Below are 132,625 nucleotides of genomic sequence, written 5' to 3'. Positions count from 1 at the left end.
GGCGTATAAATATCTGGCAACGCCATTGGGGGTACAGAAAAAATCAGGTATTAATGCCTGAATTATTCTGTACCCCCCTACAGTTCTAGGCGTACAATATCTGGCAACGCCATAGGGGGTACAGAAAAAATCAGGTATGAATGCGTGAATTATTCTGTACCCCCTACAGTTCTGGGCGTGCAAATATCTGGCAACGCCATAGGGGGTACAGAAAATATCAGGTATGTATGCCTGAATTATTCTGTACCCACCCACAGTTCTGGGCGTGCAAATATCTGGCAACGCCATAGAGGGTACAGAAAAAATCAGTATGGATGCCTGAATTATTCTGTACTTCCCTACAGTTTTGGCCGTATAAATATCTGGCAACGCCATAGGGGGTACAGAAAAAATCAGGTATTATTGCCTGAATTATTCTGTACCCCCCTACAGTTCTAGGCGTACAATATCTGGCAACGCCATAGGGGGTACAGAAAAAATCAGGTATGGATGCCTGAATTATTCTGTACCCCCCTACAGTTCTAGGCGTACAATATCTGGCAACGCCACAGGGGGTACAGAAAAAATCAGGTATGAATGCCTGAATTATTCTGTACCCCCCTACAGTTCTGGGCGTGCAAATAACTGGCAACGCCATAGGGGGTACAGAAAAAATCAGGTATGTATGCCTGAATTATTCTGTACCCCCTACAGTTCTGGGCGTGCAAATATCTGGCAACGCCATAGGGGGTACAGAAAAAATCAGGTATGGATGCCTGAATTATTCTGTACCCCCTTACAGTTCTGGGCGTACCAATATCTGGGTACGCCATGGGGGGTACAAAAAAAATCAGGTATGGATGCCTGAATTATTCTGTACCCCCCTACAGTTCTAGGCGTACAATATCTGGCAACGCCAAAGGGGGTACAGAAAAAATCAGGTATGAATGCCTGAATTATTCTGTACCCCCATACAGAATAGGGCGTGCAAATATCTGGCAACGCCATAGGGGTACAGAAAAAATCAGGTATGTATGCCTGAATTATTCTGTACCCCCTACAGTTCTGGGCGTGCAAATATCTGGCAACGCCATAGGGGGCACAGAAAAAATCAAGCTTGAATGCTTGAATTATTCTGTTTCCCCTTACAGTTCTGGGCGTAGAAGTATCTGGCAACGCCATAGGGGGTACAGAAAAAGTCAGGTATTAATGCCTGAATTATTCTGTACGCCCCTACAGTTCTAGGCGTACAATATCTGGCAACGCCATAGGGGGTACAGAAAAAATCAGGTATGAATGCCTGAATTATTCTGCACCCCCTACAGTTCTGGGCGCGCAATTATCTGGCAACGCCATAGGGGTATGCAGAAAAAATCAGGTATTAATGCTTGAATTATTCTGTACCCCCTTACAGTTCTGGGCGTGTAAATATCTGGCAACGCCATAGGGGGTTCAGAAAAAATCAGGTATGTATGCCTGAATTATTCTGTACCCCCTACAGTTCTGGGCGTGCAAATATCTGGCAACGCCATAGGGGGTACAGAAAAAATCAGGTATGGATGCCTGAATTATTCTGTACCCCCCTACAGTTTTGGGCGTACAAATATCTGGGTACGCCATGGGGGGTACAGAAAAAATCAGGTATGGATGCCTGAATTATTCTGTACCCCCCTACAGTTCTAGGCGTACAATATCTGGCAACGCCAAAGGGGGTACAGAAAAAATCAGGTATGAATGCCTGATTTATTCTGTACCCCCCTACTGTTCTGGGCGTGCAAATATCTGGCAACGCCATAGGGGGTACAGAAAAAATCAGGTATGTATGCCTGAATTATTCTGTACCCCCTACAGTTCTGGGCGTGCAAATATCTGGCAACGCCATAGGGGGTACAGAAAAAATCAGGTATGGATGCCTGAATTATTCTGTACCCCCTACAGTTCTGGGCGTACAAATATCTGGGTACGCCATAGGGGGTACAGAAAAAATCAGGTATGGATGCCTGAATTATTTTGTACCCCCCTACAGTTCTGGGCGTACAAATATCTGGGTACGCCATGGGGGGTACAGAAAAAATCAGGTATGGATGCCTGAATTATTCTGTACCCCCCTACAGTTCTAGGCGTACAATATCTGGCAACGCCAAAGGGGGTACAGAAAAAATCAGGTATGAATGCTTGAATTATTCTGTACCCCCTACAGTTCTGGGCGTGCAAATATCTGGCAACGGCATAGGGGGTACAGAAAAAATCAGGTATGGATGCCTGAATTATTCTGTACCCCCCTACAGTTCTGGGCGTGCAATATCTGGCAACGTCATAGAGGGTACAGAAAAAATCAGGTATGGATGCCTGAATTATTCTGTACCCCCTACAGTTCTGGGCGTACAATATCTGGCAACGCCATAGGGGGGACAGAAAAAATCAGATATGAATTCCTGAATTCTTCTGTACCCCCTACAGTTCTGGGCGTGCAAATATCTGGCAACGCCATAGGGGGTACAGAAAAAATCAGGTATTAATGCTTGAATTATTCTGTACCCCCCTACAGTTCTAGGCGTATAATATCTGGCAACGCCATAGGGGGTACAGAAAAAATCAGGTATGAATGCCTGAATTATTCTGTACCCCCTACAGTTCTGGGCGTGCAAATATCTGGCAACGCCATAGGGGGTACAGAAAAAATCAGGTATTAATGCCTGAATTATTCTGTACCCCCTTACAGTTCTAGGCGTACAATATGTGGCAACGCCATAGGGGGTACAGAAAAAATCAGGTATGAATGCCCGAATTATTCTGTACCCCGTACAGTTCTGGGCATGCAAATATCTGGCAACGCCATAGGGGGTACAGAAAAAATCAGGTATGTATGCCTGAATTATTCTGTACCCCCTACAGTTCTGGGCGTGCAAATATCTGGCAACGCCATAGGGGGTACAGAAAAAATCAGGTATGGATGCCTGAATTATTCTGTACCCCCCTACAGTTCTGGGCGTACAAATATCTGGGTACGCCATAGGGGGTACAGAAAAAATCAGGTATGGATGCCTGAATTATTCTGTACCCCCCTACAGTTCTGGGCGTACAAATATCTGGGTACGCCATGGGGGGTACAGAAAAAATCAGGTATGGATGCCTGAATTATTCTGTACCCCCCTACAGTTCTAGGCGTACAATATCTGGCAACGCCAAAGGGAGTACAGAAAAAATCAGGTATGAATGCTTGAATTATTCTGTACCCCCTACAGTTCTGGGCGTGCAAATATCTTGCAACGGCATAGGGGGTACAGAAAAAATCAGGTATGGATGCCTGATTTATTCTCTACCCCCCTACAGTTCTGGGCGTACAATATCTGGCAACGTCATAGAGGGTACAGAAAAAATCAGGTAGGGATGCCTGAATTATTCTGTACCCCCCTACAGTTTTGGGCGTATGAATATCTGGCAACGCCATAGTGGGTACAGAAAAAATCAGGTATTAATGCCTGGATTATTCTGTACCCCCCTACAGTTCTAGGCGTGCAAATATCTGGCAACGCCATAGGGGGTACAGAAAAAATCAGGTATGGATGCCTGAACTATTCTGTACCCCCTACAGTTTTGGGCGTATAAATATCTGGCAACGCCATAGGGGGTACAGAAAAAATCAGGTATTAATGCCTGAATTATTCCGTACCCCTCTACAGTTCTAGGCGTACAATATCTGGCAACGCCATAGGGGGTACAGAAAAAATCAGGTATGAATGCCTGAATTATTCTGTACCCCCTACAGTTCTGGGCGTGCAAATATCTGGCAACGCCATAGGGGGTACAGAAAAAATCAGGTGTGTATGCCTGAATTATTCTGTACCCCCTACAGTTCTGGGCGTGCAAATATCTAGCAACGTGATAGGGGGTACAGAAAAAATCAGGTATGGATGCCTGAATTATTCTGTACCCCTACAGTTCTGGGCGTGCAAATATTTGGCAACGGCATAGGGGGTACAGAAAAAATCAGGTATGGATGCCTGAATTATTCTGTACCCCCCTACAGTTCTGGGCGTACAATATCTGGCAACGCCATAGGGGGGACAGAAAAAATCAGATATGAATTCCTGAATTATTCTGTACCCCCTACAGTTCTGGGCGTGCAAATATCTGGCAACGCCATAGGGGGTACAGAAAAAATCAGGTATTAATGCTTGAATTATTCTGTACCCCCCCCTACAGTTCTAGGCGTATAATATCTGGCAACGCCATAGGGGGTACAGAAAAAATCAGGTATTAATGCCTGAATTATTCTGTACCCCCTTACAGTTCTAGGCGTACAATATGTGGCAACGCCATAGGGGGTACAGAAAAAATCAGGTATGAATGCCCGAATTATTCTGTACCCCGTACAGTTCTGGGCGTGCAAATATCTGGCAACGCCATAGGGGGTACAGAAAAAATCAGGTATGGATGCCTGAATTATTCTGTACCCCCCTACAGTTCTGGGCGTACAAATATCTGGGTACACCATGGCGGGTACAGAAAAAATCAGGTATGGATGCCTGAATTATTCTGTACCCCGTACAGTTCTGGGCGTGCAAATATCTGGCAACGCCATAGGGGGTACAGAAAAAATCAGGTATGGATGCCTGAATTATTCTGTACCCCCCTACAGTTCTGGGCGTACAAATATCTGGGTACGCCATGGGGGGTACAGAAAAAATCAGGTATGAATGCCTGAATTATTCTGTACCCCTTACAGTTCTGGGCGTGCAAATATCTGGCAACGCCATAGGGGGTACAGAAAAAATCAGGTATTAATAATGCCTCAATTATTCTGTACCCCCTTACAGTTCTAGGCGTACAATATCTGGCAACGCCATAGGGGGTACAGAAAAAATCAGGTATGTATGCCCGAATTATTCTGTACCCCGTACAGTTCTGGGCGTGCAAATATCTGGCAACGCCATAGGGGGTACAAAAAAAATCAGGTATGGATGCCTGAATTATTCTGTACCCCCCTACAGTTCTGGGCGTACAAATATCTGGGTACGCCATGGTGGGTACAGAAAAAATCAGGTATGGATGCCTGAATTATTCTGTACCCCCCTACAGTTCTAGGCGTACAATATCTGGCAACGCCACAGGGGGTACAGAAAAAATCAGGTATGAATACCTGAATTATTTTGTACCTCCCTACAGTTCTGGGCGTGCAAATATCTGGCAACGCCATAGAGGGTACAAAAAAATCAGGTATGGATGCCTGAATTATTCTGTACCCCCCTACAGTTTTGGGCGTATAAATGTCTGGCAACGCCATAGGGGGTACAGAAAAAATCAGGTATGGATGCCTGAATTATTCTGTACCCCCCTACAGTTCTAGGCGTACAATATCTGGCAACGCCACAGGTGGGACAGAAAAAATCAGGTATGAATGCCTGAATTATTCTGTACCCCCTACAGTTCTGGGCGTGCAAATATCTGGCAACGGCATAGGGGGTACAGAAAAAATCAGGTATGGATGCCTGAATTATTCTGTACCCCCCCTACAGTTTTGGGCGTATAAAGGTCTGGCAACGCCATAGGGGGTACAGAAAAAATCAGGTATGGATGCCTGAATTATTCTGTACCCTCTACAGTTTTGGGCGTGTAAATATCTGGCAACGCCATAGGGGGTACAGAAAAAATCATGTATTAATGCTTGAATTATTCTGTACCCCCCTACAGTTCTGGGCGTACAAATATCTGGGTACGCCATGGGGGGTACAGAAAAAATCAGGTATGGATGCCTGAATTATTCTGTACCCCCCTACAGTTCTAGGCGTACAATATCTGGCAACGCCACAGGGGGTACAGAAAAAAACAGGTATGAATGCCTGAATTATTCTGTACCCCCCCTACAGTTCTGGGCGTGCAAATAACTGGCAACGCCATAGGGGGTACAAAAAAAATCAGGTATGTATGCCTGAATTATTCTGTACCCCCTACAGTTCTGGGCGTGCAAATATCTGGCAACGCCATAGGGGGTACAGAAAAAATCAGGTATGGATGCCTGAATTATTCTGTACCCCCTTACAGTTCTGGGCGTACCAATATCTGGGTACGCCATGGGGGGTACAAAAAAAATCAGGTATGGATGCCTGAATTATTCTGTACCCCCCTACAGTTCTAGGCGTGCAAATATCTGGCAACGCCATAGGGGGTACAGAAAAAATCAGGTATTAATAATGCCTCAATTATTCTGTACCCCCTTACAGTTCTAGGCGTACAATATCTGGCAACGCCATAGGGGGTACAGAAAAAATCAGGTATGTATGCCCGAATTATTCTGTACCCCGTACAGTTCTGGGCGTGCAAATATCTGGCAACGCCATAGGGGGTACAAAAAAAATCAGGTATGGATGCCTGAATTATTCTGTACCCCCCTACAGTTCTGGGCGTACAAATATCTGGGTACGCCATGGGGGGTACAGAAAAAATCAGGTATGGATGCCTGAATTATTCTGTACCCCCCTACAGTTCTAGGCGTACAATATCTGGCAACGCCACAGGGGGTACAGAAAAAATCAGGTATGAATACCTGAATTATTTTGTACCTCCCTACAGTTCTGGGCGTGCAAATATCTGGCAACGCCATAGAGGGTACAAAAAAATCAGGTATGGATGCCTGAATTATTCTGTACCCCCCTACAGTTTTGGGCGTATAAATGTCTGGCAACGCCATAGGGGGTACAGAAAAAATCAGGTATGGATGCCTGAATTATTCTGTACCCCCCTACAGTTCTAGGCGTACAATATCTGGCAACGCCACAGGTGGGACAGAAAAAATCAGGTATGAATGCCTGAATTATTCTGTACCCCCTACAGTTCTGGGCGTGCAAATATCTGGCAACGGCATAGGGGGTACAGAAAAAATCAGGTATGGATGCCTGAATTATTCTGTACCCCCCCTACAGTTTTGGGCGTATAAAGGTCTGGCAACGCCATAGGGGGTACAGAAAAAATCAGGTATGGATGCCTGAATTATTCTGTACCCTCTACAGTTTTGGGCGTGTAAATATCTGGCAACGCCATAGGGGGTACAGAAAAAATTATGTATTAATGCTTGAATTATTCTGTACCCCCCTACAGTTCTGGGCATACAAATATCTGGGTACGCCATGGGGGGTACAGAAAAAATCAGGTATGGATGCCTGAATTATTCTGTACCCCCCTACAGTTCTAGGCGTACAATATCTGGCAACGCCACAGGGGGTACAGAAAAAAACAGGTATGAATGCCTGAATTATTCTGTACCCCCCCTACAGTTCTGGGCGTGCAAATAACTGGCAACGCCATAGGGGGTACAAAAAAAATCAGGTATGTATGCCTGAATTATTCTGTACCCCCTACAGTTCTGGGCGTGCAAATATCTGGCAACGCCATAGGGGGTACAGAAAAAATCAGGTATGGATGCCTGAATTATTCTGTACCCCCTTACAGTTCTGGGCGTACCAATATCTGGGTACGCCATGGGGGGTACAAAAAAAATCAGGTATGGATGCCTGAATTATTCTGTACCCCCCTACAGTTCTAGGCGTACAATATCTGGCAACGCCAAAGGGGGTACAGAAAAAATCAGGTATGAATGCCTGAATTATTCTGTACCCCCCTACAGTTCTAGGCGAGCAAATATCTGGCAACGCCATAGGGGGTACAGAAAAAATCAGGTATGAATGCCTGAATTATTCTGTACCCCCTACAGTTCTGGGCGTGCAAATATCTGGCAACGGCATAGGGGGTACAGAAAAAATCAGGTATGGATGCCTGAATTATTCTGTACCCCCCCTACAGTTTTGGGCGTATAAAGGTCTGGCAACGCCATAGGGGGTACAGAAAAAATCAGGTATGGATGCCTGAATTATTCTGTACCCTCTACAGTTTTGGGCGTGTAAATATCTGGCAACGCCATAGGGGGTACAGAAAAAATCATGTATTAATGCTTGAATTATTCTGTACCCCCCTACAGTTCTGGGCATACAAATATCTGGGTACGCCATGGGGGGTACAGAAAAAATCAGGTATGGATGCCTGAATTATTCTGTACCCCCCTACAGTTCTAGGCGTACAATATCTGGCAACGCCACAGGGGGTACAGAAAAAAACAGGTATGAATGCCTGAATTATTCTGTACCCCCCCTACAGTTCTGGGCGTGCAAATAACTGGCAACGCCATAGGGGGTACAAAAAAAATCAGGTATGTATGCCTGAATTATTCTGTACCCCCTACAGTTCTGGGCGTGCAAATATCTGGCAACGCCATAGGGGGTACAGAAAAAATCAGGTATGGATGCCTGAATTATTCTGTACCCCCTTACAGTTCTGGGCGTACCAATATCTGGGTACGCCATGGGGGGTACAAAAAAAATCAGGTATGGATGCCTGAATTATTCTGTACCCCCCTACAGTTCTAGGCGTACAATATCTGGCAACGCCAAAGGGGGTACAGAAAAAATCAGGTATGAATGCCTGAATTATTCTGTACCCCCCTACAGTTCTAGGCGAGCAAATATCTGGCAACGCCATAGGGGGTACAGAAAAAATCAGGTATGTATGCCTGAATTATTCTGTACCCCCTACAGTTCTGGGCGTGCAAATATCTGGCAACGCCATAGGGGGTACAGAAAAAATCAGGTATGGATGCCTGAATTATTCTGTACCCCCCTACAGTTCTGGGCGTACAAATATCTGGGTACGCCATAGGGGGTACAGAAAAAATCAGGTATGGATGCCTGAATTATTCTGTACCCCCCTACAGTTCTGGGCGTACAAATATCTGGGTACGCCATGGGGGGTACAGAAAAAATCAGGTATGGATGCCTGAATTATTCTGTACCCCCCTACAGTTCTAGGCGTACAATATCTGGCAACGCCAAAGGGGGTACAGAAAAAATCAGGTATGAATGCCTGAATTAATCTGTACCCCCTACAGTTCTGGGCGTGCAAATATCTGGCAACGGCACAGGGGGTACAGAAAAAATCAGGTATGGATGCCTGAATTATTCTGTACCCCCCTACAGTTCTGGGCGTACAATATCTGGCAACGTCATAGAGGGTACAGAAAAAATCAGGTATGGATGCCTGAATTATTCTGTACCCCCCTACAGTTTTGGGCGTATGAATATCTGGCAACGCCATAGTGGGTACAGAAAAAATCAGGTATTAATGCCTGGGTTATTCTGTACCCCCCCTACAGTTCTGGGCGTGCAAATATCTGGCAACGCCATGGGGGGTACAGAAAAAATCAGGTATGGATGCCTGAATTATTCTGTACCCCCTACAGTTTTGGGCGTATAAATATCTGGCAACGCCACAGGGGGTACAGAAAAAATCAGGTATTAATGCCTGAATTATTCTGTACCCCCCTACAGTTCTAGGCGTACAATATCTGGCAACGCCATAGGGGGTACAAAAAAAATCAGGTATGAATGCCTGAATTATTCTCTACCCCCTACAGATCTGGGCGTATAAATATCTGGAAACGCCATGGGGGGTACAGAAAAAATCAGGTATGGATGCCTGAATTATTCTGTACCCCCCTACAGTTCTGGGCGTATAAATATCTGGCAACGCCATAGGGGGTACAGAAAAAATCAGGTATGTATGCCTGAATTATTCTGTACCCCGTACAGTTCTGGGCGTGCAAATATCTGGCAACGCCATAGGGGGTACAGAAAAAATCAGGTATGGATGCCTGAATTATTCTGTACCCCCCTACAGTTCTGGGCGTACAAATATCTGGGTACGCCATGGGGGGTACAGAAAAAATCAGGTATGAATGCCTGAATTATTCTGTACCCCTTACAGTTCTGGGCGTGCAAATATCTGGCAACGCCATAGGGGGTACAGAAAAAATCAGGTATTAATAATGCCTCAATTATTCTGTACCCCCTTACAGTTCTAGGCGTACAATATCTGGCAACGCCATAGGGGGTACAGAAAAAATCAGGTATGTATGCCCGAATTATTCTGTACCCCGTACAGTTCTGGGCGTGCAAATATCTGGCAACGCCATAGGGGGTACAAAAAAAATCAGGTATGGATGCCTGAATTATTCTGTACCCCGTACAGTTCTGGGCGTGCAAATATCTGGCAACGCCATAGGGGGTACAAAAAAAATCAGGTATGGATGCCTGAATTATTCTGTACCCCCCTACAGTTCTGGGTGTACAAATATCTGGGTACGCCATGGTGGGTACAGAAAAAATCAGGTATGGATGCCTGAATTATTCTGTACCCCCCTACAGTTCTAGGCGTACAATATCTGGCAACGCCACAGGGGGTACAGAAAAAATCAGGTATGAATACCTGAATTATTTTGTACCTCCCTACAGTTCTGGGCGTGCAAATATCTGGCAACGCCATAGAGGGTACAAAAAAATCAGGTATGGATGCCTGAATTATTCTGTACCCCCCTACAGTTTTGGGCGTATAAATGTCTGGCAACGCCATAGGGGGTACAGAAAAAATCAGGTATGGATGCCTGAATTATTCTGTACCCCCCTACAGTTCTAGGCGTACAATATCTGGCAACGCCACAGGTGGGACAGAAAAAATCAGGTATGAATGCCTGAATTATTCTGTACCCCCTACAGTTCTGGGCGTGCAAATATCTGGCAACGGCATAGGGGGTACAGAAAAAATCAGGTATGGATGCCTGAATTATTCTGTACCCCCCCTACAGTTTTGGGCGTATAAAGGTCTGGCAACGCCATAGGGGGTACAGAAAAAATCAGGTATGGATGCCTGAATTATTCTGTACCCTCTACAGTTTTGGGCGTGTAAATATCTGGCAACGCCATAGGGGGTACAGAAAAAATCATGTATTAATGCTTGAATTATTCTGTACCCCCCTACAGTTCTGGGCGTACAAATATCTGGGTACGCCATGGGGGGTACAGAAAAAATCAGGTATGGATGCCTGAATTATTCTGTACCCCCCTACAGTTCTAGGCGTACAATATCTGGCAACGCCACAGGGGGTACAGAAAAAAACAGGTATGAATGCCTGAATTATTCTGTACCCCCCCTACAGTTCTGGGCGTGCAAATAACTGGCAACGCCATAGGGGGTACAAAAAAAATCAGGTATGTATGCCTGAATTATTCTGTACCCCCTACAGTTCTGGGCGTGCAAATATCTGGCAACGCCATAGGGGGTACAGAAAAAATCAGGTATGGATGCCTGAATTATTCTGTACCCCCTTACAGTTCTGGGCGTACCAATATCTGGGTACGCCATGGGGGGTACAAAAAAAATCAGGTATGGATGCCTGAATTATTCTGTACCCCCCTACAGTTCTAGGCGTGCAAATATCTGGCAACGCCATAGGGGGTACAGAAAAAATCAGGTATTAATAATGCCTCAATTATTCTGTATCCCCTTACAGTTCTAGGCGTACAATATCTGGCAACGCCATAGGGGGTACAGAAAAAATCAGGTATGTATGCCCGAATTATTCTGTACCCCGTACAGTTCTGGGCGTGCAAATATCTGGCAACGCCATAGGGGGTACAAAAAAAATCAGGTATGGATGCCTGAATTATTCTGTACCCCCCTACAGTTCTGGGCGTACAAATATCTGGGTACGCCATGGGGGGTACAGAAAAAATCAGGTATGGATGCCTGAATTATTCTGTACCCCCCTACAGTTCTAGGCGTACAATATCTGGCAACGCCACAGGGGGTACAGAAAAAATCAGGTATGAATACCTGAATTATTTTGTACCTCCCTACAGTTCTGGGCGTGCAAATATCTGGCAACGCCATAGAGGGTACAAAAAAATCAGGTATGGATGCCTGAATTATTCTGTACCCCCCTACAGTTTTGGGCGTATAAATGTCTGGCAACGCCATAGGGGGTACAGAAAAAATCAGGTATGGATGCCTGAATTATTCTGTACCCCCCTACAGTTCTAGGCGTACAATATCTGGCAACGCCACAGGTGGGACAGAAAAAATCAGGTATGAATGCCTGAATTATTCTGTACCCCCTACAGTTCTGGGCGTGCAAATATCTGGCAACGGCATAGGGGGTACAGAAAAAATCAGGTATGGATGCCTGAATTATTCTGTACCCCCCCTACAGTTTTGGGCGTATAAAGGTCTGGCAACGCCATAGGGGGTACAGAAAAAATCAGGTATGGATGCCTGAATTATTCTGTACCCTCTACAGTTTTGGGCGTGTAAATATCTGGCAACGCCATAGGGGGTACAGAAAAAATCATGTATTAATGCTTGAATTATTCTGTACCCCCCTACAGTTCTGGGCATACAAATATCTGGGTACGCCATGGGGGGTACAGAAAAAATCAGGTATGGATGCCTGAATTATTCTGTACCCCCCTACAGTTCTAGGCGTACAATATCGGGCAACGCCACAGGGGGTACAGAAAAAAACAGGTATGAATGCCTGAATTATTCTGTACCCCCCCTACAGTTCTGGGCGTGCAAATAACTGGCAACGCCATAGGGGGTACAAAAAAAATCAGGTATGTATGCCTGAATTATTCTGTACCCCCTACAGTTCTGGGCGTGCAAATATCTGGGTACGCCATGGGGGGTACAGAAAAAATCAGGTATGGATGCCTGAATTATTCTGTACCCCCCTACAGTTCTAGGCGTACAATATCTGGCAACGCCACAGGGGGTACAGAAAAAAACAGGTATGAATGCCTGAATTATTCTGTACCCCCCCTACAGTTCTGGGCGTGCAAATAACTGGCAACGCCATAGGGGGTACAAAAAAAATCAGGTATGTATGCCTGAATTATTCTGTACCCCCTACAGTTCTGGGCGTGCAAATATCTGGCAACGCCATAGGGGGTACAGAAAAAATCAGGTATGGATGCCTGAATTATTCTGTACCCCCTTACAGTTCTGGGCGTACCAATATCTGGGTACGCCATGGGGGGTACAAAAAAAATCAGGTATGGATGCCTGAATTATTCTGTACCCCCCTACAGTTCTAGGCGTACAATATCTGGCAACGCCAAAGGGGGTACAGAAAAAATCAGGTATGAATGCCTGAATTATTCTGTACCCCCCTACAGTTCTAGGCGAGCAAATATCTGGCAACGCCATAGGGGGTACAGAAAAAATCAGGTATGTATGCCTGAATTATTCTGTACCCCCTACAGTTCTGGGCGTGCAAATATCTGGCAACGCCATAGGGGGTACAGAAAAAATCAGGTATGGATGCCTGAATTATTCTGTACCCCCCTACAGTTCTGGGCGTACAAATATCTGGGTACGCCATAGGGGGTACAGAAAAAATCAGGTATGGATGCCTGAATTATTCTGTACCCCCCTACAGTTCTGGGCGTACAAATATCTGGGTACGCCATGGGGGGTACAGAAAAAATCAGGTATGGATGCCTGAATTATTCTGTACCCCCCTACAGTTCTAGGCGTACAATATCTGGCAACGCCAAAGGGGGTACAGAAAAAATCAGGTATGAATGCCTGAATTAATCTGTACCCCCTACAGTTCTGGGCGTGCAAATATCTGGCAACGGCACAGGGGGTACAGAAAAAATCAGGTATGGATGCCTGAATTATTCTGTACCCCCCTACAGTTCTGGGCGTACAATATCTGGCAACGTCATAGAGGGTACAGAAAAAATCAGGTATGGATGCCTGAATTATTCTGTACCCCCCTACAGTTTTGGGCGTATGAATATCTGGCAACGCCATAGTGGGTACAGAAAAAATCAGGTATTAATGCCTGGGTTATTCTGTACCCCCCCTACAGTTCTGGGCGTGCAAATATCTGGCAACGCCATGGGGGGTACAGAAAAAATCAGGTATGGATGCCTGAATTATTCTGTACCCCCTACAGTTTTGGCGTATAAATATCTGGCAACGCCACAGGGGGTACAGAAAAAATCAGGTATTAATGCCTGAATTATTCTGTACCCCCCTACAGTTCTAGGCGTACAATATCTGGCAACGCCATAGGGGGTACAAAAAAAATCAGGTATGAATGCCTGAATTATTCTCTACCCCCTACAGATCTGGGCGTATAAATATCTGGAAACGCCATGGGGGGTACAGAAAAAATCAGGTATGGATGCCTGAATTATTCTGTACCCCCCTACAGTTCTGGGCGTATAAATATCTGGCAACGCCATAGGGGGTACAGAAAAAATCAGGTATGAATGCCTAAATTATTCTGTACCCCTACAGTTCTGGGCGTACAATATCTGGCAACGCCACAGGGGGTACAGAAAAAATCAGGTATGAATGCCTGAATTATTCTGTACCCCCTACAGTTCTGGGCGTGCAAATATCTGGCAACGCCATAGGGGGTACAGAAAAAATCAGGTATGTATGCCTGAATTATTCTGTACCCACCCACAGTTCTGGGCGTGCAAATATCTGGCAACGCCATAGAGGGTACAGAAAAAATCAGGTATGGATGCCTGAATTATTCTGTACCCCCCTACAGTTCTGGGCGTACAAATATCTGGGTACGCTATGGGGGGTACAGAAAAAATCAGGTATGGATGCCTGAATTATTCTGTACCCCCCTACAGTTCTAGGCGTACAATATCTGGCAACGCCACAGGGGGTACAGAAAAAATCAGGTATGAATGCCTGAATTATTCTGTACCCCCCTACAGTTCTGGGCGTGCAAATAACTGGCAACGCCATAGGGGGTACAGAAAAAATCAGGTATGTATGCCTGAATTATTCTGTACCCCCTACAGTTCTGGGCGTGCAAATATCTGGGAACGCCATAGGGGGTACAGAAAAAATCAGGTATGGATGCCTGAATTATTCTGTACCCCCTTACAGTTCTGGGCGTACCAATATCTGGGTACGCCATGGGGGGTACAAAAAAAATCAGGTATGGATGCCTGAATTATTCTGTACCCCCCTACAGTTGTAGGCGTACAATATCTGGCAACGCCAAAGGGGGTACAGAAAAAATCAGGTATGAATGCCTGAATTATTCTGTACCCCCCTACAGAATAGGGCGTGCAAATATCTGGCAACGCCATAGGGGGTACAGAAAAAATCAGGTATGTATGCCTGAATTATTCTGTACCCCCTACAGTTCTGGGCGTGCAAATATCTGGCAACGCCATAGGGGGTACAGAAAAAATCAGGTATGGATGCCTGAATTATTCTGTACCCCCCTACAGTTCTGGGCGTACAAATATCTGGGTACGCCATAGGGGGTACAGAAAAAATCAGGTATGGATGCCTGAATTATTCTGTTTCCCCCCTACAGTTCTGGGCGTACAAATATCTGGGTACGCCATGGGGGGTACAGAAAAAATCAGGTATGGATGCCTGAATTATTCTGTACCCCCCTACAGTTCTAGGCGTACAATATCTGGCAACGCCAAAGGGGGTACAGAAAAAATCAGGTATGAATGCCTGAATTATTCTGTACCCCCTACAGTTCTGGGCGTGCAAATATCTGGCAACGGCATAGGGGGTACAGAAAAAATAAGGTATGGATGCCTGAATTATTCTGTACCCCCCTACAGTTCTGGGAGTACAATATCTGGCAACGTCATAGAGGGTACAGAAAAAATCAGGTATGGATGCCTGAATTATTCTGTACCCCCCTACAGTTTTGGGCGTATGAATATCTGGCAACGTTATAGTGGGTACAGAAAAAATCAGGTATTAATGCCTGGATTATTCTGTACCCCCCTACCGTTCTGGGCGTGCAAATATCTGGCAACGCCATAGGGGGTACAGAAAAAATCAGGTATGGATGCCTGAATTATTCTGTACCCCCTACAGTTTTGGGCGTATAAATATCTGGCAACGCCATAGTGGGTACAGAAAAAATCAGGTATTAATGCCTGGATTATTCTGTACCCCCCTACAGTTCTGGGCGTGCAAATATCTAGCAACGCCATAAGGGGTACAGAAAAAATCAGGTATGGATGCCTGAATTATTCTGTACCCCCCTACAGTTCTGGGCGTTCAAATATCTGGGTACGCCATGGGGGGTACAGAAAAAATCAGGTATGGATGCCTGAATTATTCTGTACCCCCCTACAGTTCTAGGCGTACAATATCTGGCAACGCCACAGGGGGTACAGTAAAAATCAGGTATGAATGCCTGAATTATTCTGTACCCCCCTACAGTTCTGGGCGTGCAAATAACTGGCAACGCCATTGGGGGTACAGAAAAAATCAGGTTTGTATGCCTGAATTATTCTGTACCCCCTACAGTTCTGGGCGTGCAAATATCTGGCAACGCCATAGGGGGTACAGAAAAAATCAGGTATGGATGCCTGAATTATTCTGTACCCCCCTACAGTTCTGGGCGTACAAATATCTGGGTACGCCATGGGGGGTACAGAAAAAATCAGGTATGGATGCCTGAATTATTCTGTACCCCCCTACAGTTCTAGGCGTACAATATCTGGCAACGCCAAAGGGGGTACAGAAAAAATCAGGTATGAATGCCTGAATTATTCTGTACCCCCCTACAGTTCTGGGCGTAAAATATCTGGCAACGTCATAGAGGGTACAGAAAAAATCAGGTATGGATGCCTGAATTATTCTGTACCCCCCTACAGTTTTGGGCGTATGAATATCTGGCAACGCCATAGTGGGTACAGAAAAAATCAGGTATTAATGCCTGGGTTATTCTGTACCCCCCTACAGTTATGGGCGTGCAAATATCTGGCAACGCCAAAGGGGGTACAGAAAAAATCAGGTATGAATGCCTGAATTATTCTGTACCCCCCTACAGTTCTGGGCGTACAATATCTGGCAACGTCATAGAGGGTACAGAAAAAATCAGGTATGGATGCCTGAATTATTCTGTACCCCCCTACAGTTTTGGGCGTATGAATATCTGGCAACGCCATAGTGGGTACAGAAAAAATCAGGTATTAATGCCTGGGTTATTCTGTACCCCCCTACAGTTATGGGCGTGCAAATATCTGGCAACGCCAAAGGGGGTACAGAAAAAATCAGGTATGGATGCCTGAATTATTCTGTACCCCCTACAGTTTTAGGCGTATAAATATCTGGCAACGCCATAGGGGGTACAGAAAAAATCAGGTATTAATGCCTGAATTATTCTGTACCCCCCTACAGTTCTAGGCGTACAATATCTGGCAACGCCATAGGGGGTACAGAAAAAATCAGGTATGAATGCCTGAATTATTCTGTACCCCCTACAGTTCTGGGCGTGCAAATATCTGGCAACGCCATAGGGGGTACAGAAAATATCAGGTATGTATGCCTGAATTATTCTGTACCCACCCACAGTTCTGGGCGTGCAAATATCTGGCAACGCCATAGAGGGTACAGAAAAATCAGTATGGATGCCTGAATTATTCTGTACTTCCCTACAGTTTTGGCCGTATAAATATCTGGCAACGCCATAGGGGGTACAGAAAAAATCAGGTATTATTGCCTGAATTATTCTGTACCCCCCTACAGTTCTAGGCGTACAATATCTGGCAACGCCATAGGGGGTACAGAAAAAATCAGGTATGGATGCCTGAATTATTCTGTACCCCCCTACAGTTCTAGGCGTACAATATCTGGCAACGCCACAGGGGGTACAGAAAAAATCAGGTATGAATGCCTGAATTATTCTGTACCCCCCTACAGTTCTGGGCGTGCAATTAACTGGCAACGCCATAGGGGGTACAGAAAAAATCAGGTATGTATGCCTGAATTATTCTGTACCCCCTTACAGTTCTGGGCGTACCAATATCTGGGTACGCCATGGGGGGTACAAAAAAAATCAGGTATGGATGCCTGAATTATTCTGTACCCCCCTACAGTTCTAGGCGTACAATATCTGGCAACGCCAAAGGGGGTACAGAAAAAATCAGGTATGAATGCCTGAATTATTCTGTACCCTCCTACAGAATAGGGCGTGCAAATATCTGGCAACGCCATAGGGGGTACAGAAAAAATCAGGTATGTATGCCTGAATTATTCTGTACCCCCTACAGTTCTGGGCGTGCAAATATCTGGCAACGCCATAGGGGGCACAGAAAAAATCAAGCTTGAATGCTTGAATTATTCTGTTTCCCCTTACAGTTCTGGGCGTAGAAGTATCTGGCAACGCCATAGGGGGTACAGAAAAACAGGTATTAATGCCTGAATTATTCTGTACGCCCCTACAGTTTTAGGCGTACAATATCTGGCAACGCCATAGGGGGTACAGAAAAAATCAGGTATGAATGCCTGAATTATTCTGCACCCCCTACAGTTCTGGGCGCGCAATTATCTGGCAACGCCATAGGGGTATGCAGAAAAAATCAGGTATTAATGCTTGAATTATTCTGTACCCCCCTACAGTTCTAGGCGTACAATATCTGGCAACGCCATAGGGGGTACAGAAAAAATCAGGCATTTATGCCTGAATTATTCTGTACCCCCTACAGTTCTGGGCGTGCAAATATCTGGCAACGCCATAGGGGGTACAGAGAAAATCAGGTATTAATGCCTGAATTATTCTGTACCCCCCTACAAATCTGGGCGTGTAAATATCTGGCAACGCCATAGGGGGTTCAGAAAAAATCAGGTATGGATGCCTGAATTATTCTCTACCCCCTACAGTTCTGGGCGTGCAAATATCTGGCAACGCCACAGGGGGTACAGAAAAAATCAGGTATGGATGCCTGATATATTATGTACCCCCCTACAGTTCTGGGCGTATAAATATCTGGCAACGCCATAGGTGGTACAGAAAAAATCAGGTATGTATGCCTGAATTATTCTGTACCCCCTACAGTTCTGGGCGTGCAAATATCTGGCAACGCCATAGGGGGTACAGAAAAAATCAGGTATGGATGCCTGAATTATTCTGTACCCCCCTACAGTTCTGGGCGTACAAATATCTGGGTACGCCATGGGGGGTACAGAAAAAATCAGGTATGTATGCCTGAATTATTCTGTACCCCCTACAGTTCTGGGCGTGCAAATATCTGGCAACGCCATCGGGGGTACAGAAAAAATCAGGTATGGATGCCTGAATTATTCTGTACCCCCCTACAGTTCTAGGCGTGCAAATATCTGGCAACGCCATAGGGGGTACAGAAAAAATCAGGTATGGATGCCTGAATTATTCTGTACCCCCCTACAGTTCTGGGCGTACAAATATCTGGGTACGCCATGGGGGGTACAGAAAAAATCAGGTATGTATGCCTGAATTATTCTGTACCCCCTACAGTTCTGGGCGTGCAAATATCTGGCAACGCCATAGGGGGTACAGAAAAAATCAGGTATGGATGCCTGAATTATTCTGTACCCCCCTACAGTTCTAGGCGTGCAAATATCTGGCAACGCCATAGGGGGTACAGAAAAAATCAGGTATGGATGCCTGAATTATTCTGTACCCCCTACAGTTCTGGGCGTACAAATATCTGGGTACGCCATAGGGGGTACAGAAAAAATCAGGTATGGATGCCTGAATTATTTTGTACCCCCCTACAGTTCTGGGCGTACAAATATCTGGGTACGCCATGGGGGTACAGAAAAAATCAGGTATGGATGCCTGAATTATTCTGTACCCCCCTACAGTTCTAGGCGTACAATATCTGGCAACGCAAAAGGGGGTACAGAAAAAATAAGGTATGAATGCCTGAATTACTCCGTACCCCCTACAGTTCTGGGCGTGCAAATATCTGGCAACGGCATAGGGGGTACAGAAAAAATCAGGTATGGATGCCTGAATTATTCTGTACCCCCCTACAGTTCTGGGCGTACAATATCTGGCAACGTCATAGAGGGTACAGAAAAAATCAGGTATGGATGCCTGAATTATTCTGTACCCCCCTACAGTTCTGGGCGTACAATATCTGGCAACGCCATAGGGGGTACAGAAAAAATCAGATATGAATTCCTGAATTATTCTGTACCCCCCTACAGTTCTAGGCGTACAAATATCTGGGTACGCCATGGGGGGTACAGAAAAAATCAGGTATGGATGCCTGAATTATTCTGTACCCCCCTACAGTTCTAGGCGTACAATATCTGGCAACGCCACAGGGGGTACAGAAAAAATCAGGTATGAATGCCTGAATTATTTTGTACCTCCCTACAGTTCTGGGCGTGCAAATATCTGGCAACGCCATAGAGGGTACAAAAAAATCAGGTATGGATGCCTGAATTATTCTGTACCCCCCTACAGTTTTGGGCGTATAAATGTCTGGCAACGCCATAGGGGGTACAGAAAAAATCAGGTATGGATGCCTGAATTATTCTGTACCCCCCTACAGTTCTAGGCGTACAATATCTGGCAACGCCACAGGCGGTACAGAAAAAATCAGGTATGAATGCCTGAATTATTCTGTACCCCCTACAGTTTTGGGCGTGTAAATATCTGGCAACGCCATAGGGGGTACAGAAAAAATCATGTATTAATGCCTGAATTATTCTGTACCCCCCTACAGTTCTAGGCGTACAATATCTGGCAACGCCATAGGGGGTAAAGAAAAAATCAGGTATGTATGCCTGAATTATTCTGTACCCCTACAGTTCTGGGCGTGCAAATATCTGGCAACGCCATAGGGGGTACAGAAAAAATCAGGTATGGATGCCTGAATTATTCTGTACCCCCTTACAGTTCTTGGCGTAGAAGTATCTGGCAACGGCGATGGGGGTGCAGAAAAAATCAGGTATCAATGCCTGAATTATTCTGTACCCCCCTGCAGTTCTAGGCGTACAATATCTGGCAACGCCATAGAGGGTACAGAAAAAATCAGTTATTAATAATGCCTGAATTATTCTGTACCCCCTTACAGTTCTAGGCGTACAATATCTGGCAACGCCATAGGGGGTACAGAAAAAATCAGGTATGTATGCCCGAATTATTCTGTACCCCGTACAGTTCTGGGCGTGCAAATATCTGGCAACGCCATAGGGGGTACAGAAAAAATCAGGTATGGATGCCTGAATTATTCTGTACCCCCCTACAGTTCTAGGCGTGCAAATATCTGGGTACGCCATGGGGGGTACAGAAAAAATCAGGTATGGATGCCTGAATTATTCTGTACCCCCCTACAGTTCTAGGCGTACAATATGTGGCAACGCCACAGGGGGTACAGAAAAAATCAGGTATGAATGCCTGAATTATTTTGTACCTCCCTACAGTTCTGGGCTTGCAAATATCTGGCAACGCCATAGAGGGTACAAAAAATCAGGTATGGATGCCTGAATTATTCTGTACCCCCCTACAGTTTTGGGCGTATAAATGTCTGGCAACGCCATAGGGGGTACAGAAAAAATCAGGTATGGATGCCTGAATTATTCTGTACCCCACTACAGTTCTAGGCGTACAATATCTGGCAACGCTACAGGGGGTACAGAAAAAATCAGGTATGAATGCCTGAATTATTCTGTACCCCCTACAGTTTTGGGCGTGTAAATATCTGGCAACGCCATAGGGGGTACAGAAAAAATCATGTATTAATGCCTGAATTATTCTGTACCCCCCTACAGTTCTAGGCGTACAATATCTGGCAACGCCATAGGGGGTACAGAAAAAATCAGGTATGTATGCCTGAATTATTCTGTACCCCCTACAGTTCTGGGCGTGCAAATATCTGGCAACGCCATAGGGGGTACAGAAAAAATCAGGTATGGATGCCTGAATTATTCTGTACCCCCTTACAGTTCTTGGCGTAGAAGTATCTGGCAACGGCGATGGGGGTACAGAAAAAATCAGGTATCAATGCCTGAATTATTCTGTACCCCCCTGCAGTTCTAGGCGTACAATATCTGGCAACGCCATAGAGGGTACAGAAAAAATCAGGTATAAAAGCCTGAATTACTCTCTACCCCCTACAGTTCTGGGCGTATAAATATCTGGGAACGCCATAGAGGGTACAGAAAAAACCAGGTATGGATGCCTGAATTATTCTGTACCCCCTACAGTTCTGGGCGTATAAATATCTGGCAACGCCATAGGGGTACAGAAAAAATCAGGTATTAATGCCTGAATTATTCTGTACCCCCCTACAGTTCTAGGCGTACAATATCTGGCAACGCCATAGGGGGTACAGAAAAAATCAGGTATGGATGCCTGAATTATTCTGTACCCCCCTACAGTTCTGGGCGTATAAATATCTGGGAACGCCATAGAGGGTACAGAAAAAACCAGGTATGGATGCCTGAATTATTCTGTACCCCCCTACAGTTCTGGGCGTATAAATATCTGGCAACGCCATAGGGGTACAGAAAAAATCAGGTATTAATAATGCCTGAATTATTCTGTACCCCCTTACAGTTCTAGGCGTACAATATCTGGCAACGCCATAGGGGGTACAGAAAAAATCAGGTATGTATGCCCGAATTATTCTGTACCCCGTACAGTTCTGGGCGTGCAAATATCTGGCAACGCCATAGGGGGTACAGAAAAAATCAGGTATGGATGCCTGAATTATTCTGTACCCCCCTACAGTTCTAGGCGTACAAATATCTGGGTACGCCATGGGGGGTACAGAAAAAATCAGGTATGGATGCCTGAATTATTCTGTACCCCCCTACAGTTCTAGGCGTGCAATATCTGGCAACGCCACAGGGGGTACAGAAAAAATCAGGTATGAATGCCTGAATTATTTTCTACCTCCCTACAGTTCTGGGCTTGCAAATATCTGGCAACGCCATAGAGGGTACAAAAAAATCAGGTATCAATGCCTGAATTATTGTGTACCCCCCTGCAGTTCTAGGCGTACAATATCTGGCAACGCCATAGAGGGTACAGAAAAAATCAGGTATGAATGCCTGAATTACTCTCTACCCCCTACAGTTCTGGGCATATAAATATCTGGGAACGCCATAGAGGGTACAGAAAAAACCAGGTATGGATGCCTGAATTATTCTGTACCCCCCTACAGTTCTGGGCGTATAAATATCTGGCAACGCCATAGGGGTACAGAAAAAATCAGGTATTAATGCTTGAATTATTCTGTACCCCCCTACAGTTCTAGGCGTACAATATCTGGCAACGCCATAGGGGGTACAGAAAAAATCAGGTATGGATGCCTGAATTATTCTGTACCCCCCTACAGTTCTGGGCGTATAAATATCTGGCAACGCCATAGGGGTACAGAAAAAATCAGGTATTAATGCCTGAATTATTCTGTACCCCCCTACAGTTCTAGGCGTACAATATCTGGCAACGCCATAGGGGGTACAGAAAAAATCAGGTATGAATGCCTGAATTATTCTGTACCCCATACAGTTCTGGGCGTGCAAATATCTGGCAACGCCATAGGGTGTACAGAAAAAATCAGGTATGGATGCCTGAATTATTCTGTACCCCCCTACAGTTCTGGGCGTACATGTATCTGGGAACGCCATAGGGGGTACAGAAAAAATCAGGTATGAATGCATGAATTATTCTGTACCCCCTACAGTGCTGGTCGTACAAACATCTGGCAACGCCATAGGGGGTACAGAAAAAATCACGTATGAATGCCTGAATTATTCTGTACCCCCTACAGTGCTGGGCGTACAAACATCTGGTAACGCCATAAGGGGTACAGAAAAAATCAGGTATTAATGCCTGAATTATTCTGTACCCCCCTACAGTTCTAGGCGTACAATATCTGGCAACGCCATAGGGGGTACAGAAAAAATCAGGTATGAATGCCTGAATTATTCTGTACCCCATACAGTTCTGGGCGTGCAAATATCTGGCAACGCCATAGGGTGTACAGAAAAAATCAGGTATGGATGCCTGAATTATTCTGTACCCCCCTACAGTTCTGGGCGTACATGTATCTGGGAACGCCATAGGGGGTACAGAAAAAATCAGGTATGAATGCATGAATTATTCTGTACCCCCTACAGTGCTGGTCGTACAAACATCTGGCAACGCCATAGGGGGTACAGAAAAAATCACGTATGAATGCCTGAATTATTCTGTACCCCCTACAGTGCTGGGCGTACAAACATCTGGTAACGCCATAAGGGGTACAGAAAAAATCAGGTATGGATGCCTGAATTATTCTGGCTTCCCTGCTGTGAGCAGGCGTGTGTTCGAATCTCATCTTGGTAACTATTTTTACTTTTTTTTTTTTTTCTGTTATAAATTCTAATCTAAAACACAGCTTTTTGTAAACTTTATTCGCGAGGTTGTTTATGTATATCATCCGTCTTTATACATTGAAAATTGTAATAATAACCAAGGTTTAAATTGAAGCAGTTCGCTACAGAGCGTTGAACCAGCATCGAAGTGAAGGGAAGCACTCTTTCGGTTACCGTAAAAAATGTGTGACGGAAATATACTCGGTACTAAAAGATATACCTTGAAACATAAGGGGGTACAGAAAAAATCAGGGGTACAATAAAATTTATTACAAGTGATGCGTGAAAGATTTGTTTTTAAAATTTTAACAAAATGGCGGCCGACATGTGCGAAGTTACATATTTAATGTTGTATATAAAATAGGTACTGTACTATACATATTCTTCTCAAATTTAATCAGGCCTTCTGGAAGTTTTTATCTCCTTTTTTATCTCCAAAGGAAGTAACTCTCTGCACTTTTTCCAAGCAGAACCTATCTCGCAAGTAACACTTCTTCCAACACCCCCTTCACTGCCCAACATATCAGAAGTTCTCAACTTTCTCTAACGATCCACTGTTGTACATTATTGAAGCTGGAAATACTTTATTCTCTATAATCTCACCTTTGCAACACTTGCATACAAACTGAATGTCAGCTCTTAACCTTCCACCAATACTACTGCCCTTCTTATGTACCCAATGCTTGCAAGTCTGACAAAAATTGAGTTACTACCAACCCCTTTCCTGCAAACTCCACAAGGCCACTTTCTAACTACAAGGTTACACTTGGCTGCAATGCTACTAATCATGACTTTAGACTTTGCTGTGTTCACCCTTAGCCCTTTCTCTTCTAGTCCTTTCTTCCACTTCTCAAACTTTTCAACTAATTCTTCCATCGACTATGCTATGAGAACCAAATCATCTGCATACAATAACTCCCATGGACAACCTGTTCTGAACTCCATTGACTGCGCTTCTAAGACTAGAACAAACAACAAAGGACTAAGTACAGAACCCTGATGTACACCAACATTTACACTAAATTTATCGTGAATGAATCGTTTCTAGCATTGCTGTACACAGACTGTACCTAATTTTCTCATAGCCCACCAAATAACTTTACATGGCACTCTATCAAAAGCTTTCTCTAAATTTACAAAGGCAAAATAGAGATTCTCTCTCTTTCCTAAATACTTTTCCTGAAGCTGTCTGAGTAAAAATATTGCATCTGTAGTGCCACGCCCTGGAACAAAACCAAATTGCATCTTATCTATATCAATTCTTTCTCTAAGTAACTTGTCAATCACCCTTTCAATAACTTTCATTACTTGATCAACCAACTTCAAACCTCTATAGTTACCTCTTTCTAATGCATCACTCTTGCCCTTGAAACAATTCACTATTACAGTTGACTGTCACTCACTCAGAATAGCACCATCCTTTATAATCTGTCTAGCAAGACTTGTAATAAGCTCAACTCCAATATATCCAGATGCTTTTACCATCTCTGCAACAATACCTGATACTCCTGCAGCCTTGCCAATCTTCAATTTCCTAATAGCCTCCCCTACCCATTCTGTCTTGATCTGCATAGCTGGCCCTTCTACAACATCATCAGACAAATTATCCTCATCACAATCAAACTCAGTGTTAAGCAACGTCTGATAATAGTTCTTCCAAGCTACCCTTTTCTCCTCCTCTGTGCTTCATCATTACGTATACACTTCTCACCTACAACATCTTGATTAGTCTTCTTCATTTGCTTTGCTATCTTGAATACCTTATTGCACTGCCTCATACACTGCTGTATGAGCACAACGCTTAGCTTCTAAGTAAATATTTTTACTACCACCTGACTTCCAGTCTTTCCAAAGTTTCCTCTTTTCCTTTACACACCTCATTATTCCACCACCATAACATACAAATTTACAATTGCGGCATAAGGTATATATAAAGAAATAATTTCCATTCATGCAACCATGAGATGTTTAAAGCTTTCCTCTCACTTTAAGAAAGTTCATGTCATCCTGTTTATACTATGTTGAGAACTAGTAATTTAACATTTATTAAGTAGATTTAGAATAATAAAGCAAATATAAAGCCACATTTTCCCGTGTTTACAGCATGCTTCCTCGTGGAAAGCGGCTATTTTGAGGTAATTTATTTTAGGATTAAACCCAGTTTGACGTCATCTCCCAGATGGCTTGAAAAGGTCCCCTAAACATGTTGCTGCAAAGCTTATTTAGGTTATTCTCTATTGCTCTTGACAACAGACCAATTGTTTTTTTTAAATTTAAATCCCAGCCTGATATTCTTATAAAAGAAAAAGCGTGGATATTGGTACGATGCAGGAATTTGCAGGCTTTAATTTTTTCTATGCGCTATATTCTTCTAGCCGTATAGTCCTTCTGAACCTCTGGAAGTTTGCTGCAGCTTTGTGTGTTTACCCATGTGGTGATGATATTCAAAAAAATTTTACTGACCCGAGTAAAGAACGCTTTATGAGTCAAACTATAAACAACAAAAACTCTGTCTATGTGGACTTTCCTGTACATTTTTTTTGCTAAAACTGACAGCCCACAACATTTTTGTGAGGAAAGTAGCAAAACAAGTTATTACTCATTTTCAGTACCTGTTACAAGCTCATCTTCAGTACCTGTTATAAATATTAAAACACAAAACAAGGGGTCAACAACCACTTGGTTTTAAAAAACCACTTTGTATATACAAAATCCTTGGCAGCAGCTAATGCAGTTCACAAGCTCTACCACAAAGAAATTTATTTACATTCAGTACACAAAATGTGACTGGCCAGAAGCTTTTTCACCAGCTAATATGCAAACAAATCAAAGCAAGTATAACAGAATGTTGTTTTCATAATTGCTACAATACTTTGAGTTGATTAATAATAATTTTTTTTTAAGTGAGAAGTCAGCTTTAAACTTGCTTTTAACAATGCAATCTCTTCCATGGATCCATCTTTAATAAAATACAATGTTTGAATAAGTAAAGCAAACTTGCTAGAACTACTACTTCATATCCTTGATACTTCGATATTTTTTTTCTCCCATTGGTGGTACAATTAGCCAGGCATCATATTGATGGTTCTCGGAGGGATTTACTTGGTAAACATTCCGTGCTTAGCTCTCGTTGAGGTCGGACGTATCTAAAACGCTCCGGTCTTGGCGCGCTAAGTCGAAGAAAAAAAAAATTTGTGTTTGTTGTATTTTTGAGCAATACAAAACCTTCGTTCAAAAGTAGCTCACCCAACAACAACGAAATGAGTCGACTAGATAGGAGTTTCTTTTCTATCTCTTCACCTGATGCCTGCAATAGAGTTTCTGAAAACCAGCTTACTCTCCAATTAAAATTAATGGCTTTATCAAAAATTAAGCCAAGCAGGCACAAGTATTTCTATTTTTTAATCCTCTTGTCAGGGGACATCTGCCTCAACCCAGGTCCTGTTAAGTATCCCTGTTCTTCATGCTTAAAACCTGTGGCAAAAACACACAAAGCACTTTCTTGTGACAAGTGTGGATTATGGGCTCATAAAAAATGTGAGCGTATTTCTGATAAAAAATATCAACAATTTATAATATATATTTAATATATATTTATAAAGACTCCTGAAGATAAACTGTTTTTCGTTTGCAGTCCCTGTCTTTCTCGTAATTTGCCCTTTGCTAATGAGGAGTCATTTGGTGACGAAATTCCGGACAACATCAATATTACTATTGATGAAAACTTTGATTTTGAGGCAATCAGAAATGGGAAGGGCTTAAAAATGGCCCATCTCAACATTCTGCTACATCAAACAAAACTTGATGTATTCTCCATCTGTGAAACCAAAATTGATGACACCATCACTGACAATGACTTTAAATTGATGGCTATGTTTGTTATAGGAATGATCGGAATAGACGAGGTGGGGGTGTTCTAATTTTTGTTAATAAAAACTTGGATAGCCACCTTTTGAAACACCTTTACTTCGAAAATGTTGAATCACTATGGGTGAAAGTGTGCCTGAAAAAAACTAAACCTATTTACCTGTGTGGGGTTTACAGGCCACCTGGAGGTAGTGATTTGCAGAGTACCGAAAACCTGTGTACTCATTTTAAACAGTGTTTTAACAAGCTCCTAAAAGAAAAAGAAGTTTTTATCTTGGGAGATTTTAACTGTAACATGCTTTCAAATATGCTTTTTCCTCCAAAATAAAGGAATTATGCTCCACTCTTTTCCTAAAACAACATATTACGGAGCCAACTCGTGTTACTGAAAATAGTAGCACTCTTATAGACTTGATACTTTCTAACAGTTCTTGTATTTCTAAAACTGGTGTCATGGATTTAGGCATCAGTGATCACAATTTAGTTTATGTGATCAGAAAATTTAAAAGGCCAAAATTTGAACCTAAAACATGCAAGGTTCGTAGCTACAAGAACTTCAGTGAAGAGGCTTTTCTGAAGGACCTCAGGAATTTAGACTGGTCATATTTTAATAATTATGATGACCTTGATGGAGCATGTGAGAAACTGAATAAAAATGTTAAAAAGTGGCTGACAAACATGCCCCTTTCAAAACACATAGATTTTCTGGCCGTCTTGAGGCATGGGTCACTGATGAATTAATAATAGCCATCAAAGAAAGAGACTTCTTGAAACGGAAAGCATCAAAAACAAAATCCATCATAGACTGGGAAGCTTTCAAACAAAAAAGGAACCAGGTAATAGGTCTCAAAAATCGACTTAAAAACGAGTACTATAATGACGTTTTGCAGGACTTTCAAAAACGGCCAAAACAACTTTGGAAAACCCTAAAAAAACTGGTTCCTGATAAGTCAGGCAATACTACCTCGATAAACTGAGTAGTCCAAAACGATGGTACAGAAACTTCTCACCCAAAAGAAACTCTTTTCCACAGAAACTGCAGTAGTCGATGTCTCTGATTTTATTCTTACTGAGCTCGACCAATATAACTTTGTTTGTGCTGTGCTCATTGACCTTAAAAAAGCTTTTGACACTGTTGATCATAAAATTTTGTTAAAAAAACTATGGTGTTTTGGCATCAGAGATGCTGCCTTTGGTTCGAGTGCTACTTAACGGGCCGAATGCAGCTGACTCTTGTAAACGACACAGGATCAGATCTGCTTCATGAAGACGCTTTTGGGGTGCCGCAGGGATCTGTGTTGGGGCCCCTGCTCTTTCTTTTGTATATTGATGACTTAAAATCTGTCATCAATTCAAACTACCACCATCTATATGCAGATGATACAATAATTATTTTGTCTCATAAAAACTTGGATACCCTTGTCTCCCAGGTCGAGTTAGAACTTTCGCAAGTCGACCTCTGGCTGAATAATAACAAAATGACTATTAATACGGACAAAACTGAAACAATCTTTTTCGGCAACCACAGCCAGTTAAAAAAAGTTGAGAACAAAACTATCAACTATATGGGTATTCCTTTGAAGAGGAGCGAAAAAGTTAAATATCTTGGGGTAACATTTGATCAAAAAATGCAATGGGAAAAGCACATTAATGACATAAATAGAAAAATACTAATTAAATATTCTAAAATTAGAACCATTGCATCCTGTTTAACACCTCACACAAAAAACCTTTTAATTAATGCACTTGTCATGCCATATTTCAACTACTGCTCCTCGGCATGGGCTTGTGCCACCCAAGGTAGATTGGGAAAACTAGAAAAACGATTAAAATGTGTCCGTACCTTTCTTGGGAAAGAGAGGGAATATTCAATGAATAATTTACTCATCAAAAACGATGCCATTTTAGTTTTCAAAGCCATGAATCTCATTGCTCTTGATTACATGCGCTCAAAATTCCTTTTGACAAAAAACTGTCATAAGCATCAAACAAGAGGAGCTTCAAAAAACAGGTTCACACTTCCCTTGGTCAACACGGAATTTGGCAAAAAAGCCTTCCCATTTAGAGCTGCAAAAGTGTGTAATAATCTTCCAGACCAAGTGACCTGTGATGGAAGTCTGCTTTCGTTTAAGACTTCCATTTCTAATGTATTTGGCAAATTCTAATGGAGATCACTTTTTAACTTTTTAATTTTTGTTTTTTATTCTTTTTCTTTTTAATTTTCACAGATTATAAATATTACTATGTTTGATTGAGCTGAGGCAGTCTAAGGTTTATCATTTTTTGTTTCTTTTTTGTTCTAGTGGCCCCCAGTGGAAACAATCCACTAACTATAGGTTTTTGTGATTTTCTGGGCTAGCCACTTTAAATATTTATTATTATTATTATTATTATTATTTGGGAAATAGTATTATGCTCACATTGATTACCCAGCATATCTTGCTTCTTTTTTTACAATCAAAAACCCAGGCGGCGAAGTTGTATCTTTACTAGTGAAATTGTACCACTCTGGGTCCCATTGATACAGACCATCTGTGGTATGTGGACGAGTACGATTATTCTTTATTTTTAATTGTCATTGTCTGCAAATGTTTAATTCCCATAACAACACAACGCCAAATCGCAAGGTAAAGTATGCTATGTGTGTTTGCCGGTGTTTATAGTTTCAAACACAAGAGATAGGGTTGGTGTGAATCAATAAGTTAATAAAAGCCTGAAAATTTGAAAAAAAAATTGTATCCAGCCTTTAATGCATGTCATTAACACTAATATTTTGATAGCATATATGCATCTTTTAAACTAAATTTCTGTAGCTAGTTCTAAAAACCTTTAGTGCTTACTGAAAACTTTTTATGTAAAACGTAGCACAAAATCGTTGTCAACGCAACAATCACCATTGCACTTTTTTCTTAGTTGTTGAAAACATACACACAATGATTTGTTTATTTATTTATTAAAGGAAATAGCTTGTAATTTTTAAAGACTGGGAAATATTTGGGTTGTAGTCTGTGCTAAAGCGTTATTCTTAGTTATATAAAATTAAGCTTTAGGGTACTCACTATGTAATTAAACTTTACAATTTAACTTCTTTAATTTAACTCACTTTTTTGTTGATTTATTTTGAAAAGGTTTTATTTTGAAAAGGTGTTATTAACTACACCACAGGTTTCATGTGGAGCCTAAAAACCCAATTCTTATTTATAGTTGAATTTACCACCTGTGATGAATCCTTGAAGCATAAATTTTGAATAACTTGTGTTTCGTAATAAAACAAACCTTTTCATGTGTTATTGATAATAGTGTTCTTGTGTAATTCATGTTGGTATTTGAGTTTACTGTGGTATAGGTTAATTATGTTTTTATTTTTTTTAGGATAAAATATACGCTTATGAGATAAAATGTTGTTACTAGACAATGTAAGTGCAATGATACTTCATCAACATGAAAGTAACGAAAATGAATATTTACTCCTTGATGAGGATGATGAGGATGAAAAAATTGACTTAAAAGATGCCACAGATATGTGTGGAACAACTGCTGAGGAATATGTTACTACACTGGAAAATGAAATCCAAAAGATATGCGATGAGACTTTAAAATACAATGAACGTATGCATGAGGTCAATTGTGAGTTGTTGGCACAGACCAATGAAAACAAAGTTGAACTTCCTCATGTTGTTTACACTTCAAATTTATCTACTTATTTTAAATGGATGGCACATCCTGTTTTTATGCTTTCTGTAGCTTGTATTATGATAATGTGTGTTGTACTTTTTATAACATTGCAGTGACAAAAAAGCACAGATATATTTACGATTTAATTTTAAATTTAGGTGTTTTAAATCATATATTACAACAACTGTGTCTGTCTGTAAGAGGGAAAGTCTATTATACTTTCTACAATCTTTTTTCCAATGTGTATAAAATACGTTGTTTTAATTATTTTTTTTCTAAAATTATGTTTTTGTTATAACACTTTCCTCCTGAAGCTATGAAGACTATAACTAACATGTATTCATGATTTCAATTAATGACCTTGTTTTTTTTCTTGCCTTTGTTTACTTACTGTTTTCATGTTAATAAACATAATGGATTAAGTGATAACGATGGAGCTATACATTAATAATTAAATTGATTATGATTCACCTTAACTAACAATAAAATTTTTATCTAGAAAATGTTTTTTTTAATTTGTTTTTATTTATATTTTGAATTTTGAATTTATTTATTTCATTTAAGACATGCACATATTTTGGTATTTGTGTTAAAGTGTGTGTACTCTACATATGGGAGTGTAAATATATGAATAGATTTTAATAACATGTTTGTGTCCTATTCTTTTTTCTTTCTTCATTAAGTTTGGTACCAATTCAGGAACTTTTACGGTTGCATTTTATACGCTTAAAAAATTGTCTCTAATTTTTTTTCTTGCTTTTTTTACTTTAACCAGTTGTTTTTGCAGTTCCAAACTAAGATTATTCTTAATAGTCATCTGCGCCTTAGAGGAGAGAGTATCACCAAAAATTGACATAAAAGCTGACAGGGGAAGTGGGTTTTTTTATTTCTTGTTGATTTAGTTTTCTCCTTAGAGAGAATTACACAAGTTGTTTAATATCCCTGTTCATGAGAAGCATTTTGATTAGAGAATTCTTAGTACTTAACTTCTCTAGGGACTCTTTCTACGTTTTGTCAGGTATTAACTAACAAATGTATATGTTAGTACACAGGAGTATGTTTAATAGAAAGCTATATAAAGCCCGTCATACATCACAGACAGCGAGTGATTAGGGCGAAAGAAAAAAGCAAACAGGTATGCACAATTGAGGATGGGGAAATAATCAAAATTGTGTACATCCTTTATGGATGACCCCTAATAGCACCAACATGTGACAAAAGAAATATTTTACTTGAAGATATTACTTTGAAAATAAATTTTTCCCTGGTGCAGACTGATACATCTTTTAAATCACACAAAAAGGTTTTTATATTTTTAGGGATAACATGTGTAGGCCACCTATATTTAAAAGTTTGTTCATCATGATGGACATTATTTAAACTTTTTTATTAAAAAATTCTTTTTCAGTAAAAGGATCAGAATTGTCCTACCTTTTACCTAGTAAAATTGTCTTACCTATACTATGTTTTTACTCAAGACTCCAGAATTTTTTAAAAAAAGAAAGTGACTATGGTGACTAATACAACTGCAATACGACCTTGTGGCAAACTGACTTTGCCAAAGATATACTAGATACATTCTTTTTTTTAATTAGCCTTTGTATTACCTGCTCTAAATCTGGAGAAAGTAAAACGTTTTGTGTTATATTCTCTCTTAATCAACAGTATATAGCAGATACAAAGTTGTAAAATCTGGATACAATGAAGTTTGCTGTTTTCAAAATCTTGATTATTATTTGTTTTATTAAATCATTTACGAGCAAAATATGTCCAAAAAAATGTCAATGTCATTCCTCTTGGTTACGACATGTTACCAGCGTAGTTGTGGATTGCTCGAAACAAGATCTTAATTCCATACCAACAAAGAAAATACCTAGATACATAACATCTTTGTAAGTAAGTCATTTAATTTGCAGAACCATTGTCTATCATGATTGTTAACATGTTTTTATTATTTAATTTGCTAGCCAGGGTGTTATTGGGTTGTGTTTTATGAAATTCTTATAAACGACAAAATTATACTTTTAGCGTTCTGAATGACAACTACATCACAGAGATCCCTAAGGATGCTTTTAAGAAGTATCGCTACTTGAGAGAATTGTAAGTTTTTCTATATCAACGAACTCAGCAATGATGGAACTTTTATTTTCAATAGTTTTTTCTTCTTCTTGTGTTTAGATTAGAGTTTGTTTAATATCTCGCATAATGGCAACGTGTTTTAGTCTCTATTTTATGTATGCGAATCTTTTTTATGTATTTTAGATATCTTTACAAGAACTTTATCACTAAAATTGACAAAGATGCTTTTTCTGGCTTGCGAAAACTTACAGTGCTGTATGACTATTTTTGTTGCTGTTTCTCTACAATTTTTTGATTCTTTGATTATTACTGCATTTTTACTGCATACAGCATTGACATGGTGTCCATTTTGTTGGGAATGTCGGAAATTGTCAGGAACTTTAAAAATATAGGCAAAATTTCTTTGGTCTTATGAAATGTCAGAAAAAATGATAGGAAATTAAAACTTTCCATTAAGTCCTACTAATGCATAATGCTTTTCATTGTTTTTTAGTAGCAGGTTTTTTCTTCAGCTTGTATTTGTTTTATCCTTTTTTCTGTGTGTATATCAGGCTGCATCATATAAAAAAACACAGGCGTGTGGTACGTTGCGCTCCTAAAAAATGTTTTTAGAGATTTTGGTGCGTGATTTATCACTCGCCTGAGCTGTCCTGGTCTTTCGAGGTGCGCGATCGCGTCCCGCACCTCCACACGCTCCTGCAACAATGAAGCAGCGATTTCAGTCAAGCACCAAAAACACCTTAGTCTCTTCAATAATGCGCACCTGAAATGTCTTTTGTATAAAGTAATTATTTACTATACTAATAATCAAAGAAAAAAATGACTTGCAGTTCGGAATTTGAATGAAAAACATGCGCGTTTAAAAATGAATTACTTATTCTTTAGTTTAGGGCATCATTAGGTTGTATATCGCAAAAGTCGCCAGTGGCATGCTTCGAAAATTCCTGTCACTGGCACAGCTTAACATGAAGCAAAACTGTACAGGAGACTCAATTGTTTCAGTCTTCTCCGAACATCTCTTCTCACAAAATCGAGGGCAGGGCTGACTTATTGCCTGCTGTGTCTTGTGGGAGACAGAACTTCTGGACTTCTTTTTAATACGATATACAATTTTTTCAATTATTACTACTAAACATATTTGATTTCTCTTTCCCCTTTTAAAAATTTTAACTTTATTCATCATGTTTTTTCTTTGGTATTACATCACGAGAACATTCGTCCGAAAGCTGTATTAAGTTACAGGACACCTAACCTCTCTCATGTTCTGGTTATATTTAACTTGCATTGGTGTACACTTCTCGCAGTATTCTCTGTGACGATAAAGGTCAGACTGACTTGTGGCATGGTTCCTAATGGTATTCCGTCTTTCGTTCGAGTCTTAGTGTAATGCACCAGCCGAGCATAAGAGTGCCAGCATCAAGGAAAGGGGCCGACTTTAATGTTCTCTATACCTTACGTTCTTCATAATAGCACCGATCGTTTTTTGATCTTGGCATTCAAATTTCGCAACAAAGTTACGTTGGCAAAAAAATTGCCGACGTAATCATATCAATAAAAAATAATGCATACCTGATACTTCGTCACAAAACTTGTTCCTCCGATATATACCTGCATTGCGGTTTTTGCTGTCCCTTTTATCGTAGAACAATTTTGTATCTCCTTTTTAAATTTGGCACAGTTCTTACACCACACAAAATTAACAACGTTTGCACCGTCTTTTTCAATGGTTTTATAGCCAATTACATCTGACACGTGATAATTTAAAAAAATTTTAGGCCAAACAATTTCCCTTTACAGTTGCCATCTCTCCACGCTACTTGCAATTATGTGCTCTAAACAAATTTATTTCTCCTTCTTTTTCTTTTGAAATAAGTTTTACCGTTTTTACCTTTTTATTCAAAAAAATGATTAATGGGTTTTACCTGTTCATTCAAAAAGTAATTAATGAGTTTTCGTGATTTACTTTCGAACACGTAAATCTTTTTCTTCTTCAATATTCTAGACATCACGTGACCTTATTTAAAAGAAAAATTTTGCAGTCTCGCATTTTTTTTTCTTTTTTTTTCCGTAATGTGATTTCTAAGAATTTTTACTCGCTACAGTTTTATTTAGGAGCGTCATTGTTCACGCACCTAAGAAATGAATTGATATTTTAGGCGAGTTATTTTTAACTCCTCTAACACATTTTAGGAGCGTACCAAGGTGCGAGCGCGATCGCACACCTAATATGACGCAGCCTGGTATATTTTTTCTTCTTTCTTTAACAGTCAGCTAGTTTACCAGCCAGAACTATAGAAAAATTTAGGGGAGAGGAAAAAAAGAAGAAATATCAGGAGAATCGAGGCCAATTTTTTAATAGACACCCTGATTTATAAAGGACATACCTACATACCTTAGTCTTCCTCTAGATGTATTCACGTTTGTATGAGAGCATGTGATAAGTACATTAGGTACTTTTAAATGTGTTGTTATATTTTGTCAGCACATGTCTTACTTATTTCCAGATCTCTTCATTCCAACAAGCTGGAGAGGATTGAAAATGGCACCTTTTCACATTTACGAAGCCTTCGTAGATTGTAAGTTTTTATGTGCAAAAACCTGATCATTATTTGTTTGTTAATTTTGTTTGTTAATTGTTTTGTTTATTAATTATCTAGATATTTATTTACGAATTCTATTCAAGCAATCAATCCGGAAACTTTTAAAGGTTTACGTAATGTTGAAACAATGTAAGAGTTATATTTTTACTTGCTTTAATTTTGAAACTTAAAAAAGCTTATAAACTGATTTTAATTTGTGAAATACAGAAAAATCTCTATAGTCAAACTATCACATCGATAAGGCAATTACGTTTATCACATCCACTACATATCATTACCCCATGAATAATTTAGTGCAAATGTTGCTGCATTAAGTTGCTTATTTTTAAAGCATGAAATGAAAAAAAAAACTTTCTAACTGCAAAAGTGTAGAAAGTAGACCTTGAAATATTTGTGTTTTCTGTCGCCCAGAAAATTGTTTTGGTGTTGTTCTGGTCAGTCATTTTTTCAAAAACCTACTAACATACTACATGTGATTTTTTTCATATCCCAGGGAGTGTACTTTATAAAAGGCTTCCCAAAAAAGCAGGTAGTGTCTGTGTTGTAAAATGTTAAAATTACAGAGTACGTGAAAAATAAACTTATCTAATTTTAATAATTATTTTTTCTCACCTTGCAGTAAGTTCTTTTTACACAGTAAAATTGCTTAATTTTCTACATTTCTACATGCTTTGTATGTAAAAAAGCGTGGCTTAAGATAACCAATGATAGATTGAGGCCTATTGTAAGCTGCTTTTCAATATGGTCCTCTGTCCAGAAAATCACTTTCTTCCTCTCCCCAGAGTGACCATTAAGGACAGGTTTAACTGCATGCTGTAAACACTCAATTTCAACCATTTCACTTTAAAGAATTCTTCACGACAATTTATTACGAGAAATTCCCAAGAATGCGTTTTTATCAATGGAACGTCTTCGTATGTTGTGAGTATATTATTGTTGTTTGACCACAAAAGAAAAATTACGGTGTGCACATAGATGCCAGTTTCTTAAGTATAAATAGTGCAATCAGTCTTACAAAGTACTTTGTCAGTTAAGCTATGTTTCTATACACAAGTGTTTAGGCTGGGGCAAACAAGGTAAATTCTAGAAACCACTGGTTCTGAGATTCCCTTTTATCAGAAAATTTTAAAAGCATAGATAAATTTGTAGATGGAAAAGCTACTTCTATGTTTTTAATTATTTTAATTATCAAATTTAGGATATATTTTGAGAGATATTAAGATAAACATGCTGTTTCATTTTAGAACTTTGTACAGAAATTATTTGCAATCATTACGTACAGGAGCATTTAATGGACTTAAACATGTCAAACATATGTAAGTCATCTCTTTTTATTGAGTACATGTTCTGTATATTTGCACACTGAAGTCTTTTTTTCACAAACAGTCTACTCATCAGTCTGCAGAAAAATTGTCCAAATGCCATTGAGACTAGAATGTATGCGGGTACAAATTTGGGGTATAAAAGACTTTATTTACAATGTTGTTGCAGTTGGCTTCAAACTACTGTCAAATGTAATTTAGAAAAGACTTCTGTCTAGGTACTTACATCAAAATAAAATTGCAAAGATAGAACCAGGAGCATTTCAAGGTTGTTCACAATTACAAAAAGTGTAAGTTTTTAAGAATTTAATTTTAATTTTCTATTTCTGAGCAGAATTGGTGAATTGATGCTAAAGCTTCCCTTTTCTGTATGGTTTAATGTCACAATGTATACATTTAATATTAGGTTTTTTTATTTAGCCAACTTGGAGACAACAATTTGATAAATATTATGCAAGAACATTTTATTGGTTTACCCAATCTAGTGGAACTGTAAGTATTGTAGTTAATTTAAAAAAATAATTTAATAAGGACTTTTAAGGGCTTTGGCGGGAGGGCGAATATAAACCCTGGAACGCATAATGAGATTATTTTATTTGGTACTTGCACTATGCTTTGGACCAAGTTGCATACATGTACATCTGGTTGACTATCTCTTTAATGCGAACCTCCATAATTCAAATTACCATCAAATTTCCTTAAGAATCTCTCATAAATGAACCTCCATATTTCGATACTCTTTATTAGATACTCTCTAATTTGATCTGGATTTTAGGTCCATACGGAGAAATTCCCTCTCTAATTCGATTTCTTGAGTTTAGAAAGGCCCTAACCACAGTTTCGAACCATATTTAGAATTTAAAATGTGTAAATAGGGCCGTTGATATTCACTATTGTATATTCAAATTCGATAGCCACTCTCCCTAATTTGATAAAAATTGTATCCCCTGATATTTGTATTATTTTTGAAAGCTAAAATACAAAAGTTTTATGTTTCTGGCATACTAACTAAAAACATTTCCTTTCACAAAGGACAGCCTTATTTCTGTTTAATTTTTTACAAAAGATTTATTTCAAAGAACTATTGTTTTTATGTTTCCTAGTGCAGTATAAAACAATAAGGTTCTCCCACATTTTAGGTAGTGTTATCTCCTCTCCTCTAGATATCTGGATAACAATCGCATTGAGCTAATAGAACCTGGCATGTTTAATGAAATACCCTTATTAAAGAAGTTGTGAGTATTTTTAGCATAAGCAGTGCAATGGAGAAAAAATATTCATTTTGTCCACAAATATTCCACATTTGTACTATTCGTTGTTGTTTTTTGTTTCCAATTTTACTTGTAAACAAATAAATTGTTTCAATGATGCAGAAATTCTGCAAAAACAAAATAAATTAATTTATAGAAACTTTATGATCATATTTTGTTTTCATTTTAGGGTGCTGTTAGGTAATCGCATTCACACAATCAGACCAAACTCATTTCAGAATATGTCAAACCTTTCTGTTTTGTAAGTTCAGTTTAACTATTGAGAATATAAAGAAGAATTACATGTGACTTACATGTAACTTTATAAGGAAATTTAAAAGTAATTTTTATCCTGACAATCATGCTATCCTTATAACCAGGTGTGAATAAAACTTCCATCATACTACTGTGTTTTTTCAAAACAACAACTATTAGGTTGATTTTTAACCAATATTTTTGTTTAATGGTATCAGTGACGTATCCAGAGTTTTTTTGGGACTACCGTTTTTTTATACCCAACTTTTGCTTAGGTTAGTATCTTTTGGGTTTTGAGGTCCCTAGATCGCCGGAAAATGGCTTTGCGGCACTCAAAACAGCAAAATTTTGTACAATTATTAGTTGCGTTTTATATTTTTTTTGTTTTTAGTCTTTGTTGCTGATAAATACCCTTTAAACCTGTTAAAAATTAAACATTACACCATAATGTCCACGATAGATAACATGTATTGTAAAACAACAAAAACCATATCAGTTTTTTTCTTTGCATTTTTTATTTTTTTGGGATAAGAATTTGGGATCCATACCGGTAAACCGGTTGCAAAACCTCTCTGGATACGTTGGTGGGTATATTTCCCATTTTATTTAAAAAAAATAAAAATAATAAAAAATAAATAATAATAAAGATATATTAGAGATGGTATTTTTATTTTTATTTTTATACCATTTTTGTTACTTTGTTAAGGTTTTATCAAAAGAACGAAAAAACAAAAATAAATACCTAATTGTAGCTGAATAGTATAAGTGGATTGACACAAATCATATTTCGGAGAGGAAATGTGAACAAGGGGTTAAAATTTTAGATTAAGGGACTTGAAATTGTGTATTTTATTGTGAGATTTCATAAATGTTTGGCAATAGGTTTATAGGGAATAAATTTACTTTTAAACAAATTTTCTACTTTATTGAAATTATTTTTCTTTCTAAGTATTTGTGAAGTAATGAAGTACTTTCTGGAGTCAAATTAATTGACTTTTTATAAAATCCACTTTTTAGATCTTTATCTGGTAACAGATTAAAATACTTGAAACCTGGAATGTTCTCAGGGCTGGTCAGCCTGCGACAGCTGTAAGTTGTTTCGATAATTCTTCTTTTTTTGAAGTTTCAAAGGGAATTATTAATATATTTTTTGTAATTTCAGGTTTTTGCAGGATAACAGAATAGCATTGATAACACCTTTCACATTTCAAGGATTAAAGGGTCTTCAGCAACTGTATGTTATGTTTATTGTTTTTCTTATTCAATAAAAATCTAAAAAACAAATTGAAAAACCGATAGAAAAATAAATGTATTATAATTAGAACACTTATTAAAATTGTGTTGCAAGCTTTTTTTACTATATAAGTTTTTGTTGAGAATGGAATAATCTTTTCGTCATACTAAAAATTTGGAACGTTTAAAAAGTTATTGACATATTGAATTTTTTAAATTTGGAGGTGAAAAAAAAGGTAGAAGGGGAAGGGGTAAAAAGCATAGTTATTTTGAAATTTTTTAAGATAAATTTAAGGGGCTGTTCATATGTGGTTAGGCAGGCTGATATTTTGTTATGTTCATATCGGGCTGGCCCGGTTAGGCAGGCTGAGGAAAGTCAGTAAAGTTTGATTATATATTTTGTATCACGTTCTAAAGAAAATTTAAATTGCAAGGAATTCTTTAAAAAATACAATCCATAAGGGTGCTACAAATAATGCCTGTTTTGTCAAAACAACGATAAATACACAACAATAACAATTATATAAACTGACAAATAAGATAAACCTTCAATATTTTTAGCATTCCGAACAAAAAAGAACATAAAATAATCTTGATCATGCTCAAAAATAAAATGAGTCATCCTGCCTAGCTGAGATCTGGGTAAAAACAAGCAAGATCTCGGCAAGGTGGGCTTGCTCGGTTGACATATGTAAACATTTTTTTATTTTTGTATGTGTTTCTTGATAGTAGGGAGATCCCACCCAGCTGAGCCATTCTGGTCAACCTAGCCGGCCTGCTTTCATAACCAAGTAATACTCCTTGGAAGAAACCAAATTGTTATGATTTAGGCTAATAAACTTTCTTGGTTTTTTCCCAGATATATATTCCGCAATCAGATTTATTACATTCAAGCAAAAACCTTCATTGGTTTATCCTTTTTGTCAGAATTGTAAGTATGACTTGCTTTCGAAAGTGTTTTAAAATAATAAAGTAAGCTTTATTGTGTACTTTTAAATTCAAATTTATATTTTATAAGCACTAGTAAATTTTATACTTTGGGTCTCATGGTCGTAAAAAGTGCTAAGTATTGTACTTATGTTTTTACTATACCTAATAGGTACTATTGAAGAAGAACTACTTTGTTCATCACTAACATACTGCCAAGCAGTGAGCGGGATTCGATCCGCGGTCCCCAGAACTGGAAGCCGCAGACGAACCCACTACACTACGTGCGGCAATATGTTAGTGATGAACTCAGATAGTTTATCCGGATGGTGTGTATACATAGGTGAATATTTATCATAGCACATCCGTATTTCATTCTCAACATAGAATGCTTCACCCCGATCAGACCTCTGATCATGAGCATTATACTTGCCCGTCATTATCAGAGGTCTGATCGTGGTGAAGCATTCTCTGTTGAGAATGAAATACGGATGTGCTATGATAAATGTTCACCTATCTAATAGGTACTGTTAAAAAAAAGGTGTGCTGTTACAGTGGTTCAAATATGAACATGTCAGTTGGGCTATAGAACACTAACCATAGAATTAATTCTATTTCCATGCTGGGTAGTAAGGATTGATTAAATTTTTTTTGAGATTTAAGATTGTTTACTTCTTAATGGAATGACCAATCTTTCTTAGGCATTTTTGCTAAGTGTTTGGAAAATAACTGTTCATAAAATTAAATGCTCCCAACATTTTTAAATTTTAAACAAGAAGCCCTGGGGGCTCTAAGAATTTCCGCGCGCTACCAAAATATTTGATGAAAACCTGCTAATTCGTTGTGTTATTGTGCCAAACATTCGAAGGGGTTCGGTGCATGAACCTCTGAATTTAAAACACACCACTGACATTATATCTTACAACAAACGCAAACAAATCGAAACGTGTCATTAAACTCACACAAGAAATTGCTAACAAAAAATACAGCCTATCATTCATGGTTGAAAGTCTTGCGATTGAAACGTTTATGGTCTTAAACGGCATTAGTTGACAAAAAATCAAAATTTTGATGTGACCATCATTTTCAGCATACTTTTTTTATTAACTGTTTTTTGGATAAATTTTGGCCTGAAATGACATTTAGGTGACAAAAAATCAAACTTTTGTACCATCATCATTTTCAGCATACTTTATTTGTTAACTGTGCCAGATTTAGCCGAAAATTAAGTGTTTTTAATTTTTGGACCAATTTTGGCCTAAAATAGCATTTAGGTGACAAAAATCAAAATTTTGATGTCACCATTATGTTCAGCATACTTTTTTTGTTAACTTTGCCAATTTTTTTTGAAAATAAAGTAGTTTTAATTTTTGGACCAATTTTGGCCTAAAATGACATTTAGGTGACAAAAATCAAAATTATTATGTCACCATTATGTTCAGCATACTCTTTTTGTTAACTGTGCCAAATTTTGTCGAAAACAAATACCAATTTTGGCCTGAAACGTCAATACGAGACTTCCCAGTAGTTAAGGAGCTTGGGTACGAAGTTTACATCTGTGACTGAGCAAAGTGAAATCCCATGGTCGATTTTTTCTCAAAAAATGCTCCGAAAGAAAAAAACGACGGTTTTAAAGAATTTCCTACGCCTTCGGGCGCGGAAATTCAAAAACTTAATTTTTTAAACGCAATTTGTAAAGTTCAGTGCTCATGAAATGTAATCGCCTTTGGACTAGTTGAATTAGTTGTCTTGTCGGAAAGATTAAACGTTGCTTCTGGAACTTTCAAACCTTTGCACTACATTAACAACTTCTCTTATGCAGGGGATATGTATGTTCTTCTCGTATAAGCTGACATTTTGGTAATGTAAACCAACATTATTTATCTAAGCAATGACTCTACAATTCTTGTCTAAACAACAAAGAGTACTTTTCCCAGACAATCTTGTCATCTTAGTCAGTGCAGGTACTAACATGGGAATAATACCTCTCTCGGACTACTCAGGCTACCTTGCATGTCTCTTAAGAAGCCAAAATGTTAAACAATCTTAATGGGGTCTATAATATGCAGTATCTGCAAATGCCTGACCATCTGCTGCAATCTTACCTCCAAGAAATAGAAAAATAAACACAGTGTATCTCAGGTTTTCATTCTTTATTTACATTTTGTGAACCCGATGTTTTTTTCAGGTCAGGAAGCTGTTACTTTGATAACTAAACTCTGGAGTTCATGGCAGTTATACAAATATTGATTTTTTTCAATGTCTTTAGGAATATTGGCGTCAACAATATATCTGGTTTAGACAATGGTGCTTTTACTGGACTGCATCGACTTCGAGCTCTGTAAGTATTTACTATCCTGTTTGTATGTACCAGCAATTTAAAGCACTCGTGCCATACTTTTCCTACGTTATAAAACTACAGGAATGTTTCCAAATTGTTCTTCTTGTTTTGTCATATATTTTATATTTTGTTAGACAGCTGAATTCAAATCGTATTCAATATATACCATCTGGTGCTTTCCAAAATCTTAGAAATTTATTTCGATTGTAAGTGATTCTCATTATATATTGTACTTTTTCATATTTTGCTATTTCACTTTATTTTATTCTATAACACATTAGTTACCATTCCTGGACTTTTTTGATTCAATTTTTTGATACAACATGCTTACTATTAAAAAAGCTGTGTCTTCCATCTGTTAGTATCTTCGATATTTCACACTTTTAAATCAAGATTTAACATCCACAGTGCAGTTTTGCCATATAACACTGTTGACTAATGGATCCCTATAGGTTTTTTAAAAGATATAAACAATGTTTCTGACTTCTTTGAAATAGCTGTAACACAGCATGTGTACCTTGAGGAATTAATTTTCGTCATTTTCGCGAGTTTTTGTCAATTCCCCAAAAGTTAATCCTTGTGAAAATTATTGGCACATTCGGTTTTTGCGAAATTCGCGAAAATTAACTCCCTCGAAATTTAGATTTTATTCTCTATTGAGAAATAATTTCAATATTTTTTTCTTCTGATTTACCCAGAACTCCATATAAAATATATAAGTGAATTTTAACTTCAGCAGCCTTATTTAATGTCTCCTACTCGAACACCCCTGAAAAACGGTATAAATTAAAAAACGATATGTCATGAAATCCTTTTTCGCGAATTTTAATTCTCACGAAATATTGGCACACTTCCTAACTTTGCGAAAATTCAATTTTTTTCTCAAAAAAATTTTTTCGAAAATTGATTTGCTTAAGGCATATGTTAAGTAATGTTAACCATGTTAAGCAACGAATTGCACTCGCAATTCGTTGCTTAACATGGATATCTATTTAATTGGTCAATAATTAGATTCTTAGAATTTAAAGTTATGGGCAGATGTAAAAGTTAATCCAGATCTGTCAATGTAGTTCAAATTTGACTACAATACCTGTAGTAGAACTTGATAAACCCAGAAATGACATAGCAACTTGTTCTTTTGATTATGTGCTGTTTAGATTCTGTGTAAAAGTTACTTGTAAATACCACGTTAACAAACTTTTACAGGCATTCCAATGTTCCATAATTTATCAAGCACATTCCTTTAACAATAAATCATGTTAAATAAAACACAGCAAAATATTGTGTTTAAAATACATAAAATTCGCTGTCTGTAACTTAAGAGGAACGCATGGTCAGCAGTCATCTATTTATTCTGTTAAGTAGTTGTGTTACGTCATTTTGATTGTTTTTATAGTCCATATTTTCTGTTATTTTCTTTTTTAGAGTAGTGTATTTCAATAGAATTTCCATCATTGAAGAAAACGCATTTTCCGATCTTCGAAGATTAATTTCAATGTAATTATATATTTTCTTTTTTGCACCCAGTTATATAGCTGAAGTATAAAACGAGAAACGTTAGAATATAATGTTGATATTTTAAGGAAAGCTTTTTGTAGCTACTATGTGCTACACCAGACTGTAAGTAACGTGTAAAATCAAGGCTTATATGACGTATACAAAGAATGTATTTCCAATTATGAATCGATTATGAATCGTTATTTTTTAATTTAACTTTCAAATATTTAAGGTGTTCCGCTTATTATGATTAAAATTTGCTAAACTTATTTGTTTCATGTAGATGTCCCTTCATTCTTTGCACACCCAAAAACTCAAATTACGTTCATCTTCCCCAAAGTCTCTTATCAATTGCTTACGGGTTATAATTGACCCTGTCATTTATCAGCAAAGGTGTTGTCTATATCAGAGTATTTCCATAAGTCCAGAAAATTTTGATATGAGATAAAGTTATTAGTCACTAGACACGTTGGGAACTCTATTATAGTTTATTGTAGGAAAACAATTTTAAACGAGTAGCCATACTCCCAATTGCAACGTTATTTGAAGCAATTTAAAAAAGTCATTTGCAGAATGTCAACACTTTGTAACGCATCATTACATTTTTCAAGACATATTTATAGATTTTCCAAAACGTGCTGTTTTTAGTATGTGTCATTTAGTAAGCTATATTTCTGTTATGAGATGTTCCTATGTTACATCTAGAGTATGGTATCCTCCAAAATTATTAGTTGTTACAAGCAGAAGGTTACGTTCTTTACAAAGCAACAATTTACAATGCGATTGTAACACCAAATGGTTAAAACCTTGGCTGTTAAAGAAACGAATAAAGGCTGTTATATTTTGTGAGCAACCTGCGTCATTGAAAGGTTCCAATGTAACTGGATTGGATGATAAGCATTTCGAAAGATGCGGTATGTTACCCTGAATTTTTCGTATGTGTATATCTATAAATACTGGAACATATAGTAGAAAAAACTACAATAAAGCTTCTTACGTTTGTTTTAAAATCCACAAACCTTATGTATCGGACTTGTTTAAAATGTTTTTGAAGGTGTATTATCTTTGCTCTAAGCGTATTAACTTTCTTCAAAGTGTACTAACTTTCTTCAAAGTGTATTAACTTTCTTCAAAGTGTATTAACTTTCTTCAAAGTGTATGAACTTTCTTCGAAGTGTATTAACTTTCTTCAAAGCGTATTAACTTTCTTCGAAGTGTATTAACTTTCTTCCAAGCGTATTAACATTCTTCAAAGTTTATTAACTTTCTTCAAAGTGTATTAACTTTCTTCAAAGTGTATTAACTTTCTTCAAAGTGTATGAATTTTCTTCGAAGTGTATTAACTTTCTTCAAAGTGTATTAACTTTCTTCAAAGTGTATTAACTTTCTTCGAAGTGTATTAACTTTCTTCGAAGGGTATTAACTTTCTTCCAAGCGTATTAACTTTCTTCCAAGCGTATTAACATTCTTCAAAGTTTATTAACTTTCTTCAAAGTGTATTAACTTTCTTCAAAAAGTATTAACTTTCTTCAAAGTGTATTAACTTTCTTCAAAGTGTATGAATTTTCTTCGAAGTGTATTAACTTTCTTCAAAGTGTATTAACTTTCTTTGAAGTGTATTAACTTTTTTTCAGAGTGTTAACTTTTTTTTGAAATGCACCGCCTCGTTTAAACTTTGTGAATATAACACTGAAACCTAACATTCTTTTTAATTTTTAATTATTCACAAAGTAACTTTTACTTATGCAACATTTTTTAGCACCATTGTCTATTGACGTTACACCTTCCGAAAGCATCGTTCCCCAAGGCTCCACTCTATACATAAAATGCGTAGTAAATAATGGTGGGAATTTTACATGGATTAAGAATGGATATATGTTACCATCAACTGAATCAACCTTTCAAACGACATCTGGTATTTTGATATTGCGAAACGTGTCTTCTACCAGTAATGATCAATACACTTGTCTTGTAACATCACACAACGGAAGCATTGCAGCGTCAGCATTCGTAAGAGTTGGAAGTGAGTTTTGATTGTTTTATTTTTTTAAGGTATTTTTCTTGTGTCAAAAACATTTTTTTTAATCTCATTTTGTATAATGTGAAGACGACATACTTATTAAAAATAAGTTTGTATTTTGTTTCTTAAGCTTCTGAATTATACAATTTACTAAAAATTCGAAAAGTTTGAAAAAAATGTTAAAGAATGATTAAATGGAATAGAATTAATAAATAAATAGATGGAGTAAATGAATGAATAAAAGGGATGAAATATAATGGATAAATATGAATGATTGAAGTGAAGTAAATGAATAAAAGAAATGAAATGGAATTAGTGAACGCAATATTTTTACTTTTAGAAAAGCCTGAGCTACTAGATAATTTAGAGGAAGCTATAATGGTTGAAAGTTTAGATGTTAGCGTTACCATAACTTGTAAGGCAAAAGGTGTTCCTACTCCCCATCACAGGTGGTATAAAAATGGTAACGCTGTTGTGAATAACGTTGATAACAAGTTTATTACCTGCGATGGAACGCTAATAATAACCAAGGTATTATATTACTCTATGTAAAGCAAACAAACAATTTTTTTCAGTGAATGGGTAAAAATTTATTTGATTGATTTGAAAGCTTATCGGTGTACATCGTAGACTAAAACATTAGGTTTAGCCTAGGTCCTTTTGAAGTTCTGTAGAACTCATTTTTACTTTATGCTATTTAGAAATAATATTTTTTAGCAGGTCAGCAGCTTACAGCATGTCCCAGCAGAAAAACTCTTGAACGGTAAATGCAGCCGAATAAAAACAAACCTTAAAACATTACTTTAGACTTAGATTGAACGGTCTACCATCCTTTCGAAAGTCTGTAGTACCTTTTTTATTTTTATTTTTAACAAGCCGGCAGTTGACAGTACGTATGATATAACAAACCCTAAAAAATATTGATAACAAGGTTTACGTTATAGTTTCAAGAGAGTGACGTGGGTATCTATGAATGTGAAGCTAGCAATAAACTGGGTGTTGTGAAAAAAATTATCAGTATTCGTTTAGCAGACGGTAAGTATTATCTCTTAGCGTAGTAGATAACTTGTTGACAGGCTACCAAATGAATTTCTTCATGGTCTTATTATGGGTCTAGCGACTTTTATTTTAGCTGTATTCTGTTTAAATGGTTGCGTCAAAGCTTTATTTTAAAAAATTATGGCAGAAGAATTTCACCATGGCCCATATTTCCATTATATATAAGTATTATAAGTGTTCAAATAGTTTGCCATTTTTCGAAACAGGTTGGTGACCGAATTTCCCCAATTTTTTACGCGTGTTTAGATCTAATAGAAATCTTGAAAAGGGTAGAAGAAAGAATCTATCATTAGTGGCTGATCAAACTTTGCAAAGAAATGTCGAATTATTTCCTTAACTTTATAACATTTTATATTTTTATTTAGAAGGCACATCAAAATGCAGTAGAAGGTGTAGTAAGGGTTACACTTGTGTCAGATCGTACACATGTCAATGTTCAATAAATAGTTTAGCAGCGCAATGTAAGAAATACTGTGAGTACAATATTCGGTTGTGTGTATAATATCAAAGTTGACATTCATAGCATTTTTATTCAGCTGCTTAGGTGATCTGTGTAATTTAATATTCAACATATAGTTTCTAAATCGTCAATAAAGATTTTGGTTATACAAACTATGTTTTGCCTCCGAATCGCCAAAATTTCTTATTTACCACCAAACTGTTAATTTAGAAAGTTTTGTCGCCAAAGTTTCTAAATTCAGACATCGCAAAAATATTTTAATTTGTGGTTTCGCAACTTCTTTATTGAAAATACTCCGTCAGTTTTTGGATTCGCGAAATTCGTAAAAGCTTTCCGATTAAAGTATTAGAGTTTAAAAAGTGTGAGACCTGTGTGGTTGTCATATACTGGCTTCAGGTTGGTTAATTGTATTATAATATGTATTTATAAAGACGGATTATTTTTTTGAATTTTTGTTTTTAGCTAATCAAAGTGAGGAAGGGTCTGGTGACGAACTGTTGAGTTCAGATAATGAAGAAGGAGACGCAGATGAAATAGGGGAAGGGGAAGCATCATCCAATGATAGGATGTCTAGTAAGTAGTTATAAACAGCTGTTTTCTTAAGTAGGTGTTTCTGTTTTTTAGATTATATAAACAGTAAATTTTCATTCCAGCACCGAAATAGTTCAGTATTTAAATTTTACGAGATTGACATTTTTTATTTTCACTCTTAATGTTACGATTTAGTAGAAAGAAAAAATTATTCTTTCAAAGAACTGTTTTATAGATAGCTTGTTAGATTACTCAGGTGTAAGACTTGGGGTTTAAATTTTCGAATTTTCAGTCTGGCCAGTTGCTTCAGTCTTAAATCTTACTCTCAGTCCTCAGCCACTCAGGTTGCTTAAAAAACAAATTGTAGATGCGGTCTATAGTATATTGTCAAAAGATAGCTAAGCGTCACATCCTTGAATCCTAAATTTGCACTTATTGTAATAGTAATAATAAAAAGAATACTAATAAATCGCTATGTTGTTAATTATGTATATACAAACAACTCTATGATAAGTTGTGAATAGGTAAAAAACATACTAGTCGTTTCTGTTATTATTTGGTGTCATCTCTACACGACGTCACTACTTGTAGGGTCATCAGTGGTTCTGTCATGATGGTCTACAAACTTTTAGAGGTTAATTTGTCACAAGCTAGCTGCATTACTTTTTTGAAATTTTCCCAACGTGTCTTTTCTGCGAACTAATTTTAACGATATTTTATCCATTTACAGAATCATTCAAAATTTCAACGCAATGACTTTTCATCATTTCATTATCGGACAGAATTTTTAATTTCGCTTTATATAGTAGCCACTGTATAAAGCGAAATAATTCATATATCTAATTTTTCTATACCCCCCCCCTCCAATATTAAAATTGATGCACGAAATACCTATGTTTAGGGTATACACAACAGGAGTAATCTTAGGATCGGAATATACAGAAAGGTTACACCCATGGATTTTGTTCACGGGCTAACGACTTGTATTTAAGAGAATAATCAATCAAATCGCAATGTTACATTGTTCTGAATTCTGAATGTAATATCAACTTAAGTTGTCTTGTAATAATTCTGGTTGGGATTGTACGTGTTGGTAACAACTGAAGAAGTTTTACAGCAAATTCGTTTTTTATAGTCACTACTATGCTACTATGCTGCTTCGTCAAGTCTGTTTTGCAGTTGTTGATATGTTCTCGTACATTTTAGATTCAAATGGTTTGGCTGGTAAACCAATAATACCGACACGTCCATCGAATACTGGTTTGACGACGCAATCTCATTCACCCTCCAGTGTTTAAGTTCTGCAGCAAAGAAAAGTGTATATATTTCCATATCGACATTTTTTCTTTGAGATGATGAAAACTGACTAGTTCGCATAAGCAGTAAATTTTCAAATCCGCTAAAAAAGCTTGAATTACTAGTCTTCCAGCTATACAGAAGATTTTTTTTCTCCTAACTTTTAGGAAGGCTTTCTACCCTCCTAGCTATAAAATTGAATGTTTAGTTAATTTTTTTCGCGGATCTGCACAGGGCGATGCAATTTTAATCCAAACATTTTGATCACTCTTTAACGTTGACTGAAACGGATGTCTTAATGATAGAGTGGTGTATAATATGAATACAGGAGCTGAATAGGAGAATGTAAAAAATAAAACAGTTTTCAAATGGTTTCCAAATTGGTCAAGCCTCTGAAATGCTACGCGAATTTTTTTTCTCATGAAACATATTTGTTTTATTCAAGAAATATATACTTGCTTGAATACATTTTTTCACATTTGTAAAAATATTGCACATTATATAAAATGTGCTACGAGATTTTATTTTTTTTATTGTATAAAAATAATATTTTTAAAAATTATTACAATTCTTTTATTTTCCCATTTTAGAAATTTGTTAATTAGTTGTGGAACTCTAAAAAGGTTGATTTCTAAGTTTTAGATATATTTAATTCTTTTGGCAAAGTCAGTCAAAATAACCTTTTTTTGTCTTTTGTTTGGTCGCGAATCAAATAGAATGGTCTAGCTTCAAGGAAATTTACCAAGTTGTTTTGAGGTTGGCCTCTATTTACCCACAGGATAAGATGCTAGCTTTTCCATAAAATTATATGTATGCAATGCATTGCCTGCAATATCAAAAACAACAACCTCGTCCCCGAGCAAATACGAAACCTAACAAGTCCTGGGGACGACATTGCAAGAACAACCGATTCTTTCTAACAGTTTTGTCGTTAGGTTAAATATGTTGCTTTTTTGTGCTGAAAAAGAGGACCAAAAGAGGGAGATGTGCTACAAGCATCCTGTCGTAGGTTTTTATTTCTTAAAGGTCACATATTAAATCAAAGTAGATTTTTCTGAGGTGTAATCACCATAGAAGCAGATGCGTAATTTAAATCATAGATCGTGAATGTGAGAGAGAAATGTAAGACGTGACAGTTTGAACCATCAAATAGTCTTTCCTGCTTAATTTAAACGTATAGTATTTTTTTAACTGATTTTGTGGCAGACAAAAGCCGATTCGTGGTTAGTAGATGGCTATAAATGGTCTGAAAATACTACTTTTAAAGCTGGAGTGATCGAACCTGCAACCTTACGATTACACATCAGGATGCGTCGTCTAGTCCCCTAATGTGGCCTGATATCATTTAGTAATCCTGTGCATAAAATCTTAGGTTAAGTTTTTATGTACAGGCTGTGCAGTAACTAACTTTGTTGTTGGTTCAGGAGAGAGACGAAAGACGACATCGCAATCTATTTTTATTCCATTGTGTTACGTAATAAATTTAATTTTAAGTTTTGAAAGTCTAATATGAGGAGGGTAAATTCTCATAACAACAAATTCTGGTCATTGTATTTCGACTATTTCTTTCGAACCTTTACCTAAAAGTTGCAGTATCCATAAAAAAATTTGAGTTAAAAAGAAAGGTATTCTCGTCCCAAGAGCTCTTTGAGATAAACCTCGAAATCAAATTCACTTTTGAGCTTGAACACGATGGAAGTATCGCTTTCCTGGACACTTTGGTCAAACGCAAGAATGGTTCCATTTCAGTTTCAGTGTATCGTAAACCAACACACACTGACCAGTACCTTAACTTCGAATCAAACCATCAGAAATCTTGCAAAGAAAGTGTCATATCTTCATTACTGAATCGTGCCAACAGCGTAGTCAGTGACAAACAGGAGAGGAAAGAAGAAATTCGACGTGTAAGAAATGCATTAATCGCAAATGGATACAGTCATAAAGTCATCACGCAAGTAGAAAATAAAATGAAAAGAAGATGCAACGGAAACAAGGAAACATCAGAGGATTTCATCGCATCAGCATTCCTACCCTTTGTACCAGGTACTAGCGAGATCCTTCGTCGGGTTTTAAGGCAATACAAGATCAAATGCATTCTTAACTCTAAAGACACCCTAAGAAGCACTTTGTCTAAACCAAAAGACAAAATAAACCTGGAAGAACAATGCAATGTTGCTTACGAAATTCCGTGTAAAGATTGTGATGCAGTGTACATAGGCGAAACAAAAAGATAGTTTAAGCAACGAGTACAAGAACATATGCGCGCAGTGAGAAACGGAGATGTAAAGAAAAACGAAATTGCGGACCACAGCTGGAGCAGAAGTCATCAGTTTAATTGGGATGAGAAGAAAATCATTAACAGAGAATCCAGAACAACGGCCAGGAAGATTAAAGAAACCATCAACAGTGTAGCACGTTGAAAAAGTGTTTTGTAAATCATACATAGTAGCTCCACGCATGCGTTTAATGTACTCGTATATGGACTACAACTAACTACCGTTGTATGGGGCTTGGTGATAAGGCAAAATTGTTTTCTGCAAGCTCCAGTCGGTCTTTTAAACTTATTCGTATGGTTTTAGGTCTTTAATATACTAGCATGTATGTATACATTTTCTATTTACTTTTAAATGATATGAACTTGTATATATAAACGAACTTGTAACTCTCTTTGAAGAAAAAAATGCACACTACTACTACTATTTTCTTTGAGTCTTAGTATGAGTTCTCCGGTATTCAAGTTACCAGGAGCTAATTGTATTTTACGTGATGTGCACAATGGCAGGATTTGATGTTATGTAGCAGACAAATTTATCGTGCCAAAATCCCTGTGTTTTAAGACAGCTTGTTCAAGTCGATAGATTGTCAAGAAAAAGAAGCCCTGGGAACGAATTTGCGATCTCTCTAGAATCCTGCCAGTCTAGATAGAGTATAATAACTTCTTTTTTTCGAGGAAAATGTTAAGTGTAAACGCGGTCTTCTTTAAATATCGAAACAAAGATGGCGACCAATGCTTCAGCTACTTTTACTGCTCTCAACGAAACTAATTATAAAACCTTGTTGGGACTTGTAGAGTTTTTTCGGTTATCTCAGCCACCACGTTTACGAGAGACAATACATTGCCTTCAAGCTACATTGTCAATAGAAGGATTGCCACAAATAGAAAAAGCTAGATGCAGACTGAATCTTGCAAAATTACTTCTTCAACATACACGAAATGTAGGACACGCACGTGGACATCTAGAAGAAGCTGTAAGTGTGATATGGCAATTTTTGGCTGGAAACAGAGTTTGGATATACTCTTTATCATCAATTAATGCCCGTTTAGTTCTTTATTAACTAAGCTAGCTAGCTAAATTTGTTTTAACAGCAAAAATGCATAAAATATCAGTCAGGGTAAACACTTAATCAAATCAAATCAAATCGACGGTAGGCTAATTAGGGCACACCACCTAATTAGGCAACACATTTTAGACTAGTTAGGCCATATTTAATCTAGTTAAGAAATTACAATATTTAATGGCTTTTCACACATTCCTAAGAAAAAGTTGCTAAAAATCTTTGTTGAGAATGGATAGTCTACGCCGATCATGATTCCAAAATTGTCACTCGTATGTTTGCGTAAGTAAGAATTATGTTAAAATGAAATATATAACCTAATTAAGTTAAGTGTCGGCTATTTAGGTGACAATAGTAAAATACGCAATAATTTAAGGAAAATACTCTTTCCCAAAACGCAAAAAAATTGTTTTTTTAAAATGGATGTGGTAACAATTATTTTTTGTTTCGTAACGTTTATTTTTTATTTACATCCTGTTTTAACAACGTTAAAATCTTCGTCAAACACTACCGTAATTATTCTAATTTATTGCGGCCTCAAATTTGTGTGAATAGCTTTTTTTCAAAAATCGAACAATTTATTTTCCTCTTTTTATTAGTGTGGATGGAATGTTGGTAACTTTCAATTTTCATTTTATTTGGTGTGGGAGGCGTCAAAATTCCTCTAATTAGCTGACTTTTTTTTTTAAACATGGTGGTAAGGTTGTAATTGAAGTAACCAATCTGAGAATGTACTGGGTGGACCTTAAACAAGGTGGCTTGGAGCCACCAGCCGAGTTTTATTTCAGCCGAGTTTTATTTCAGCCGAGTTTTATTTAATCAAATGAAGGAAAAGACATTGGTGGAATTTGAAAAGTTTGAGAAGGAGAAAAGCAGAAAGAAGAAGAGAAGAAAAAGAAACATAAAAAATAAAAACAAATAATTAAGAAAAAAAAAATTATCAAAAAATAATGTGTATTTTTTTCCCTCTTATTTAGTGCGGTAATGATAAAATTTTCCTCTTATTATTAGTGCGGTCTTGAGTTGATGATATGATGGTAATTTATCTCCTCTATTATTAATGCGGCATGTCCAAAATAAATATTTTTTCTGCCGCACTAAATTAAAATAATTACGGTACCATGTTTTCGTCCGCTATAATTCATTTTTTCCCGGCTGAAATCAATTTTTTAAAACAACAAATAGTGCCACACGAGGTTTGGGTCATAAGTTGCCAATGCGTGATACAAATAAGACGATAATTGGTCAAAATTGTCTGCAAAGTGGACAGATTTGATTCACATAAAAATCGTAATGATTTCAACGTATTTACAACAGTAAGTTTTATTCGCCTAGTTAGACTCGCTAAAGGACTCGCCTAATTACGTGTTTACCCTGACTAAATATAGCTAGCTAGCTGTAGATAGCTATAGCTATAGCTAGTTAAGACTAAGAATGATTTATCACTTCATATCACTGTAAATTATGTTTAAGCTGAATAGTTATATGGTAAAGTAAAATGTTAGTATCCCATCCTTAAGCAAGCATATTTTAATATATATATATACTTTCACTTTTAAAGAAAACTACATATGTGCTACTAAGGCAGACATCACAAATATTTGGTGTTGAGTCACCTGACCGACCCTATTTTCAGATCTTAACTCTTGACATTCAGATTGAGAAGAACACAGCAGTTTCGAGATAGTGATTTACTGATATATATATAAGTCCCTTATCTCGTACCCTTATTCCAACATTCTGAAAAAAATTTTGTTTTAAACTTTGATTCTATTCTGTCGTTTTCATAAATTTAATTTTTATTTCTCAGGTCATCACAAGCAAATAGGAAAAAATATGCTTCGTTTTCAAATTAAGAAAAAATTTATCCACGTGGTTTAAATAAAACTAATAAGTAAAATCTCTTTTTAATAGGTACACGTCAGGTACATAAAATTTATACAAAAAAAAATTATACCGCACATGGGTTTTGTTTTTAAAATTGTTTGAATAACAGTTGCGGCATAAAGAAAACAATCCATTAAATTTGGACCTGCTAGACTTGCTTATCCGTGCTCCGTCAGCGTTCACCTCCGCATTAGTTCAGAACCGCATGGCCGGATTTCTTGTGTAAGACCTGGTTACCAACCACGAAGGGGCCGGGCAAAAGAGATTTATGTCTACGTAGTTTTTTAACTAAGTCAGGACTCAGTGAATTAGCTAGAATATTCAGGTTGGCTATGAATAGGCTTGTTTGTGGATTTAAAGGACCATGACTATCCAATAATTCTGAGATCTAAAATTGTCCGGAAATCTATCGGACATTTTAATCGACGAAAGTTCAAAACGAGCTACGGACATGTCCGACCAAACTGGAAATGTGGCGGACTTTTTGGGTGTGTGCCCTGAAAGACTCAATGTAAAGTTTTTTTAGCGAAAAATGTGGCGAGCAAAATTGCTCGCGTAGACACTCTGACGCAATCAATTAATTGCTCGGGAGGTTATTTGCTCATGGCAAGGCCTGTTTATAGTTTGCAAAATAAACAATACACAGTACTGGCTGATAGAATCATCTTCTCAGGCTACCCTTACCAATTTTTAAGTCTCTATGTTGGATAGATGGTATACTCTTCACCAAAAATGTTTTTATTTTTATTTTTGTGTATTTTGTTCAACGAAAGGACAGCCATGAACTAGAGCAACCAAAAAATTTTCAATGCTTGTTGTCTTTCCACAGCCCGTACTCGCCATTATTATTGTGCTTCTCTTTAACAACCAGGTTAGTCTCTTGTACCACTTGCTACACAGAAAACTCTTTTGTTGATTGTCTTAAAAGAATTTCTGTAATTATGATTTACAATAAACAAAGTATCGAACTGTTACAGAATAAAATATATCCTATATTTTTGTTTTTATAGCACCAAATATCTTCATATGTATCTTTTCAATTTAAACTCTGAATGCTTTTGATAATGTGTCAAGGCAGTAACAGCAGGTAAAAGTTCTCACACCAGGCAGTTTAGGTATAGGTTACAAAAGTTTTATGAGTCTGTTCTTTTTTCCTGTGTATGTCTTTTTGCTAAGTTTACAGAAACATTTTTTAACCAGATTAATTGGGATATTTGTAAATTGGTTTTTTTTTACAAAAATTTTCTTGACAAATGAAAAATCTAGATCAAAGATATTGAAAGTGATAAAATATTTTTTGAAAGCACAAGTACTTTAGCAACAGTGTATTCAGAACAGGTACAATAATTGTCCTCTTAGTTCAATGTTTTGATTTTATGTTTGTTTACAATAATTATCTATTTTTCTATAGAATCAAGGCACATTAGCAAAAAAAATACTCCAAAAATCTTTGGAACGGTCAGGCACCTCTCCATTAAAGAATTGGCATTATCGTTTGATTTTTCAATTATCGGTATGTAAAAATTGTGAAGTTGTTCGCTTGGGATATGATATGAAAGTAAATGCAATCTCTCTTAAATAATATTAATATGTAATGATAAAAAATATATTTGTTTTAGATAATTAGCTTTTCAACCTAAATATTAAAAATAAGAAATATGTAAATATAAGAAAGGCAATTATTTAAGGGAAAAAAGAATTACTAATAATACTGAACCTAAAAAATATATATTTGTTTGTCATCACCCTGGGTAAGGGCATCATAAAATGACTCATTTAATGAAAACAAATTATATTATTTTATACATTTAGTTTACATTATATTTATATAATTTTGATCTGTCTTTATTACAACACATTAGTCTTTCTGAAAACTAATTAGCATGAAGTAAATAGTTATCTTATTCCGGTATGGAGTAAATAATTTATATATCTTAAAAAATAAAAAGACATATTGCATTAGATGATGCCTGTTGTGACCTAAATAACTGTATAAATATGGTGTTATTTGTAATCTGAGAACAGAAACAAAGAAGAGATGTTTGTATTTTTTGTTTTGGCTGCAGAGTGTGACGTGAAGTTTATAATCACTATGAATGTTTAAACTATGTAGTGTTTACATATCGTTCCTACAAACTTTAGTGTAAATGTATATCTTTATTGTTGTTTGTGAAAAAATAGTTATTTTTAATATAGGAAGCACATGCTCATGATAAAGAATTTAGTGTTGCCATAGAGTTGTTATCTGCACTTGGTGAAATTAGAGCTACTGAAAATAATCACCAATATGTTAGGTTTGTTTTTAATTATGTTTTATTGGTAATAGGGAATTTCCCAGAGTGAAAGGGGAGATGTTTTAGAAACAAAGCAATGTTTTGATAAATTTTTGGATTTTTTATGTTGCAAGCTTGATATTTTTATTGATATTTTTTATCTTTAGATTATTATATATGTTAAGTAAATGCTTGGTAAGTCATATTTGATATAAATGTTTGACTGATTCTCTGGTGAAGGGTCTCCTTAAGAGACAAGAGAGGAGTTGAACGTCCTCCACCATACCTTAGTTTAAAGGGGCGATTGTGGAAGTCCCATGAAATGCCACATAGTGATGGTGTCACTTTAAAAAACACCCAGTCCGGTCTGTGACAGGTTGGCGCTAGGAAGGTCATCCAGCTGTAAAACAATGCCAAAACTCTTTATTAATGGCCGTAAGAATAGTTGACCAGACAAACTGCGTAAACGGGGCTGGAACTCTAAGGAGTGAAGGTGTCGCGCATGATAGGACAGATGTCAGTGTGAGCATCGTCAGACCGTTACCCAGCTATCACATCACAAGGTAGATAACACTAGGTTGAGGATGGCTAGTGTAAATGTTGGTACTCTTAGAGGTAGAGCAGGTGAAGTAGTTGAAATGTAGAACGTAGATCTGTTGATATGTGTTGTGTTCAGGAGGTCAGGTGGAGAGGAGCTTCAGTGAGATTTGTGGAAGGTAGGAGGGCAAGGTATAAGCTTTTTTGGATTGGTAATAGTGATGGATATGGAGGAGTTGGCGTATTCGTTGCAGAGAAGTGGGTAGAAAAAGTAATAGATGTTATGCGTGTTAATAGTCGTATTATAGTGATAAAGTTTTTGATAGGTAATAGGATTGTCACTTTTCTGTCAGTTTATGCTCCACAGTGTGGACTCAGTGAGGAAGATAAAGATAAGTTTTATGATGAGTTAATAGCAGTCACATCAAAGTTTGGAGACACTGAACTTGTCATGGTGGGCGGCGACTTTAATGGTCATGTTGGGAAGTCATCTGAAGGTTATAGAGGTGTGCATAGAGGCTGTGGATTTGGGAGCAGAAATAAGGAAGGGGAGAGATTGCTTGAGTTTGGAATGGCAACGGACATGGTGGTTTGCAACACTTATTCAGTAAGAGACAGAGTAGGCTGATAACATATGAGTCAGGTGGTTATAAGACACAGATAGATTACTTCCTGGTTAGAAAGTCAGACAAGAAAGTGGTGAAGGACGTGAAAGTTATATCGGGGGAAGAGTGTGTTTCCCAGCATAGGTTGCTGGTTTGTGATATTATCTTGAAGAGTGTTACAGAAGCCAAGGGAAAGTACAGGCCCCGTGCAAAAGTCTGGAAGCTGAAGGAAGAGATTGTAGCAAGACAATTTAGTGCAAAAGTTCAGCAGTTAGCCCACAATGGTCAATGCGATAGTGACAATGTTGAAAGTACTTGGACTACTTTGAAGAATTGTCTTCTAGAAGCTTTTGATGATACCTGTGGGTGGACGAAAGGACCAGCTAGACATAGACAGACCTGGTGGTGGAATAATGAGGTTGACCAGTGTATAAAGGAAAAGAGGAAACTTTGGAAAGAGTGGAAGTCAGGTGGTAGTAAAAATATTTACTTAAAAGCTAAGCGTCGTGCTCGTACAGCAGTGTATAAGGCAAAATCAGAAGCAGAGAGAAACAGATTTGCAGATGTGTTAAGAAGGGAAGACCAGCGCAATGAGGTATTCAAGATAGCAAAGCAAATGAAGAAGACTAATCAAGATGGTGTAGGTGAGAAGTGTATACGTAATAATGAAGGTGTTTTGGCTAGCACAGAGGAGGAGAAAAGGGTAGCTTGGAAGAATCATTATCAGAGGTTGCTTAACACTGGGTTTGATTGGGACGAGGATAATTTGTCTGATGATGATGTTGTAGAAGGGCCAGCTATGTAGATCAAGACAGAATGGGTAGTGGAGGCTATTAGGAAATTGAAGATTGGCAAGGCTGCAGGAGTATCAGGTATTGTTGCAGAGATGGTAAAAGCATCTGGATATATTGGAGTTGAGCTTATTACAAGTCTTGCTAACCAGATTATAAAGGATGGTGCTATTCCGAGTGAGTGGCAGTCGAGTGTAATAGTGAATTGTTTCAAAGGCAAGGGTGATGCATTAGAAAAGGGGTAACTATAGAGGTTTGAAGTTGGTTGATCAAGTAATGAAAGTTATTGAAAGAGTGATTGATAAGTTACTTAGAGAAAGAATTGATATAGATAAGATGCAATTTGGTTTTGTTCCAGGGCGTGGCACTACAGATGCAATATTTTTACTCAGACAGCTTCAGGGAAAGTATTTAGGAAAGAGAAAGAATCTCTATTTTGCCTTTGTAGATTTAGAGAAAGCTTTTGATAGAGTGCCACGTAAAGTTATTTGGTGGGCTATAAAAAAAATTAGGTGAGGATGAGGGGCTAGTTACGATGGTACAGTCTATGTACAGCAATGCTAGAAGTCGTGTCAGGATTAACGATTCACTTAGTGATGAATTTAGTGTAAATGTTGGTGTACATCAGGGTTCTGTACTTAGTCCTTTGTTGTTTATTCTAATCTTAGAAGCGCTGTCGATGGAGTTCAGAACAGGTTGTCCATGGGAGTTATTGTATGCAGATGATTTGGTTCTCATAGCAGAGTCGATGGAAGAAGTTGAAAAGTTTGAGAAGTGGAAGAAAGGACTAGAAGAGAAAGGGCTAAAGGTAAACACAGCAAAGTCTAAAGTCATGATTAGTAGCATTGCAGCCAAGTGTGACCTTGTAGTTGGAAAGTGACCTTGTGGAGTTTGCAGGAAAGGGGTTGGTAGTAACTCAATTTTTTGTTAGACTTGCAAGCATTGGGTACATAAGAAGTGCAGTAGTATTAGTGAAAGGTTAAGAGCTGACATACAGTTTGTATGCAAGCGTTGCAAAGGTGAGATTATAGAGAATGAAGTATTTCCAGCTTTAATGATGTACAACAGTGGCTCGTTAGAGATAGTTGAGAACTTCTGTTACTTAGGTGATATGTTGGGCAGTGAAGGGGGTGTTGAAGAAGTGTTACTTGCAGGATAGGTTCTGCTTGGAAAAAGTTCAGAGAGTTACTTCCTTTGTTGACTAGCAGAGTCCTGTCAATTGAGGTAAAAGGTAGGTTGTATGAGGCCTGTGTAAGAAGTGTTATGTTGTACGGTAGTGAGACATGGGCAGTGAAGCAGGAAGATTTTGACCATTTAGAAAGGAATGATATGAGAATGGTTAGGTTGATGTGTAACGCCAGTCTGAGAGACAGAAAGAGTTCAGATGAGCTAAGAAGCAGGCTAAGTCTCCGTAGAATTAAAGATGTTATCCAGATAAGAAGATTGAATTGGCTGGGGCACTTGGAAAGAATGGAGGAGGATAATTGGGTAAGAAAGTGTAGAGACTTGATAGTTCCTGGGCCAAAGCCCAAAGGCAGACCGAGAAAGACTTGGCAGGAGGTTATAAGGACAGATTTGATACAGAGGAAGTTGAGTTTAGATCTAAGACAGTCTAGATCAGATTGGAAGAGGGTCATTAATATAACCCGTCCAACCCATGCTAGCATGGAAAACGGACGTTAAGCCGAGAATGATGAATGATGATGATTTTTGTTAAATAAAATAAGAATGCTTTTTTCTAGATTGTGCTTTGTAGTGCATATAGATTTTGTGTATCAATCTATTATTATCATATTTTTTTTGCAAGTGTTTGCAATTTAAAGTCAGTTTTTGTACAACCCACAATAGCAATAATAATATTTTAATATTATAACAATTCAATGGATTTTCATGCAAAATAATTTTGTAACATTTGGCTAAGGCTTCACTGTAAGGCTGTAACATTTACTAAGGCTTCACAGTTTTATTTTAAATTTAAAAATGCTGGATGAATTGGAAACCTTAGGAATTATGTTCCAAGTCAAAATCTTGTGAACGTTATCTTTTTTGGACTGTTTTGACAAGATATGCATAAAAATATACTTGTGTTCTAAGTTCTAACTCTCTATTGGTGTTTTTAACATTCTGTAATCATAATATCATACTATAAATCATTTTTAGTTATTATTATTTTTCATATATTTAGTTATTACATATTTAGTTATTATTAGCAAATAAAGAGTTGCCAAAGTTTGAACAGTCATTGAATCAAGCAGAAGGTGTAAAAAAAGATTTTGTTGCACGCACTAATTCCATCCAAAGATGCGAAACTGTAAAAATATTTTCTGGCTTTCTCAAGTTATATTACTACATAGTCACAGGAAGGGTAATAAATTTCGTTTTATTTTTACATAATGGATTGAGTTTTATTATTGTTACTGCCACTCAACTTCAATGTTTAAGAAGAATCATTTTGGAATGCTTTGAGAAAAAAATTTTTTTGTCTGATCAGCCCTTCTAATTCACTTTGGGACTTTAGGACTTGACAATACAGGCAGTCAAATAACAATTGTGCAATTTGAAATAGAATAAAGTAGTCTCGTTTTTTACTTTCTATATTTATTTTTTCAAGTTCTTGTTTATTAAGTAAAATAATTTTTTTCACTCCACAGCCAAAAACAGGAAAGGAAGACCTTAAAGAGTTACAGAAAAGTATTCAATTGTTAGCAGCAACTCCCGATGAAGGTATCGTTTGTTTATTCTGTTGACTTGTTGATAAAGCCCATGGAAAAATTCACTTAAGCAGAAGAACTATAAAGAAATTCCATGGTCATTTGACTTTTGATGATGTAAGCAATGACCCGTTGATACCCAAATTTTATTTTTCAGAAATTTATTTGGCTGTTGCTTTCAATGTGTAGAGCTAGAAAATGATGATTAAGATAATTTATAGGATCATGTACTTTTTACGAACGATTGGAGGATATTTGGGTTTAAAGTTATTTTGATGACGTCATCAACCCCTCTGTTCTAAAACTGACGGAATGACCCAGTTTAGGGAACTTACCCAATTTTGTCCCCAGTCACCCCTAGTTACCCACACAAGAGAAGACATCAGCTATTTCCAGACGTTCCCAAGATATATGACCTCAAAAACAAAAAGTGCAATGCAATGGCTTTGCTAACTTTCAAACACTATTATTGACATCGGAACATTAAAAAATTTAACATTTGAGAAATAACTTTTTCGGCTACATCAAAGAAAAATGAACACATGTACTTTGCCTGTTACAGACAGACACATAGACAGACAAGATAAGCAGTTAAAAACATGCCAAACAAAATTAATAAAATAAGAAAAACGAACCTTTCTCACAACAATTGTTTGATGTGACCACAGGAATAAACATGACGTCATTGTACATTGAACATTGTAATTGATATTTTTCTAGCCATACCCCATTAATTTTGTTTGCTTCTACACTGATGGAAATAAGGTGGTCATCAAGCTAGACCAATTCTTTTGTGTATATATGAAATTTAAAATTAAGAATAACTTCTGCAAGAACAAGCCAACAATTTTTAGATATGGTTATTGTTCAATTAAATTTCTTTCTTTACACTGCTGGTCCAAAATTATTTTACCTAGAACCCTTGTTGCTTGTCAACATCTTGCTAGTCTCATTATATTTAATGTTGTCTTAAATAATTAAATTCCTTAAGTCTAATTCCTTTTTGAGGAATTTATTTGTGTAAAGTTTTGCAGTAGAAAGTATTTTCTTTTATATTTTCACCCATAAGCATGATGTGAACTTCCAATCATTTATTATTTAGTTACTTCACCTGATGATCCAGAAGCATTTCATTGGATGCCAAAAGATCACTTATGCATACTGGTGTATTTGGTAAAAGATTGCAGCTTTACATATCATTTTTATTTGAAGCAAGATTGCAATCTTAATATGTATCTTCACAATTGCATTCAAAAAGTTCAATATTTTTTATCAACATTAATGGTCATTATTGTTATAATATTATTATTTCGAATTTATATACAGGATAACATGACATAATAATACTAATACTGTTATAAATATATGTCCTGTTGTTTAAACGTAACTACATTTTTGTTATTACCGAAAAAATGTCTTGTTCTTTTATTTTTTTATGTGTAAACAAGGTTACTTTATTGATCTGTTGGCTTTATTGATTCTTTTTAAAAAAAAAATTAACTGAATTTCTTAAAGATGTGAATTATATTAACAGGTTACCGTAATGCATTCAATGCATAGTGGTCTCATGGCCAGAGCTATTAGGCACACTGAAAAAGCCTTAGCTCTTATTGAAAAAACAAAAGGTAATTTTTTATCTCTTATTTCACTATATTTACTTTTAATATGTTACAACTGTAAACAATAAATTCGAAGTTGTATTGACATCTTTTCTCTATAGCTGTTGGTAATGACAATCAAATGACACTAATATTTAATTTATCTCTGCTGGAACATGCAGTCATGTGCAAGATTGTTCAAGGTCAAGGTGCGCAAGCTATCCAAGAGGTACCTGAATAATCTCTAGTAATAGATGTCTGTCTAACTGTGTCGGGCTAAAGGATGCATAAAATATTCATGTGGGAAAGAGGAAATATATCTTTTTACTTCCTAGACAGCAACCCCCACAAAAACTAACTGATTTATCACAAGTATGCTTAAATTATTCTCGTAGACTTTTCTACAGACCAACAACTAGTCTTTTATAAGAACAGCCGTATAATATCAGGAATATACTGATTCAAGTGTATTTTTCTTGTTTTTTTATAGGTTGAAAAAGCATGTAAGATTTGTTCACTAGACCCTAAATTGATGACATTGATGAAACCTGTTATCCATGCTCTTTTGGTATATTGTTTTACCTTGTCTAGATATTTAGAAAACAACACATTACAATGAAAGTCTTATTGGAATAATGGTTGGATGCAGCTTCTAGCACCCTATGACCAATCTGCTTATTTTATAGGGACTGTATGGAATGTCAATGAACTTGATGGCTGATGCAGAAGAGCAATTCAAAAGAGCATTATCTGTAAGCATTGTTTTTTTTTTCATATCTCACAAAGTTTTTAGTGAAGACATAATGCAAATTTGCATTCCTGTTACAGCTTTCAAATAATCAATGTGACGTCTACAGTTTGGCAGCATTGAATTTGGCCATTATATATGTTCGAGAAGGTCCTGCAAGATATATGCAGGTATGTTTAAACAGGGAAGCTGCTGTTCTTCACTAAAAAAACTTCTGCTACGTTTTTTCTACAGCTAATAAAATTTGTTTAGATTTTTTTTTGTAAACAATTGTTTCGAAAATATTTGTGGAGGCTAATTTATGTAGAATATAAAATTTCTTGGTTGTCATTACAAACATGAAAATTTTTCTGAAATTGGATTTTACCTTTCTTTTCTTTTCTCTTGTTTTTGCTACTATTATAGTTTTCTATATCAGGCAAGCGATCTACCACCAGATTTAGGATTTTTCCAAAGCATTTTTTGCAGATTTTTGTGTGACTGAAAGAGGATTCTTAGGATGTATTTCTATTTTTGTTTCAGCTACGGCAATTATTGGAAGGTGTGGATTCTGATTCAGTTGTTCGGTAAGCATCAAACATATTTGTTATTTATTGTAAAACATGAAGTAATCCCATTTTTTTACAAATACTAAGTGAAATTTGGAAGTACAAAATTTAAATCAAATAATCCGGAAATTATAATTTTGTCATTGATTTTCCGGCGAGTTACTTACTTACTTGATTCAATATTCTTATATATTATGGGAATGTTTTGTTTTGAAACATTTAATTGACATTTAGAGTACACTGATATTATTTTGGGCCTAAGTTGTTCTTAAAACTGTTTTGATAAACTATTTATAAGTAAATGTAAATTTAATAAAACCTTTTTTACCTGAAGGTATTACTTGTTGACAATGAATTATTCTTAGGTCAAAAAATCTTCATTCATCATATTTTTACATGATGGGTTTAAAGACCTTTTTCTCTTCAAAGTATGATGATTCTAGGTATGACCTTAAAAATTCCTGATAAGTTAAATATTTCTCTTCTTAATTATTTTTTTATGGAATTGCTACTATATATATCTAACAACTGCTTTGTTGTTTCAGAAAGTTTTTACAAGAAAGTATAAGAATTGCTAACACTGAAGATCTAAATCGAATGACTGCCTGTGCATTGATTTTACTTGGTCACGTTGTAACATCCTTGCAGAATCCACAGGTAAATTTTTTTAGTTATATGAAATACTAGCCAATGTTCTCACAGAACTTTGGCAACTGTGCAATTTCTTAGGCATGATTACTAAATTTGATATTTTTATCTGTTTTGCTGTGACTGAAGCAAAGAAATCATCAGCATGCTTGAATGCATAGAGGCAAAAATGTGATGCCTGAAACATGTACGACAAATTAACATGTAGATCTTTCTGCTGAATAACACTAGTCTTTTATTCTTTCATGACATGTATACTTGTATTTTTCACGCAAAATCTATTTTTAAAATCCTGTCTAACAGTATCCTAAGCTTTATCCTTTTTTACTTCACGATTACTTAAAGACTTTAATTTTTTTTAAAATTCAGGAAGCGGTGGGATTGGTTGTACCAGCTATGCAAGTAGCTAACAAAATTCCTGATGTGTATTTACAATTATGGGCGTCATCTTTAATGAAAGGTAGGTTGTTTTTTTAAAAAATCTTTTTCCCAGGTTTTGCTAAAGCTACTAACAGCATAATTATTTTCTTGTTAGATATATATCATATGCTTGGTGATGTAAACCATGAACGAGAGGGAGGTCAACTTCATAACATGTATACAACTCAATTATTGCATGGTAAGTTCAACCATGACCATTACTTCTTAAAATTTATTTTAATTTATTTTGTTTTTGCTAATTAAATTTAGCACAATTGCACAGGAATGTTTTCAATAAGGAAATAAAGAAAAGCAAATATTTTTCTTTTTAGTTTTTTTGCAAATTTAAAACTACATGAAGAGGTTTACTTTTGTTTGAACTTTTTTAACGTTAAAGTTATTAGTATGGTATCAATAGGAAAGTTATTAGTATGGTATCAATAGGAGAAAGATTTTATTAAATTTTCTACGTTTTAACTTGTGTGTTTATTTGTTAATAATTTGCTTTTAACCTTTTTATTTATTTATACCCTACTGGTTAGGTACTATAATAGAAGACTAATAAAAGACTTTGATGACGTCAATATACAAAAAATTTACTTTTTATATATTTCTTAATTTCAGTTGCTAGGCTAGAATAAAACAGACAACAAATGAATTATCTTTATGCATAAAGGAAATGCTGCGTAATAACATCCACTTTGCATTAAACACGGACAGGCATAATATAAGCATACTAGTCGGTGGCCCATGAATAAATCCACAGGTTCGCCGGTGCTTTATTTACTGCATCTCATGTATCTCGTTATTACGGTTGCCATTTAGCAGGACAGACGTATGCTAGTATTATAATATAGATAATAGATTCATGTTTTTTATTGACTTTTATGTTTAGACCACTTTACTGCTGGACAAAGACCAGAACATGCCCTCCTAAAGGTGGGTAAAGTGTACTTACTTTTTTTGTGGTTTTAAACAATATCATTATAATGATGTGACAAATATTTTTAGCTGAATGAAAATACAAAAACTATTTTTTTTTTAGGATTTCAGATGAATAAAGTTATTTTGTATTGGCGACTCAAGTTTTATTTATTATGTTTATATTTTATATTTTGTATTTCAAATGTATATTAACAAAAAATTTTACGAAACATAAAATTTCAAAACTTTTGTATACTTTTTAAATGTTTGATGAATTTCATTAATCCTAATTTTATTTTAACAAGGTCACAAAAAGATTGCGGCTTCTTTAACGTTGTTATCATTTGCTTTTTGATAACATAATTGTTTGTTTATTGAATTCAAAACCTTGCTTGCAACACATTTGTTTTTTCCTACCTTTGAAGCTACAAAGCTACTCACAAGTTTTTTAAAAAAAATAATTTTTGTAATTTTGCTATATTCCTTTTTATACTTGTAGAGTAGATAATGTATCAATATATTGCCTTATTTGTTTTGGTCCTGACATGCTATGAAATCTCTGGATTGGACAATGGTCTTGCAAGAACACCACCAAGTAGGGAACTAATTAGATAGAATAAACTTGTCAAAAGAGCCAAAATATTTTTGCATGTTTTTTTTAAGGTGCCATTATAAGAACATTATAAGAACACAATCAAATTTTATATTATGTTAAGACTATTTAGAATCATTTTAGGCATTTTAGGAATATTCGAATTGCCTTTAATTCCAAATCTTGCTTTAATATAGACAAACAACTGAACGCAATTACTTGATACTTTCTTTTGTATCAGATTTGTTTTGATTGCTTATAACATTTCTCCTCTTTTAGTGGGGTGGTTACAGTGGGAGCGATTTCGTTGTATTACAGATTGTAAAACGTACCCTAACCAATGTGTTAGGTAAGTTGGTTTTGTTCACATTTTTTGATTGGTTTAAAGCAAGCAGTGATAAAATCAAGCAATTTTATTAACTGCTACAATTTTTTTAATAGTGAGGCTTTGTTCAAAAGAACTGCAGATCGGTTAGTTAGTGATGGTTATGCGCAAGCTGGTTACAAGTATGTTAATATTGATGTAAGTGGAAAACGCTTCTTTTTTAATCACTGCTGTCTGATATTTCAACTTTTAGATTTGCAATATGTGGTCCTGTAACAATGAAAATGATTTTACAGAAACATGTTTAATCATCATCATCATTATTCATTCTCGGCTAACACTCATTTTTCATGATAGCATGAGTTGGACATGCATAGTAATGGCCTTCCGTTCTGGTCTCTACTGTGTTAGTTGTTAATTGAAGTTCCTGCCAAGTCTTTCTGGGTCTACCTCTTTGTAACAAGTGTCTCACTTTCTTACCCAATTATCCCCCTCCATTCTTTCCAATTGATCCAACCAACTCAATCTTCTGATCTGGATAACATCTCTAATGCTACAAATACTTAGTCTGCTTCTTAGCTCATCAGAACTCATTCTATCTTTTTAACTGGTGTTACACACTCACCTACCCAGTCTCGTATCAATATTTTCTTATGGTCAAGGTTTTTTATTAATGTTTAATGAAAATTAAATGATATAAGAATGCAAGCTTTGATAGGTGAGACCCTTGGAACAAGTTTTAAATGTCCTAATATTTGTGGTATTTTTGTAAAAAGCAAAACTTTATCTAACATTCAAATGATCACTCACATTTCATTGTTTTTATTAAAAGGGAACCTGTACTAAATCCAACTCACTATCACTGTAAAAAAATTGTCTCACATAATTACCTGTATTAAGTATTAACACTTGCAGGTATCATGTGATGGAAATTACACTGACATTCCAGAAAAACGTAGTGTCACAAGATGTTTTCCCTAATTCTGTGTAACTGTATTCAGGATTGCTGGCCGGAACACCAGCGTGATGTTGATGGTAACTTCGTAGCAGATCATGAAAGATTTCCCAGCGGCATTAAAGAACTTGCAGATTATGTTAGTCAAATAGTATAATATAATTTGTTGTCTTGTGTTACATTGTTTAACATTTATTTTTTAAGGCGCTATGCTATCAAGTACTCTCTCAATATGAATCAATCAACATCTTTCTCTTTTTTATTATAGATTCATGGAAAAGGATTAAAGATGGGCATTTATACAGGTATTCTTTATTGGTAAAATGTCACTGTTATATTAATTTTATAACAACGATGTAAAGCCAAGAAATTTGCGATTGCTATATGCATAAGCTGAAATAGAAGAATATAATAGCATGTGACACTTTAAGTAATAGATTTAGCCCAACTGGAGGTCAAAATGCCATAATTTTTTTGGGGGGTCCCTCATACCTATATTTGACACCTGCTATTGATTCAAGTCAATACAGAAATATCTGACACCTGGGATCTATTAACATACTTTGCAGGATGCGCTTATTACGAATCTAACTCTTCGCTAGTGCAAAACATGTCTTAAATACAGCTTTTTAGTACAATGAAAGTTTGTTGAAAAATAATGCATTGTAAGCTATATTTAAATTTAGATTTTGGTACTTTAACTTGTGGAGGATATCCGGGTAGTATATTTCACATGGAGAAAGATACATCAGTAAGTTTATGGAATATTTCATTGAGAATGTTATTACTACAGAAGGCATTTAAAATGTTTGTTTAGAATGTATGTTTTGCTCAATATATCTAAACTCAATTTTTTTGTTTGGTAAGTTTGCTTAAGACTCTTTCCCATATGTCTATTTACATGTGCTGGAAACTACTCTCTCCACGAAACAAATACACAATGCTAGTGTACGGAAATTTATTTGCATACCCAGTAAAAATAGAATCAGCTCTTGTGATGCTAATAACGTATGTAAAAATCTGTTGGTTTTTATTCAACCAACAGTCGCTATAACCAACCACTTCCTAAAGTTAGCCAACTATACAGCTGTATATTAAAAATATATCATATTGTGAATTTAAGAATTATAATCAACTATCTTTTTTGGTTTTAAATAAACCAGAACCTTTTTTTCTTTCTTAGATTTTTGCTGAATGGGGTATTGACATGATAAAAGTTGATGGATGTTATGCCTGTGGTAACCTTTATGCTGATGGATATAAAGCATTTGGATGGTATATGAATCACACACAAAGACCAATGTTGTACTCTTGCAGTTGGCCAGCATATGTATCCAAAGATAAGGTACAATTTTTTATGAGTAAATGTGGTTATGATAAAATTCATGAGCCAAAAAAAGAAAGAAATCATAGTTGCATTGAAATATAATGGGGCTTTCCAGAGTAGCCTTGGAAGCTATAACTTTACTTTCTGAGTTCTGTTACGTTTATCACCAATGACTAGTAGTTACTATGACCCTCTTTTGTTCAATGAAGAACAATGTTCCTCCACATGCACAATCCTCCAATTTAGGTTTTGGTTATATTGTCCTATCTAAGCTTATTTAATTTTGTAGCCATACAAAGATATTGCTAATCTTTGCAATATATGGAGAAACTATGGTGACATACAGGTATATTTTATGGCATATGTTTTTAGATTACACCACTGCTGGCGAAATTAAAACGCATCTACTTTCTTTGTTGTTTTACTTTATTGTAATTTCTCTCTGGAGCTTATTAAATTGAATAAAGAAAAGCAAACAGTATGATAAAAAATGCCTTTTGTGTTAACCTTTGTTTAGGATTCTTGGGCAAGTGTGATTGACATTATAAATTACAATGGTGATCATCAAGATGAGATTGTACCATTTGTTGGTCCTGGAAACTTTAATGATATAGATATGGTATTTTTTTCTATTTGATAATCTCACCCAGAATGAGAGTAGAGCTCTTATAAATTTTCTAGTCAAACTGTCCACGGAAAACCCACTTGATTAGGGAAACAAACAGTTACAGAGATATGTTTTTAATGACATCATTAATTGTCTCTCCAATTTTTTTAGAAATTGTTTAACAAGTTCATTTCATATTGCATAAAGCTATAATGTATAGAATAATGTTTTTTTGGCGAACTGTTAAGGTGATATCAGGGTTTAAGATTTTTAATGACGTCATAAACATTTCCATTCTGAAATGAGAAGGTTAAACAAAGAGCCACACAGCATGGATATTAAACTAAATTTATTTTTTAGTTACTTATTGGCGACTTTAGTTTAAGTGAAGAGCAATCGAAAACACAGTTTGCTATTTGGTCCATCTTAGCTGCAGTAAGTTACATATTTTAAATCAATTTTATTAATGTTTTGATTAAGAAGTCTATTTTATTTTTTGAGGAAAACGCATTATCTATATGATGCTTAACTCAACCCTATAACTTTACTGTATTTAACTCATTTTGATTTATAATATATATAACATTTATTTTGTAGCCATCATTTATTTCTGCAGACTTAATTAACCCTATCACTTTAATTTTAAGTAATAACATTATTTGATAAGCATTCCTCTATGGTTCTTATATGGAGGTGTTGTGAAATTCAGTTAAAAATAATAATTTATGATATATTTATTTTGCAGCCATTGTTTATTTCTGCAGACTTAAACACAATGAAACAATGGCAAAAGGATATTCTCTTAAATAGGTTTGTCGATTTTACTCTTTTACAGTTATTTCATTATTAGTTTATTATCTTGATTTCTAGCAGTAAAATTCACTGTTTAAGCAAATAATGGAATTCAACCTGTACAGCCTGTACTTTGTCATTCTAATTCTTTAATAAGATTTAAGGCTTTTTATCTATATCTTTATGACTTTTATAGTGAAGTCATTGCCGTGAACCAAGATCCATTGGGTAAAATGGGAAGACGAGCTTCAAAGGTAAGATATAGTATTTGAATTAAAAATTCTACATTGACCAAGAAAACACTAAAGTTAGGCAAGTAGGAGATTTCAGATGATCTATTTAATAACATCAAACAAAAGTTTCGATATAACAAAATTATTTTTGACTTTCTATTGTCTAGAGCTTAAAATGCTGACCAGAATAATAAAATAAATGGTGATAAGATAACAATTATGGAGATATTTAAAGTTTTTTTCATACCATTATTGGCCAGCCAGTTCTGTGTGGACCCTGGTTACTCCTCTGAATAAAACATTAGTTTATTCTGTTAAATTAATTGACCTTAAATAATTAGTATCCAACGAATGGAACGTTTACATTTGGTTTTATACTTTACACTTATTGAGGTCAATGCATTGGGAATGGTGAAATCAGTTTAGTATTTTCGGTCAGGGTTGGCACTTTATTATTTTTAGATGCGTGTAAAAAATAAAATTTTACTTTAGACAAATACCCAGCAAACATGGATACGTCCTTTAAAAAACAATACATTTGCTGTTGCATTAATGAATACACGAACTGATATTCCAGTATATATGTCCACTGATTTCTCTACGGTAAATTTGTTATTATTGTTAATAAATATTCAATGAACTAGTTTTGTTCATTTTGCCTACTTTATAGCTATTTGATTTTTATGAGTCGTCTTCATGAGAGCTGCAATTGCAACATGTTAGCATACACAGTCTAATTTATTCAAATACAAAAATAACATTAAAAGTTTTATATTTGTTTATTCTAGCTAAACATTACTGGACCATTTTATGTACGTGACCTATATGAACACAAAGATCTTGGAATTTTTGCCACATCATTTAAAGCTATGGTCAATCCATCAGGAGTTGTCATGGTCAAACTTACCAAAACAAAAAAGATGTTAAAGAAGGTTACTGACTATGTAAAGTTTGATACAGAGGAATTTGAAGTAGAGTTTTAGTTTATTAGAATTTGATTTATGTTAGTGTAATTATTATTTGATTTAAATTTTCTAATCTATATTTATGGAAAACATTAATCATCTGTTGTCCTTAATGCGCATCTTTTTAATTATTTTTCATTTCTTACTTAAATCAGTTTTTGTTTTGTTTTACATCATTTTTATTAGCTTCCACCGTCATTTTCTATTAGATAACCTGTCCAGATATTTTCAATATCTTATATAGTAACATGTGAAAAGAAAGTAAACAGATTGAATTAACAAGTAAAATTATCTTAAATTTTTTCCCCTGTTTCTGACAAAGAACATTTTTTTATCATGATGGCATCGCACATTTGGTTTTCAAAGTTTTCAACCAAAACAGAAAATTAAGTCTATTTAGTCTATTTTTTTGTTTATTTTTTTGTCTTTATTGTTGATTTATATCAATAGATAACCATGTTGTGTCATTGCCTTTTCGTTTATTTTTTATTTTTTATACGTGATAAGAAAAAGGATATAATATGTTTTTGTAAAAACCTATGTTTAAATTTATATACCATTAGGTTAATTAAGAATTTTTGGAAGTTAATATTAGCATAAAGTAAAAAAATTACTATTTCTTTCTTCCTTTCTACCATTTTTGATATTCTATATTATGATGCCTATATATGTCTTTCTATGAGCCAAAATTCCTTAATTCTTTTTAAATTGTTTTAAACTTTTAAAACTTTTTAAAAACCAGGGGGTTTATTAAATTGAAAACTGCATTATTTTCATATGACATTTTGAATAGTCACCTCAACTTGCAGATAATTTTTATTTACAAATTTTTTGTATTTTTTGAAACTAATTTCACATTTTTGTGCCACAGTTTCAGTATACATCCTTGCTACGCATGAAAGTATTGGGATAAAAAAATGCGTGCAATTTTTACAGTAAGAGTTATAAGTAAGAGTTGGTGTGATATTTCGCAGGCAAAAATATACGAAAGAAATTAGATAATTAATTTTTTAGAGTTGATTATATGATAAATTTAATTAATATGTCTTTGGTTTCCTCCCCTTATTTTCAAAATGTTTCAAAAAATGCCAAATTTAATTTCATACTTCTCCCACAGTTTCTTGTTATTATCAATGAAAATATACAACATGAAAAGATGGCAAGTATCCATAAAGTTATTGTAAGTTGCTGTATTGCATGTTAATCGTGAAATACATTATGTACGCTTGTCCAGAATATTTCAGATCTATTGGATATAAAAAGTAGCTGATAGATAGATAATATGAATATTCAATATCTATTTTCCTGAGCATTTAAGTGGTTAAAATTTGTGTGAATTTAATTTTGCGGTCAACCAAAATTTTTGATTTTGCAGGAATTTATATTCGCGGTTCAGCCCTTCCTGGAAAATTTTGTGTAGATTTAATTTCGCAATCAAGTGAAAAAAGATAATTTTGAAAAGTATAGAATTTTAAGCATAATTTGGAGATGCTATACTTTATCTTCTCAAAACAACTATTTATGTAATATTTAACATTTACTTATGATAAAATCAAAAACATTTCTGTCTTTTCCCTTGTTTTCAACTTTATTGGTTTTCTCCTCAACCTCATCTTTACTGCCTTTAACATCTTCGTCCTTGTATTAAAATTCACTGTCTTTCATTAACGTCTATGTGACCAGGTCCTGGGAAAGAATTGGTGGTAAGCATGTCTTTAATATTGGTTTCACTCTACCACTTAGAAAAACTAAAAAAAAAAAATAAGTTTTTTAAAATTTAATTTCACCTTGATTTAATTTTGCGATCAGCTGAATTTTTATTGATTTCGCATGGATTTAATTTTTTTTTTGTAAAAACCATAAAATTAAATCCGCAAAAAATTTTATCTGGTTTAACTATTCAGTCCTGTAATTTTTAAATTTTTGTAAATTAGACTAATATTTATCAAGTAACAATTGAAATTGATGAAACAATTTATTAAACTAGTCATTAGGCCGTGGAAAAATTCACGGGTTTGCCCGTCCTTTTTATACCGCATTGCGTGCGTCTCGCTACTTGCGCAGCTAAGCTACCATTTTGCGAGACAGACAGATAGACAGACGTATACAGGTATTATAATATAGATACTAATTATAATTTTTGTATTTTTAATAGCGAATAACTAAAAACAGTAACACCAAAAAAGAAGACTAGTAGAATTATAATGACCAAAAGGAAACACAATAGGAGACTCTGAAGGTATGTATCCAAGAAGTTTCTTTGTCTTTGTTTTCTAGCTTATGGTTTTGTTATGGCTATGTCAGACAATTTTCCATCCATTTTCAAGTTTTGTGTGTTCAAAAAACAAACTTTTCTGGCACAAACATTTTATTTTGCAGAAATTATTTACAAATTTTTTTAGACAATATCTAAAATAATTTTTGTGGTATTAAGAATGTTTTTCACTTTTTGTTTCCTCCAATGTTTTAGTTTTGTTAAATCTTGTTTGGTTAGGTAACAATTTTATAGCATGTTGCACAAATTTGTCAGTGTCCCAGAATCCTTACCCTGGGATATGAAAGTATTTAGCATACAAGTAGTTTTTATAAAAAAATTAAACCGTAATTTTCTGTTTTCATAGGATTCATGGCAACTCCATCCACAGTATCAGCAACAGTTCATAACTGTAGTTATTGGGTCCGCCTTATGCTGGGAAATGATCATTATGTAAAGGTTGCACTGTGGCATGTTCTCCATAATACAAAGCGTGATCCCACATATCAAGGACTATCACAAGATCCTTCTAAACTTAGTAAAGAGTTGAAAGGTTATAAAATTGATTTAAATAGATTAAAACAAAAAAGAGTGATCAATAAAAGACAGTGGCAATGGTTATTTCCATCTGATAACAAGCCATGCTCAAAGGAGTTTGATGTACCTCTCTTAGCTGTACTAATCCAATATTGTACAACATTACCACCGCCGAGAGGAGGCTGGCATTACCCAGACCCCACTGATGTTACTAGCAAGGCACATTATGTGTTGTTGGCATGTGCTTTCAGAAATTATTTATGCCATTATAGCAATCCCTCGACTATGCTTCAACCTGAATTTTTAATAAAGTGGAATGAAATGGAAGATATTATAAAAGGCTTGGAATATATTGTAAACACAAATGATTTGAAAACTGGAAGTTTAGACCCACATTGCAGCACCATGTTGAATTATTTACAATTGAAGTTGGCTGATTTATTTAGTCAAAATGAAGATATGACTAATGAAATCAAAAATTTGAAAGAGCAAGGTGATTTTTTTTTGATTCTCCATAATGGCATAGTAATACATGGTGAAAAAATGCTTATTCAAAACAACAAAACAATGTTACTCTATAGTTCACATGCATTCAATCTGAATAATTTGTAAACTTGAACTATTTGAATTCTATTAAAGATATGTGCAAAATTCTAATAAAGATAATGTAAAGACTTTCAATTTAAGTAACGTGATGTTTGTCTTTTAATCACTAGTTACCTATTTTTTTTTGTTGTTTAAACTAATTGCTTACATCAGAAAAGGTTACTACGCGTGATTGGATGGTAAAAACATTCATTATATACATCCCTTATAAATGACATTTTCTAAGTATGTAAATTTTTTTGGAGTACACTTATTTGCAATAAGGCTCTGCTTTTAAAAGTTTATATTTGACTTTTATTTGGTGTTGCAAGATTTCAATATTTGACATTTTCTGCATCATCATCATCATTATCATCATTCTCGGCTTAACGTCCGTTTTCCATGCTAGCATGGGTTGGACAGGGTATATTAATGACCCTTTTCCAATGTGATCCAGACTGTGTTAGATCTAAACTCAACTTCCTCTGTATCAAGTCTGTCCTTATAACCTCCTGCCAAGTGTTTTTCGGTCTGCTTCTGGGCTTTGCCCCAGGAACTATCAAGTCTCTACACTTTCTTACCCAATTATCCTCCTCCATTCTTTCCATGTGCTCCAGCCAATTCAATCTTCTTATCTGGATAACATCTTTAATTCTACAGAGACTTAGCCTGTTTCTCAGCTGATCTGAACTCTTTTTGTTTCTCAGACTGGTGTTACACATCCACCTAACCATTCTCATATCATTCCTTTCTAACGGTCAAGATCTTCCTGCTTCACTGCCCATGTACCGTACAACAAAACACTTCTTACACAGGCCTCGTACAACTTACCTTTTAACTCAATTGACAAGACTCTGCTAGCCAACAAAGGAAGTACCTTTTTCCAAGCAGAACCTATCCTGCAAGTAACACTTCTTCCAACACCCCCTTCACTGCCCAACATATCACCTAAGTAACAGAAGTTCTCAACTATCTCTAACGAGCCACTGTTGTACATCATTGAAGTTGGAAATACTTCATTCTCTATAATCTCACCTTTGAAACGCTTGCATACAAACTGGATGTCAGCTCCTAACCTTCGACCAATACTACTGCACTTCTTATGTACCCAATGCTTGCAAGTCTGACAAAAAATTGAGTTACTACCAACCCCTTTCCTGCAAACTCCACAAGGCCACTTGCATGGGCAAGTTATGAAGATGCATTTTTTATTACAAATGCTACTGTGTATTGCGCCAATACAGTGAACCACCATTTTTTTAAGCTTTACAGGCAAGTTTTTAACACAAAAATGTTTATGCAAAGGCAATAAAACTTTACCTTTATTTTTTTACAAACAAATTTAAACACCTGCAGTTCTACTAAAATTGCATTTCCACTGCTAATACACTTTTACAGAAATTTGGTAATTATTGGTAATTATTACAGATGGCTTTTAATTACTGTATTTCCCCTGAGTGACCGCCTTAACAGGTCTGACTGAAATATTTTTCCCACTAAATTAATAAACTAAATTCATAGAGGTGAGGGTTTTTGTAATAAATAAATATAAATAATCATTCATCTTTTAAAGCATGTTCCCTCATATTTAATATTGCATTTTCAAAAAGTGTTCCAGGACAAATCTTGTCATTAAAAGCTAATGCCAACCTTTAAATAACTTTAACATTGCAATATTTCATGCACTTTTAAGTGTACCTACTTCAAAACAATTACTTTATTTTTACACAGATACAAGGCTTTGATTTATAAAAGTTTGACAAATTCTCAGTCAAAAATACTGCATGTTAGAAAGAAGTTAAATTCAACATTTTTTTGATTTTTTAAACCACACAGTACAAAATTACAGTGTGTCTTCTTGTTTTGATTCTAAGCGCAAGCAATTTAATTTAATCTTTGAGGAAGTACATATGTGAAAGTGTGTAAGTAAATCAGTATTTTATGTCTTTTTGTTATAGTTAAAACTGAGGCAGAAAACAGACAGCAAGAAATAGATGATGCAGTCAAACAAACGGAGGAAGTGTTTTTGAAAAACAAATTTGATTTTGGAATATCTTTGTTAGCTAGAATGAAGTATGAAGATGCAAAAAGAATCTTTGAGGAGCTTCAACACTATGACAGAACAACAGGCAAATTTAATTCGTACACTTTGAAAGCAACACTGCAAATTGGTGTTTGTTCACAATTAAATGGTGCATATTGGGATGCAATGGAGTTGTTTCAGGAAGTTCTTAAGCAGCAAAAGGCTGTATATGGTAAATCACACAGTGAAACATTAAAAACACAGCAAATTATTGGAGAGTGTTTAATTCATCAAGGAAAATATTTTGAAGCCTTTTGTATGTTGCATGAAACCTATGAAGCGCAACTGAAATTATTTGGTTTATTACATTCTGATGTTCTTACAACAATGCATTTCATTGGTGTAAGTTTACGAAAACAGGGAAGGTATTGTGATGTGGATAATAAAGACCAACTCCAGCTTAATAGCCAACTTTTGTCTGAGACAAACTATACAGATGTGGAAAACTATACCAATGCCATGAGCATTTTTATCAATGTGTACAATCTTCGCAAAGAATTGTTAGGTGAAAAACACCCTGACACTTTGATAACAAAAAGAAACATTGGTATTTGTTTGGTCAGTCAAAAGAAATTCTCTGGAGCCATGGATATATACCAAAATGTGTATGAACATCAAAGTAAAATATTTGGTGAGACACACCCAGACACAATAGAGACAAGAAATCAAACTGATTTGTGTTTACGGGAAGTATGCCTTAATGAAGTTTACAGTGTCAGTCAGAAGTTGTTTAACAAACTTCGTCCTATAAATAAATGGTATTGCTATTTGTTTACATAACCAAGGGAAGTATTCTGATGCCATGATGTTGTACATAAAGGTTCAGGATATGCAGACAAAGATTTTAGGCTCAAAACATCCAGATACCCTACGCACACGAAGTAATAAGACCAAATGCTCTTTTATGCAAATATTTTCTCTTGTTTATTGGTGTTTATTTTTTCTTGTAATAACATTGTGCACAGGAAGGGTTTACCTATTGAACAAATTGTGCTTCGGGAAGACGTTCTCTTTTATTATTACCAGCAACAAAACTTAAATTTAAAATAAACGAATGGTGGCCTGAAATAGATTCTGATTGTTTGTCAAGCTGTGGAAGAGTTTATAAAAAGCAGACAATATTTTGGGTGAAGATCACATTCCGTTTTATACACCAAAACACGCACTGGAATTTTATTGGTCATGTGGTTTACTCATAGCAAGTGATGGAAGAGGTGCATAAACCACAATAAATTTGTGAGGTGTATCACATTTAATTAATTTGTATACTAAAAATCTGTTCCGTTATTTGAGATGTAATATCCTTTCAGTTAAATTTTATAGTTGATTTATTCATTATTTCTTTTCTATATATTTTTAGATAAGTTAGATGGAACTAATTTTGCTTTACCAAATTTTCAAAAAAATGCTGATGGCTTTGACTTTTTGTAGCTCTCCCAGTTTAAAATCCGGAAACGTTAGATTGTTTGATTAAGCATTCTGAAAAAGAGAAGTTTCAAAATGTCAATTAATAAAATTTTAAAAAATCCCAAAAAATTTGAATTTCATTGTGCAAATTCTGGAAACTTAAAAATGTCTTAAAAAACCCTGAAACTTCCTAGAATTCAAAAATAATAATCATTTATCTTTTCTAAGGTATATTTTATCGTGTTTGAATTGTGGTTGAAGTTACTGAGAAATGAGAAATACACATGTTTTTTATAAGAAACCAGTCCAGTACCGGTTGTTTCTTATGTGGTTTCTTCGATTTATGAGATATTAAATAGTCTGCTAGTGTCATCTTTTTAGTTAACATTTCTGCATAAAGAAGTACTACAATTTATAACAAAGGTAACCCTTAGGAGTTAGCAAAAATGTAGAAAAATGTCCTAAAAATTTCTTTTTTTTTAAATAAATAAGCTGCATTAGCAAAATTCCTAGGTTCCTTATAAAGAGGGTTTTTTAAAAAAATAAACAAGTAATTAATAACTTTTTGAGATACGATGCTTCATATTTTAGTATACAAAGCATTTTTCGTTGTCTACATTGTAACCATGGTTATAATATTTTAGGACATAGAAAGAAAAAAGCACCCTAAAATGCACTAGTAAGTTTACAGTGAACCATGATTTAGTTCATGTGTTGTCCCTGTTGTGTTGTTTCCTTGCATGTCCCTCAAAATATCCCTTGTGTCTTCTAGTTTAAGACTAAAAGTATTACAAGCAATTGATATGACATTATTGCTACAAGATGGTTTTTTCTCACATTTTAAAGTACCTTAAGGGCGATCAGGAAGTTTGTGGAATTTAATTTTGCAGGAATAACTTTTTAGTGGAACTAATTTTTGGCTTTATTTTGAACATGGCATTTGTGCTTTATAGACCATATAAAACAAAAGTTTACGACTAATAGAACTTTTTTCTTCAATTCCACAGAATAAATTTAGAGGTTTTTAAGGATTTTATCTTTGTGATTGCGCATGTCCTGACGAGTTTTGCAGAATTTGGATTATACAATTTAAGGTCAAATTGCAAATATAAAATCCACGAACATTTGTGACCTTAAAGTTGATAAGAATTTTGACATCAGGTAAATAAAACACATTCCTCTGTTTTGCACCAAATACATATATATATTATATTAAAATATTTTTTTGATGTGTCATTTTGTATTTGTTTAATATTGGTTCTCTCTAATTAAACTCTTATTCAGACATTGCACCTATTTACTGATATACACGATATAAAATGGTAAAGCATTGTAATTGTTATGTTTTACATGTTTAAAATGAATTGTGTTTTTTTGTGCGTATACAAAAGATGAATGATTTTTTGAATGATGTTTTGGATTAAGTGAATGGATTTTGGTTGTTGGGTAAGTTTAACTGTTATATTTTTCTAAAAGAAGTGCTATCAGATGGATTGTATTTTATTACATCTGTTATTACATTATACATTTATAACTTAAAATTAGTGTGTATATAAAATGTATATAACTTGTTTATCATATAGTTAGGTGTTTCTCGCACTGTGATTGGCTAACCCACACGAAATATATGCTATATGTTTTTTCTACTGATAAACTAGTGCAATCTTTACTTATCTTTTAATTTTACATTCCAAAAAGCTGATATTTTTCCCTGATCAAATATTCACAGTTTGATTATTCTTTTGTTCCGTCATAGTCATCAAAAAGAAGTGCCAATGCTCTCCAACGTAGAGATTTTTCAACTTAACTTAATATACATCAGCACCCTAAGAACATAAAAAAATCAAAAAAGTAATTTTTTCTTAGCACTGAGCAATAACTATGACATATAACTTTATTTTCTTGCGCTGAATTACTGAATTTGTATAATTTGTATTTCTAGTAAACAGTCAATATAAGAATAAAAATTCTAACCAAAGAGAAGTAGTATGTAATTGGTTGTTTAATTAAAAAGTATTTTGGTATGTATTTTTTTTTTTAATTTGTTTAAATTTCTTACTTTAATTATTAAAAGCACACACAACTTGTTCTGCTGACATTATGTCAAAAAAATCTTGGGACATTTTGAGCTTACAGGATATTTCCATATAGAAGATCCTTCTAAACTGAGTAAAGAGTTGAAAGGTTATAAAATTGTTTTTAATAGATTAAAACAGAAAAGAGTGATCAATAAAACACAATGGCAGCGATTATTTCCATCTGATAATAAGCCATGCTCAAAGGAGTTTGATGTACCTCTCTTGGCTGTACTAATACAATATTGTACAACATTACCACCGCGGCTGGGAGCGCCCAGACCCCACTGATGTTACTAGCAAGGCACATTATGTGTTGTTGGCATGTGCTTTCAGAAATTTCTTATGCCATTATGGTAATCCATCAGCAATGCTTTTACCTGAGTTTTCGAATAAATGGGATGAAATGGAAGATATTATAAACGCCTTAAAATATTATGTAAACACATATAATTTGAAAATTGGAAGTTTGGACCCACATTGCAGTACCATGTTGAATTATTTGCAATCAAAGTTGGATAACCTACAGAGTGAAAATAAAATAAATGCTTTAAATAGGCACAGGGAGATTAAAACACTAAAAGCAGATATTAAACTATTGAAAGTTGTTGTGAAAAATGGTAAGCTATTATATTAACTTCTTTTAATTATATCTTGTAATGTTTTATGCAGAGATATAATACATTTTTCCAGTAGGTTTAATTGTTTCAGAAGAAATCACATTTTACGTTTTTGCACACTGATTTCAACTAGTATTAGTCGAAACTAGTTGATACACCGGTGGTAACATCCACTTGGCAGAGAAATATAGATTGTTTTGGAGTTTTGATAACATCAGTAGCGCATAAACAGAAAATTAATCTTAAGAAATTTTTTAGCGCCGTCTAACATGGAAAGCTTGAAACAATGATGCAGAAAATGTATAGAATCATGTGTCTTTGACAAACAGTTAGGGAGATATAAGGGTTTAAAAAATTTGTGACGTCAGTAAAGACCGCAGAAGTAGTTTTGTCTTTTCAATTAGTATACCTGTTGCCTCTGTTGTATAGAGCGTGAAGCTGATCAAGAAAATGTATAGGACCAGGTATTTGTGAAGAACGGTTACAGAGATTTAGGGTTTAAATGTATTTTGATGACGTCATCAATTCAGTCTATTCCGAAACAGATGGATTGACCCAACTTTAGAAAATTAGTCATATTTAGGTCCAAGATGGTCCCTTGTTATTTTTGCTTACTCTGGTATTTTCAGTCACAGACAATTTTTCATATTAATATAAGAAATTAAGTCAATATGGATAGTTCCAGTGCAAGAGTAACTCACAAAGATTCAAATTTTAGTGTTGTATCCAGTATAACCAATGAAGTTAACATGCTTATAGACTTTTAAGCCTGTTACCTTCAATTGAATGTTTAATTGTTTAAAGACTTAAACTGAGTCACTTCCAACAATTACAGACTTAGATATAAAAGTAAAATGAAATTTTTAAAATGTCAAATGTTTAAACAAAACTATGGTAATTATTTTGCTATATGATAATTGAAGTACATATGTGAAAGTGTGTAAGTAAATCAGTATTTTATGTCTTTTTGTTATAGTTAAAACTGAGGCAGAAAACAGACAGAAAAGAATTTTTGAGGAGCTACATCACTATGAAAAGACAACAGGCAGATGTAATTTGTACACTTTAAAAGCAAAGCTACAAGTTGGTGTTTGTTCACAATTAAATGGTGCATATTGGGATGCAATGGAGTTGTTTCAGGAAGTTCTTGAGCAGCAAAAGGCTGTATATGGTGGATCACACAGTAAAACATTAAAAACACAGCAAATTATTGGAGAGTGTTTAATACATCAAGGAAATTATTTTGAAGCCTTTTGTATGTTGTATGAAACCTATGAAGCGCAACTGGAACTATTTGGTTTATTACATTCTGATGTTCTTACAACAATGAATTTCATTGGTGTAAGTTTACGAAAACAGGGAAGGTATTGTGATGTGGATAATAAAGACCAACTCCAGCTTAATAGCCAACTTTTGTCTGACACAAACTATACAGATATAGAAAACTATACCAATGCCATGAGCATTTTTATTGATGTGTACAATCTTCGCAAAGAATTGTTAGGTGAAAGACACCCTGACACTTTGATAACAAAAAGAAACATTGGTATATAGACAAGCAAAATTCTGTGGAGCCATGGATATATACCGAAATGTGTATGAACAGCAAAGTAAATTATTTGGTGAGACACACCCAGACACAATAGTTACAAGATATCGCATTGGTTTGTGCTTAGTAAATCAAGGAAAATTTGAGGAAGCTTTGAATTACTTTAATAAAGTTTACAGTGACCACCAAAAGTTGTTTAACAAACTTCATCCTACAAATAATCCCATAGAAAATGGTATAGCTATTTGTTTACATAATCAGGAGAAGTATTTTGATGCCATAGTTTTTTATGAGGAAGTTCAGGATATGCAGATCAAATCTTTGCATTCAAAACATCCAGACACTTTGAGAACTCGATATAATATGCTGCTTTGTTCTATCAAACAGTTGAATATCCGAAGTGGACCCACTGTTATTTGGAATAATATTCAAAATGCGCTCAATAAACTGGAAGAAATTTACTATGACCAACAACATGTTTTAGGAAGGACTCATCCTCATACTCTCGATACAAAAAGGATTCTTTATTTGAAAATGTTGTTTAATGATTATAATATGGCTTTGTTGCGATACCAGGAAATTTATTATGCACAGGTGAATATTTTAGGTGAAGATCACACAGACACCTTATACACCAGAATGTATATTGGTATTGTTATATGTTTTCTGGGTGATGTGGAACACTCACAAGTCGTGCTAAAAGAAGTGTATGAAAAACAAAAATCTTCATATGGTGCATCCAATCCATACACGATGCACACTAATCAAGTAATCAATATATTATATTGGGGACCAACTATTGGTGTTGTGAAGTGGTTGCTAGGTAGAATGTGGGATTTTATGTGGATTTTTTTGTTTGGTTAGGTGATCATTCTTTGTTTTCTAATTTTTTTTTAATGATGAGGTTAAATAAATTTCTTGTTTAACTATTTTTGAAAATTAAAAACGATAGTGCTCTTAATAAAATGTGTTTTAAAAATATTTTTAAACAGTTTGCTTATCCAATCATAATGTCGTCAGAAGTTCCTTAACAATCAATGTGTTGAATAAAGACAGATTTTTTATTGTGTATGTTGTATCATCATTTTAATGTTGGGTTTTTTTACTTTAGTTGTGTCAGCAATTAGCTTTCATGAATTGTTTTTCTTTTTATTTTAATTATATATGATTTCAGTAAAATACAAATAAAGCCAGTGCAAAAACATGACGTTCTTAATTTTCTGATTAATAAGGTATAGAATATAGAAAGTATATATATATGTAACTTATGTATGATTTCAATAGGGCTTTGTGTAAGTTTAAAACATGTACAACATGTAACAAACTATACCGATGCCATGAGCATTTTTATAGATTGTAAATTGTTATTTATTGTATAGTGTATATATATGTAACCTGTATATAAATTACATTTTTTGCGTAAGTTGAAAACATGTTTTATATTATAAATAATACCTCAACTTCAGCTGCAGGCCGATCAATAAAGGAAGAGCGATTACTCTTGCTCATACAGACTCACCAAATTCTAAGAAATGAGAGTCTACATGAGCTATAAATTGCTCCCCCAATTTCACAAAATTTTGTCTGGCTGAGCAATACCAATTCATCTTACATGCAAATCAATGTTATCTTTCTTATTATTTGCATTAAATATATATATATATATAAAAAAGACAAGATAAAATAGATAAAAAAGGTTTTTTTAATAAAACATGCGTTTATAAACTTATTCTATTTATTCAGATTATTCAGATTGCTCACCCAGTCTAAATTATTGTATCTTTGGGGATCGATTTTTTGCTTGGGTGTTATTATGTTATTAATAGGTTTGCAACTGCCTAATTTTTGAGTCCTGTATTTTTCATCCTTCTAAATTTGATATTTGCATAACCTTCAGATAATGTAGCAACAATCTAAATTGATTAAAAAAAAAGTTCAATAATTAGTGTGAAAATCACTTGACTAATAGTTAAAATTGATTTCTTGGCTGTCAACAATATTATGTTTTGTTTTAGGTTTATATCAGAAATACCTTCTTCCATGAAATTAAGGAGTCAAGAAATAAACGGTCATGAAATTAACACGGTTCAATGGAATTATGTTGAATAATGCATTCAATTAACGTGGTTGAACAAGGTTGTTTTCAAAAAATTTTATAAAACAATGCTAAAAACATTATTTATATACATAGGAATGGTACAATTACCTCAGATAAATATCAGAAATTCACAAAAAGTTAGGAATGACATTTAACTTATTCCATGAAAATGAACGATTTAACTTATTCCATGAAAATAAACGAGTCATTAACCCGGTGTTTTGAAATTTGCATTAATTTGATGACCGTTAATTAAATGAAGTGTTAATTTAAATACTGTTATTTCATGACTCGTTAATTAAAATGCTGTTAATCTGGTGACTATTTATAATTTATAAAAGCTTAAAAAACATAAAAATACAATTTTTTTTCTCCAAATTTTCTGCTATTTTCTCTTCATCGGAAGATAGCTCAATAGCTTTTTTAGTGATTTTTTTAAATAGCTTTTTTATAATCTTTATACTCTGATCCAAGTGAAAAATTAACTGAAAGCACTTTTTCTTCTAAAATTTTTAAATTTTTAACATTGTCTTTCCAAGAAACGAAAACTTTTATTTTGATTTCCAAACAGACTTGTAATAGAGGTGATAGCTTCACTACCGTGGATTTAAGAGTTGCTGTAATTTTTGCTTCAAGTTATATCGCATATTCTCAAATTCGCGTTAATTGTGATTTTGCAAAAAATTGTAAATGCATTGTAAAATATATTGTTGGTTTGGTGTTTTTATGTGGTTTGTTTGTATCTTATTATGAATTTTTTTTAAATGAATTGTGATTTTGCAAAAAATTGTAAATACATTGTAAAATATATTGTTGGTTTAGTATTTTTATTATTTTTTGTCAAGAATAACTTCTATGCTATCTGTATGCTACTGTGACAATATCATTGGTCATAAAGTTTCTTTTAAATGTTGTTTTAATAATCAATATAGGTATCATTGTAAGGCATCAAGAAACTGAATTATCCAAAGGTAGTTTTTGATCAGGTAGTTGGTAGCTACTTCGATATTGATTCTTACTGTGTTACAACTGATTGTGAATATAACTATCTTTTAATGTATGTTAGTTTAATATATCTGCCATGCTGAATAAAAGCAAAAAAACTTCAATAATAATTTCTTTAACATAGTTCTTGTTGATGAATGATGCTGAAATTAAGAGAAATACAACATTTTAAAAATTGAAAGCAAAAAATTATCTATTATTTAAGATTAATTTTATTTGAACTCTGCAAAATTATTTATCATAGTCTGTAAGCATGCATTAGAACTCCTTCATGACATAAATCATTGTACTTGAAAGCGGAAAATGATAGAAATGGTTACAACACAGCTTTATTGCCACAGAGAAATTTAATAAGTTCATGCTTAAAGGGAGCCAAAAATGCACGAATTTAACGATGTGGCAATATGTACGACGAGTAAAAACCGGAGCCGGTGAACCCATAAATTTCTTTTATGGGCTAACGACTAGTACTTAATATTGTTTTATAATTCAGTTTTTAGGTATATAAAATAATTGATAACAAAATGTAAACTACCATTGGTGTAAATGGTTTACAGGTCTTAAAGGTTAGGTAAGATTCTTTTATGTACCATGACTTAAGAAATTAGGCATTGACACGTTTACAGCTAAATTTTATTGTTGTGTGCATTTTATACACTGCATGGGAGTGATCTTATAAAGAAAAAGAGAAACAGTAATTTTATTAGAAGCAAAATCAGATTTTTGTATAATCGGTGTTGTGTTCGGATAAAGAAGTCAGTAGCTTAGATTCTACTGGAAATCAAAATACAAAGAACTGAAAATCTTGACCAATTTTTAAGAAAATGTTACACAAAATATATTTTACGAAATTTTTCTGCTGAAAGAATCTTCCTAGGTGACAGGTAATACATTTTTTCTATTGTATCCTGAAAAGAAACAATTGAACAAGCTTTCTTGTTATCTGGGAGAAAGCATAAATTGTTTTCATAAAAGAACATAAAACTATTGACATTAATATTTACAGAAATTAATTTTATATTGTTGTAGTGACATGGCTGTTGAAGAGGCGAGACGATGGGATGTAATGATATCATATCAACATGACGATAAAGAAAAAGTAAAACGAATAGCTGATTGGCTTAGACAAAAGGGGTATTCTGTTTGGTTGGATGAGTGGGAACTACAAAGCAACATCTACGAAGCCATGTCTGATGGTGTAACCAATTCCAAAATATTTATGCCATGCTTAACAAAAGCATATGACAACTCAAAAAATTGTCGTAGGGAGTTGCAATTTGCAGCTGATAGTTGTAAAGATATGATTCCATTAAAACTAGAGAGATACAAACCAACAGGAGCAGTAGGCTTGATTATTGCTGGTTTAAAATACTATGCTCTGTATGATGGCTTTAACGACACCCAATTTGAACACAAGATGAACGCTGTTAATAATAACATCACGCATATACTAGGAGGCAAGTTATATTTTTTTGCTTTTGTGATGAATTTTTTGTTTTAATGACCAATGATGTTGAAATTTTAAAATCCTTAAAAATGCTTGAAAAGTAAAAATTTAAATAACCCTAAAATATTCAAATATTTACTAACCTCCCTTATTCTCCTCATTTTTTGTTAAGCTTTCATTTTTGCATTGAACGAAAGGGATATTTATCCCTTTAGTTCAATGCAAAAATGAAAATTACTGAAAAGTATTCAAACTAAAAAAAAAAGGAAATAGACTTTTATAATGACATTTTTGTTTTAAACAAGTGAAATCCTCACTTTAAATTTTTCTTTTGTTTTGAGCAAAATATTTACAATAGTAATTAACTCGCTAGCCAAGTAAACAGCATGTCAAAATTTGCCATGTGCACTTTTTTGCAAGATAGCTTTACTGATTAATCTATGTTAAGACTGAAAAAGGCCACAAAGCTCAGTAAAACGGTGCAGACGTGAGTAGCAATTGGCATATGTTAAGATATTAACAACTATCCTTAGTCTTAAAATATGGAACCATTTTTTTTCCTATAAATTTGCATTTATTTATAGATGTTCAGGAGATGGATGAGCAAACCAAGACACTATATGATCTAGGTGTCGACTTAGTAGCTAAGCAAGAGTTTTCTGCTGCAGTTAGAGTCCTGGAACTAGTATACACACAACTGGGAGAGGAATTAGGTGAAGATCATCATCAAGTTAAATACATTGCCGAATTACTGCAGAAATGTCATGCGCATTCAACAAAAACACCGGAAGACGATTCTGTAAATATTAAACTCAACGAAATTAAGAGGTTGATTAAATATTCAGTTGCAGGGGGAGTGGTGTTGATTTTAATTTTAAAAATTGGACCTGAAAATGTTTTATGTTTATTTAAAAATTTGCTCAGATTATGCAATTAAATGCGTACAGAGTAACCTTAAACCATCTGAACAGGTCCAGGTTCTTTGGAAAGTAAAACCCTTGTAATTATGGAATTTGACTTAAAAGGGCTAGGTTTTGTACAAAGAAAAACCCTTGTAGTTTTGTGACAAGTAAATAAGTAAATAAATAAAAATAGTAAATATATGTAAATTTATGTATATACACAAATAAATGAGCAAGGTAGATATATATTTTAACAACAAACAAAAAAGAATATTTAAGGTTTTTCAATGTCTGTCTTTTATACATTTTTACTTTGCAAATTTCCCTTTTTTTTTTGCACAATATTCCTTCTATGGTTTTGTTATTTTCAATATGAATTCAACTCCACATACTTTTTATATATATTTATTTTTTACTGTCCTACATCTCAAAGTTTGCGTATTTTGATTTAAGTTTTAGAATATTATTTTGATAATAATTATATTTCAGTAAAGAAATTCACAATGATTTTTTTTATATGTAAAGTATTACGTCTTCTTTGTAAATAATTTGGTAGCATGTTTTATAACATAATGCATGTAATGTATAATAAATATTTTAAAATTTCTAACACTTTTGATAAACTCACTTTATGTTCACATTGATGTTTCTTGTTTTGTTTTGTGTTGTGTTTCTGTAGTATCTTTCTAACATCACAGTCAATTTTTTGATATGAATCCCTGCAAAAAGATTTTGCCTTCTTGCTGAATCTTCATAGGGTTGCCAATGAAGATAAGCTCATCACAACTTTTTCGAGATAAGCTATGGTTAATTAATACTTGTTTTTTATAAAGAAATGAGCAGGGTGGCCACTCGTCCTTGAAAACCTTGAATGTTCTTGAATGTTCTTGAATTTTATTTGGTCTTGAATTGTTCTTGAAATAGTATGTTTTCCACCCTTGGTTCTTGAATGTTCTTGAGTTTTTACAATTCTATGAAAAATCTTTTTAGAATAGTAAAAAAATGTCTAGTAAAAAAAGTACCAGAATGCATGGAAAAAGTATTTTTAATGAAAGTTGGTTGAGCGATGAACAGTTTAAAATATGGTTGAAAAGGGGACCAGATAAACACAAAGCATTGTGTAGACTTTGTAACACAGTGATAGACATAACTATAATGGGAAAAAGTGCTTTAGCATCGCATTCTAAGGGCAACAAGCATCAAGTGAATGTGAAAAACTATAGTCCAGTTTCTGGTCTGTTCTTCAAAAGTAACCCTCCAAAGCCATCATCAAGCAAAGACGCCTCCCCCGCCACTAACAAGATTGATTTAATGATGAGTACATTAGCAGTTTCCCATGCTGAAATTCGTTGGGCTCTGAAAGTACTAACATCACATCATTCATTTCGTTCTTGCTTGAATTTGAACCAGCTATTTTGTGTGATGTTCCCTGACAGTGACAGCAAAGTCATTCCAGTTATCAAAAACGAAATGTGCGTACTACATCGTACATGGATTAACCCCCTATTTCATGGAAATCTTGCTCCAAGAAATTAAAAATTCCCCAACCTATTCCACACTTTTTGACGAAAGTTTGAATCATTATAAACAGGAAGAACAAATGGACGTTCAGATTCGTTTCTGGAATGAAAATCTCTATGAAGTCCAGACACGTTACCTAACCTCAAGGTTTTTCAGGCGCCCAAATGCAGATAACATCTTGCACGAGATTCTTTAAGCAACTGATGCGTTACCCCAGAAATCAATGGTCATGCTTTCCATGGACGGACCAAACACTAATTGGAAAGTTTATGAAAATTTAAAATCGCATCGTACTGAGAAAGAATATCCCCAAATTATTGATGTTGGTTCGTGTGGATTACACGTGGTGCACGGAGCCTTTCAGACTGGCGTAAAAGCAACTGGCTGGAAATTGGAAAAGGTTTTAAAGGCCATGTGGAAGCTGTTCAATGATTCCCCAGCTCGAAGAGATCTATATATTCAGTTAAGCAAATCAGATGTTTTTCCAATAATGTTTTGCCAGACACGCTGGGTTGAGGATGAACCTGTTGCCATCCGAGCAAAGGAAGTTTGGGAAAATGTTGTGAATGTCATAAAGCATTATCAAACCTTATGCAAATCAAAACAACCAAGCAAAAACAGTTCGTATGACACCTTGGTCACCCACCACACTGACATGTTTATGCAAGTAAAGTTACAATTCTTTGTTGATGTAGCCAGCATGATGTCTTCGTATCTGAAGCAATTCCAGACGGATAATCCAATGATGCCATTTGTTTCGGAAATATTAGAAAATATTATCCGTCGGTTAATGAAGATTTTCATTCGGAAAACCGTTATTGATGAAGCTGATTCAGCTTATTCTTTAATTAAAATTGATTTGCAGAAACGAGAGAATCATTTACCACCGGAATTAGTCAAGTTACCAACTGCCACCAAAACCTTGCTTTCGTCCCTTCAAGCCAGTTTGACAAAGAAGTTGAAGTTTAAAGGAGAATGTGCTGCACTTATTAAAGGTATTATTGAAAAGCTACAAGAACGATCGCCATTGAAACACCTTTTTGTTCGATCTTTGTCTAGTCTTGTTCCAAAGAATATGATTGAAAGTAAAAACTGTCTACTTAAGTTTGAAAAGGTCGTGGACAAGTTTTACACAACAAATCACATCAATTCAAAAGAAGCAGATAATGCCAAGTTGCAGTTGGAGGAGTTCATCTCACGCACAGCTAAGACTCATAAAGATAAGTTTCTTGGCTTTAGCCTTTCTGATAATCGTTTGGATCATTTTTACCGCGAGTATTTAAACGGTTCTGATAAATACAAAGATTTATGGAAAGTCATGGTGATGGTCTTCACTATTTCACATGGACAAAGCCAGATCGAGAGAGGATTCAGCATCAACAAAGAAGTCACTATCGAAAATCTTAAAAACAAGTCACTATGTGCTCAGCGGTTGGTATATGATGCCTTAAAGTGTTGCAAGAAAGATGTGCATGATATTGAAATCACTGCCAAAATGGTTACATCATGTAAAACAGCCCGTTCTAGGTATGTATTTGCCCTTGAAGAAGTAAAAAAATCAAAAGAAAATGAAGCAGCGAATAACAAGAGAAAGATAATAGCATATGAGATTGATAGTGTGAAACGCAAACGAATGGAGGTAGATACATGTATTCGATCATTGAACAAAGATATGAACAACTGTCTTGATGAGGGCGAGGTTAGCCATGACATTGCTATGTTTCTGAAAGCAAATGCATTCAGAAAAGCCATTACAGAGAAAAAAGTGACAATGGTGGATTTAGATGAGGCTATTAAAAAACTGGAGGAAGATCTCAAAAACTAATAACCTCTATAATACTCGTAGTTTGTTGACATTAGTTTATTTCAAGATATATGGATTATTTATTAGCTTCATATTAGCGTCATTTTGTCTGGTTCATTTTCTAATTTGAAGATCTTCTTATACAATACAATATATGTTCTATTTTTAATTGAGAATTAAAGTTTTATAAAACACAAGAAATAGAATCCTTTGGACCGTTTCCATAATACTGGATAAATAGATTTTAGAAACAAGAAGAGAAGAACACTATTTATTGAACTTTGTTATTTTTGTGACTTTTATATTCTGTTATTTTTAGTTTTACACTTTTGTTACTATATAATTCTAGCTTTCTGATAAGTATTTATAAACTTGTACACAAAGTAGCTATGTACTCCTAAAAGAATGATTTCTGGAACGATATCAACTTTATTATCAAGGTTTCTACATGTCTACACTCTTTTATTTTGTTCAAATTATCACAGATTATGCTATATTGATGTATAAAGTCAGTGAATTGATCAAGATATTAGCTTTTGTTGAAGTTGTTAAAAATTATTTTTGTCCTTGAAAACCAATATTTTGTTCTTGAATTGTTCTTGATTAGTTCTTGGATTTTTTTTTAATTTTGAGTGGCCACCCTGATGAGACGTGTCGCTTTTAATCAAGTAATTTTCGCATCTTTACTTGGAGTCATCAGTGGTGTTTATATATTCAATCCGAAATATTTTGTGGAATATCGAAAGCAGAATGAAAGAAAAACTGTAACGAAAGAAGCTGAAAATAAATGTAAGGACATTAAAAACAATGCAACGATACAGATAAATATGATGTGTAATATATAAGCAGGCATGCACAGAAAATGGAATAAAATTCAGAATTTAAAGTATACCAGTTAATATCCCATGGAAAAATTTACGGGTTTGGTCGTCTTTAAGTTACACGCTACTTCGTGTTTATTTATATTTTACGCATACATAACAATTCTGTTATATAAAGAATACAAAACATCACTAAGTGCCTAGTTACACTAAGTGAAAGTGTAACTAGTCAAGGGTTTGTATTCTGTATGAATCAGATCAGGAAAAGATTAGATAAAATTAACTAGTCTTATTTTTTTTATCCAGAGAACAATAATGGATGACAAAGAAATAAAAATTTTAACTTGTAACAATATCAAGCCACCAGTGGAAGGTCGATGCGGATTTTTTGTCAAACGTAAACAACGATACTGTAAGATGTTGCCAGCGAAGGGTAACAGATACTGTGCAGAACATTTAAGTCAAGATAAGCAACAGGTAGAATAGTATAGAGATCATTTATGTAGACTGCAAAAAAAGAAAGTTTAAATCTGTCCTTCTTTTATTACCTGGTGTTTGAGAACTTCTCTATTTCGAACCTTTTCAGTTGATACATAATCCATGAAGTGTATGAGCTTGCCTACTTAACCATATGTGATTGGAAAATGCTTTCATTAAAAACCCATGTCAGAAAGGTCTTTACTTACTGATTACAACTACACTAAGCTGTGATTTTCAACATTGGGAAGAAACTTGTTCAGCAATTCTGTTTTGATTTAGGACGAAAATCGTAAAAGAAAAAGAATAGATTGTCCACTTGATCCAAAACAGTAAGTAAACGATGCATTTGATGTATGTACAATGTATAACCATTGTTTAAACAGAATTGTATCTTCAGTTCATATTGGTACTGTTATCAATGATGGTCTTAGGAAGGGGTCCTATATATTTAAACCACGCATTTAAGCTCAACCAGAACCCTACTACCATGCTGATTGGTAAGCAGAAGTAATAGATTACAATCAGAGTTTAAACCCCCAAGATTCGCCTTGAAAGCAAACGCTCTACCACAAACTGTGAGTGATAATAACAATGCTTCGCCTATCCTTGTATCGAGTTTTAGTTATTTTTAGCACAGTATTTGAAGACAAGTTATCAAAGCATTTAAAGAAATGCAACGCTACGCTTAAAACACAACTGGTATATATTTCATTAACATTCTGGTTTTCCTCTCGTGTTTATGTTTTGTTATTTACTTATTTTTCTTTCTTAGCATTACTTCAGCAACAACATAAATTTGGGTATACCAGATTATATCATTTCTGAAGAGGAAAAGGTAAAGTGTCTATTTTTTTAACGTGATAGTTATTATAACAATGTATATCTTTCACACTTTTTATTACATATCCACTGAACCAATATCTGTCTTTCCGACTTGTTTTCCCGTAAATGAATTTCTGTCTTTCAAGCTCGTATTAAATCATTAACTGTTTTTTAGACTTATTAGATATCCACTGAACCAATATCTATGTGAATGATTGCATACCTTTGAGAATGGTCTTGCTTTCCTTAAGAATGGTATTAAGTCTCACTGTCTTACAGATATGCATTTCTGTATCCCTGTAAATGTTTAGAATTGCATCCCTGTATCTCTGTAAATGTTCAGAATTGCATCCCTGTATCTCTGTGAATGTTCTGAATTGCATCCCAGTATCTCTGTAAATGTTTAGAATTGCATCCCTGTATCTCTGTAAATGTTCAGAATTGCACCCCAGTATCTCTGTGAATGTTCAGACTTGCATCCCAGTATCTCTGTAAATGTTCAGAATTGCATCCATGTATCTCTCTGAATGTTCAGAATTGCACCCCAGTATCTCTGTGAATGTTCAGACTTGCATCCCAGTATCTCTGTAAATGTTCAGAATTGCATCCATGTATCTCTCTGAATGTTCAGAATTGCACCCCAGTATCTCTGTGAATGTTCAGACTTGCATCCCAGTATCTCTGTAAATGTTCAGAATTGCATCCCTGTATCTCTGTAAATGTTCAGAATTGCATCCCAGTATCTCTGTGAATGTTCAGACTTGCATCCCAGTATCTCTGTAAATGTTCAGAATTGCATCCATGTATCTCTGTAAATGTTCAGAATTGCACCCCAGTATCTCTGTGAATGTTCAGACTTGCATCCCAGTATCTCTGTAAATGTTCAGAATTGCATCCCTGTATCTCTGTAAATGTTCAGAATTGCATCCCTGTATCTCTGTGAATGTTCAGACTTGCATCCCAGTATCTCTGTAAATGTTCAGAATTGCACCCCAGTATCTCTGTGAATGTTCAGACTTGCATCCCAGTATCTCTGTAAATGTTCAGAATTGCACCCCAGTATCTCTGTGAATGTTCAGACTTGCATCCCAGTATCTCTGTAAATGTTCAGAATTGCATCCCTGTATCTCTGTGAATGTTCAGAATTGCATCCCAGTATCTCTGTAAATGTTCAGAATTGCATCCCTGTATCTCTGTGAATGTTCAGAATTGCATCCCTGTATCTCTGGGAATGTTCAGAAATGCATCCCAGTATCTCTGTAAATGTTCAGACTTTTATTACATACCCTGCAAACCATTTTTAGTCTTTCACACAGGTTATGAATCTCACTGTATTTCAGTTTTGCATTACATATCCCATAATTTTTTGTGCATCAACCCTTCCCTTCCTGGCTTTTATACCCACTTGTTACACAAACATGTTTGGGTTTTTTTTTTATTGTAACAAAGAAATTTTTTTTAAAGGTAACTCTATATCACACACCAGTCGAAGTCTTACAGCAACTTATTACAAAGGTGAAAGAATGCTATAGAAATATCACCATGGAAACAGTGAAGGAGAACCACAAACAACATCCAGTGCTTGATGAAGAAATGAGTCAGCCAGGATATGGTGCTTCTGTTAAAAAACATCTAATTCAACAAGTGAGTTTTTTCGCTGATAATTAAAAAAAAAAGTTATTAAAAAGTGCGTTTTTTTTCTCTTTTACTTTTTGTTTAAACGTGAAATTAATCATGTTTAAACAAAAAGTAAAAGAGAGAAACAGTTAAAAAATTTTTTTGTCTGTTGTGTTTGTTTTCAGAGTTACATCGTTTTATATCGTTTTAAATAACTAGTCCCTTTTAACCCCTTTTTCGGAAGGGGAGGATGTTAGCTTTATCAACCAATTCGTATATTTTTAATAACTTTGTTATAGATCGTTAGTTATGGAAAGTTTTATCTCCTTTACCAAATCAAAAGTGGATTTTTTTGTCGAAACTGGTTAAAATTTTTTTGAAATATTTTCATAAATTTATAAGATGAAAAAATCAGGAAAAATTATTTTTTTAAAAAAAATGATGACGTCAGCATTAAGTTTTTGATGTCAAATTACTTCTTTTATTTTGAGTAGTTACTGTGTCTAGCTTCATAGTCATAGGATCTGTCCTTCCTTATATTCAACAGGATGGTAAAAGTAACACCTACCCTACCCCCTAAAACGAACTTTAAAATTATCCCCCTTAAACACCCACTTATTTTCTTGTACTTTTTCAACTGTCCAGGTACTTTATCGATACAAATGTTATATAATATAGTACAATTTGTGATGATGGATTTTAATTAATTTGTTTTCGTGATACAGCGAAATCTCCTCACACTTTTAAAAACGTGTATTTCCTACAATCAAAAAATTAAAGCTTCTCCAAATTGATTATTTTTTATTAGAATTTTTTGTAATCATGACGAACACAAACAAAGAGAAACATAGTATTTATTGCCAAATTTTTTTCTAGGCTTCATTAGTCAGTCTACTTGATGATATGAATGTTTTACAAAACAGCATGGCTGTCATTGAGTTTGGCGCTGGTAGAGGTATGTTATGCATCCTTTAACCCTTTGAAAGACAGGTCATCTACTACGGGATGAGCTATACTAATGTACTGTCGTGTACTAATGCAAGATAAAAGTTTTTGATGACGTAATTAATTTTATGATGACGTCATCATTTTAAAAAAATTTGTGTTATTCATCAGGTTTTTTATCACGTTTATCGGGTCATCTAGATTTACACAACTTAACGAATAAAGAAGATAATAATATTTCCCATTTTAACAGCGTATTTTTAGGGTGAACCAAATACATTTGTCTGTGTTTGTATTTAGTATTACATCTTGTGTTTAGGTGCGCTTTCTCATTGGATACAAAAAGCCATGGCCGATCAATTAGATTCAAAGTTTTTCTTAGTTGATCGTCAACACAACAGAAATAAGGTTGGGTTTTTTGGTAGTTGTATATCTTCATTTTTGTATTTCAATTTCAGTTGTTTGTAAGAGAATTATTGATTTGACAAAAAGGTTAGTCCATAGTCAAGTTAAGGTTGTGGAATAGTTAGAGAGGAATTGTGAGTAACGGATGGAGTAAATGAATGAATATTTGGTCGTCAGGTGAGTAAATGTAAGTAAAAAAGAATTTGTCGATAAATTAGTGGAGAAGAGAGTGATTGAATGAGTGGGGGTCGGATGAGTTGGTGTTGTTGTAAATCAATGAGAAGAAATTTTGAATAATAGATAGATGAAGTATGTGGATGGGGAAGGGTATGGTTGGATGAAGGGATGGATTGATGGATGAAGCGAGTGGATGATTGAATGTCTGAATGAATAAGTGATTTGTATAAATTAATGTTGTAAGTAACTGAGTGTGAAAAATAGACAGATAAAATCAGTGGATGAGCGACTTAATGAGTGAGTGGATGAATGGGCGAGTGAGTAAAAATGTTGGACGTGAATACACTTGACGTCACAAAGTTCTAAGATTAAATATTTTTAAAGGAATTGTTTAAATTGTTACAGGGAAAGAAGCAAGCAACTTTTTAATGTACGTTAGTCAATCTGAACAAGGTTGCAGCAGACTAAGGCGTGAACATAAAACAACAGAATGTTTTAACGATCGTGTTTGATGTGGGAAAGACGTTTTTGGCTAATCTAAAGGCTAAATCTCAAAAGTGATATTTTTACTTGCTGTTTTTTTAGTTGGATTGTTACCACAAAGGTGATGACCAAGGTCCAAACTTTGAAAGGTTAAACATTGATATCCAGCATCTCAATCTTGGTACGTTGTATATAAATTTTCTATGACTAACTACACTTTTTTGCTCAATTACTTGGATTTTAGTGCAAGCAAATATGCTTACTTATACTTTCCTAAAAATTCATATATTGGTTTCGTATAAAAAAGTGCTTCAAAATTTCTTTTTGTGGCTGAGAATTTGCTTCTTGGCATGTCCTTACGTTTTCCTACTTCCAGCCTTAATGTTTTTATAAGCTTGGTGACCTATTAAAAACTTTAAAAACATTCTATTTGGGTATTAACTTTCGCATAATAAATACACAAATATTGGCTTTTCTATTCTTGCAGTAGAAACTGAAGCGTTCTAAGTTTTAAGCATTTTAAGCATTCTTAAGCAGTACCATGTTACTACTATGTTACTCGAATATTATTCGAATGCTACTAATTTGAACATTTGCAATTTCGAACCTTTATATTCGTATTTTTGTCCATCTACCAATTTATTAGAGGTATTTTAAATTTGGATATTGGATAAATAAATAGTTCTAATAACATATTTTTCACTCTGGTAAAAAGAATGATTACAAATTCAGGTATAAGAACTAGTTTATTATTTTTTTCTTTTGTAGCAAATGTTCTACCGTTGACAAATAGTGAATTGGAAATTGTAGGTGTTGGAAAGCATCTCTGTGGTGGAGCAACAGATCTCTCTCTTAGATGTTTATTTGAAAATCAGGAAAAAGAAACCAAGTACCTAATACTTTTTTTTATTTTATAACTTATTTTTCTGGTTGTGTGACCACATCTTTGGTAGTGTGACCACATCTTTGGCAGTGTGAGAGTACCCTAAAATTGATAAGTTAACTGAAATAAAATAATGTTTTTGTTGTGGTAATGATCATGCTAAAAGTTTTGTCTTTATTTTGCATCCGCATGTTTATCGTATAGTGATCAACGGTTATAGAATTCCCTGAATTTTGTGGATTTTTTTTTAGTCTGGAAATATTTTTAAAACGTAATATATTGTTTTTAAAGTAGGTATTTTTGGCCAGCGTTTTATTAAGCTACTGTAAAAATACATGAAAATCACCCAAAAAAATAGAGTTAAATATTTGTCAATTTTCCTGTTTTATTTCGTTACTGCAATGGTCCATGTTCTTGAAAATGTCCTACACATATTCTTATATTGTTCTTGGGTTTTTCAAACTTTCTAATGGCATCTAGGGAGGAGCAACCTTCAAAACGGATAAAGAAAGGTTCCATAGCGTCACGAATACACTCCATCTTATTTGCTTTATGTTGTTATCACCGTTGTACATGGTCGACTTACGTTGGCACAAAATACCTCTCTGATAAAGGTTTTTCTTCGCTTGATTTTCATCGAATAACAAAGATGGCTGGCTGGGCGACATGTGGTTTTGAACGCAGAACAACAGGTGAGGCGATGTCTTCTCAAAACTTTATTTTTTTAAACTTCTTAAGATTTCGCATACATGCGTTGTCTTCGGACTAAGATTGTAATTTTTACTTTATGTGCTATAAATTCCAGTTAAGTGGCAAGCTTTCGAGGGATTTCGTTGACGTAAAATTTCGTAGACCGTAGAGTCGGTCACCTTTTTAAATTCGTTTTTTTTTTTGTCGTCCAGAAATTGCGTTTTCTTCTGACGAAGATTGTAAATTTCACGTCAGTGTGCGAAGAATGCTAAAAATGCCATTTTGTAAACTGCTTTTTGAAATGCGGGAATTTAAAATTCAAAATGCCGATTCTAAGGTGATATAAAGTTTCGAAATTTATTTACTTGAAAAGTCAATACCTCAATCACAAACATAATAATAGCAAATAACTAAAAAAATAAAAGAATTATCTATGACTGTCACCAGCACACCAACCGTTCTTCTGTCTAACATTCATATTGTTGACATTACTTTGTTGTTACCATTCATCTTTTTTCACTTCTGCCTCTCCCTCTTGTAAGGTTGTTACGTTCGATTAATTCGTCAGAACGCTGATCGAACTTCGAAACGACTTTGCGTGCCATACACGGTAACAGAATTTTCTCAAAAATAAATTTCGTAAATGTTTTTGTAGAAATATGTAAATTAGCGCGTCAGCAATAAAACCAAGGGCGTACAAACATAACAAAATGTTTGATAAAAACGTTGTGCCTCGTTTTGAAACATAAAAATACGTCATGTTGATCATGTCTGGGATGAGTGCAAATAAAATAAAAGTGAGGATGATAAAAGATGGCACGAAGAAGTTGCGTTTCTTTATGAGTGAATGTTTTCTTTTCCTGTTGAACTTTCTTAAGTTTTCTTTGTGCGGTACAATCTTATTGGTTACAAACTTGGAGAGGGGTAGCGATTCTTTATTTACTTTGCTAGAGTCAAGTACCTGGATATCCGCCACGTTGGACGTTTTGTTGTGGCAGTCAATTTCACCCAAAGAAAGTTTTTGTTTACGTGTTCTCGTGTATTTCGTGTATATGTAACAATACGTGCACGTTGCTATGACTAGAAACAGTACCTCATACGGTGGAAACATCCATTTGTATATATACTTACGTACTTCGATGCCGTATTTTATTTTTATACACAACAGTACAATACCTGTCATGAATCCAATACACCAGCCTGACATTAAGAACAATAACACAATTCGTGCTCTAAAATAGACCTGGTATCGAATGTTGAAGTAAACTTCTAAAAAGCGATCGATTGTTAGAAATATAATGATGAGAAAGAAGGGAATGACGAAGAAGCAGCAATTAACGATAATTAGATACGGTAGAGATTGTCTGTTTTTGGGATATCTCGCAATGATGTTTTGCGCCATATCCAGAACATTCATACCGATTTCAGCGATGCTTAGTTGTATGATTATAAGATCTTGATTTCGTTTTCGTCGAACTAATGTGAGCAGATACAGTCCCGTCGAGTGGAGCACGATTGATGTGGTGTACAGGAGAAGTGGGAGGTTGGTGACGAAGTGCTTTAATGCTGTCATATCTGAAAGGAAACATTTTTTGTTACAACTGTTTGCAAATCATTGACGTGGACTGAGAGTTGCATCCCTATAATAAATATATAAAATGGCTGCCTGGTAGCTTTATTTTGAACCCCCTGTCTGAGTAATTTCATAACTTCGTGGTGACAGATGGACAAAATGCAGAAAATACGGAACCGGGATATATGTGCGACGTGCAAAAATCTGCAGACCGGCATATGTACGAAGGGCATTTCACGGGTTAACACCGTACTTTGTCTGTCAGTAAGAAAACGTCGTACTACGGAAACACGAAATAAAGTATATAAATGAGAGAAAACCCGTGGACAGTAGAACACAGTACCCATCGGGCTAAAGATTGATAAAACATAACTAAAGATGTTTAAAACATCATTTAATTTTTTATACGTCAACTCTGACTTTTACCTTAAGACTTCTTTAAAATTTGTTGGTGTGAAATACTATTTATAATTTACCTTTATATCGTGCAATCTCTTTCTCGCCACTTCTACAAAACACTTGACCAAAAAAAAAAAATGATTCAAAGCTTTTTCTTTTATCGCAAAGTTGTTTCTCATTTTTTCTGTCAATGCAAATTTTAATTATCATGTTTTTTTAATTTCAAAATTCAAACATATACCCTGTTCATAATTTTTCATAACACTCCTAATGAAAAAAAAACGGTTCCTTCTTTACTTAATTCGTTTGCATATCTTTTTTTTTGTCTTTGCGACTAGCATGGTTTTCACCTGCGGTAAATAGGAATTTCGCAAGATAGATATTACCAATCTAAAATTAATTTTGCATCGTCCTTTCTGTTTAAGAGAAGGTTATTTTTTAAATAATAAAACTTTTGAGTGTTGTGGACACCTAAGAAGCTGTGTCGGTGTATTATTCGCTTTTTTATGTTTTTACGATCTAGGGCTCCTTAAATGTTAGAACACCGACCTGAGATGCTGTTGATGTCTTTTGGCTATGTTATGTTTTTACGTTACTAGAGCCCTTTTAAATGTAAGAACGCTGGTTTCGAATGTTAGTTTCGAATGTTAGAACAAGTCATTGTGGTGACTGTAGCATTATAATTCAACTTGTTTTGCGTAGGAAGAGAATTTAGAGATCAATCAATGTTTTCAATGCTTGTCTAATATAATTAGTTATTGTGTTCCATTGTTTCCACAGCCTGAACTTTGCTTTGATTATTTTCATACGCAACTACGGAATTAAAACGCTAGTGTTTATATTTTGAAATCGCCAACCATCAAAGAGTTAATAAAACTTCGAGACGATGTTAATTTGATTATAGTTTATTCAGCTTACATTTTGTTTAATTTCTTTTACAGGAATATTTCTATTATAGAAATTATTAAATTGGCTTTTCATAAAACAGTTTTTGTAATTTTAAAATCAACGCGCAATCTTGAACACGTTAAAACTCTTTTTCGAGGATTTACGATAATTTTTTCCTGCACTAACATTTTCACAGGGAGTATTGTCTTTGAAATATCAGATTTTAATACACGGACATCTATCAGTAACTTGCGATTAAGCGAAAAAACAAACTTTATGGACAGAAGAAGCCTTTTGAAAATTATAAATCAGCAAAACGCGAGAGTTTTTTTTTCACGCGAAGTCATGGATATTTTTCAAGACGCAAAAGTTTCTGGCCCTAAACTTTGTATTGGGTATCCTTATGCGGAAGTGCTATTAAGTTTTCCTATTTTATTTTATTTTTTTGTGTATTCTCTGTATTGTAGAAACCCAGAAAGATGATGATCGCGTAGCCGAAGAGAAAATTTCAAAAGAGCATGAAGATCGCGCGGTCGAAGAGGAAAATTCAAAAGAGCATGACGATCGCGCGGTCGAAAAGAAAAATTTAAAAGTGCATGCTGGTCTTGGGTATGTATTTGGTTGCAACAAAAATTTGACGCGTGGTCCACTAGTACGATCTTACAGAGGAGCTGTACGTTTAGCCAGGCTGTATATTTTCTTAGAGCTGAGATTTTACCATAGGCCCACGTCAGACTGGCCTGTCGTGGGCCCGTGGTGGGAGAAATTTTAAACAAAAACACATTATAAAAATTATCTTGTGCGTAAACAAGCCCGGAAAAAAGCTGAATGAATTTCGTGTTAATCAAGTGTGCAGCCACTATTAATTTTTGCAACATGATGAAAAAAACTCGAGTTTGATGGGTATCCACAAGAGAGAACAATTAAAAGCAGGCAATCATTAAAATCCACAAACAAAAATAATTTCAAGTCTAAACTTTTCTTTCTCAGCCACATAAATTTATAAGACAAAAAGTTCAGTTTGCCGTACAACAACAAAAGATAGGAAGAGGATACGAAATTTTAAAAAGTTTTTTCAGCTTTTACGGGGATAATTACATGAAGAATTTTAGCCCGAGTTAAAATTGTAACTCTAAAATATCTTTTTCCAAAAATAGAAGATGAGTTAAGTTACCAATCAGAAACTACTGCGGAAAAGATGGTAGCACGGAATTTTGTAAACGGACAATGCTTATCCAAACAAAATAAAAGTTTAAAGAAAAGTTATGGCCAAAAAGAAAGGTTCTTTGCGCAAAATCTATACATTCGTTCATAATAAGTTTTCGTAGAAGCTAATAGTTATCAAACAAACTGGTGTTTCATGACTTCATGTTAGGAGTTGTGGTGTTTGTGTTTTGTAGGGCGGCAGGGCGTATCCGTATTATGTCTCTGTATAAACTAATCTTCCTATTTTCATAGTTTAACATCACATGAACAAGAAGAAATCGGACGTATGTGTAAACGCATAATCGATCACGGACGATTAGAATATATACGTAGCTATGGTTACCGCTGTGAACTTATAAAATACGTCGATAAAGAAATCACTCCGGAAAATATAGCGTTATGTGTGCGACGACGTAAAACCAACGACAGCTGACGTATCGTGCCGTATTTAAACTGTTATACCGATAGATGAAATGAAATAAAAATGTTTAATCATTCTTAAAGTGAAAAAGCTCTCTTTGTTCTAAAGATACTGTTGCCTAAATTATGTCATATTTTTAGCCTGTCATCAGTAATTTTGGACATGAAATAATTGAAAAGATTTGATGAAATAATTAACATTATTTCAATAATTAACATGAAATAATTGAAAAAAAAGCGTTAACTTCATCTCGGCAGACTTCCGAAAATTTTAAGGATGACTATCTAACTAGAAATCCGCATTGTATTTAACCACTTCACATTGACGTACTTTAGGGTCGTCACCTTAAACTTTAGAGGCATGGGACGAGCAAACAAGCCTAATGTGTATGTATATTTCTTCACAGATTGAAAATTACTGATGGTCAAGGATTTGAAGATTAACTTTATTTTCATATGATGTTGTAATTTATGCCGTAAGAAAAAGACCAAACAAACTTTTCATCATTATTTTGTTTATTTTAAGATTTCACTGTTTTTAAGATTACATAAACATGTATTTACTTATTTATTCAATATATTTGAGTAAGTAATTCCCCTCTGATGAAAAAAAAAATTCGCTTTTCTCAAAGGTTTCGAGACTCATTTAAAGTTTCGATCTGTGTTTTTTTTTTTCAAAAAAGCAATGATAAAAATCATATTTCGAGAGTAGGAAGCAAATTCCATCCATATTTTACTCACTTTCTATATTTATTGTGTTTTGTTGTTGTTGTTGTCTATAGACTGACACAAAAATAACGGACTGGGAACTAGTATGGGTTTAAAATCTAAACATTGTAATTTTTTATGAGAGATTTATAAATAACTCTAAAACCGCTCTTCATCGCAGATACCTTGCTTATTTAAATTATAACATAGGGCGCCTACTTAAGACTTCAAGAAATGGCGCTTATTCGAGTGATGCGCTTGTTAGTTGTGTATAAGGATTAGTGGTCAAATATTTTGAAGTAAACACGTTTAAAAATAAGAAATAACCTGAAAAAAAACCCAAAACATTACCGTTTTAGTTACGTTTTTAAATAAGCGATTCATATTTATTGTAAAAATTTTAAAGTAAATTTCTTTATTAGCGCTACACATTTGTTTAGCAACCCTTTTTTTAGGAGGAAAGGGTTTGACACTTGAAGGGCGTGAGTGTTGGAGATCGTGTAGGGGCGTTACTCTCGAGCAGTTGCGCCCAAATATATTATCACAGTTGTTTTGCTTTCTCTTGACATAACTCGAACCATGATAAACTATCTGTGAAGGAGAGTTACGATGCGTTTATTTTTCCTTTTTTGTTCTCCTTGAAATCTGAGCAGAGAATATTAAACAGAAAACGCAAATACAAGATCCGTATTTTAATGTGTTGTTAATCCTCCGACGCAAATATTTTTTTAAAACATTTTATTTTGAAAAGATATTTAGACTGATCTACAGATCTTACGACAGTTATTATAAGAACAATATGTATTCTTAAATCCTGAGAAAAGAAAAAAGAAATACATTTAAACCTGACGAACAGCAAGTGTGACCAATACTTCGAGAAGGTGTTGAATGTACCTACTACAAATCAGCTAGTAAGTGTGAACATAGAGAGCAAAATGGTCAAACAACACAAGATATACACTTGGTGCATAATTGTGATATTCTTTCTGCATGTTCAATCAACTATTTCGCAATGTGTTGAATCATATCATGTTATACAGGAGAAACACACGATGAAAATGCAATCAAGACGTGACGGCGATTACAATTTTCACGTCTTAATGACGTTAACAGCCGACAGTAAATGCGATAACGTAACGTCAGTCGGTTTACTAAGAATATTTGGTGTAAAATTTGCAGTTGAAAGAATCAACGCGGATAAGAATTTTTTACCAAATATTAGCATTGGTTACGAGATGAACGATGGGTGCCTAAGTGTTCCCATCACAATGTCACGTGGTATTGATGTCGCTCGAAAATATCGCGACAGCTTTTGTAAAAAAAGAAACGATACATGTTATTTAACGGAACAAAACAAAGGACAGAATGTAGCAGTGATTGGTGCTTATTATTCTTATGCCTCGCTACCCCTTGCAAGTCTACTAAGCTTACACAATATTCCACAAATTAGTTATGGTTCGTCGTCGCCTTTGCTTAGTAAGAACAAATTGTACAAGTCATTTTACAGAACTATTCCTTCGGATAAAAATCAAATTAATGTTTTTATAGAGATTTTGAAACACATGAATTGGACATATGTTTTTGTTGTGGGTTCGGATGATGATTATGGAAAACTAGCCGTGACCGGTTTAAAAAAAGAAGCTTCTAGTAATGACATTTGCTTTGCTGGGGAGATGTATATACCACATGATACAGCTGAAACAAGAGCAATCGCTAAACAGATCGTAAGAAAAATAAAAAAAGATGAAAAGGCTCAAGTTGTTCTCATGTTCGGTTACGCCCAAGGTATGGCCGATCACATTTTAACGGAGGCCGAAAATAATGGTTTGCAAAGGTATTGGTTGACTAGTGAAGGCTGGAATCCACATATATTAAAAGTAAATGCTCCACCAAACCAACTCTTATCCGTGCTAACTATATCTCTTGTTAAAGGGAGGCTTCCTGAATTTTCAACCTACTTACGTGATGTTGTTACACGAGATCATAATTGCGACATCTGGATGAAAACATTTATAACACAACAGTTTAATTGTAACACTTCTATCATCAAAGGTGAATATTTTATCGGAAAAAAACATAACCAACCCAGCGAAAACTGCAGTTTGCGTATATCTACGGTTACTGACTACATAGTACGACAGAATCCAAACCAAATAAATAACTTAGTGGATGCAGTGTACGCGTTGGCGCATGGCCTAGACGCAGTGGTTAAAGAGAAGTGTTCTGATGTCACAATAACAGAACGTTGCGTACCTCGCATAGAAGTGGAAGAGTTAACAAAAGCTATGCATAAAGTATCATTTGAAAGTTTACAAAATAAACGGATCGAATTTGATAAATACGGGGATATTAAAGCTGTGTCTTATTCTATAGAAAATTTAAAACGTGTAAACGGATCCTTCCAATATCAACCTGTTGGAAAATGGTTAAAAACACGTAAACAAAAACTATATTTAAATCCTAAGGAAATAACTTGGCCTCGATGGTTTAATTTACATTCTCGTTGCAGCAGAACGTGCCAACCTGGTGAATTTGTTGTAGGTAAACGAGGCTGCTGTTGGGAGTGTAGAGCATGTCCTGAAAATACAGCGAGTAATATATCAAACGCTAATTCTTGCGTACAATGCTCGCATGGCTATCATACTGAAAATAACATTAATTGTGAGATGACACAAATAACTTATTTATCGTATGAAAGCAATGTTGGAATAGTTATCGTTACAATCAGCGTTGTAGGTGTTATATCCACTTTGCTAGTTTGTTGTGGTTTTTGTTTACAGAGGAAAACAGATGCCATAAAAAAGCCTGGAAGGTTGCTTCAATCGATTGCTTTCTTGATCATACTTGCCACATTTTTATTCGCGCCCTTTCTAGTTCTTCAGCCAAGCAAGACATTGTGCACTGCTAAAGAAATATATTTTGCTTTTTTAGTCAGTGCGTATTGCTCATTGCTATACGTTCAAAACAAATCCGTGGTCAATTTCTTCACGAAATGTAAATCAGATAAAAAAGAGAATAAACAGATAGGACAAGTGACCATGTTCATTTTGCTCATTTTGATTCAAGTGTTTTTTATAACCGCGTGGAAGTCAACAACAGAATTGAATGTGGAGCATCACAAAACACGCGTGGATGAAATTCTAGAGCAATGCCCATCCAATTTTCCGGTCCTTAAAATAGTCATCATTGTTTACCCATGCATCGTACTCGCCATGGCAACCATTGCCGCCTTTCCAGATCGTCACCAACCTCACAAGTATTCAGAGCCAAAATATATAAACTACACATGTGTAGCGTCTTGCATACTAACAGTAGCTTACTTGTTTTCCATGAAACACGTCAAAGGAAAATTTCATGCTATGGCTCTATCTTTCACGCTCAGTGGATACGGTTTTGTTTATCTGATGTGCCTGTTGACACCAAAGTTATATTGGGCACTTACCCGGCAAAATGTTAGAATTAAAGATTCTGTGAAATCAGACAATGGTGTAGCTAATGAAGCTTATATCGCAGAGGAGGAAAACAATATGAAAGATGAACCTATTCAACATCTGACGCGACTATGAGGACTTGCAAATTAAAAGTACATAACATTGATTTTTATTTGTAGTAATAGCTTTTTCTATAACAACACGAGACTCCAATAAGACGCCACTTATAGCGTAGTTACCAAAATTGTGTAATTTTTCTACAACAAACGTTAGTTTGATATCGATTAGTGCCTAGCTAAGAAGACAAGTGAATTTAGGCTCAAGTAGATTCATCAAGCAACAAGTAGGGAAACAATGTTGCTAATTTCGGCTAGAACCACAGAAGGCACTTGTGCTCTAGCACAAGTTTGTATTACGATTAGCTTGATATATCCGTGGGTTGAAATGAATACGACTTACATTCGTACGTTGTTTACATTTCATTCTTTTTGCAAGCGATGAGACAACATCACGTTATTGACACCCCCTTATTAAAAAAAAAAAATGCACTCAAACCCCTTCTTATTAGGGCCCGTTCACAAAATTATCAAGGTTTAGAAGAATTAGGAAATGTAAGAAAATAAAATCTTTATGTTTCAATGATCTTAAGAGAATAGACATGCAACACGTGAATTTTTAAATAACTTTTAACTACTCTGCATGTATGTAATATACATTCCAAATAATATTGGAATTCCAATTACGGGTGCGGTTATAAACCGTTCACTATTTTCATTTATTAAAACTTACGACTGCATAGTATATATGAAAGAATTTTTAAGGCGAAATTGTCTTCCTGGAAACAGACAAGCAGTTAGGGTAGAAAAGTAAGAACAGAAACAGCATTTGGCTGAACGAATAACTAAAAATTATAAAACTTGTGGTTAAAAATTCGGATCGTTCATTGCATATGCTGCACCAATGCTGACAATGTGAGTAAAGAATTGTAAGTGGCTTGTTCTTAAGTAAAAATTTATTTTCATAGCAACAATTACGCGTCAGTTTCAGGAAGATGTTGTTGTTTAAAAAACAGGAAAGCGCGTTAGAAGTCGCACCAATGCTGACGAGGTGAAGATAATTGCGTGTGGCTTGTTCTTAAATAAAGCTTCATTTTTTGTAGTAACTGTAAACACACAAAATTTAATTTTGACAATCAATAGATCACCACGGCAGGAAACAAATAAATCTTTGACTCAATTCTGCGGCTCCGTCACATATAACGATAAAAAAGTTGGAAAAAGGACATTCTTATGGTTAGTCCCCTTTTGTTATCATTCCATGGTTCTCCTACGCCCATAATTTCCGACAGGCCCCTTTTGTTCCATAATGGAGACAAATAAAGATGTTAGTCGAGTTGGTTTGGTTTAGGAGAAGTTTCCTATTTATTTTCGACATAAGTCTATTCCTGCATGAGCATTACATCAACATAGCAGCCAAATTAGTTTGCAACGGGTTAGATAGTTCTCCACTTTCAAGCCTTGTAAACATCCATAGTTGGATAATTAAGAAAAATAAAAATACACGATATGGTTTGGATAATCAAGACAAAGAAAATACACGATATGGTAACACAAAAACATTACTATTAACAAAGGAAAAAATGCTACCAAAAATAATTACTGTTATATTGTGTAAATTAAACTCTCTCTATATAAAAATGATGATGTAAAAACTAAAAACTGATAAAAGTAGGCATCCTTGTTCCCAGAGCTCTTTGAGATAACCTTGAGGTTTATATAAAACAGCTCTGGTAAGAGAAGGAAAGTAGGGAAGCTATATTTCCTCAGGGCTTTTATATTTTTAAAAAACAAAACAATGTTATTTTCTGCGACGTTTTTGTTTCCTCGACAAGGCGGTTAGATAAAAGGTCCCATCCAATCTGGTCTGTTTTTTTAACTCGTTTATTGAACTAAAATATTCTTGTGCACTGGCCTCCTTTAAAAAAAACAAAAACTCTTTAGTTTAAAATACTGACATAAAAATCAAAGTTACAAACCTCAAAATAATATTTCTTTAACAAAATCAAGAAATAGAAATAAAAGAATCAAAACATTTTCCCTGACACAAATTCTTCATTTGACAGGAGCTCTTTTAATATATCGAATCATTTAAGACTGGAGAAATAGCGTGAAAAAAAAATCGTTTAAAGGACATGCTTTTAAAGCACCATGAAAAGTTTAACGGATTTGTTGTCCATGTATGCTGCTAAGTTTACAAGGCGTCTTATTTTTACATCGCGTTCTTTAGATAGACCAGACACACGATACAGGTGAAAACACGGTCCCTGGTCAAATGCAAATTTCAACTGCTGTGAGGAGATTTCGAATTCCTTCTTTTCATCAAGATATGTCGTTTTTACTTCAACGTAAATAGGCTGATAGTCCAGATGTTCGGCGTACGTAATTTTTAAATCATATGGTTCTCCGGTCTCGGATTCCGAGTTAAGCCAAGTGATGGATACATTGCCGGCATCGATTTCCTTTTCATAATGCTGACGAAGCTGAAGATAAACACAATGTTCTCCAATTTTTCCGATTGGATTATTCAAGTCTAATTCTTTTCCTTCCATTTTTGAAAAAGGACTAATCTCTCCTTCTTCTACTTCAAGCGAAAACGGCAAATCCTCATATTGTTGAAGTAACTCAAGACGTGGTATAAGTGAAGGGTCAAATCTAAAGTTTCCACTGAAACTTCTACCCCGGTTTGTCCACCTTGCGTCATTATTGTCATTGGCTTGTCCCTGTTCGTTCTGGTGAAGTTGAGAAAATGGTTTCTTGTTAGTCGGTTTGATCTCGGCGTTATCGGAAAATTCACGATTAGAGTTTTCGCTTTCGTTTCGTTTTCTTTTTAAACCATCAGAAGTTCTTTTCCCTTCCTCGTTACTTGCGCCACTCGAAGAGGCAACATGTGGCGAAGACGAAGGATCTAGGTTTTGTGGTGCAAATATTTCAGGTACTGGTTCAGCTGTATTAGATACCTGTTGACGGACGGGAGTATGCTGTTCACTGTTCGGCGCTACCATTTTTTGTGACGTCTCGCTTTCTGGAGCTGCAGGTGGCTGCCATTTCTCAAGTATCTCCGCCTCTTCGTTTTTCACTGAATCTGGTTTTGTCTTTATACCACTACCACCAGGTTTTCTTGGTGGCCAACACGTTAGTCTTTGCTCTCCTTCGCTCTTTGATTTAGGTTCCACAATAACCGCTGGGGTTGGTTTTGGCGGCGGCGGCGGTGGAGGTTCTCGTTCAGGTTCTGGATATTTCCACAACACATCGTTTTCAGCTAACTGAGCAATCTTCTTTCTTTCCAAATGCCTTTCTTTGTTGGTGACTGAATTCAAAAACAAAACGAATTCTAGTAAATTTTCTTTCAACTCTTCTGAGTTTCCGACAAATAATTCCGTCAACTCTGTTAGTATTGTATCGTACTTTCCCTTGTCCTTGACGTGCTTCTCCGTGACGTATATGATGGCACGTTCTTCGCTGGACTTTTCAACCTTGCTTGCCTTCAGCACTTTTATGTTGACGTTTCTTCGATCCTTTAAACGATAAATCACCTCAAGACTATTCACCTCAAAAAACTTTGAGTTTTCTAGATAGTTGGCAAAATTCTTGTGTTGAAGCTCCTCATATAGTTGCGGGTGTTTGCTAGCTAAAAATCTCTGGACAAACGGAACAATGTCGTGTAGTATTTGTTCCCATTTCTTACATCCACGTTTCATTCCAACAGTGATCACCTCTGGCTCAAGCGCGACATCAAATAACGTGGCCAGGGAGCAAGCTTTAAAGAAACACAATATCTTGATCATTTTCCTCTCTATTTCTCTTTCTTCATGTCGCTTTGAATGTCGTGAGCTTTGCAGGGATTTTCGTAAAATCGAAACAACATCGTTAAACAGTATCAGGGGTAATTCTTCGCATTTTCTATATACACGCGTTAAGTTTTCATTAAACACGACAAGCGGGCGTTCCGACAATGACACAAATTTGTTGGATAAGGTTGGAAATATTTTTTCCTCGAATATTGTAGAACATTGCTGGATAACAGCAGGGTTTACGTAGTCTTTTAAATCACTGTATAATGAGTACCTCTCGTGTATAGCATTCCGTAAGCTCCAGTCTTTTAATTCTTTTGCTGCCCAATCACCCAATATAGATTTTTGTCCAAGGACGGAAAATAAGGTGAATATCTTTTGGCACGCAGTTTTGTCAGGTAGAGTGGTTTTGTGAGAGATACTACTGACAATGCTTAGGTATTCCCTCGTACTCGGATACAAGTCAACCCCAAGAGTAATAACAAAAAAATTTTTCACGTCTTCACGATAATAACCTTTTAAGACTCTCTTGTGAAGCGCACTGTCTCCACCACGGACAAGAATACCTGATGGATCCTCCCAGCAAACATCTTTCTTGAGAAGAAATTTGCCTTCTGCTACAGAGGCATCAGTAAGTTGCTGAGAACAATGACTAGAGAGCAGGAAAAAGAAGGGTTCATCTAGCAACTGCTTGAATACATCAGGTTTATCGAGTACATGATCTTGAAAATATTTGTATATATTCTGTGTGTGAACGTAAGTTGTGGTAAACAGACTTTCTTCTTTCCATTTGTTGAATTCTATAACCACATCTTCAAATTCGATCTTTCTTTTCACACCCAGTGTGTATATGAAATCTTCATCGCGAAAATGGGTTGAAATATAGCGCACCTTGTTGGCCAGTAATACAACAATCTTGTCAGTAGCTTTATATAGTTCGCGAGGAATATGTAGTTTCAAACCAGACTCCGAAGAACATATCCACTGAGACGTCCTCATCTGAAAAGAAAATGTATTAATGAGAATTTTCAACTTTTTTTGGTAGGATGATAGTAGCCAACAAAAAAATTGAAAAGATTAGAGAGATAAGTTAAATGTCACGAGTAAAGAACAAATTATTGTTGTGTTTATAAACGTTGCTATGTATTTTGAAAATAAAAAATAGTGACTAAAATTAAAATTGAGGAGACTTAGAAGTTTGTGTAAAAATTTACCTTCAGAGGAGTTTCGAAGAATTCTGACGAGACTTTTAAATTGAAAAGATTTTAGTAGTTTAAGGAGGTGTGAAAACCTTGATTTTTATGGTTATAGAAGTTTAAGTTGCTTCTCACGGCTGTTCTGATAAATTCTGTTAATTGTTTGCATAACATATGGTTAAGAAGTCGGTAAAAAGGACCTAATTTTGGTTTAGGGACTTAACATTTTCTATCGACCAAACATTTTTACCGATTAACCACCGACTCTTAACACCGACTTTTATTTTACCATTTTAGCGTATTAAGAACAGAAAATACCACAAAAAGAGGATACAAGGTTAGACAATTTGTAAAATTTTTTTGCATATATTTTATATTTTATATACTAAACAAATGTTCAAATGATTAATATTTTTACTTTTTTTCTGATTTTTTCTAATGAGATGTATTGGTTTCAGGTTTCATGTCAAACACTACATTTCATCAAGAGTTTTCAAACATCACACCGTTTACCTTCAGAAAGATGGAAGAAAATGTCTGTGCGATCGTTTCTCCCTTTGTGTTCTTAACAACACATTTGGGTTTCGTCAGATCATACTTTTGAAAATCTTTCCATCTCTTGTCCAGTGTTGTAGCAAATGTATTAATCTGTTCTTCATTGCCAGATTTCAACAGCTCGTCAAATTCAGGACACACTAAATCGTATATGACGTATGTATCATCCTCTGTTCGTTCCCAGGTTTCATAATACTTCTCCCAAACGGTTCCAACCTTAAAAATGTTATATCATATTGAAACCTCAGTAGATGGGTAAGTATTTTATAACAACGGAGGCTCGTTACAAACGATGGTCAGCCATTTTTCTTTTCCTTCGATTTTTCCCTAACTGGAACAAAACTAACAACAAAAAAAACGCATTATAAGGGCACTTATTCTATCTGCAACCCTACATGGCTGAATTTGTTACCGCAAAACTCTCTTACTACATTAAAAGGTAAAAAAGTCTTTCGAAAAACTTGACTTGCATTTGCACATATTTTCTTGAAAAAGCGTGAAATAATAAATCTCGCAAAAAATCCAAAATCAACAATTTTTTGTTTCGCGAAAGTTTTCACCTATAAAGTATAAACAAAGTACAAACAGGATTAAAACAATAAAAATGATAAAAAAATCTTACCAAATCTGTCCTATGCAATTCTATTTTATGTTTGCGTATATCACAGAACGACTGAAGGCCAAGAGCGAGTAAAAAGTCACGCCACGATTTCCACTCAAGAGTTGAAGCATTGTATGATAAATATTCCTTCGAAATCAGCGTCCAATTGCAAGCTTAAAGAAATAATATACAAATTATATTAAGAAACTAATCCGATGAAAAACACCCTGAAAGAAGAGTAAATGTCATAGTCATTTAACGGGGTTTAAAAGAATGTATTGCTTCTACGTTGAATTGGAGATGTGAAAGTAACAGGGGATAAAAAAAGCGTTATTACAAATATTTTTGTGCAACATTACTAATGTTCTGAGATCGTTGACGCAAAAAGAAAATTTTTGCAAGCGGTTAATTCGAATGCGTAAAGGTAATTTTTTAAAGAGCAGTATTTTGCGCCGCTGCGATTAAATTGCCGGGGCGATTTGCTTGTGCATGCGCAATTGACAAATGCTTTTAACTTTCATTTTACGACAGCACGGGAAATTTATCAACCAATCAAATTTCAAAAATCATAAATTGCCGCATCCGAATCGATTCGTTCCGGAGTGGGTGGAAGTTAAAAAATCCCAATGTGTGGATTTAGATTCAAAATATTTGTTTACAAAATAATCGAGAAAACAAAAAAACTCCGGCTTACTCACCATTGAGCACTTTCTTTAAGTTTATAAGGTTACCATACTCAGGTGTAAGATAAATAATATCAGTGGCAGGTTGTTTGAAACCTTTGTTTGTCATCAAAACAATGTCTTCTTTGATTTCACTGATGTCAAAGAGGTCTGGATCTAACACAAACTGTTGGCGTAAATAGACCACGCAAGCTAAGACCAGGTCATCTTTTTTTCCCTAAAAACAAAACGTGATACATCACCAACTAAACTTCTTTTCACTCTAAAAATGTTGATTTGTCATGGTTGATTTTAATTCTCCGTTTTCTTTATGAATTTATAACCTGGTAACTTTTTTCGGTTTTGGTCTATAAAATAACGCAATCCCAAATTTCAAAATAATCAAGGGTGTAATAAGTATGCTTACTCAGCACGATTTACTCTATTCGAACTTTCGCGCCTTCCTTACGTTTTTGACAAAATATGTATATATCTTCACAATAAGAAAGAAAAACTAGCGTGAAAGGTGTTCAACCTACCTTCCAGTTCCCTGTTTTAAAGAGAGGTATGATAAAGTTATGTATCAGATCAGACGGGGTCATTGTTTTCACGCCCAGATCCTTTAAAAGTCTCATCACTTGTAGCTGCTCTACTTGATCCATGTTGGATGTGATTTCGCGCGAAAGAAAACATAAATGATTCTCAATCAATTGAAGCGTTTTATTCCCTAAAAAGAGCAACAAAAAACTGAAAGTAAAATCCTCGTTTAAGACGGTAACTTAACCTTTTTTTATAGAGTTAATTAGCATTCTGTCTCCCTTGCTATGGGCAACCAAGACACTAAGAATAAAGAAAGGTACATTCCAATGCTAAGCAGGTGTACACAAGCCAGAAAAAAATGTTTGCTATGTACGTGTTTATCTTACCTTTTCTCCCTTTGGCGCTACTTTCAACAGGAAAGAATACAGTTTCGTCTTTCAATGAGACCATACGACCGTCGGCCAGTCCGAATATTTGCAGAGACTTCAATGTGTTGAGAGTGTTTTCGCTGTAATCACAGCTATCTTGCATCATTGATTGTACAGCAAACAACCATTTCCCTATCCATCCATTCATCGCTAACACACTAGATTCATCTTTATGCATATCGTTAAACCTTCTCACAGATGCTTTCGCGATGTCCACCAGCTGGTTAAGAGACAACTTGGTAACACCGAGCGAATGCAACACAGACTCGCCAATTTTGGATTGAATTTCCTTACGAATATAATACAAACCAAGTTGGTCATGTAACATATCAGATGAAATGACATCGTAATTTTGTTTTGATGTGATGACAGAACTTGGTAAAGACCACTTGTCTACTTGAGTGTGTGTACCCTGCACAGGAAGACATGCTTCTCTCTGTAGTAACCTGATGATTTGTCTGGCTACCTGTTTAAAGATACCGAACACGTGATCCTCCAAATCCATGAATTTGAAATATTCGATTACACCATCGAAGTCAGTAAAGTGAGCGTGGTTCTAAAATAAAACAAAATATTTTTTAGTTCGGATTGAAAAGTAAACGAACGAACGAACGAACGAACGAACGAACGAACGAACGAACGAACGAACGAACGAACGAACGAACGAACAAACGAATAGTGTAGACATGCATAAATCACTATGCCAAAAAAAGAATATGGTTTAAAAAAATATTGCTATAACATACATGATATTGTTCTAATATTTTATGTAAACAAGTTTAAAAACTATTTCGTGTTTTTAAATGCAGGAGGGAGGCTAAACACCACATCTAATTCTTGAGTTGATTAATTTTTGCGGGATTCAAATAAAACATTTTCTGAAGATTAATTTTTGCGAATCAGTTATGTCTAGTAAATCTGCGAAGATTTATTTTCGCGAATTGACTGTTCCGGAAATGTTCGCAGAGACAAATCTTCACAAATAAGGATAAAATGCGCGAAAATGACACTCCGCAGAAAAATCAATCAACTTACGATACTTAGAGACACGGTCGAATCATTTCTCAACAACACTTAATTCAGTGTTTCGGTACATACCTTGAAAGAATGAAACGTATTCACGACCAGAGTAGGAAGATGCTGTAGGATGTATTGATTCCATGGACTGTCTTTATCAATATCCTCTCTTGATGATGGAACTTCAAAATCAGCTTGCATGATAAATTTAAAACCATAACTTCGAAGTGGTAGAAAGGCAAAGACAGGTTGAACTGGTAACATCTACGATTTATAAAGAATAAGAGGTAGATAATAAGCTAACTAAAATACAGTAAAATGAATGATGAATTAAAATAATCAAGACCTTTATAGACATACGGAGGTAACAAAAATGTAATTGTCATAAACTTTCCCTTGGTAAACTAACAGAGGGATTGAGAAGGGGAGTTGATAATTTTCTTTTAAATCAAAAGTTCGGGAAAGGGTTAATAAATCGAATTTTTATCGAAAGGTGTTAATTCGGAGATTGGTCAAAAATAGGTGAAAGATGGGATAGTTTTTCATTCAAATTGAGTTTTATTCTAATGTTTGTGAAAAATTTTATTAAAACATTTTTTTTCAATTCTACTAAAAAATTCTTCGCAATTTTTTAGGGGGCTGAGGAAGAAGAGTTTGAGTTCTATTGAGAGAGGATGAATCTTTTATAATATAGAGAGTGTGAACAAATTGACTTCGATAATGATTTTGATAACCCAAAATTTCAACTATAAATCTAAAGCAACAATTCCAGTACCAGCTTGCGTGCCTGATGAAAAAATAGTGGAAACTATATTCATAGTGACTCGATTACAAGAGAGAGAGAGGTTTTTAAAAAAGTAGGAATAAAAAATTGCAGTCCCGGTAGTCCTGGTAGAAGCAAAAGACAAAACGAAAATCGTTGATTACGGTACTACGCACCTTATGTTCAACCTGAGACAAAGGGAATGCAACAGAAATATCTGTCGTTTTCACATCTTCTCGTACCTAAAAAGAAAGAAGAGAGGTCCTTTTAAGTCCCATTTGTCAATAATAGGTAAGCATATTTTTTACGCTACGTACGATGAAGATATTTTTGACTTGTTATACACGTCTATAGCAGTTTCTCTTTTTTTTACCAATCAAAATAAAATTATTCATAACAAGTGCTGTGATTTCCTTATTATCCATTCATTCTTTATTCAATCATTCATTCAATTATATATATTTATTTTTCCTTTTAATTACAACTTACATCAATAGGTATTTCCTCATTTCTTACGAACCATGTTGTGGTGTGCTCATTTTGTGAAAGTTGAATTAAATTCTCATCCACTTGTTGTTTAGACATTATCTTAACACTAGCTGATACCTAAAAGAGTCAAAAGAAATATATAAAGAAACTGATGTTGAATTAGCTGACAGATATGAACAGTAAAAAGCAACTAACAATAGGCACCGACTGGTAGCCTTATGGTAGAGCGTTCGCTTCCAGTTCGGAAGGTCTTGGATTCAAACCTTTGCCAAGTCATGCCAGAGATTATAAAATGTGAATCTATTCTTTTTGCTTAGTGCTCAGCATGAGTATAGGATCTTAGGTGGTTGTCTAGTTGGGCGGTTGGTGTACTTGTACGACTTTCGTAACTCAAATAAACACTGTTTCTAAAAGACAAAAGAAAATTTACCTTATCGTCAATAATTATTGTTTGTAGTCTGTTTAAGAACATGAGTAGTGACGGGTGGATGTCGTGGAATCGTGACGTTAGTTTTGTGCGTTGCATTTCTTTTTTCAGTGGCAGAATAATCTTTGTTGTCCAAGAACTGAAAACACAAAAAGATAAAGTTAAGTAAAAAAATAAATAATGCATATATTAATTTATGTAGGGTAAAGAAATTGTTTTTTTATTTTTTAAACATGCTTTTGTAATAAAACTCAGCGACAATACAGTACTTAATTATATATATTTATGCAAGCAGAATTTTTCACATCTTATTTGCGAAATTAAAAACGAAAAAAACCCGGCTAAACGCATAATAATTTGACAGAAAAAACATAGCGAACTAAATGTTAAAATTTTAATAATTCCCAGTTATAAACCATCCTCTTTAAAAGCGTGTTATGCTCCCCAGTTCAGCATGTTTTTATTTTCTTAGATAAGGAAAAAAATGTCTGCATTAAAATAAATCCCAGCGAAATATTTGAATTCGATGAGTTCTAAAATTTCGGGAATGGCATAATATGCGAAAATTCGTGTCATAGCATTTGGCTGTGTTTTACTAAAAAATTGGATTTCCTTACTATGGTACAGCTGCTTCATTTGGCTGATAATCTATGTCCTGCCATTCATCCACCCATTGCGGAAGTATGTAACCATTTGGTCCAGTGCGTGCATCAAATTTAATATGATATCCGTTAGAATGAATCTCTGGGCTGTCTGTCACTCGGAAAACTGATTTAAATCCAATACCCTTTTGACCTGTGAAACATCAAACATATTAAGTATTCCCTAACCTTACTTAAATTTAAAAAAACTTGGGATTTTTTCGTGTGCAATGAGAACAAGGTTTAAACATATCCGTGGAAATGTTAACTATAAGATCACTTTGTTTGAATGTAGGTCTCTTTGTTTGAACAAAGGTCGCTTTGTTTGAATATACTTTGTTTGGATGGAGGTCTTTTTGTTTGGATGGAGGTCTTTTTGTTTAAATGGAGGTCTTTTTGTTTGGAAGGAGGTCACTTTATTGGAATGGAGGTCACTTTATTAAAAAACAGAGGTCCATTTACCATCCCATCACCATCCTAACCCAAGTTTAAAAACAGAGAAAAAATTAAGATGTTTACCTATATAACCTTTTCGATGTATTCCCTTTGTACTCTTCCCAACATCACACAGTGCTTTAACATTTTTTTCCATGAAACCAACTTCATTGTTTAAAATTGTTATTTTATCACTTTCTACAATAAAAGCCACCGTAGGTTTCTCAACTGCTTCGGAGGTCATAAAATGCTGTGGATATTCATTATCATCAGCATTTTGAATTAATTCCAGCACAAAATGTGAATCTTTTGTGTATAGTTCTTGAGAGAGACGGTGCAAAGATCGACCTTCTCGTTCACGATGGACCTCGATTAATTTTTGTTCTTGTTCCCCGAACTGCATCCCAACACCGAACTGATACTTTCTAATTGTCTCAATAAACTCCTTGCAGAGATCTTCAATTGCTCTATTTTTGTTGCCGTCATTGGTTTCTATTTTGGCGCCTTCGTCAACTTTAACTTTCTGAATGGCGTCAACCAATAGGTCAGCATTAGTGTCTGTTGGTTCTTCTTGGTCTAAGTAAAGATAACGTTAATAGAAAAAATAAGGTTTGGCAAAGGAAAGACTCAAGAACGAACAGGCAGCTGAGATTTGATCTAATCAACTTTTTTTCATTGACGTTTTCAAGAATTGCATGCAGAAATTTAATTTTACAGGGAGATTAATTTTCGATTTTACTGATCAAGCTATGCCATGCATTGGACATACAAAAATATATTTCTACAATAAATGCAAGAATTATCTGTGATATTAAACAGATAGTAGGTTTAATGGAAAATCAGGAATTGTTTTATCTTTCGAGTATAAGATACGAAGATTCATAATTCTCTTGTTGAAATGTTGTTAAAATTTGCAACAATTTGATCTTTCCATCCTTTTTTTGATTCATGCTCATGTTATGTTTTGGAAGATAGAAACATGTATAAAAAATAAGAGAAGTTGAAACAGGAAAGGTAAATGCAGTAAGATTAACTGCATTGTGTTTTGTTTTGAATGCACTCCATGCTCTTGCTTATCATCATTAATGGTAACATAATAAAATCAAAATAAGTCAAATAATGGATGAGAGCTACTGTAAAAATATTTTAGACATCCAATATGGACTAGATAAACTGTAAAGAGTACAATATGGCATATCTTTTTTGCGTTTTGATATTTTTGTTTAATTATATCCTGAACCATTAGCTTAATTTTTAAAATTTGAATATTTTCGGTTAACCTTTGTTTTTTTCTCGCTCACTACCTAGACTACTGAAATTATTATTTTTCGTGCTAATGATAATAGGGATAATCCTCACAGACAAAAATAATTTGGGTAAAAACAGACAATGCATTTTTCAAGTCAATCAATTTTGCATAGACTTATTATTGCAAGGTCAAAAAAATGTCTAGTTACAACGTGGACAAACAAATCTTAATGAAACTCACCACCTGTCACATCAATAATGTTTCCCGTAGCAACAGCAACAGCATCAACAACAACATCGGGTGTCAACTAAATTAACAAAAGTCAGCAAAAAGGTTTTAAAGTCAAAAATATATGGTACCAACCAAAAGTGTAGAAATTGTAAATAGTGTGATTTTAAATGATAAGATGATTAAAGAGAATTATCTTTTTCCATTCATACCAGTCTTCTATAATATCTTCTGATTCCTATCCTGTTTATCACTATCCTTAACACGCTTAAAATTTGTATTCTTGCGATTTTATTTGTGAGATTAAGTTTCACAAACTTTCGAATGCCAGAATTGTGAATCTAGGAAAATTTCTTCCCATGAAAATCACAGTTAGTTGAAATAAAAGCAGTTTTTTAATAATCAATCAACATGGAAAATTAAATGCTGCAGACACAAATAAAAGATTTGATACGAGAGGTATCAATTTAAATACCTGATTTAAAATGCTACCCTGTTCTTCTTTGTTACCATCATCCTGGTCGGAGACAACATTCGGCTCATTCTGAATTTTTGACGTTTCATCTTCCTCCATTTTTACATCTAGCATTATAATTTTAGTATATTATTTTAAGCAAGTGAAAATTTAAATCAGCCTTAAAAGATGCTTACGTTATGCTTATTGCAAAAGAAATTAAAAAAATTATGATATATTTCTCAACACAAACAACAAATGAACAGCAACAATAGTAAAGTTAAGTTTAGACAGTATGTTTAGTTTCTACCCGTAAGGATTCACCAAGGCTATGCAATATACTTAATATTTGCTTAGAAAAATAATTTCTATCTGAGCCTGAATGTACATTTACGTTATGCAGCCAAAAGATAAAAAAAGGAATCTTGTCCATTACTGTGGTACTAGCTACCACAACAATGGACAAAAAAACATCACGTCAAAATAGTATCCATGTTCAAAAAAGTCTTACCCTCTTATAAACTAAATGATAGATTTTGCAGACGCTTATTTAACTAAATACGATATTATATAAAAACCAGTTTACCTGTCAACACAGTATCACATTGTTCAATGCGTGGAGCCTTTTCTTGCTGTGGTAATTCTTTTTGTGTATCCAAAATGTTTTTATAGTCTGCCATCCATTCATTAATTGACATATGCACTCCTATGGCGTGCAACACACGCCTTTTCTGTAAGCAACCTTGGGTAGCTTCTAGCAGCAGTTTTGGAACATTTAACTGACCATGAATTTGGTTTAAAGGACCAAGGAAAAGCTATAAAAAAGTTATTATACATTGTTATAGCACCTTGACAGCAAATGTTTATTACAAATGTTGCAACATCACAAGTTTAACGTCTAAGTTCAGGCTTTGGCCCCATAAAATGTTGTTTTTGAGATTAAAAACAATTTATGATTTACTGGGAAATACAAATCAAAAAATTGTTATGTCGACAAGGGAGAACATCATAACACTAATATATAAATAAAACACCTACTTTGACTATAATGCTGCACAGTAATGGGAACGGGATAAGACAAAAACAATTTAAACAAAACTTTAACAAATCTTCAGCTTTATTTGCATTGGCAGATATTTTCAAAAAGACATTCTGAAAGTGATTGGAAAGCAATGCCATTGGTACATTGCTGATGTGTTTGTTCGAGATGAACATCGATACCACACAAGTGGATGTCATCTGGGCATCTAATTCTTTCATAGCAGTTAACAGTTCATTGATTGAGCAGTCCTTCCTCACTTTTACAATACAATCCTTGTTCGTTTCCAGTAACGAAAAATCAACTTCTTTACCACTGAAATACTTTTTCAAGAACTGTTTAATAGTGCCAAGTTTAACTGCAAAGATGTTCTCCCAGCCTGTCCACACTTTTAAATCTACCAGAGATGGAGCTGATCTTATACTCTTTGTTGCATAATCAATAAATGTTTGGTCAGCGTTATCACCAGACAAACAATCTAATTGATACTCAGACCCGCAGAGCAATGCTTGAACATAAGCTATGATTGATGATGCACTTTGTTTTGACTCAAAGCACTGTGTAATTATATTTTGCAATGGTTTTTGAACTTCTCGTAAATTAAATTGCAATAACAAAGCTTTAGTGACATGTTCCTAAATCAAAACAAACAAACAGTTTTTAGTTTTTAGATTTTAAATTTTTCAGACAGCTAAACTTCTTTTTTATCTGAATTGATGCATGTTATCCAGTTAGCAACTGATAAAAAGTTGAACAGTATTTTTTAATATACTTTTATAGGTTTTTTAGTGTCATTTTTAGTGTCAGAAATATGAAAATTTAAGTCGCTAATAGTTATATTTTATTAAAGCTTTTGGCCGTAACCACGGCAATAATCAGTAATACATCATTTTTTGGAATAAGACAGGTTTATATTACATATGCTAGTATACACTTAGTTAAAAAACTAGCCAAATGGTAGAGATCTTTTAAAATCTTTATTGCATTAAAATCACATTGATAGGAAAGTATATCACAAATTGAGGGCTACTAGTCCAAGTTTGGCATTTCATACAGATTAGCTGAAGCACATAAACCATGTGTTAATGGTTTTTCTCCTTTTTCACGTATTTTGTATGTCATTAGTAAAGCCACATATAACTTAGGCTGGTAGTTTCAATCATTACTTGCTAAAGCATTTTTTTAAGTTGTCACTTGGCAAGGTAACTGCCATTTTAATGTTAGGGAACTTCCTCTTAAGTATTTTAAAAGTGCTTCCTTTAATGATTTGAGTATTATCATTAACTTGGTTTTTTATATTTCCTAACATACCTGTAACAATCTACAGAACGCTCACAAAAGTTTTCATAACCTTTTCCTTGAATTTTAGACTTTCAGATTATCATAAAAGTTTAGCCCAAGTATAACCCTTTTCGGGGATTTATGTTTTTAAGAGAAATTCACAAGTTAATTTCGAAGAAATGTCCTTGAAACTGCTACAAATAGAACAGTTATGCAAAATTACATACAAAACTATTGGCAAAAAAAGATAACAAATTTAAAAAAAACATACCATTTGATATGCTTCTTCACATTGGTTTGTGAAGTCAGCAATTTCTTGTTTTCCAATTTCATGCTGGATACCACTCAATGAACTACTCAAATTTGCTTCAGCTAGCTTAGACAACTTTCTGTCTTGGCAGATAAACTTTAGAAATGGACCATGACCTAAATCATCGAAAGCTGTAAAATTCTGATTGATTTCAGCTGCGATTTGTATTTCAATGTTAGATAAAGCACTGATGCTCCATTCCGTTGCTTTGGACAACCATTTCTTTGTCACGTTCAGCACAGTAGCTAAAAAAAATAATTACCGATATATTTAAAATGTATAACATCAAATTAGATTTATAAAAAAGAAGGGGTGAATAAAAATGCTGACAATCTTAACTCACAGTTGTATTATAAAAGTTTAAACCTACATTTAGGCGATGCTGCAGGTCTTTGAATATTTTTTCCAGCCTTTACAGATAACTCTTTTTCCTCTTTTACCATTTCCTTGATTACGTCTTTAAAACCTAGGTATTTCAGAATAGCAACATCATCTTTCTCCAACACTTTCAATGGTGCTGTTGATAAAAGCACATGAAAAACCTTGCTCATTAAGGTGTCCTTTTGAATGATAGTTAATGCATTCATGGTAATATCTGAAAAATTGATCAAGTTTGCAGTGCTAGGCAAAGTTTTGCAAGCTTCATATTTTAATTTTTGGAGCATTGAGTATATTTGATTGAAAGCATCAATCAGTGGTAAGTCCTTGATTTTATGTATAAGTGATTCACCCTCTCCAGGAATGCGATGTGGATTTTTACCAACAATATTCTTCCCCGAATGCATCAAATGCTGATCCAAGTCATCGCACAACTGCTTTGAAAACTTTTTAGATATTTCACGAACATTATGCAAATCACCAAACCAAGCCTTCCTACACACCTACACAAAAACACATAAAATCCTTTTAAATTTTATATTTCACTTGCTCTTATTGATTGGTTTATAGCTTTTATAAACTAGCTAAGCAAGAAAATCAATTTTAAAGCTTAGTAAAGCGAAGCGAGATTGTAAAGAAACATAACATAGCTTAATCTTTGTCTTAGTTTTAATGATTGTTTAATTAAATCATCATTTGTTTAGGGAAAATTAGGTCTTGAAAACAATATTCCAATACACATAATCACTTATATGGGACAACAGTGAGACATCATTTCACTATGGTGGCTACAAATAAGAAAGAAAGTGGCATACATATTAGTTGTCATTAAGGCTCTTTTATCTTGTATAAAAATACCCGTATGTCTGTCTTTCACCCAAAGTGGTACCCCAACCGTAACACACGCAATGGAGTATAAAACAGACGAGTGAACCAACTAGTAATAGTAAAAATGATGCGAATAAGTTTTTTTTATACAACATAATATTTATACCACTCATTTTTAAAAAGTGAATTGTTTCGGCCTAAGAATGTGAAAGTTTAAATGTTTTTATTAAAAAAAGAGCTTCCATAACCAGGATGACTCAATGAGAAAAAAATGCTTTTCCAAAATGGTATTTCTCACTTTATTTTTGTTCTCTAATGTTATTCAAATACATAGCTCATAGAAAAGTGTATAAGGCTTTTGTTGCAAGCAGGTCCCTATTTTTTCCTATTCTCCCTACTTATACAACTCAGACAGCATCATTGTATCATGCTCTACACCACACCACACTGCTCTCATTTTTACAACTGTAATCAAGCAATAAAAGATGATAAATCACAAAAATGTCAAGAACATGCTTTTATAACGATTAAGTATTGCAAAAGAAATCTACATACTTGTATAGCAAGTGCTATGCTGCTGATTTTAACACCACTTTCAAATGGATCAACAAAATTATGTTGTTCAATGAAAAACTCCATAAACTGTTGTAACGTCAGTTTGTTAGTTTCCTTTCCAGACTTGCTATTGGTTAAACGATGGACATCCAAACATTTCCAGAGAAGACGAAAGACTTCAAATGTTGTGATTGGTGGAATAGTATCTTTTGTTGGTGGAAACTGAAATACTTCGTAGACAAGCAACTGTTGCTGTAATGGACCTAATTTGAATTCCTCAAAAGTAGACTTTCCCTCCATTTTACAAAGTTCTTCCTCAAGCTCATGTAGTGTGCATATATTTCGAAATGTAACAAACGCCTGAATAAACGCATTGACCTAAACCAACAATTAACTGTACTGACATAACCAAATACAAGTACAAAATTAGCATCATTATGCAAAGGTTAAGTAAGGTGAATTAAATTTCTAAACAGAAATAAATTACATTACCTTTCCTTGTAATCGCATGAGTTCAAAAATAGCTGGAATGTCAATATCTTTTCTGAGATCTCGACTTTCTAAAGGACGCAACTCCCGTATGGAGCCCACTTGATAGAACTGGCATAATTCTTTCAACAATTCTGTAATTTTAACAGAACGCCCTTCTCTGCAAATCCTATTTCTGATTTGATTGACACGTTCATTAATTTCACCAACAGTTGGTCTTTCGCGACCCTGCAAGTGTCTATTCCTTGGATCAGGAAATTCTGTTACCATAGTACTAAGACCAGAACGTCTATCAGGTATACGTGTTACATCTATATCACCATTCCCAGCAAAGCCAAGTAGCATCATCTCTGCAGGTGTAGGGTCTAAATTTCTACTTGCAGCACACACTCCTTCCAATTTCTCAACTGTTGAAATCAACTGCCTGTGATATTTTATATGTAACACTGGAATACTTAGAATTAATTCCACATGAAGATCACTTGTAACTTTTAAAAAATCTGAACAAAATGTGTTTAAAAACATTCTGATCATATCTGGAGATCCCCCATCCCCTGATATAAAATATTTGAGAATGCCTTTGTTAAAAAAACTTTCCCGGAACATCTCCTTAAATAATACATTGAAATATTGAAGCCTGAGTGACTTTTGTCCATAACAATTATACATCACAATAATGCGATACTTTACATAGGCTACATGAAGCATCTGAAAGTCACGGTAAAAACTGAATTTTTGAACAATATCTTCTTTAACAAAGCCGTCGCTTTGAGCAAGAACTTTCCAAGAATGACCTTTTTTGGTGGGTAATGCCTCTTCATCACTACTGTCTTCTTCGTCATCCACGGCAATGGCTGTTTGTTTTGAACTGCCCTGGATATGTGCAACAGACCTTATGAGTTGTCTTTCACAGTCCTTTTTTGACATTTTCTGCAACTGTTCATTAAATGGCTTACTAGTTGGTCCTTTTCCGTACTCATATACCATTGTGATATTTGACTTGGATTCGGTATCAATGTCAATAACATCTGTCAAGTTTTTTTGAAAAAAATTTAAAACTCTCCCAACTTTAAGTTTTCGATAAAACTTTCTAATATTTTTCCCATACAGCTCCTTGAATTGATTGCATACTTCATTGATACTCAGTTTACCACCACTGCTTGTGAGAATAGCTAACACTTTCTGCTTCAAATCTATTAGATCTTTTTCTATCACAGGACACGACATGTTATTATCAGTATTCTCTAAAAAAGTTAAAGGAAACATACCATTTAACCATTTGTACTTAAGGTCAACTTGAGAATTATGATGCACCTAAATGATAATACCAACTCTGTGTGGGCCTGTTATAGGCAAAGTGGATGTTATTATGTCTTATTTGGTAATAAACAACAAATTAGCAATCTTTTGACGTTTAACACATTAGGCTGACATCAGTAACTTGATTATTATTGGTTAAGCCGCTGCAGTGCACTTCTAAGTTTGAGGCAAATAACTTGGAAACAGATGGAAATATCTATTTATCTCCTGTGTGAGTTAGGGACATTCTGGGACCAAAATTTTGGCCAATTCTCTACATTTTGGTCAACACACCTAGTTTAGAAACGATAATTTGTATAGGTCAAATACCTTTTCTTCATCAGCATTCATTATAACGCAAAATGGTGCAAACGCAGAACTTTCTTACATTAAAGTTTTCGCATAATAAAAGAAAACAATTACAGTAATAATTAGGTTGTAAAAATAAATTTCTAAGAAAAACCACAGACCAAGATTTTAAAAATTCCAAACAATTTAATTTAATACATAATTAATAAAAATTGCATTTTTAGTAGTTCACTAATAAAAAGTTTTACTTATTCAAAAGCCTGCATGAAATACTTGGTGTGATTTTGCCATGTATTTACAAAGTTTTTTTGCAAAAAATTGAAAAAAACAGGACGTAGATTTGTTTAGAAAATTCTGGTATTCTTGTAGTGAAAAGCACAAACCAAGTACCTGGGGGGTATTATGTGCAGTTGTGAATTCCTGAAAACACTTAAATATTAAATAACATAAATGTGTCATTCTTACCACTTCCATTTTCAGCAGAAGAATTTACTTTCTCATGCTTATGTGAAAGATTACTCCCCTGTTCAATGCTTAATCCCTCTAGGGCGTCGGCAACATTGTTTACACTGTCAGCATTGTCACCAGAAGCAACAGTATTTACATGAACTGCAGTAGCATGAGAGGTACCATTCACATGGCCTCTGGCAGCACTGGAAACAACATTATTTTTATGGCTTGAACTGACACTTGAAACAAAAGTATTTGCATGGTTCACAGAAGCTCTAGAAGCAACAGTATCTACATAACCTGCAGCAGCATGAGAAGTACCATTATTTACTTTGCCTGTCATAGCATCTGAGACAGCAGTATTTGTATGTTTTGCAGAAGCTCTAACCGCAACATTATTTACATTGTTTGTAGCAGCACCAGAAGCAACATTTTTTACAAGGCCTGCAGCACCAGTAGAAGTAACATTATTTACACGGTTTGCATCAGTTCTGGACGAAGGTAATGCAGGAAAATCCCCAAAACTTACTTGAATATTGCTAGGTTCAAGTGAAAATGTATTAGAAAATATTTTTAATTCTTCTATGGCTTTGGTTTTATTTTGTTTTGGTATTTCTTTGTGCTCAATGCCTGAAATTTTATCCTTGTTTTTTTCTTCTGTGCTTTTTGCATTATCATGTTTTATGTTTCTATCTTTTACTTTCCTTCTTCCTTTCGTCATGTTGAAAAAACATTAAGCATCCTTAACCTCTAAAAAAAAGTTAACAATAGAAATGAACAAAATTAATTACACAAACTAGCAAACAATAAAAATATTTTACTGGATATTAGATATAAACATACTCATTTTATGAAGTTGTTTCTTTGCATCAAAAAGTTTACTTCAATCATATGACTGAAGTAACACTAGCTATCTTGTGAAAATAGTAAAAGACATTGTTGTAATAAAATATTAAGAAAATTCTGAGAATTTATTTCATGGTAACAGCAGGTGATCAAATTACTTTCAGAATGATGTCTAGAAAGCAAGCGAGGCAAAAAAAATTATCACTAGTTATCTTACTAAAGTCAGGAATGATACTATTGTGTTAAGAATTCTAAGAATTTTTTCTTTATAAAAAAGCTGATTTGATTACTTTCATTTTAAAATGTTAAAAAGTAAGCGAGACATAATGTATAGAAATTTTAACTTAAACCTTTCTCAAAGACTAATTATAAATTTATGTGTTTACAGTGTCTATATATGCAATGTGGAAGTTTTCTGAATACTCAAAAAATTCTTTGTTTACATTTTTTCTAGGCTGAACACGCTGCCATGTAATTAAATGAAGCTTTGAAGTACTTTTATTTATTACACATTTCTTTTATAAACAAACCAACTGCTAAGGATCTAGGCTCCAAACAGAGTAAATCAGGCAACTCTTTTAACTATATATGATTTAGGCCTTTCATCCATACTTATATTTTGCTTAGCACTTAGACTGCCACAAAAGTATAGAAGCAGCATATTGTGTTTAAAAAACACTATAGTATGCTTTACATATTTTTTGTGTGCCTGGTTCCAGATGTCAATACTGAGTATGTAAAAATAGATGCTAAGCATCCAACTCAGCGACTTGAAAGTCATAGAGTTTCTCTACTCTTAGAAAAGTAACGCCTGGGCCCAAAAATAATTTTTTGAAATAATGTTCTATTCTCTTACAAATAATTCATTTTTACACAACTTGAACACAAATGCTAACATCAGCATAAAAATATCAGATTTAACATATACAATAGTACAACAGTGGTCTTTTGCCTGGTTGGGCAACTTTGAAAATTTTACTTGCACAGAGACGAAGTATACGGAATTGCACATAGAATTTCTACCAGCATTCAAAGAAAAAAGTTTGCTTTTTTGCAAAATTTTATATAGAAATTGTACACAAAGCGTTTTGTGCACTAATAGTAGGGGTGAAAAGTACAAATACATTTTTGTCTAAAAACCAGAATTTTTCTATTGTTTTCTTATATTTTTTGTGAGAGAATGTTCCTTTTAAAAGATTTATGTTTTGCTTGCTATCAAATTAATTCAAACAATTTGTAAATAACTAGAGTAAAAAGATCGTTCTAAAAATACTTACTTTTGATGGCTTTCCAAGTTCTTGACAATGGCCAGCAACTTTAATTAAAATTTTGTCATGGTTGGGATGTTAAACAACGGCACTACCATGGCATAAACTTGCCATTGTTGAAATGACATACCATTTTCAACAGATAAAGGCCTATGAAACTTTTGCCTAATGAAAACACCCAGTTCCTACACTGGGTTTAGAAATCGCTGTATTTTTCTCTTAACAACACACAACTGTACAACGCTTACACTTCTCAATATTTCGTTATAAACTGATGAACCATACTAAACTTAAAAAGAGCAACGTTTTGTTGTAAAATGACGATCGCATAACCGTACGTGGCATAAAAGTCTTCATACTTCGTTCTGAAAATTAGGGCATGCCCCTATAAGATGATTGAGTTGTTTGGGCCATTAGGATAATTGAATGGGATAATTGGGTGTAGAGAGTTGTAGTTCTTAAGAAAAAACCCAGAGGTAGACATAGAAAGACTTGGTAGGAGGTAATAAGGACAAATTTGATGCATATTAATTCAAGTTCAAAACAATACTTAAGATCTAATATTATGGTAGCTTATTGGTTATAACTCTCGTAATTTGTGCGGGATACCCAGATTCTATTCTCCTTGGCAGAGATTCAATAAAAGTAAGTGATTGTTATCATAGCCCCGGAATAACCCAAGCCATGCGAGGTAGAGCGTACCTAATTGGGTCTGTGTAACTCTTAATGAGCATTAAATACTCTAGGACTCCCCATCTAAGCCATGGCCCCTCCTGGAAATAATAAACAGGGTATATCCCTTGATATTTGTGAGGCTAGCCATGTAAAATATGCACATTTATCTGTCTGTCTGAATGGAAAGTCATTAATATACCTACGTCAAGCACATGTATCATGAAAAAAGAACATTCAAGCCAGGAATGATGATGATGTCAGAAAACTTGAGCACAT

At 34.9% G+C, this 132,625-nt stretch overlaps 11 protein-coding genes across 12 annotated transcripts; 9 read left to right on the top strand and 2 right to left on the bottom strand.

Annotated features, from left to right (window-relative positions):
* Window positions 1–24,254: 24,254 nt before the first annotated feature.
* On the top strand, window positions 24,255–50,992 carry LOC130631065 (leucine-rich repeat-containing protein 15-like). The gene is made up of 25 exons (XM_057444370.1): window positions 24,255–24,382; window positions 31,258–33,452; window positions 33,589–33,660; window positions 33,823–33,894; window positions 36,144–36,215; window positions 36,297–36,368; window positions 37,089–37,160; window positions 37,484–37,555; window positions 37,780–37,851; window positions 37,982–38,053; window positions 38,725–38,796; window positions 39,002–39,073; window positions 40,084–40,155; window positions 40,229–40,300; window positions 41,159–41,230; window positions 43,496–43,567; window positions 43,702–43,773; window positions 44,993–45,064; window positions 45,770–45,978; window positions 46,824–47,087; window positions 47,425–47,615; window positions 48,029–48,119; window positions 48,509–48,616; window positions 49,066–49,176; window positions 50,341–50,992. Exons 2-25 carry the CDS (start codon window positions 33,262–33,264, stop codon window positions 50,430–50,432), a joined length of 2,409 nt encoding a protein of 802 aa, XP_057300353.1. The 5' UTR covers window positions 24,255–24,382; window positions 31,258–33,261; the 3' UTR covers window positions 50,433–50,992.
* Window positions 50,993–53,389: 2,397 nt separating this feature from the next.
* LOC130631081 (MAU2 chromatid cohesion factor homolog) lies at window positions 53,390–67,711 on the top strand. The gene is made up of 21 exons (XM_057444371.1): window positions 53,390–53,679; window positions 56,664–56,681; window positions 56,920–56,991; window positions 57,065–57,166; window positions 57,850–57,947; window positions 58,094–58,121; window positions 62,060–62,224; window positions 62,511–62,583; window positions 63,673–63,743; window positions 64,105–64,195; window positions 64,291–64,397; window positions 64,659–64,736; window positions 64,855–64,920; window positions 64,997–65,086; window positions 65,439–65,482; window positions 65,830–65,907; window positions 66,010–66,121; window positions 66,482–66,572; window positions 66,648–66,731; window positions 67,428–67,471; window positions 67,578–67,711. The coding sequence occupies exons 1-21, from the start codon at window positions 53,428–53,430 to the stop codon at window positions 67,587–67,589; spliced, it is 1,776 nt and encodes a 591-aa protein (XP_057300354.1). The 5' UTR covers window positions 53,390–53,427; the 3' UTR covers window positions 67,590–67,711.
* Window positions 67,712–67,808: 97 nt separating this feature from the next.
* Window positions 67,809–74,488, top strand: LOC130631130 (alpha-N-acetylgalactosaminidase-like). The gene is made up of 14 exons (XM_057444374.1): window positions 67,809–68,051; window positions 68,328–68,397; window positions 68,490–68,571; window positions 69,375–69,467; window positions 69,597–69,633; window positions 70,015–70,079; window positions 70,512–70,673; window positions 70,945–71,001; window positions 71,173–71,274; window positions 71,623–71,697; window positions 72,008–72,072; window positions 72,251–72,308; window positions 72,780–72,890; window positions 73,076–74,488. The coding sequence occupies exons 1-14, from the start codon at window positions 67,964–67,966 to the stop codon at window positions 73,268–73,270; spliced, it is 1,260 nt and encodes a 419-aa protein (XP_057300357.1). The 5' UTR covers window positions 67,809–67,963; the 3' UTR covers window positions 73,271–74,488.
* An 852-nt stretch (window positions 74,489–75,340) lies between these two features.
* Window positions 75,341–81,787, top strand: LOC130631097 (kinesin light chain 1-like). The gene is made up of 3 exons (XM_057444372.1): window positions 75,341–75,491; window positions 75,874–76,536; window positions 78,587–81,787. The coding sequence occupies exons 2-3, from the start codon at window positions 75,879–75,881 to the stop codon at window positions 79,489–79,491; spliced, it is 1,563 nt and encodes a 520-aa protein (XP_057300355.1). The 5' UTR covers window positions 75,341–75,491; window positions 75,874–75,878; the 3' UTR covers window positions 79,492–81,787.
* A 143-nt stretch (window positions 81,788–81,930) lies between these two features.
* On the top strand, window positions 81,931–84,367 carry LOC130631178 (uncharacterized). The gene is made up of 3 exons (XM_057444378.1): window positions 81,931–82,139; window positions 82,325–82,813; window positions 83,790–84,367. The coding sequence occupies exons 2-3, from the start codon at window positions 82,564–82,566 to the stop codon at window positions 84,365–84,367; spliced, it is 828 nt and encodes a 275-aa protein (XP_057300361.1). The 5' UTR covers window positions 81,931–82,139; window positions 82,325–82,563.
* Window positions 84,368–84,389: 22 nt separating this feature from the next.
* Window positions 84,390–87,327, top strand: LOC130631162 (kinesin light chain-like). Its single transcript, XM_057444376.1, has one exon. The coding sequence runs from the start codon at window positions 84,390–84,392 to the stop codon at window positions 85,224–85,226; it is 837 nt and encodes a 278-aa protein (XP_057300359.1). The 3' UTR covers window positions 85,227–87,327.
* Window positions 87,328–87,935: 608 nt separating this feature from the next.
* LOC130631194 (uncharacterized) lies at window positions 87,936–90,068 on the top strand. 2 transcript variants are annotated; one of them, XM_057444380.1, is made up of 3 exons: window positions 87,936–88,031; window positions 88,495–88,922; window positions 89,497–90,068. In XM_057444380.1, exons 2-3 carry the CDS (start codon window positions 88,499–88,501, stop codon window positions 89,847–89,849), a joined length of 777 nt encoding a protein of 258 aa, XP_057300363.1. In that variant the 5' UTR covers window positions 87,936–88,031; window positions 88,495–88,498; the 3' UTR covers window positions 89,850–90,068. The 2 variants fall into 2 exon arrangements, with proteins under 2 accessions (XP_057300363.1, XP_057300362.1); XM_057444379.1 differs by having other exon boundaries at window positions 87,936–88,036.
* A 3,718-nt stretch (window positions 90,069–93,786) lies between these two features.
* On the top strand, window positions 93,787–105,836 carry LOC130631113 (tRNA:m(4)X modification enzyme TRM13 homolog). The gene is made up of 13 exons (XM_057444373.1): window positions 93,787–93,928; window positions 94,267–94,437; window positions 94,720–94,769; window positions 95,073–95,139; window positions 95,213–95,275; window positions 96,727–96,906; window positions 97,756–97,834; window positions 98,144–98,232; window positions 98,992–99,070; window positions 99,658–99,778; window positions 100,253–100,464; window positions 103,790–103,931; window positions 104,781–105,836. Exons 2-13 carry the CDS (start codon window positions 94,276–94,278, stop codon window positions 104,959–104,961), a joined length of 1,425 nt encoding a protein of 474 aa, XP_057300356.1. The 5' UTR covers window positions 93,787–93,928; window positions 94,267–94,275; the 3' UTR covers window positions 104,962–105,836.
* Window positions 100,500–102,677, bottom strand: LOC130631146 (uncharacterized). Its single transcript, XM_057444375.1, has 2 exons — window positions 102,512–102,677; window positions 100,500–102,037 (listed from the first exon to the last, which is right to left on the bottom strand). Exons 1-2 carry the CDS (start codon window positions 102,642–102,644, stop codon window positions 101,019–101,021), a joined length of 1,152 nt encoding a protein of 383 aa, XP_057300358.1. The 5' UTR covers window positions 102,645–102,677; the 3' UTR covers window positions 100,500–101,018.
* Window positions 105,837–105,972: 136 nt separating the features above from the next.
* On the top strand, window positions 105,973–109,331 carry LOC130631049 (metabotropic glutamate receptor 3-like). Its single transcript, XM_057444369.1, has one exon. It carries the CDS (start codon window positions 106,592–106,594, stop codon window positions 109,220–109,222), a length of 2,631 nt encoding a protein of 876 aa, XP_057300352.1. The 5' UTR covers window positions 105,973–106,591; the 3' UTR covers window positions 109,223–109,331.
* Window positions 109,332–110,644: 1,313 nt separating this feature from the next.
* Window positions 110,645–130,693, bottom strand: LOC130631033 (uncharacterized). Its single transcript, XM_057444368.1, has 22 exons — window positions 130,404–130,693; window positions 129,576–130,310; window positions 127,506–128,746; window positions 127,014–127,391; window positions 125,623–126,133; window positions 125,214–125,497; window positions 123,661–124,296; window positions 123,209–123,437; window positions 122,644–122,750; window positions 122,181–122,247; window positions 120,776–121,267; window positions 120,233–120,410; window positions 119,619–119,754; window positions 119,189–119,305; window positions 118,876–118,941; window positions 118,018–118,200; window positions 116,878–117,475; window positions 116,491–116,678; window positions 115,988–116,189; window positions 115,311–115,462; window positions 114,647–114,904; window positions 110,645–113,936 (listed from the first exon to the last, which is right to left on the bottom strand). The coding sequence occupies exons 2-22, from the start codon at window positions 130,279–130,281 to the stop codon at window positions 111,285–111,287; spliced, it is 9,381 nt and encodes a 3,126-aa protein (XP_057300351.1). The 5' UTR covers window positions 130,282–130,310; window positions 130,404–130,693; the 3' UTR covers window positions 110,645–111,284.
* Between the last annotated feature and the right edge of the window lie 1,932 nt (window positions 130,694–132,625).

Source organism: Hydractinia symbiolongicarpus, chromosome 1 (assembly GCF_029227915.1).
Source record: "Hydractinia symbiolongicarpus strain clone_291-10 chromosome 1, HSymV2.1, whole genome shotgun sequence".
Classification (NCBI taxonomy): domain Eukaryota; kingdom Metazoa; phylum Cnidaria; class Hydrozoa; order Anthoathecata; family Hydractiniidae; genus Hydractinia; species Hydractinia symbiolongicarpus.
This window is presented reverse-complemented; position numbering and strand designations above follow the sequence as displayed.

What these genes read in the sequence shown, in the direction of transcription:
- LOC130631065 (XM_057444370.1), top strand. Translation starts at nt 33,262, where the DNA reads ATGAAGTTTGCTGTTTTCAAAATCTTGATTATTATTTGTTTTATTAAA. An exon ending in TTACGTAATGTTGAAACAAT is followed by an intron (nt 36,369 to 37,088) that starts GTAAGAGTTATA and finishes TTCACTTTAAAG; the next exon opens with AATTCTTCACGACAATTTAT. An exon ending in TTAAAGGGTCTTCAGCAACT is followed by an intron (nt 40,301 to 41,158) that starts GTATGTTATGTT and finishes GTTTTTTCCCAG; the next exon opens with ATATATATTCCGCAATCAGA.
- LOC130631081 (XM_057444371.1), top strand. Translation starts at nt 53,428, where the DNA reads ATGGCGACCAATGCTTCAGCTACTTTTACTGCTCTCAACGAAACTAAT. An exon ending in AGCAGCAACTCCCGATGAAG is followed by an intron (nt 62,584 to 63,672) that starts GTATCGTTTGTT and finishes TTTATTATTTAG; the next exon opens with TTACTTCACCTGATGATCCA. An exon ending in GGCGTCATCTTTAATGAAAG is followed by an intron (nt 66,573 to 66,647) that starts GTAGGTTGTTTT and finishes TTTTCTTGTTAG; the next exon opens with ATATATATCATATGCTTGGT.
- LOC130631130 (XM_057444374.1), top strand. Translation starts at nt 67,964, where the DNA reads ATGTATCAATATATTGCCTTATTTGTTTTGGTCCTGACATGCTATGAA. An exon ending in TTAAAGAACTTGCAGATTAT is followed by an intron (nt 69,468 to 69,596) that starts GTTAGTCAAATA and finishes TTTTTATTATAG; the next exon opens with ATTCATGGAAAAGGATTAAA. An exon ending in ACATGGAGAAAGATACATCA is followed by an intron (nt 70,080 to 70,511) that starts GTAAGTTTATGG and finishes TTTCTTTCTTAG; the next exon opens with ATTTTTGCTGAATGGGGTAT.
- LOC130631097 (XM_057444372.1), top strand. Translation starts at nt 75,879, where the DNA reads ATGGCAACTCCATCCACAGTATCAGCAACAGTTCATAACTGTAGTTAT. An exon ending in CAAAAATTTGAAAGAGCAAG is followed by an intron (nt 76,537 to 78,586) that starts GTGATTTTTTTT and finishes TTTTTGTTATAG; the next exon opens with TTAAAACTGAGGCAGAAAAC.
- LOC130631178 (XM_057444378.1), top strand. Translation starts at nt 82,564, where the DNA reads ATGCTTTTACCTGAGTTTTCGAATAAATGGGATGAAATGGAAGATATT. An exon ending in GAAAGTTGTTGTGAAAAATG is followed by an intron (nt 82,814 to 83,789) that starts GTAAGCTATTAT and finishes TTTTTGTTATAG; the next exon opens with TTAAAACTGAGGCAGAAAAC.
- LOC130631162 (XM_057444376.1), top strand. Translation starts at nt 84,390, where the DNA reads ATGGATATATACCGAAATGTGTATGAACAGCAAAGTAAATTATTTGGT.
- LOC130631194 (XM_057444380.1), top strand. Translation starts at nt 88,499, where the DNA reads ATGGCTGTTGAAGAGGCGAGACGATGGGATGTAATGATATCATATCAA. An exon ending in CATCACGCATATACTAGGAG is followed by an intron (nt 88,923 to 89,496) that starts GCAAGTTATATT and finishes ATTTATTTATAG; the next exon opens with ATGTTCAGGAGATGGATGAG.
- LOC130631113 (XM_057444373.1), top strand. Translation starts at nt 94,276, where the DNA reads ATGGATGACAAAGAAATAAAAATTTTAACTTGTAACAATATCAAGCCA. An exon ending in AAAAACATCTAATTCAACAA is followed by an intron (nt 96,907 to 97,755) that starts GTGAGTTTTTTC and finishes ATTTTTTTCTAG; the next exon opens with GCTTCATTAGTCAGTCTACT. An exon ending in TGAGTTTGGCGCTGGTAGAG is followed by an intron (nt 97,835 to 98,143) that starts GTATGTTATGCA and finishes TCTTGTGTTTAG; the next exon opens with GTGCGCTTTCTCATTGGATA.
- LOC130631146 (XM_057444375.1), bottom strand. Translation starts at nt 102,644, where the DNA reads ATGATAATTAAAATTTGCATTGACAGAAAAAATGAGAAACAACTTTGC. An exon ending in AGAGATTGCACGATATAAAG is followed by an intron (nt 102,038 to 102,511) that starts GTAAATTATAAA and finishes GTTTCCTTTCAG; the next exon opens with ATATGACAGCATTAAAGCAC.
- LOC130631049 (XM_057444369.1), top strand. Translation starts at nt 106,592, where the DNA reads ATGGTCAAACAACACAAGATATACACTTGGTGCATAATTGTGATATTC.
- LOC130631033 (XM_057444368.1), bottom strand. Translation starts at nt 130,281, where the DNA reads ATGACGAAAGGAAGAAGGAAAGTAAAAGATAGAAACATAAAACATGAT. An exon ending in ATGAGGAAATACCTATTGAT is followed by an intron (nt 118,942 to 119,188) that starts GTAAGTTGTAAT and finishes CTTTCTTTTTAG; the next exon opens with GTACGAGAAGATGTGAAAAC. An exon ending in TTAAAACAGGGAACTGGAAG is followed by an intron (nt 116,190 to 116,490) that starts GTAGGTTGAACA and finishes TTTTGTTTTTAG; the next exon opens with GGAAAAAAAGATGACCTGGT.